At 38.1% G+C, this 144,179-nt stretch overlaps 10 protein-coding genes and 1 long non-coding RNA gene across 14 annotated transcripts; 4 read left to right on the forward strand and 7 right to left on the reverse strand.

The window, feature by feature from the left end:
• Nucleotides 1-15,410: 15,410 nt before the first annotated feature.
• LOC149932202 (uncharacterized) lies at nucleotides 15,411-16,521 on the reverse strand. Its single transcript, XM_090156713.1, has 2 exons — nucleotides 16,424-16,521; nucleotides 15,411-16,365 (listed from the first exon to the last, which is right to left on the reverse strand). The coding sequence occupies exon 2, from the start codon at nucleotides 16,363-16,365 to the stop codon at nucleotides 15,535-15,537; it is 831 nt and encodes a 276-aa protein (XP_090012839.1). The 5' UTR covers nucleotides 16,424-16,521; the 3' UTR covers nucleotides 15,411-15,534.
• A 298-nt stretch (nucleotides 16,522-16,819) lies between these two features.
• dare (NADPH:adrenodoxin oxidoreductase, mitochondrial) lies at nucleotides 16,820-19,564 on the forward strand. Of its 2 annotated transcripts, XM_090155357.1 has the most exons (10): nucleotides 16,820-17,048; nucleotides 17,123-17,215; nucleotides 17,278-17,400; nucleotides 17,478-17,693; nucleotides 17,766-17,958; nucleotides 18,671-18,855; nucleotides 18,918-18,980; nucleotides 19,035-19,143; nucleotides 19,202-19,372; nucleotides 19,434-19,564. In XM_090155357.1, the coding sequence occupies exons 1-10, from the start codon at nucleotides 16,902-16,904 to the stop codon at nucleotides 19,562-19,564; spliced, it is 1,431 nt and encodes a 476-aa protein (XP_090011483.1). In that variant the 5' UTR covers nucleotides 16,820-16,901. The 2 variants fall into 2 exon arrangements, with proteins under 2 accessions (XP_090011483.1, XP_090011482.1); XM_090155356.1 differs by having other exon boundaries at nucleotides 17,478-17,958.
• A 3,916-nt stretch (nucleotides 19,565-23,480) lies between these two features.
• On the reverse strand, nucleotides 23,481-24,808 carry LOC149932204 (DNA topoisomerase 2-alpha-like). The gene is made up of 4 exons (XM_090156306.1): nucleotides 24,746-24,808; nucleotides 24,262-24,388; nucleotides 24,072-24,199; nucleotides 23,481-24,009 (listed from the first exon to the last, which is right to left on the reverse strand). Exons 2-4 carry the CDS (start codon nucleotides 24,278-24,280, stop codon nucleotides 23,950-23,952), a joined length of 207 nt encoding a protein of 68 aa, XP_090012432.1. The 5' UTR covers nucleotides 24,281-24,388; nucleotides 24,746-24,808; the 3' UTR covers nucleotides 23,481-23,949.
• A 1,167-nt stretch (nucleotides 24,809-25,975) lies between these two features.
• Nucleotides 25,976-33,940, reverse strand: LOC149932205 (uncharacterized). The gene is made up of 3 exons (XR_016472932.1): nucleotides 33,916-33,940; nucleotides 26,100-26,191; nucleotides 25,976-26,039 (listed from the first exon to the last, which is right to left on the reverse strand). It is a non-coding gene; the product is annotated as an uncharacterized LOC149932205 (long non-coding RNA).
• A 4,336-nt stretch (nucleotides 33,941-38,276) lies between these two features.
• On the reverse strand, nucleotides 38,277-43,410 carry in (inturned planar cell polarity protein). Of its 2 annotated transcripts, XM_090156647.1 has the most exons (17): nucleotides 43,325-43,410; nucleotides 43,109-43,263; nucleotides 42,546-43,051; nucleotides 42,192-42,487; nucleotides 42,016-42,125; nucleotides 41,298-41,465; nucleotides 41,081-41,240; nucleotides 40,959-41,012; nucleotides 40,832-40,894; nucleotides 40,544-40,756; nucleotides 40,438-40,487; nucleotides 40,264-40,365; nucleotides 40,000-40,202; nucleotides 39,695-39,939; nucleotides 39,528-39,628; nucleotides 39,102-39,464; nucleotides 38,277-39,040 (listed from the first exon to the last, which is right to left on the reverse strand). In XM_090156647.1, exons 2-17 carry the CDS (start codon nucleotides 43,240-43,242, stop codon nucleotides 38,929-38,931), a joined length of 2,880 nt encoding a protein of 959 aa, XP_090012773.1. In that variant the 5' UTR covers nucleotides 43,243-43,263; nucleotides 43,325-43,410; the 3' UTR covers nucleotides 38,277-38,928. The 2 variants fall into 2 exon arrangements, with proteins under 2 accessions (XP_090012773.1, XP_090012772.1); XM_090156646.1 differs by having other exon boundaries at nucleotides 43,109-43,360.
• Nucleotides 43,411-45,036: 1,626 nt separating this feature from the next.
• LOC149932207 (lysosomal acid phosphatase-like) lies at nucleotides 45,037-49,100 on the reverse strand. The gene is made up of 10 exons (XM_090156330.1): nucleotides 48,971-49,100; nucleotides 48,580-48,771; nucleotides 48,395-48,499; nucleotides 47,644-47,724; nucleotides 47,432-47,587; nucleotides 47,297-47,368; nucleotides 47,140-47,229; nucleotides 46,949-47,066; nucleotides 46,553-46,671; nucleotides 45,037-46,477 (listed from the first exon to the last, which is right to left on the reverse strand). Exons 2-10 carry the CDS (start codon nucleotides 48,604-48,606, stop codon nucleotides 46,235-46,237), a joined length of 1,011 nt encoding a protein of 336 aa, XP_090012456.1. The 5' UTR covers nucleotides 48,607-48,771; nucleotides 48,971-49,100; the 3' UTR covers nucleotides 45,037-46,234.
• LOC149932208 (proteasome assembly chaperone 1-like) lies at nucleotides 49,028-50,655 on the forward strand. 2 transcript variants are annotated; one of them, XM_090156331.1, is made up of 2 exons: nucleotides 49,028-49,247; nucleotides 49,730-50,655. In XM_090156331.1, exon 2 carries the CDS (start codon nucleotides 49,810-49,812, stop codon nucleotides 50,614-50,616), a length of 807 nt encoding a protein of 268 aa, XP_090012457.1. In that variant the 5' UTR covers nucleotides 49,028-49,247; nucleotides 49,730-49,809; the 3' UTR covers nucleotides 50,617-50,655. The 2 variants fall into 2 exon arrangements, with proteins under 2 accessions (XP_090012457.1, XP_090012458.1); XM_090156332.1 differs by having other exon boundaries at nucleotides 49,810-50,655.
• Nucleotides 50,656-50,882: 227 nt separating this feature from the next.
• LOC149932209 (bile acid-sensitive ion channel-like) lies at nucleotides 50,883-104,505 on the forward strand. The gene is made up of 16 exons (XM_090157082.1): nucleotides 50,883-51,238; nucleotides 51,295-51,367; nucleotides 51,434-51,573; nucleotides 51,892-51,995; nucleotides 52,066-52,223; nucleotides 52,283-52,381; nucleotides 52,447-52,637; nucleotides 52,706-52,763; nucleotides 52,829-52,860; nucleotides 52,920-52,995; nucleotides 53,051-53,266; nucleotides 102,946-103,048; nucleotides 103,146-103,214; nucleotides 103,746-103,897; nucleotides 103,941-104,177; nucleotides 104,380-104,505. Exons 1-16 carry the CDS (start codon nucleotides 50,907-50,909, stop codon nucleotides 104,503-104,505), a joined length of 2,166 nt encoding a protein of 721 aa, XP_090013208.1. The 5' UTR covers nucleotides 50,883-50,906.
• A 3,261-nt stretch (nucleotides 104,506-107,766) lies between these two features.
• On the reverse strand, nucleotides 107,767-109,080 carry LOC149932210 (uncharacterized protein F54H12.2-like). The gene has a single exon (XM_090157083.1). The coding sequence runs from the start codon at nucleotides 109,078-109,080 to the stop codon at nucleotides 107,767-107,769; it is 1,314 nt and encodes a 437-aa protein (XP_090013209.1).
• A 1,250-nt stretch (nucleotides 109,081-110,330) lies between these two features.
• On the reverse strand, nucleotides 110,331-110,861 carry LOC149932211 (uncharacterized). Its single transcript, XM_090157084.1, has one exon. It carries the CDS (start codon nucleotides 110,859-110,861, stop codon nucleotides 110,331-110,333), a length of 531 nt encoding a protein of 176 aa, XP_090013210.1.
• A 30,158-nt stretch (nucleotides 110,862-141,019) lies between these two features.
• LOC149932212 (G protein-coupled receptor GRL101-like) lies at nucleotides 141,020-142,619 on the forward strand. Its single transcript, XM_090157085.1, has 4 exons — nucleotides 141,020-141,216; nucleotides 141,412-141,586; nucleotides 142,033-142,306; nucleotides 142,363-142,619. The coding sequence occupies exons 1-4, from the start codon at nucleotides 141,020-141,022 to the stop codon at nucleotides 142,617-142,619; spliced, it is 903 nt and encodes a 300-aa protein (XP_090013211.1).
• Nucleotides 142,620-144,179: the final 1,560 nt, after the last annotated feature.

A 144,179-nucleotide genomic window follows, 5' to 3' on the forward strand; every position in this document is an offset into this window, starting at 1 on the left:
TTTGGGTTGCTAGGAGACTAAGGGTCCCAGCTTTAACAACTATAACGCATCGGGCAGGTTACCTCTATGGCCAATCCGAGACTGATTATAATTTTTTACTTTAAATTCAATAAATGAAGCATTTGATATACTGCATTTTAGACGTCCATGCAATCGTATAAAATCACATCATAATTTCTTAAATTATATCTAAATGAAAAATAACATATCAAAATAGCAATATATGTATGTTCACCGTGCGATGATAACCTTCGGCAGCAATAATGATATTATTCGTAACTCGGATTTATTTCTGATTGGAAGGCTCAGAGCGTCAGTGGTGTAGTCAGAAATTCGTAAAAGGGGGTCCAAGAATGTTAATATTAAGAGGGTTGTCGAGAAGGGGGTTTCAATTTAGTATAGTCAAGGTAGGCCCAGGGGGTTGACATTGAACCCTCCTTGTCTACGGCACTGGAGAGCGTTATCGTGGAGCACGACCAAAAAAATAAAAAGCCAATATCGAGCCTTCAACCGAATTTCGACCCGGCATAACTGCGAATAATTTTGGTTGTCGTTTGACGTCAGGCCAGTGGCCTACCTCAGAAGGACCATGGACTAATTCATGTACTTTGCACATTAAAACATTAAAACAAACGTTTTACAAATTAAGCCAGTCCCACGTGTTTTCCAGCTGCTGAGCTACATTTGTATTTTCCCTCCCCTCACCCCTTTTCCTTCTTCCCCGGTTATCATTAGTTAGTTAGTTCCTAACTCCGCCGCTAGAGCGCACATTTAACAATCGCTCGAAGCAAATATTCGGGAACGGGCCGTCCCTGTGCAAAGTACATTAATTAGTCCATGGAAGGAGTAGTACGAGTTGGTATTTGCCCTTGCTCTTCTGGTCGCGTGTTTTTTAAACGGTCGCTACAAGAAATAGCTCTAAAATTTATACAAACGCCGGCGTACGCCGCCACCGCCGGTCATTTTGGCCACGCCGTAGACGCCGCCGCCGTAAGCCTAAACGCCGGCGTAAGCCGCCGCCTCCGGTATATTTTGGGTCAAACGCCGCCGCCGACCCATATCAGATCGGCGCAGGCCTCTACTCGGATCTGCTCTGATCAATAGGCGCTTAAATAAATCATACGCCGGGAGTAGTCACTTAGTGGCGTACTCCTGTAATCCCAAGCGTCTGGGAGGCAGAGTTTGTGGATGGTCATTTGAGGAAGACCACCAATCCCCCAACGGGTGGTCGGAATACTTCCGCCACGGGTGTCCTCACCCCTGTCCCCACGTATCCCCCCGTTGGCGTGGCCGTTACACGTATCTCGCCCTGATTAATCAAATGGACGAGAGGACTGAATTGTCCCACACATCACAATCGACTAAAAAAAAATTATACTCCCAGGAAATCACCAAGAAGTAATATTTCCGAGAGCCAGGACCCGCAAGGTATTGTTTATACAGGGTGTCCACTAAAAAAGGAACCAGGGCGAATATCTCAAAATCGGTTTTGGGTACGAATTTTACATTTTAAGGTCGCATAGAGCGTGTAGGGGAAACCCCTACTATGAAAATGTCGATGACCTTGAACCATGTCTTCAAGGTCATCCAAAAATTATCTCGAGAACCGTAAGTGTTAGAAAGTTGGTTTCAATTAGAAAAGAATTCCACGTCACGTTTTAACGGATTTGACAAATAGCAAAAGTAACATAATTGCCAAAAGTGTGTCAATCGGACCTATTTCTTAATGAATGTTACGGGTGAAATACGAGTTGGGAGGGGAGAAGGGAAAGTATGCCTTGGAGAGGGTAGGAAGTTAAAACCAACAAATAACGCCTCGTAGTGAGGAACGGAGGAACTAAGTAGAACTGGTCAAAGTTAGTGTATTTTTTTATTTTTCGTCGTTCTGTGGAGATGCTATCCCCATCTACCTACAATATAATACCATAGACTAAAAAAAGATCCAGAAAGGCGATAATAAATAGTCTTTTATGTGGTCGATCTCGAGTCGAGCATTCATTAAACCTTAAGCATACGAAAGTACAGGGATTGTCACACCTCTGGTCAGGGGCGTAGGAACCGGGAGGGGCAGGGGGGACAATGCCCCTCCCTAGAATTATGTTGGGAGGGGCAACTAATGTTATTGCCCCCTCCAACATTTTGGTCAGTTGAAATTTTCAAAAGGCTCAAATTATCATTTTATAAGCATATACAGTTTATAGAACCTCAACTGTGTTTAAATTTCAGTCTTTTCCCGCCAATTTACATAGTAGTAACAAGTACACATGCATTTGGAGAAGCTACACCCCATTAGAAATTCAAAACCATTCTCCAGACCACTTTTCGTTTCTCTTTGCCCCCTCCAACTTCTAGAACGTTCCTACGCCCCTGCCTCTGGTAATTATGTCACTTTTGCCAATAGGTAGTCGAGACAATTTTTACTAAAATCACAAAGGTCGTAAAAGGGAAAATTGCAAGAAAGCGCTAATAACTCGAAAACAAGTCGTGTTACATTATTGAAATTTGCTAGACAAACTCACCATGGTGGGAGTCTAAAAAGTTAGTAAAATTGAATGACCTTGAAAACACGGTTCAAGGTCGTGAAAAAATTATCTCACGATCCATTGGGTTTAGAAACCAGTTTTCAATTAGAAAAGTGGGTATCACCACATTCTCGTCCAAGTAGCTTTGAACGATGTCTTCAAGGACATTCGAAAATGACCTTGAGAAATAACTCACTATAACAATCACTATACAAACAGTGACTTGCAGGACCTGGCTCTGGGAAATATTACTTCTTGGCAATTTCCTCTGAGGATGATTTATTGAAGCGTCAATTCTCACATGTTCCATTTACTACTCTAGAGCACTCTGTTCTCTATGCATTTTTGTGCACAGGATATGGAGAATAATGGACGTAAAAAGGGATAAACTAAACTGAGGAGCACATAAAACTAACAGTGTATAACTGCCCCAGTAGCACATAGGCGCCGAAATACAGTTGGTTAACAGTCCATGTGTCGGGTAAGAGTCCAAAGTTTGTAGACGGTAAATATTACAATTGGCCGACTGTTCAAATAACTGTCGGTGGTATACTTGTTTCGGGCCTGATTACCGACAGTTGGCTGACCGTTGCATTAAAGGTCTCTTTGTAGACGGTAAAAATTACAATTGGCCGACTGTTCAAATAACCGTCGGTGGTATACTTGTTTCGGGCCTGATTAACGAAATGTTGGAAATCTGAACATAATTAAAAAATTTAAAAATTTTAATTTTGATATAAATATCTTAACGTTGGAATTCAACGGAAGCCCGAGCGTAAAAGATGTCGGCTGAATAGTGACCGCCATGCAATAATTGGTGAAGAATTTCATTATAAATTGCAATGGACTGCTCACATATAGGGAACTCTAAATGTATATTAGTTTTACTGATATCGGCAGATTTCCTAGTTCAGACAGAGTTCCTGCACAGTACTGATGAGCCTCAATAAGGGCGAAAGCGGTCTACTGTTGGAATCTCTGGCTAAATTTTTGAACTTTGATTATATTGCACTGTTTAAATTCTGGATGTATTAATATAATATGTTTTTATAGGTTCATACCAGAATTATACGTCTAGAGACATCTTAATATTCCAAAGAGTTCGTGTTGGGTATGAGACCGAAACGGGGTCGGGTGGGTATCCGAATCAGGGTCGGGTATGAATCCGAAACGGGGTCGGGCATGTATCCGAAACGGGGTCGGGTATGAATCCGAAACGGGGTCGGGCATGTATCCGAAACGGGGTCGGGTGGGTATCCGAAACAGGGTCGGGTATGAATCCGAAACGGGGTCGGGCATGTATCCGAAACGGGGTCGGTTATGAATCCGAAATGGAGTCGGGTATGAATCCGAAACGGGGTCGGGTGGGCATCCGAAACAGGGTCGGGTATGAATCCGAAACGGGGTCGGGCATGTATCCGAAACGGGGTCGGTTATGAATCCGAAATGGAGTCGGGTATCATTGCAATATTGAGTCGTAATACCTACCCATTGTTAGTCGGAAAGTAATTACTTTGCCGTAAAAATAGTTTCCCCGACTCTAATTCGGGTGGACATAGTACCAGTCAAAAGAGTAGTTTCCCGACTGTATTTTGGCTACGAAATAGTCGCCGTCAGACAGTCGGCCCAACCGAAAATTGGCGCCGTCGGGCAGGCGACAATTGCTACTGGGGTGTATATATAACAATAACTTAAAGGTTAGGGTTTGACCTTGGTCTGACCCTGCAGCATTAATCATTAAATGACAAAATAATAGCAAACACTTACTATAAGATCAAGTAGGTCTTGAGCGATATGTTGGTAAAAGTTTAAAGGTCGGTGATGGTTAACTTTTATTCAATAGATAAAGCTCTCAAAATTATTCGTAAAATGTTTTGATCAAGTAATTTATATTTCTGTATTATCCGATTAATTTTTTGATAAATTTGTAAAATTAATCGAAAAAACGTTTTTTTTTCGATAAAAAGCTCAAATTTTACGAATAATACATGTTTTTTAATCATTTTCCGAAATATTAACCGGTAAATTTCTTTGTTTACATTTTTCCCCGAAACAAATCAATTTAAACATGGCTAATGATTAACTGTCCCCGACCTCTAGGTAAAAGGGGCTTAATTCCCACGCACTTGCTTTGATAGCACCTGTGATCGAGATAAAGTAAATCCACCTCCGTAAGAATTAAGATACCAATGATGGATAGCGTCGGCGAAAATTCGGTCAAGAGATCCCGAGATACAGATCGGAAAGAATTGGTGAACCAGCGTGCCCACGATAGTCGCACACTTTCTTCAGAATTCCAACCAATGATTGACAAAGTTATTTTTTAACTACGCAAACAGAAACCTGTTAGTGGCGCTCCCAAGAGGATGCATTTAGAACGAGTGACAACTCTAATATCAGGGGCCCCTGAGTCGAATTTATAAATTGAAAGTGTTCGTCATTGAACTCACATTGTCAGTACTAGAAACTCACATTTTGATGGATTCAACTCGATCGAGGCCAATATCTGATGATATCTTTTGAAGACTTTGTAAGTAACTGAGGAGTACATCGGGAACGCCGCCCAGCGGTTAATCTTCCAGGTGCCAGATATTCGGACTGGGGCCCCCAGCCCCGTTCTTATAATCATCATGGGTGCATATATAAACCCCATTAAATATATCTCCTTAAGACAGTATTAATTCCCGAAAAATAATGTTTCGCATTAAAAAACAAAAGAAAAAACTAGCGAAATGTGCTGACTAGTAAGTAAAACCTCCTGCACAATAATTATTAAACTGAGACACAGATTTTTCTGAAACACCGTGTGTTGCGGCAATTTGGCGCTGCAGACCGAAGTTGCGTACGTAAAGGTATACCATTAAAATAATTTTTCCGAATTGAAACTTCAGTTTGACAGCTGACGGACTCCTTTTGTTTCGGCGCTTTTCGTCTTTTATTGCAATGCCAAACGTACTTGTCGGTGGTTCTCGTGATCCTCGTCCGTTTGTTAAGAACCATTGAGTCGTCGCACTTGGGACACGTTACATCTTTCGCAATTAGGTTGAGTCTTTGCAGCCACTCGATTAATTTTAAAGGATCCTTGGCCAGATCATGGATTTCGTACTGATTAAAGACTTAATTATTATACGTATATTGCGTTAAATAACGCTTATAATCACTCTCCTCGTCGCCAGAATTAACAGAATTAGTATCTTCCGAACTTGCGGTATTGGACATGGTTAGCGGAAAATGAATACGGTTTGTGAAATGTTTCTTTCCTATCTGTATAGTATATAGCCCACTGTCATTTTAACCCTTTAACAAAAGCTTTGTTTCGGGCACCGTCATTTGAATCCTTAGACCCCACGTCTACTACAGCAGCATATTTCGCGAATATTGTGGTCCTACAGGCGCCATTACCACTCCCAACAAATAAAGAAGGCTGATTTTCGAAAGGGCAAAAACGGTGCGACGAAGAGCTCTCTTCGCCGCGGAGTGAATTATACGCCCCGAACCATTCGGTTCGTACAACTTTAGGTAAGGTGGAACTAGAAAGTGGAAAAAATGTGGCGGGGCTATTGTTCAAAATAGCCGCCCTAAATGGGTTAGAGTGTGCAATAACTGGTGGCTTTACCGGGGAGTCGGGGTCCGGCTCTTGTAACCCTTAAGGGCGGTGGCGCACTGGGAGATGTTAGCTCTGATCAAATGGTCCTATCTCCACCTTCGACTTCGGTCAGGTTTGGGCTAGATACTGAGCTTCGGCTCGGGCTAACGGAGAGGGTCCGTGCAAACTGGGCGCCTCGGCGGATTGGGTAGCCTGCTGTGGGGCGGCGGACCTCCGTATGAGGGCACGGCGGTCCTGTTTCCCGGCCTTTTGGACTCCCACCGGGATCTCCGGTGCCAGCTGTGCCGGGTTACTTGGGCTGCTGTGTGCTCGTCGTTCCCCTTTAGGAGCTCTCTCCAAATGGTATGACTCGTTACCTACGTAGGTAGGATGTCGGCTGGAGTTGCTACGGCATCCACTCTTACTCCCACTGCTGTGTGCGAAGTGGGGATTGGTCCACCCATTGCTGCACCTTCTGCTGGGTTGAGTGGCTTGCGTCAAAGGTGCGACCATCAGTAGTCACCTGTCCGGGCTAGGTGGACGCTGGCGTAGGGCACTATGATGATAGGCCTCCAGTGGTATGGTCTCTGTTACTAGGTACACCGGGGTATATATTCTGACACACTGTTCAAAATAGCCGTCATACTTGTTGTACGATTAGACGGAAAAGTACTGAACCGTACGTTCCGAAGAAATTATAGATTATCCATAGGTGAGATGAGAACGATCCTTTATAGCTTTGACTAAATACAGTTCTAGGAACTCCTTGTCTTTGCTCTAGAATGAAGACCCATTTAATAGGTTTCTTAAAACGCAACGATTTCCTAGACCTAGGCTAAATTAAAAGCGGGAAAGCTAAAAATAGTTATGTTACTTACCCAAAGTTGGACAAGAGACGACCCTTCGCAAATATTTATTTTAAAGAAATAGGTAAATGTTGAGAAATTAAATTCAATGAACAACTTCCCGAACAATTAAATTAACAAGGCAGCCCGGTCGTAATATAAGTTTCATATTGAATGCGTTTAGCTATATATTTGATTAAAAAAAGGTGTGCCTTAGTAGGCTATCGAGTGTTATTGTAACATTTACATTTCTCACCTTCATGGCTTCAGTGATATCTCACGACCAATTTTCTGGGCCCTGAATTGCCCAAAATTAGTATTGGTAAATCATTTGCAGTTCTCGTCTAAACACTTTTGGAAATACCTAAGGCCTAATTACTGGACCCAAAATTTTTCAAACTGGCAATGTGACAGCGAGAGCTTTGCGTTTCCTATTCGAAATCTCAAACACAGACACTGTCTAAAACAATATCATGGATAGAAATTACTCATACAGCGCCTATTCGTGCCGAACCCTATAACAGGAGCTCGTGATCAAAGTTGGCCGTGATAGGACAATACAGCGACCGATGGAGGCGGATTTTTCAGAGGTCATGTGCCGGAACTTTTGGAAGTGGGTAAACGCTTCGTTACAAAACCGTTTATCAGAAATCGCAATTGTGGTCCAAGTTAAATCACCACTTAAGTATTTTGTAGGAACGGCGTTGATATACCGTATGTTGTACTGTATGTTGAGGTTAACGGTAATAGTTAGTGTAGGGAGCTGTTGGCTCGATCACGTGGCATGCAGGGCTTGCCACCACCCTCCTACGCAGTCTAACCCGGCCACCTGAATTAAAAGGCTTCAAAAGTCGCTTGATGACTTAGGCCTAGGGTGGTGCCTTGGGTATTAGCCTAGCTGATTATTATTATTATTATTATTAATAGGCATTCCAATAAATGCCGCTCTCTTTTTCTCTCCCCCCCCCCACGCGCATGCGTGCAGTCACTGGATAAAATAGTCACGTGTTTATGTTAGTTTTATTTGTAAGGCTAAAGTTGATAGCGCGCACGCATTTTTTTCTATCAATAGGCGCGTGCGAAACAGGGCCGGACTTAGAGATCCTGGGCCCATAGGCAGATAAGGAGTCTGGGCCCCCTTCTCACGCGCTGCATTTACTCTTATCCCTGGAACTAGGCGGTGCCTGAATTTCCCTGATTCAGTGTAGAAGTCTGAGCTCTACGGTTATATTACTTAATAAAAGCTCTTAACAATCGTCGACTAAATATGCGATAATTACGCAACATTGCGATTTAAGGCTGCGTCCGTAAACTTCAAGGCAGAAATTTTGGTAATTTTAAAATAAAATGTTCTAGCTAGGAATTTCTCCAATATAAATTACCATTGATATTATAGATTTATGCCTTCGAATACAGTAATTACGGTCACTGGAGGGCACCTTCCAAAGATGGGCCCCTAGGCCACGGCACTGGCGAAAATGAACGAGCCCTTCCACATTGAAATATTAAGCAGCGCGCTTTAAAATCGCATTTACAAGGTATGTCCTGTCTCTCTGTATTACCATATGTAACATAATTACTTATAAACGTGCCTCTGTTTAACACCCCTGTATTAAAAATTTAAATGAGACCTTGTTTCACAGCCACCAAAGAAATTACGCATTAACCTCTCGTAAAACTGGTTTTAACTTCCTTCCCTCCCCGCCAGAACTAGTTTTGATGATGATAGAAGCGTCGTCGACTGGGAAGTGACGTCAATTACGTCATATCCTTGCAACAAGGTCTCATTGCGATAAAGTTCTATCTGGCACACTTATGAGTAATTATGTTACATATGGTATTACTTAGGAGCAACAACCACAAAGAGAACGCAGCTAGCATTTAAACACGCTAACGCAGTTTTGTGTACAAATTTCATTGGACGAACCTTTAAGTTGAACGTTTTACGGAAAGGGGGAAGACATTTTCCGAATTTTTCCCTTCCGACGGCAGCAGGTGCTAAAGCGTCTAACCAATAAAAATTGTACGCCAGAAAATGCACAACTTTTGACGGGTTGAGTTCACCTCGTGTGGGGTGCTGCGTTTGTTTCTCTTAGGTATTACTAACAAGGAGAGTACCCGAGGTGTTTATTGCCGATTTTGTTCAAAGTCGGTCGTAATGTAAACCTATATAAGATATAAAATTTCCCAAAAGGAGACGTTGCACTACCCATTCGATTTGCCATGGCAACCGAAAATGTTTTTGATCACTTAAAACAAAAAAATCTCCATTTAAAAAAGCATGTGATTTTCTCGGTTTCATAGCTACGAAAACTTTTCAAAAAAATTTAAATCACGAAATGGGTAATTTGTACCACATCTAAGTAAATTTCATCATATTTGGGTAAATTGGAATAATTTTGGGGTAAAATTGTAACAATTTTTGGGTAAAATAAGGAAAAAATCTTATTTTGGTTTTAAGTGATAAAAGACATTTTCGGTTGCCATGGCAAATCGAATGGGTAGTGCAACGTCTCATTTTGGGAAATTTGATATCTCATATACGTCTACATTACGCCCGACTTTCAACAAAATCGGCAATAAACACCTCGGGTACTCTCCTTGTAAGTATTCTAGGCAAATCTCTGAACAGGTTTTTTAAACGACTATTCGACATCTTGTTCTGTAGCTCCCACTTGCGCAGTTCGATTGGTGTGTACTATTTTCACGTGTCGTGTTGGGGCCGACGCCACCGTTCTAACTATTATTATTGAACCGTTTGTGGTAAAATGGTAATCAATCGACAGCAGTGGCGTAGCCGGGATGTTGGTTCGAAATGGGGGGGAGGCATTTTACTTATGGAAATCTAGTTAAAACGAAGCTGATGTACAGTCCCATCTACTCCCACGATAAATTGCACTAAAGAATTGTGGGTACATATTCCCTATGTAAACGCTGTATATAATTCAATGATTTAAGCGCGCGCTCTAAAAATTACGTGAAAAATCGTGGGCGGGCGTATTGAAATTGACGGCTTTTAAAATTCATTTTGCGCGTGAAAATACCTCTACACGTTATGGTCAAAAAAGAAGGCTGTGTGCCCAAGACATGTACCGGTAGTGTCGCGCGCTAAAACGTCATTTCAAAATCCGTCAATTATGTAAAGACAGGCATCATTTCAATATCACGTGTTATTTTATCCATTGAAATGTAACTTAAGCCTAACAATGGGTAACGACGATATTGACCGATTTCAAATTATGTTTTTGCGCGTGGCAGTACCTTAAATTGTGAGGTACAGCAGGCATATTTTCCTTCTTTTATACCCTAACATGGCGGCGTATTTTCGCGTGCAAAATGAATTTTAAGATCCACCACTACGGTGCTTAGCTGTTTCCTCCGAGAGACGGTAGGTAGTCAAACTTAGGCTCGATAGCCACTTAGCGCGTGAAAGGACCCCGCACACGGCCTATGAAAAAAAACTTTCGGCCAATTTTGTTGCAATTTACAAATTATGTACCACTGACCACGGTGAACTAATATACGTTTGGATTATTGAACAAAAATTATTTGTTTTTCCGCTAGGTACCTTCGAAAAAACCGATTTCAACATTGAATTATACTGTTAAGTTGTCCACGGTTAGTATCATCCAATTTAAATAAATCTTTCTTCGCGGGCCCGACGTTACAATATAATGATTAAAACGTTACACAGCCTATGATATTGACTATTTTTTAGACCATTTTTGAAAAACACATCCAAAATGAATTTTAAGGCTAAAGCTGGGTACGTGACAATTGTTTAAGTGATTAGACGTTAGTAAAGAGTTTAATTGTAGTATTTCTTTTAATTATTATTTTCCTATTTAGATTTAGTCTTTTACTTAATAGTAGCTGCCATCCCCCTTTTCTTCCCCCTAATCATTGGCTTCAGTTCAGTTCACCCCCTGAAAGATTTCTGGCTTCGCTCTAGTCTAATCAGAGTTTCATCGTCGCGTGTTTTGTTTCAATTAAATGTTGTTACAAAGTCTTGAAATAACTAATTAATAATTATTATTATTGTTATTTTAAATGTAATTATATTTAATCATCACTAAAGCTGTTATAAAATATTTTCGTACTTTAAAAATTATATATTAATTACCAATACTTAAAATTAGAATGCAGATGGCGCTACTAATGGGCTCTATTGCCAAGGCGCAAATAGTGCGAATTTTTAAGAAAATAAAATCAAAATTCATAAATAGATAGGGCGTCGAGCGCCATAATTATCTTGGGTCGCGGGCTTGCAGTGCTGTTCGTAACGGTCCCAATACATCGCTTTTGAATTCTAAGTTGTGTAGATAAACCATCGTCATAGCTATCGCTTAGATAATTTTAATTAATGCTCCACCAATGTAATGTAGTTTGCGGACCCCTTTTTCAAAGGTAAAATCCTAAATATTTCTATAGCTATAAATCATTTAATATAATAACGAGAAGAAATACTACAGTTAGACAGTTTACTAACGTCTATTCATTTACACAATTGTCACGTATCCAGCTGTAGCCTTAAAATCCATTTTGGATGTGTCATTCAAAAGTGGTTTGAAAAATAGTTAATATTATAGGCTGTGTAACGTTTAAATCAATATATTGTAACGTCGGACTCGCGACGATAGAATTTTTTTAAAACTAGATTATACTAATCGTTGAAACTTAACAGTATGTTTTTCAATGGCAAAATCGGTTTTTTCGAAGGTACCTAGCTGCAAAAGAAATAATTTTTGTTCAATGATCCAAACGTATATTAGTTCACCGTGTTCGGTAGTACATCATTTTTAAATTTCAACAAAATTGGCCGAAAGTTTTTTTTCGATAGGCCGTGTGCGGTGTCCTTTGAAAGGATGCTTAAAACTATCGTTCCATAAGGAAAACGTCTCCAACATGGCCGATATAGTTGTCTGATGACTTCGGTTCATTTACTTCTGGTTAGATTATTAACCAATAGATGTTTCTATAAAATAAAATGAATAAAAAGTAAAAAAAATTAATATGTTGCTCTTACGTCACAAAGCACGGCTTTATTGGTAAATTCTTAGCACTAGTGATATGCACGCGCGCTAGAAAAACCTATATTCCTCGCGACTGTAGCGCCCGCTATAAGACTTGTAACCAATTGAAGATTAAGAAACACGCGCCATCTATCTCCAAATATTCGATATCTTACCATAAAATCGTTCATGAGGAGATCTATCTACCATGCCTTTGGGAGTGTTCACCATCCGGGTATCCTATCAACCGGGTCGAGCTCCTCGCTAACCTGATGGCTCTCTCCTACGTGGTGGCAAGGGTGCGAGGTGCGTTGGTCGTCTGTTCCGACTCCCGGAGTGCCCTGAACCAACTTATGTCGCGCTCTACTAATCCGGTGGTCACCATCATCCACGACAATTTTTCCAGCACCGTCACTTTCCTGTGGTGTCCAGCTCACGTAGGAGTGCCAGGCAACGAAACGGCGGACAAACTTGCCGGGGTTACCCAGCTTCAACGCCTTCAGCGGGTGAACTTCCTCTTTCCCTCGACACTCTCGGAGTTAAAGAGTGTCTGTGGGCGGGCGATCACCACTTCGTGGACTCGCACCTGGTGGTCTCTCTCAGACCAGTAGCCCCTCCTAGCAGCGAAGCCGAATTCTGACTCTCGCGCCGTTCTGGCCTTTTGACTTCCCGGCTTGAGGACACCTTTCTCGCGCGGCTTGGTTGTGGCCATAGATATAAGAAATGTATATAAAGGTCTAGATAAATTTCGGGGCCTCTAAGCCTAACATAAAATACGAAATTGACACCTAGCAGACACCGAGGAAGGCACGTGACCAAGAGCGCGAGCTCTCTTAGCATTTTAGTACTAAGTGCTTGACCTTTCCGCAGGCCGTAGTCTTTAGACACCATCTGTTGCTGACTTTTAGTATAATTTTTAAGCAGGAGACCATGGCTCTCGCGACGATAACACGAGCTTTCTTACCGATAGATAGCGCCTTATAAGGATAGCCTGCAGAAATTACGCGTTTCTGCTAGCTGTCACCTCCGTATTCACTCACTTTGAAATATTTTATCTAGACCTTTATATACGTTTCCTATATCTATGGTTGTGGCAGACTTCCCACCAAGGCGACTTTTCATCGTTTCGGGCTCCGACAATCCGACTCCTGCCCTAGGTCTGCAACGCGGGAAGACGACGCGCGTGTCCTGTTCGTTTGTGCCTCCTTCGCGGAACCGCGGCGGAATGTTCAACTTTCGCTCCGAGCGCGGGGGATATCACTTTTTGATCCTAATTAATATGAAATGCATGTCAAAAATATTGCAAGTGGTGTACTATGAGATAAATATTATCAATATTACCATAAGTTACATAACAAATAAGTATGTCAGTTAGAAAAAATTATCAACGAACTGATTTTCTTGTTTATGGCTCAATCAACGTTTAGTTCTCTGCATAACCAAGAGGCGTATAAGATTAAAAAAAAACTAATTTCGAGCCCCTCCCAAATTTACATGTATAAGACAAAATTACTTTATTAGTCTTATACGCCGTTTGGTTCAGATTTGAAGGTTTATTTAGCAATATTTGGTAACAGCACGTTGAGACCAATCAAACGATACCAATATCAGGTCATATCAATTTTCAAGGTCACCGGAAGTGACCTCACGTGGTTCGTATTTCCGGAAAGCCCCCACGTTGACCCGTAAGACAAACAGTTCTTTGTTACAAATCACTAACCTAATTAAAAAATACCTTGACCCATCGTGTACCTTATCACATGCTTATTTTGTCATGGGCTCTTGGACTATAAATATGTCCAAGGCGAAACATACTACTACCAAGGATAACATACTACTCAGTTCGGGTGCAAGTCCAAATCTAAGGTGGGAGAGAATATCGATCAGTGTCGTAAAAATGTTTGGTCAGGAAATCAGCATCAAAGCAATAACAATTGTCATACCGATTGTTCGTATGTTACTTATGATATTACTATCGTACCCTTTTATTTCATAAAAGGGTTTAATTAACTTTCCAATAAAGTACAGGCTTAAAAATCCCATACATAATTTAAATAAATTCGTGTACTTTTTTAATTAAAACCATTTAGTACCGGGACTACCATCATATATTTTAGTGGTATTTATTGTAGTGAAGACTCTATATAGAAACGAGTCAGTAAGCTTTGTTGTTGACAACGAGTTGGTTTTTATTCTAAAGGCCCATTTTCATGCTCGCTGGTAGCGGATAAAAATTGTCAAAATTCGCATCCGCCACTCGCAAGCGTGAAAATAAAGCTAAAATATCTGTTTGAAACAGATGAACGCGGAAAGTGAAAAAGTGTGTAGCTGAAGCGGATTTTGTCGATTTTTACCCGCTACCAGCGAGCATGAAAATGGGGCATTAAGCCCCATTTTCATGCTCGCTGGTAGCGGGTAAAAATCATCAAAATTCGCATCCGCCACTCGCAAGCGTGAAAATTAATCTAAAATATCTGTTTGAAACAGATCGACGCGGAAAGTGAAAAAGTGTGTAGCGGAAGCGGATTTTGTCGATTTGTACCCACTACCAGCGAGCATGAAAATGGGGCTTTAGACTTTTAAACACGTGATGGAGCGGAGAGTTGTTACAATGGGCCGGCCTTTGACTATTTCGTACAAGGACGTTTCAGCTGACCTAAAACAAAGCACATTTCTGATAATAATAATAATAATCAGCTAGGCTAATACCCAAGGCATCTAGCGATTTTTAATGCCTTAAACAGGTGGCCGGGTTACAACGCGTAGGAGTGTGGTGGCCAGACCCTCACGCCACGCGAACCAACAGCTCCCTACATTCACTATTACCGTTAAGCTATCACAGGGAGTGGAAAATAGATTTATTTTTACCAGAAAACTATACAAGTATGGACTTGGGATGTCTAAGGATAGGATCGTGCTCAGGGGCTTAAACACCGTCGAACCTAAGAGCGTATCTTCGAATAAGAAGCCGCGCCGCGGGAATAAAATGGAGGACATTCGCCCGGAGAATAGTATTACCAGAAAAAGGGATGTAAGAAACGGGAATTAGCTCTCACGCTGAAGAATTTGAAGAATTGGTCATATTCTTAGGGAAACAGATTTAGTTAAAAGAAACAGCAAAGGACGTAAGTGAACTTCTATACCAGACACGGTTTAATATCGACTAGGAGCCGAGCTTATCATGTCACGAGTAAAATGGTCTTCTTCAGACATTCCATCCTTTCCTTTCGTTAAGACGGGTCAAAAGTAGTTTCAGTAGCCAACACTTCCAAAAGATTTATAACAAAATGTTAGTAAAACCATGGGCCAAACATTATTTGGCCCATGGTAAAACATTGGGCAGCAAAATTTTCTAGTTGGTGGTAAAATGGTGTTAACGAAGAATTTTGTAAGTCATACTTACCAGTAATTATATAACTAAGAAGAAAAGAACGTACTAGTAGTATAAGTTTCAAAATGATATTTATTTTTCAAATAAATAATAAATGTACATGCATATAAATTTTAAAAATCAGAGAAACGGAAGTAAAAAGTAATAAATAGTATTATTCTAGTAACAATATTATTTACTAAAATAGTAATGCTTTAATGATTGTCGCTACTCCCGTGGCAACTGTCGGTTTTTCAGTAGGATTAATTAAAATCGGCTGGCGATTCGAATCGAGTTTGTACTCAGACATCAACTCGTAATCGGCTGCGCTTCGAGGCTGGTGCTGTTCTTTAGGTCTACGATGAAAAAGTCTGCTCAAATACCCGCCGAACGAAGACTGACCTCGGCGATTGTCTCTTGCTTGTATCTCTTGTCTCTGCGCGTGAAGTCCAACGGGGTCATCTAAAGGAAGTTCTCGTCGTCCCGTTAAAATGTCACCATCCGGATGGGCCGATGGCTCACGCCTGACGGTCGCTGGCAATCTGTTAGGGCTGTAGCGATTCTCTTGGGCTTCCCAACTGTCGTTATCTTGGTAAGATTCACTTGGCCTTCTAAAATCACCTTGCAGTCTATAATTGTCATCTCGCCTGTAGTCTACAATCCTGGGTTGTCGATTACTCTGTATTTTGACATCGTCATCGGGACCCATTGGTTTAACGTTCCTGGCTTCGCGGCCTTTTGGTATGTAATTGCGGAAATTATAGTGGTTGTACTTCCGGGCCTGTTGAACGTCAGAATTCGAAACATTGTCCGAAACGTTGAATTTGGGGAATGGATGCGGATATGTTGGTCCAGAAGCGAAATTCTCATTCAAACGAGGTTGAAGCTTACGATCTTGTCGACGACGCAGTTCCGCTTTTTCCAACCGTCTTATCGCTTCGTTTCTCTCTTCTGGAAAGTCTTCGGGCTGACTCGGACTCAAGCTACCCAACACTGCCATGAGCATTAAAGTTTGAATCGGACCCAACATCTGAAACCAAAGAAAAGGAACGGGATTCACAGTACTCGAATTATTTCAACACTCTTACTTTAAGTTGTTGCTAGGGAATACTAAACTAACTGTAATCACACTTGTGACGTTAAGGTTGATTCAAACACAATGATGCGATAGACTTCATGCTTTTGTATTTATAGACAGAAACACGTAGTCGAAAAAATCCGTAATTAACAATGCATTTTTAAGTTTTATTTTTTTAAACAAATATTATCATGGTAAAATATCCCCTTCCATAAAACGCTGCCTACGTTAACGTAGGCAGAGCATAAAATATATATGGAAATTTGGATGGTCTTTCTATCTTTAAATCACGCGGGATTGCTAGGCGTCCCAGCCACGGCCAACCTAATTCCACATTTCGTTCGCGCAAACAAAAGGATATAAATTGGCTGTAGCTCAGCTGGATACTTAAACATGATTTATGTGAATGGTAAGTCTTAGTCCCATGAAGAAACGAAGGAATCCATAGCATTTTACAAATAGTTTTATTTTTATATTTATTTTGCACAATGAATAGATCTGTTACTTGCATTAGGTATCTAAATATCTCGCATAAGTACTTTAAAAGAGATATTTCGAGAAACACTCAAAACATAAAAGTATGCATAATTGGAAGTGGACCAGCCGGCTTTTACACGGCCCAACAAATATTGAAAGTTCGCAGATGTACCATTACTGGCATTAAGATTAAACCATATCTCGCGATCTTATCACGAAATTTATGTTTCAGAATCCTTTGATAAACGTAGACATATATGAAAAATTACCTGTACCATTTGGCTTAGTCAGGTTCGGTGTAGCACCCGATCATCCGGAAGTAAAAGTAATTATACATAATGAAATACACTTCCAGATAAATGTAAAAATCATATTTTATTGAAATAGAACGTCATAAATACCTTCACTTCTACTGCTGGACATGACAGATGTAAATATTACGGTAATATTACAGTGGGACGTGATGTTACCTTTCAAGAATTACGAGAGGCTTATCATTGTGTAGTGCTTGTAAGTATTATATTTAGCGAAAAATTTAAATCTTTTAAACAATCAGTATATATATTATTGTATTTATATAAATTTAGTCATATGGTGCTGATCAAGATCAGAAACTTGGTATTCCAGGAGAGGATTTACCAAACGTGATATCAGCCAGAAAGTTTGTTGGCTGGTATAATGGCTATCCTGAAGATTGCAAATTACCCTTGAACCTAGATATAGAAACTGCGGTTGTTGTAGGACATGGAAATGTAGGATTAGATGTTGCACGAATATTACTTTCCCCTTTGAACAAATTAAAAGTAATTTATAAAGTTTATTCTAGAGGGGGGCAATATTTTTATATGATTGCTTTAAATTTATTTTTTATAAAGGTTACAGACATAACCGAACATGCTATGGAAAGCCTGCGTAAGAGTAAAGTGAAGAAAGTAATTCTTGTTGGAAGACGGGGCCCAGCGCAAGTTGCTTTTACTATCAAGGAGCTCAGGGAATTAACCAAAATGGAAAAATGCAAAGCAATAGCAAATATAGAAGATTTTCTAGAACTAGAAAAGGCGTTGGAATGTACGAAAGTTCACTTTAATGTTCAGGATGCGGCATTGACCCTTTTAGCTGCACATGCTTCTCCTCACCACCCCAATGTACTGTAATTTTTGAGGAATACGTTATACTAGGGATGCACTGATATATCGGCGGTAATATCGTCTGTAATATAGGCTGATATTAACAAAGTTATCTATCATAACAGTAGTGTATAAGAGAAAATCATTGTAAAAGTCGGTTCAGTACACTGTCATACCTTTTTTCTAATTTTTAATGAAAAAAAGTTTGCAAGAACATATCTAAAATTCTGAATGTTTCTATTCATTTTACGTGATACATATTTCTATCACAAATCCATTAGCGTTGTTTTTTATTTGTTTACACTTATAACCCCGTGTCTAGCTTCTGAAGTCTAGCGTACGTGGCATGGCCAATCAAATAAAATATTATCATTAGTTAATCGACAATTTTTCTTATTTTTAAATGTTTTCCCAAAGTCTTTTTCTAATACCGGTATCAGCTAATATCAGCTTTGCTTAAGCCAATACCGATATTAGAAAAATAGGCTGATATATCGGGTGCATCCCTACGCTATACCCATAGGAATGAACAGGCAAACAAGCCTCCTTTAGGGGAGATATGGATGTGATAGGGAAACATGCTCTGATCCAAGGCGCAATGCAGCACCTGGTATAAATTTTATTGTAATCTTGTATAAATTATAATTTTCTAGGGTTACCCAGACCTAGAAAAAGATTATCCGAACTAATGATAAAAACAGCTCGTGAAAGCCATAATGAGCTTGAAGAAAATAATTTTAAAGAATGGGAATTGAAATTTTTAAGAACGCCTCTTGAAGTAATACCATCAGAATCGCAAGAAATCAAAGCAATACGTCTTGGCATTAATAAATTAGAGGTTTGTAAATTTATTTTTAATAGTGATTAACAACATTATAAATGATCTTTTTTATTTTACAGGGTTTCAATGAAAATGCCAAAGCCGTGCTTTCTAATGCTACCGAAAACATTGATTGTCAAATGGTGATAAAAATTTTTTTTTTAATTATTTAACTTTTAATATTAAATTTTAATCAGGTGCTTAGAAGTATTGGCTACAAAAGTATTAATATTGACAGTTCAATTCCATTTGACGCTCGAAGAGGGGTGATTCCCAACAAGGAGGGTAGAGTTTTAAATATGGACAGTAAGTTCATTAAATTTTGTAAAAAAAATTTACTTCCTAATTAATTATTTTTGTATAGATGTATTCTGTAGTGGCTGGGTGAAAACGGGACCAGTAGGTGTTATAGTTAGTACAATGAACAGCAGCTTTGAAACTGGGCAAAGTTTGCTTATCGATATAGAAAAAGAAAAAATTTCTAAAGAAAATAAACCTGGTTTTGAGGCAATTAGAAAAATTCTAGAAAATAGAGGTATAACTCGCATATTTTAATGTTTTAAACTTCATAAATTGTTAATATGATTTATTTTTAGGCACCAAAGTAGTAAATTTTGAGCATTGGAAAAAAATTGATAACTATGAGCAAAGTGAAGGCAAAAAAATTGGTAAACCTAGAGAAAAAGTTATATCTCATCAGAAAATGCTCGAAATAGCAGGTCTATAAGCAACTAATATTTTAAATAAAAATATATTTAAAAAATTTTAATTTCTTAAAAATGTATTCATTATTTGATAGCCTATTTATTGTGCTGAGATAAAGAAATTGTTTAATCATAGTTTCATGACTTATTTATGGCTCTCCTATCCATACAGGTAGCCTATGCGTAGAAATTACGGCCTCGCGGTTAGTCAAGCGTCTTGCGCTTACCCACTTCCTGCTGGAACTCAGAAAAAATTTGCTCCATAGTTCCAAGATAACCAACTATAGATATAAGGACAGACGGTACATTAAAAACTTAAATTTTTTTTTATTGTATTGTTATTTTACTATTAATTACTAGAATTATGTCAGTAGCCTAATATACTAGTCTTTTATATCCCACTAGTCTAGGTTACTAAAGTTGCGGAAACTGTGGTTCATTTAAATTAATATTTTTCAACATTGAAAGTTAGTTTATACTCATTTTAAATTTAATTTCCTAAATTTTTCATGAATAAAACCAGCTCCTAATCAAGTACTCGATAACACGACTTGTTAAAAATATTACTCGAGGTTTTTTCTGAATTACTTGAGTCGAATAAGATAAAGTTTCCCCTTAATCAAGTTCCGGTTACTCGACTCAACTTCAACATTACTCAACTCGAATACTCGATTAAAAAAATTTCGTACTCGTTACCCTACTCCATTGCCTAAACCACTACTCGCTCAGCCCTAATGATAAATCGTACAGCAGTTTATGAAATTCTCAGGCTCTAGGTAAACTAACAAGGTGGCTAAGCTGTAATATAAGTTCCACATCGACATAGAAATATATTTAAAGGGAATAGAACCGCAGGTATTTGGTGTGGAACACCAACACCTCAGTGCTCGAAATGGCGTTAGTTAGGGAATAGGTATTCTATGAAATGTTTTTTCTACGTCACTAGCTTAAATTATTGAAGATATAGAGCACGCGCTCGAGTCGATAAAGATTTTGGAATTTGAAGTCCCCTTACAAAACGCGCGTGCAAATAAAGTACTCATGACGTGGAGGAAAACATTTGATACTTTTAACTTTTTATTTTATGGAAACACCTATTCTTACTCAAAGTCTCAAATTGTTAGTTCTCTTCCATAAAGAATATAAGATTTCTATGCGTATCTCTAATATTTATCACAAGAAACGCTTCAGAGATATCCGAGGGGCTGATCACTCCGCTTAATCGGTGTACAGAGCCGTACCTTTGACTGTACTAATGGGATTACGCGTAATCTTTGAAGTCCCTGCCTTTGACAGTGGTAATCTAGGCGTAATCCGGTGTACAGACTTTCTAAGAGTGGTTAGCCCCTCGGAGATATCTAATGCCCAAATTGATGGGCTCCCGAGCGCCCAAACGGGTATCGCGATCGAAAGAGATTTTAATAGCCGATGCATCGACGCATCGATTATATTTTCCCTCTCAGCGGTTCCTGGGAAATTAGGGGCCCAAATTTATGGATCCCCGAGGGGTTAACGGTTATCACGATCGAAAGAGATTTACACAGGTTTATACCACCTCGGGACTTTAGGCCCATTGTGATTTACCCCCAATTTGCACCCCTCTCAAGATCTAACCCAAAATCTCGTTTGTCACCCCTTAAATGGGAAAAATAAGGCCCTTAATAATATAATAATATAATAATGATTATATTTGCCGCCTCAGCAATTGCGGAGAAATCAATGGCCCAAATTTATTGGCCGCTGAGGGACCAAACGGGTATCGGGATCGGGTAAGGATCATAACGCCAACTCACCATTACCCCAACTAAAAATTCCCATAACGCCAACGGCCCATAACACCAACTGCTGGACTGGTGTAATGAACAATTGGTGTTATGGGCCGTTGGCGTTATGGGATGCTCATAACGCCAACTCGATTTCGAGATACATAAGGTTATGTATTTGTACCCCACCGTTCCGCTGGGCACTACGGCGCCACACAAGACAAAGAGTCATGCCGGGACAAAAATGCACTTTGCGAAACAAACGTTCGGCCAGTAAGATAGCCATAAAGACAGGCTCACATATGGCAAACAAACGCCGTCATCATGGGCCAACAAAAGGCGACACCATGGGCTGCCCTAATTCCCACGCTCGCACAGCTGCGGACTAGAGTGACTTCCTCTTCCACCGCCAACAACCCTCCCCAGTAGGATATTGAATGCCGAGTATGGATCACCCCTAAGGTTCCAGTGACCCAGCGCCCCGAGCACGAGACCCCCAAGGACTCCAGTGACCCAGCAAACCGGGTGTGGACCGCCCCCAAGAGCCCAGCGACTCTGAACGCCGGGTGTGACCCCATCAAACCACTGGATAGGAACAGTGTACCTGTGCAAATCAGCCGCAGGTTATTAGCCATACGTTGCAATCAGGATTTAAGAGATACAGCGGCAGTTGGCGTTGTGGTCTGCTCATAACGCCAACTCGATTTCGAGATACAGCGGCAGTTGGCGTTGTGGTCTGCTCATAAAGCCAACTCGATTTCGAGATACAGCGGCAGTTGGCGTTGTGGTCTGCTCATAATGCCAACTGATAAAACATCTACAATGCGTCTACTGCAGAGTTAAAACTCCTACTCAAACCACAAATTTTCGGGTGGTAACGACAAGTCACCTGAGAGCAATAACCACGTAATTTTTGTCGGGCATTTTGAGAGAAACGTATTAAAACATTATTTTTCTCGTGTCCCTATTATAAAATTCTAGCTTCCCCCCTTTTCTTAGCATACCCATACTTCAATACTCTGTGGTTATTGTTTTATGCCTGAAGAATTTCGGTTTATTTCTTCCCGTAACAATTTTAATTTTAGGAGAGTGTTTGATTTTAGCGAATCGGACTGAAACAATCCACTAAACTATCGTTTGATCGAATTGGTGAAATAACTAGTGAAACAGAGTCTATTTAAAACTGAGAAATATCGCTTTATTTTTGAGGACCTTTATTTTTTACAAGGTGAACGCTTTGGCGTCCGAAAAGTCAATGCTTTAGTTTTCTCCGATTTACAGTGGTTCTTTTTGCCAGAAGATACCGTTTAAACCCCGCTCGTTCGCTTTCCGCTCCCCCCAAGAGATGACACTTGACACGTGTCTTGGGCCTTCTAGAAAAGGAGGATCCGTGAACCATGCGGGGGTCCCCGGTCTCATCTGGCAGCCATTACAAGGGCTTGTCGAACTCGATAACGTGTACGAATACATCATTAACGACAGAAAGACAAGTTTAAAAATACAAAATACTTTTTAAGAAAACCTTTTTTTTTAATCTTTTTAACATTTAGTTTTGAAACTTAATTCTTATGTTTAACATTTCACATAGATTAACAGTTTCTTAACAATGCCTTCATTTGTTATTATTTGTATGCGTTCATTGTGTATTTTTAACATTACCACCTCGTTGTGTACCGATGCTTAATTTACTCGAAGCCCTAGTGCGGCTTAGTGACCAATATTTTTCATAAATAGATGGATAAACATTTAATCGTTAAATGGTTTTCAGAGCAATTTTTCCAGATATATGAATACAATCAAATTTAACACTAGTACAACTTTTCTGACGGTGTACTTCCTTCAAGTGAACAGTGGCGTCGCCAGACCCTTCTCAAATTCAAAATTGGCGCCTTAGCCCCTCCAGCTCATCAAAAGGCTCAAAAGCTCGCCAAATAGTGTGTAGACTACTAAAAGTCTAAAAGGATATTTTGGTATCGACCTACCATAACGCTGATTGAAAAAGAGACAGCTGCAACGGGAGGTTGCAGCTCCTTATGTTTTCACATATATTTGTAAGATTTAAAATTTGTGCGTTCGCGCCGAAATTTCACCTTCCGCCAGATGGCGAAAATTTATCTTTTTTAGCGCGAACCGAGTAGAGTCGCATTTTGTTTTTACAAAAAAAGTTTTTCAGTGTGAAGGTTGAAACGTGGCGACGAGTGTGAAGATTTCTGCATTTTTTTCAGCTGAATATATCTTCACCAATTATTAAAACTAGTAATGGATATTTATTGTCTCAATCATTAAAACTCTATATCGTCATGGAAAGGTGTTGGGAAAAGGTATGAGTTTAATAATTATGATTAAAAATACAGAGGGGCGATAGGCCTATGTGAGTGGGAAATTTGTAATCGGATAGAACAAGACAAGGGTTAGTCGAGGTACTGTCCGGTTACACAGCTATCAAAAACACATTTTCTTAAATCGCGGGTTCGCATTTAGTATTTTAGGGGGATTCAGTCAGTGGCGTAGGTACGATCTAGAAGTTGGAGGGGGCAAAGTTAAACCAAAAGGGAGAATGGTTTTTAATTTTTAATGGAGTGTAGCTTCTCCGAATGCATTTGTACATTTTTCTACTATATACATTGGCGGGAAAAGACTGAAATTTAAACACAGATTTCTCGGTTCACCATTCCAGTTTCTTCACCATCGTACACCCACATTGTCTAATGATAACTTGGTGTTAGAATTTGCGTAATTTAGGGGGGTAGAAATAAAGTAAGCTCACCTGGGTTACAAACTCAACAGAACCATTATAGGTGTCAGGACGGAGCAATATATGCTCAAGCTGAGACTTTTTCTGATAAATCCTCTCAACCTTTCCACCATCTCCAGCGCCTTTCTTTTTTTCTTTAGCTGCAACATTTCCACCATCTTCATCAATGAAATTCAGTGTTTTACTGTTGTATTGTAATTACTTGTCTTGCTGTGCTCCATTTAGAGCCGCCCTGATTCTAAGGGGTGTACTTTGGTACGGCTTAAATAAACCTCTAAACCTCTAAGTCGGAATCATCTGACAACATGTTACAGTGCTTATTGTTGTACCTTTTTGAAAAATACATAAAATGCAATAAATTATAATGCACTTGGCCTCATAGGGATAGCCTAATTAAATATGAAATTAATTTGAATTAGGATTTAAACTTGTTTTCCACTAGCGCGCGTCATAATGTTATTTTCTTTAGGCGCGTAAAAACGTATGAACGTTTCAAAGCTGAGAAACGCGTCGTTGCGGGCGCCAGTGGAAAAATACGACAAAGGCCTATTAAAAGGGCGTTATATTCTTGTAATAAAACATTATAATTAAACGATAAAGCTGTCGTTTAAGTAAAAGTGGTATTATATACGTTTTGAAATAAATAATATCCGATTTGATTTTGATGTAATCATTAACGAAATTACCTCTTAAAATTTAAAGTTGAAACGAGTAAAACCATAGCCCGCCAAAACATTCTCGACTAAAACATTTGACCTGAATAATATGCGATTTAGTATGGCCAATCTTCGATGTCATAGGTTAGTAAAAACATATTTAGATGCTATATAAATTGCCTTTCTTCCAGTTATTATATTTTCAAGAATTAATTCCATACTTGAGAAGTTAAGAACCGTCCCAACGCGCATAGGTGAGCAAGGGCGTATTAAAGGTGGGTTTTTGTGGGTTTACACCAGAGATCCTGGCAGTTATAGAGATGCGAAACTCCGCCGAAAACCTGACAAAAAAATGCAAGCATCAGCGCCGCCCTTCGGCCGGAAGGAAGCGCCCGTTTCAAGCCGAGAGACGCAAAAATTGTAAACAACGGTAACAATCCTGGATCTCTGCGATTACTCCCCGCGTACAGGCGTCGTTGCGATCGGCAAAAATTTGAAAAAAACTGGTTTGCTTAGGGTATAGGGAGTTTCGCCTCTCTATAACTGCCAGGATCTCTGTTTACACCCCCTCCCGGAATGTTGATACCAGGGAGGGGGGGGGGGGTGGGGAGTTCAACATAAAATTAGCAGAACCTCCGTCAGCCACCTTAAAACCACTTTTTTTGGGTAGGACCCACTTATAAAACCCACTATAAAACCCAATTAAAAAAAACACTTTTTTTAAGACCTTAGTTCATTGAAAGGTTAAAACGCTAACGCCCTCTAATGGTAAACTTTAAAATCATTTTGATATATTTTGGCGCGATCTTTAACATTTTTTATTAATATTGCGAGTCGATATACGTCGGGTTTTGTAATGTTTACTTGTTAGCCTAAATTTTAATAAATCCCAAAAAACACCCAAGAAACCCAATAAAAATCCGTCATTTTTAAAACCCAGTCTCCGGAATTTTTTATGTAAAATCCACTATTTAGCCAGAGACCTTGATTGAGAAGTTTGCCAGATAATCTTTCTGAAAATCAGGATAGCCTTCTGCCACTCTATATGCAAAAGCAAATAATAACATAAGTAGTAATTTATAGAATTGTCTATTTTTAATAGTTGGACGATAAAAACCCGTTTTCGTTACTTTTCAACAAAATAAAAATAATTTTATAAAACGTTGGTACAATATCTAAATACATGAAGCTAAGAGTCCCCTCGGAGGGGTTATTTAGTTGAACAAAATGTGTGCCGTTAAACAATTTAAAAATCTTCATTTAATAGATTCGAACGGAAATGCCCAATAACGTTTTCGCGTATTTAGTCATCCGTCTGATGTCACTGAAAATTATAAATATTAACCAACACCGAATTTTTAAATAGATAAAAAAAAATTTTTACCGTTTTGTTTTAGGCTTAATGTCTTTTCCGCCGCTCTCGTAAAAACGTTGGTTCTCGGCCAAATGCGATATCTGGTCTAAAGGCCCTCGTAACTATTCAAAAATATATTTACAAAAATCTGACATTGAAACAAACTATACACTGGGACGCTTTCGGCCTAGAGATCAGAAAAAAATGTCATTATCAATAACCAAATTTCATTAAAAAAAGGCGGAGGGAATCTATATAATAAAACTCTGCTTTTCGCCTTTCGGTTTTCGCCCGGCAGTTTTCTCTCTCGCCGCTGAAAAGTAAGGCGCCGCTGACGGTGAGGTCTGCGGCTCGGACTGGGGATTTGCGGACAACCATATCCCGTTCTCTTTCTGCCGTGCAACTGTTGAAAGTTTTTTCCCACGAAATTGATGACTGAATCCAGGGGCGTAGGAACCAGGGGGGGGGGGCAAGGGGGGAAATTACCCTCCCTAGAATTTTACTGGGAGGGGCAACTAATGTAATTGCCCCCTCAAACTTTTTGGTCAGTTGAAATCTTCGCAAGGTTCAAATTATCATTTTAAAAGCATATAAATTTATATCTTATAGAACCTCAACTGTGTTAAATTTCAGTCTTTTCCCGCCAATGTATATAGTAGAAAAATGTACATATAATGGTTCTGTTGAGTTTGTAACCCAGGTGAGCTTACTTTATTTCTACCCCCCTAAATTACGCAAATTCTAACACCAAGTTATCATTAGACAATGTGGGTGTACAATGGTGAAGAAACTGGAATGGTGAACCGAGAAATCTGTGTTTAAATTTCAGTCTTTTCCCGCCAATGTATATAGTAGAAAAATGTACAAATGCATTCGGAGAAGCTACACTCCATTAAAAATTAAAAACTATTCTCCAGACCCCTTTTGGTTTAACTTTGCCCCCTCCAACTTCTAGATCGTACCTACGCCACTGACTGAATCCCCCTAAAATACTAAATGCGAACCCGCGATTTAAGAAAATGTGTTTTTGATAGCTGTGTAACCGGACAGTACCTCGACTAACCCTTGTCTTGTTCTATCCGATTACAAATTTCCCACTCACATAGGCCTATCGCCCCTCTGTATTTTTAATCATAATTATTAAACTCATACCTTTTCCCAACACCTTTCCATGACGATATAGAGTTTTAATGATTGAGACAATAAATATCCATTACTAGTTTTAATAATTGGTGAAGATATATTCAGCTGAAAAAAATGCAGAAATCTTTACACTCGTCGCCACGTTTCAACCTTCACACTGAAAAACTTTTTTTAAAAACAAAATGCGACTCTACTCGGTTCGCGCTAAAAAAGATAAATTTTCGCCATCTGGCGGAAGGTGAAATTTCGGCGCGAACGCACAAATTTTAAATCTTACAAATATATGTGAAAACATAAGGAGCTGCAACCTCCCGTTGCAGCTGTCTCTTTTTTAATCAGCGTTATGGTAGGTCGATACCAAAATATCCTTTTAGACTTTTAGTAGTCTTCACACTATTTGGCGAGCTTTTGAGTCTTTTGATGAGCTGGAGGGGCTAAGGCGCCAATTTTGAATTTGAAAAGGGTCTGGCGACGCCACTGTTCACTTGAAGGAAGTACACCGTCAGAAAAGTTGTACTAGTGTTAAATTTGATTGTATTCATATATCTGGAAAAATTGCTCTGAAAACCATTTAACGATTAAATGTTTATCCATCTATTTATGAAAAATATTGGTCACTAAGCCGCACTAGGGCTTCGAGTAAATTAAGCATCGGTACAGAACGAGGTGGTAATGTTAAAAATACACAATGAACGCATACAAATAATAACAAATGAAGGCATTGTTAAGAAACTGTTAATCTATGTGGAATGTTAAACATAAGAATTAAGTTTCAAAACTAAATGTTAAAAAGATTAAAAAAAAAAGGTTTTCTTAAAAAGTATTTTGTATTTTTAAACTTGTCTTTCTGTCGTTAATGATGTATTCGTACACGTTATCGAGTTCGACAAGCCCTTGTAATGGCTGCCAGATGAGACCGGGGACCCCCGCATGGTTCACGGATCCTCCTTTTCTAGAAGGCCCAAGACACGTGTCAAGTGTCATCTCTTGGGGGGAGCGGAAAGCGAACGAGCGGGGTTTAAACGGTATTTTCTGGCAAAAAGAACCACTGTAAATCGGAGAAAACTAAAGCATTGACTTTTCGGACGCCAAAGCGTTCACCTTGTAAAAAATAAAGGTCCTCAAAAATAAAGCGATATTTCTCGGTTTTAAATAGACTCTGTTTCACTAGTTATTTCACCAATTCGATCAAACGATAGTTTAGTGGATTGTTTCAGTCCGATTCGCTAAAATCAAACACTCTCCTAAAATTAAAATTGTTACGGGAAGAAATAAACCGAAATTCTTCATGGTGCCGAAACCCGGGATACGAAACGGTAATTGTGTTTAAATAAGTTTGTGAAACGACGAGGACGCACCAGCGATCAAATATGCCAGGCAAGTGATTTCCGATAACTCCGACAATGTAATAAAAAACGCCGGCAACCAAGGTGATGTTTCAAAGAAAATATTGAAAGATCCATGCAGTAAAGATAGCCAAGGCTTTACGAAGAAGTGCACGATCAGCTGTGGCGAGAAAAATTACAAAGCTAGATGATCTCTTAAATAACGAAGACGCAACACCAATAGAAGTGTTTGAGGATGAATTAATCCTTTTATTGGAGAAGGAAAAGGAATTGAAAACCTGCGACGAAACGTTGGAGCCGCTCATCGACGATGAAGATGAACTCGAAAAGGAAACCGACGACGCGATCATTTACATGGAAAACATCCATGCAATGAAGCTGAAACTCAACAGGGTGCTCCAAAACAAAAGAGCAGCAGTGGCTAACGTCTGGCTTCCGCAAAATAACGGAGTCCAGACATCCAAAAATAATGGTACCCCAATAAACAATGGGTTACCACAGCCGCCTCAAAACTACGTTCTGGTCCCAATAAACAATGGGCCAGAGCGGCTTTCAAACAACGCTCTGGTCCCAATAAACTATGGGCTAGAGCCGACTCAAAACAGAGCTCTGGGCCCAATAAACTATGGGCTAGAGCCGACTCAAAACAGAGCTCTGGGCCCAATAAACTATGGGCTAGAGCCGACTCAAAACAGAGCTCTGGGCCCAATAAACTATGGGCTAGAGCCGACTCAAAACAACGCTCTGGTCCCAGTAAACAATGGGCCAGAGCGGCTTCAAAACAACGCTCTGGTCCCAGTAAACAATGGGCCAGAGCGGCTTCAAAACAACGCTCTGGTCCCAATAAACAATGAGCTAAAGCCGACTCAAAACAGAGCTCTGGGCCCAATAAACTATGGGTTAGAGCCGACTCAAAACAGAGCTCTGGGCCCAATAAACTATGGGCTAGAGCCGACTTAAAACAGAGCTCTGGGCCCAATAAACTATGGGCTAGAGCCGACTCAAAACAGAGCTCTGGGCCCAATAAACTATGGGCTAGAGCCGACTCAAAACAGAGCTCTGGGCCCAATAAACTATGGGCTAGAGCCGACTCAAAACAGAGCTCTGGGCCCAATAAACTATGGGCTAGAGCCGACTCAAAACAGAGCTCTGGGCCCAATAAACTATGGGCTAGAGCCGACTCTTAACAGAGCTCTGGGCCCAATAAACTATGGGCTAGAGCCGACTTAAAACAGAGCTCTGGGCCCAATAAACTATGGGCTAGAGCCGACTCAAAACAGAGCTCTGGGCCCAATAAACTATGGGCTAGAGCCGACTCAAAACAGAGCTCTGGGCCCAATAAACTATGGGCTAGAGCCGACTCAAAACAGAGCTCTGGGCCCAATAAACTATGGGCTAGAGCCGACTCAAAACAACGCTCTGGTCCCAGTAAACAATGGGCCAGAGCGGCTTCAAAACAACGCTCTGGTCCCAGTAAACAATGGGCCAGAGCGGCTTCAAAACAACGCTCTGGTCCCAGTAAACAATGGGCCAGAGCGGCTTCAAAACAACGCTCTGGTCCCAATAAACAATGGGCTAAAGCCGACTCAAAACAGAGCTCTGGGCCCAATAAACTATGGGCTAGAGCCGACTTAAAACAGAGCTCTGGGCCCAATAAACTATGGGCTAGAGCCGACTTAAAACAGAGCTCTGGGCCCAATAAACTATGGGCTAGAGCCGACTCAAAACAGAGCTCTGGGCCCAATAAACTATGGGCTAGAGCCGACTCAAAACAGAGCTCTGGGCCCAATAAACTATGGGCTAGAGCCGACTCAAAACAGAGCTCTGGGCCCAATAAACTATGGGCTAGAGCCGACTTAAAACAGAGCTCTGGGCCCAATAAACTATGGGCTAGAGCCGACTCTAAACAGAGCTCTGGGCCCAATAAACTATGGGATAGAGCCGACTCAAAACAGAGCTCTGGGCCCAATAAACTATGGGCTAGAGCCGACTAAACAGAGCTCTGGGCCCAATAAACTATGGGCTAGAGCCGACTCAAAACAGAGCTCTGGGCCCAATAAACTATGGGCTAGAGCCGACTCAAAACAGAGCTCTGGGCCCAATAAACTATGGGCTAGAGCCGACTCAAAACAGAGCTCTGGGCCCAATAAACTATGGGCTAGAGCCGACTTAAAACAGAGCTCTGGGCCCAATAAACTATGGGCTAGAGCCGACTCAAAACAGAGCTCTGGGCCCAATAAACTATAGGCTAGAGCCGACTCAAAACAGAGCTCTGGGCCCAATAAACTATGGGCTAGAGCCGACTCAAAACAGAGCTCTGGGCCCAATAAACTATGGGCTAGAGCCGACTCAAAACAGAGCTCTGGGCCCAATAAACTATGGGCTAGAGCCGACTTAAAACAGAGCTCTGGGCCCAATAAACTATGGGCTAGAGCCGACTCAAAACAGAGCTCTGGGCCCAATAAACTATGGGCTAGAGCCGACTCAAAACAGAGCTCTGGGCCCAATAAACTATGGGCTAGAGCCGACTCTAAACAGAGCTCTGGGGCCCAATAAACTATGGGCTAGAGCCGACTTAAAACAGAGCTCTGGGCCCAATAAACTATGGGCTAGAGCCGACTTAAAACAGAGCTCTGGGCCCAATAAACTATGGGCTAGAGCCGACTCAAAACAGAGCTCTGGGCCCAATAAACTATGGGCTAGAGCCGACTCAAAACAGAGCTCTGGGCCCAATAAACTATGGGCTAGAGCCGACTCTAAACAGAGCTCTGGGCCCAATAAACTATGGGCTAGAGCCGACTTAAAACAGAGCTCTGGGCCCAATAAACTATGGGCTAGAGCCGACTTAAAACAGAGCTCTGGGCCCAATAAACTATGGGCTAGAGCCGACTCAAAACAGAGCTCTGGGCCCAATAAACTATGGGCTAGAGCCGACTCAAAACAGAGCTCTGGGCCCAATAAACTATGGGCTAGAGCCGACTCTAAACAGAGCTCTGGGCCCAATAAACTATGGGCTAGAGCCGACTTAAAACAGAGCTCTGGGCCCAATAAACTATGGGCTAGAGCCGACTTAAAACAGAGCTCTGGGCCCAATAAACTATGGGCTAGAGCCGACTCTAAACAAAGCTCTGGGCCCAATAAGCAATGGGTTACCAGAGCCGCCAAATGCGGAACTCTCGTCAAGTTACCTATCACTCCTGCCGTCAAACAGAGGACTATTGCCGCAAGAAAGAGGAATTATTAATATGTTTGCCCATAGAAATCAGAACGGCTTACTGTTTACAGAGAAAACCCGTTAATACAGGTGAACAGTGGGACGGGGATGAGCTAATAAACTTCTTGCGAGCTCAAATTGATAGCAGAGAGATGGCAGTGATGCTGGGGGGTTATAGGTCAAGGGTGGACAATCACGAGACCGACAGACATGCTAAGTGAAAATGGCCTAATTTTCTTAGGCGAATCAAATTCTTTATCCTATGCCTAGAAGCACCCAATTATATTGAGTAAACTCTTTAGCAAGCAATTAACGATAAGAAGCCACAGCCAAGTGCTTCACGGGGGAATAAATGATACAATAACGCAAATTAGAGAACGATATTGGATCCCAGCGGGTCGCCAACTTGCTAGAACAATCGTCAAAGGTTGCCTAAAATGCAAAAGATTAAACGATAAACTGGGCGATAGAGAAACTGAAAATACTATGGGAATGTATCAACAATGCGGAAATTAGAGAATTATTTTGGTTCCCGGGGAATAAATTGGAAGTTTATAATTGAAAGAAGTGCTTGGCAATGTGGATACTGGGAACGATTAATTCGTTACTTTAAAACGTCATAAAAAATATTGGGTCGTGCCTCTTTGTCGTATTCCGAAATGGAAACTGTTCTCAAAGAAACTGAGTGACTCATAAATTCGAGACCAATAACTTTAACTACAATGATTCAAACGAACCCGTACCCTTGGCACCATCGCATTTCTTGATAGAACGTAGAGTTAATTCTTTGCCCGCTTTAGCTAATAAAAAAACAAAAAACAAAAACAAAACACTCTTGTACGGTGAAAGTCGTACTGTAAACAAATTGTCCTTTGGTAATACTCTTTCTTATATATGAAAATCATATTACCAGGGGGGAGTGTTAAGAGACTGTTAATCTATGTGGAATGTTAAAAATAAGAATTAAGTTTCAAAACTAAATGTTAAAAAGATTAAAAAAAAAGGTTTTCTTAAAAAGTATTTTGTATTTTTAAACTTGTCTTTCTGTCGTTAATGATGTATTCGTACACGTTATCGAGTTCGACAAGCCCTTGTAATGGCTGCCAGATGAGACCGGGGACCCCCGCATGGTTCACGGATCCTCCTTTTCTAGAAGGCCCAAGACACGTGTCAAGTGTCATCTCTTGGGGGGAGCGGAAAGCGAACGAGCGGGGTTTAAACGGTATCTTCTGGCAAAAAGAACCACTGTAAATCGGAGAAAACTAAAGCATTGACTTTTCGGACGCCAAAGCGTTCACCTTGTAAAAAATAAAGGTCCTCAAAAATAAAGCGATATTTCTCGGTTTTAAATAGACTCTGTTTCACTAGTTATTTCACCAATTCGATCAAACGATAGTTTAGTGGATTGTTTCAGTCCGATTCGCTAAAATCAAACGCTCTCCTAAAATTAAAATTGTTACGGGAAGAAATAAACCGAAATTCTTCAGGCATAAAACAATAACCGCAGAGTATTTAAGTATGGGTATGCTAAGAAAAGGGGGGAAGCTAGAATTTTATAATAAGGACACGAGATAAATAATGTTTTAATACGTTTTTCTCAAAATGCCCGACAAAAATTACGTGGTTATTGCTCTCAGGTGACTTGTCGTTACCACCCGAAAATTTGTGGTTTGAGTAGGAGTTTTAACTCTACAGTAGACGCATTGTAGATGTTTTATCAGTTGGCATTATGAGCAGACCTCAACGCCAACGGCCGCTGTATCTCGAAATCGAGTTGGCGTTATGAGCAGACTGTTGTGTTATTTATAATATTGTTTAGTAAATTATAATACTCTCTAACTTAGTTTGATGATAAGGCTAATAATGAAGCATCTTTAACATCTTTATTTTATTCTGGTCTGCCTCTCTTAGGCAGGCCTCACTCACTAGCGCCCTCTATTGTATCACATTATCTCAGTACGTAACACAGACCACAACGCCAACTGCCGCTGTATCTCGAAATCGAGTTGGCGTTATGAGCATCCCATAACGCCAACGGCCCATAACACCAATTGTTCATTACACCAGCAGTTGGTGTTATGGGCCGTTGGCGTTATGGGAATTTTTAGTTGGGGTAATGGGGAGTTGGCGTTATGATCCTTACCCTCGGGATCGACGTATCCATTATCTTTTCCACGTCGGCGGTTGCCGCGATATCAAGGGCCCAATTTGGAAAAAAGGTGGTGAAACGCGAATGCCGCGCCATACCACCAGAACCACGACGCAAGTCACGCAAGCAATCATTAAGAGTTATTTAGAACTCCTGAACCTGGAAAGAGGTACAGTAATTTATACAGGTTCGTTTAAAAAATGGTGAAAGGACCTAAAGTATACAGTCATTTGGAAAATATTATATGACAATTTTTCCTACGGGCCGCCATTTCAGAGTTACAAAACCATTGATGCACGAATGTCCTCTTATTAAAGTAACCCAAAAACATCATCAATGGAGATAACCTTTCATTATCAGCAAACATCACCCGGGAATAAATTTAGATTTAATAAAAAAATTATCCATGTGCTTAATGATTTGCGGAATAAAATAATGTCAAAGAACATTTTCCATTCCAAATGACGTCTAGAACCCGTAGACCTTCGGTTCCACCACCATTTTTGAAACACCCTATATTTAAAGGTAAAAAAAGGTGTAATTCAATATGGCAACATCACTGTTTATCGTTATATCATATGTAACATAATTACTCATAAGTATGCCACTAGCTCTATTTCTTCACTAACGGTTTGTTTCACAGATATTGCGTCATCTGTACCGTACGTAATATTTGTCGTCATATTTGACGTCATCGAATCTCAAATGCCGATAATGCCGTCGTATAATTAGCTCTACGTCTGATAAACTGACGGCCATTATTTTAGTAAACAAACCGGTTTGAACAACCAAGGCTTAGGAGCTAAAATGAACTACAATATAGTGTCAGGTTCTGTTAATGTAATTAAATTGCAAATTAATGAAATTCTCGGAGACTCACGTTCTAAAATAAACTTGCATTGTCAAATAAAAGAATCAGGTTTATTGAAAAAAATAGTTGAAATTCCGGTTGAGCTTTTCTGGAGCATCTACAAGGTCGGTTGAGCTTTTCTGGAGCATCTACAAGGTTGGAGTCTTTGCAGAATCTTTTGAGCCTAGGCCTAACTCTTCTAGGCTTGATATGGGTTTTAATAACGCTGGTGGAATATCCCACTTCGACGACTTTTTCCATTTCCGGAAAGCGATCACTTATTGGTCATTTTTCCCAACCTTTTATTTTTCTAAATTACTCATAAATTTAACTTCATCCGCACAAACCGAGCGAGTTTATAAATTTCAATAAAGCTATATTGGGCTGACTAAAATTCCGACGCAAAAAATTCCTTCTCAATTTAGAGGTTTTCCATTGGCTTAAATACAAATGTTAGTAGCCAATAGTGTGACTCCCAAAATTACTAGGATTAATAAAAAGGTAAAAATCTAACGTAGTCCATATTTTTACTGGTTCGTGGTGAAACAAACCGTTAGTGAAGATTTTTGAATGGAATAAAGGTACAGTGGCATACTTATGAGTAATTATGTTACATATGGTTATATGGATGCAGGGGATCTATATGTACCTAAACCTTTTGGGGAAGTTCAAGCTAGCCTTGCACCAAATGGGATTAAAGAAACGTCAGCTTCGGCAGTTCCAAGTGTATGTTAAGGCTACTTTGATACGCAGTACGGAGAGACATAGGTCGATTTGGACAAGCATATCCGCCATAGGCAGCATAACCATTTGTCTACTTAGAGGTATCATTAACTTATGTTATTATTCATAGGGATTTTTCGTCCCCCAAAGGAATTTCATTGAGACGTCGATTCATTGGTATTTTTTCTATATAACCACGCCAGTAGGGTCCATAAAATTGGGCATTTGATTTATCTTAAACCTACACGGCAAGAGGTTTTTTTTTCGAACACAAAATTGCGCAATCGGAGGGCCCTTAAACTGGGGCATTTGATTTCTCTGAAATGGTGTGGGCAAAGTTGGAAATGTTATATGAACATCTTAAGACAGAGACATGAAGTTATATGATGCGCTAGCTCATAGCCTCATGACCTTGAACCATGTCTTCAAGATCATTCAAAATTTATCACGAGAACCATTAGAGATAAAAAGTTGGTTTCAATTAGAAAAGTGTTCCCCGTTTCATTTTAGGTCTAAATAGCCTTGATACCACCTAATTTGACCAATAACAAGTCTATGGAATTTAGAAAATAATGTACCAGATACCAGGTTGAAGGGCTGTTATCTCAAAAAGTACTCATGCTAGAGTATTAAAATTTGCTAGACATAATCATATAGTAGGAAGTTTTTGTAATTTGCAAACTCGAATGGCATTCAACTTATGAGATTAAATAACACGTTTCCGATAAAATACATGACTTTTTACAACTGAGCCAAGGGTAATTAATATTTTTTATACAGGACTTTGTTGTCCTTTAAGATTTATTTGATAGACAAACATATTTCTCAGGTACTACATGACAAATGACTGGGAACCAGAGCTTATTGAATTTGGGAGGTAGTGGGAGAGACATAGTGATGAGGCTACCATAATAGCTTACTATCCCCATGGCACCTAACTATAGATAAATTTAAAACTTTAAAAATATTACAATTTTTGGATTATAGCTTGGATTATAAGGAGCTGTTGGCTCACGTGGCATGAAGGCAGGCCCGGCCTGGCCATAGGGCATATCGGTCAAATGCCCGATGGGCCGGTGTGGTCAAAGGGCCGTGAGGCCATCTAGCCAGCATGACAATGTAGTGTTTTTGTGGGAAGTAGGGGCCGACGTTTCTAAAATACCCGGGCCGGTTTTAGGTCCCAGTCCGGACCTGCATGAAGGGCTTGCCAGTTGCCACCACCCTCCTACGCATTGTAACCCGGCCACCTGAATTAAAGGCTTTAAAAGCCGCTCGATGACTTAGGCCTAGGGTGGTGCCAAGGGTATTAGCCTAGCTGATTATTATTATTATTACTAGCCGAGAAGTCCACCCTACGGTAAGGCCCCCATGCCAGAATTACCGAGGTACCCTTCCCCCCCCCCCCCGCAAAAATAACATAAAAACTCGTCTCTCTCTCGTCCCAAACCCCCCCCAGTGATGCACCCCCTCCCCCTTTTTCCCATGCGAGAATTTCCGTGGTACCCTTTTCCCCATAGTCGAACCACCCAGTAAGGCACCCCCCTTTTCCCCATGACAGAATTACCGCTGTACCCTTTCCCCCCGCAAAAATAACAAAAAAACTCTTCTTTATCTCTCGTCCCAAACTCCCAGTGAGGCACCCCTGCCCCCTTTTCCCCATGTGAGAATTTCCATGGTACCCTTTTCCCCATAGTCGAACCACCCCAGTAAGGCACCCCCCTTTTCGCCATGACAGAATTACCGGGGTACCCTTTCCCCCCGCAAAAATAACAAAAAAACTCTTCTTTCTCTCTCGTCCCAAACCCCCCAGTGAGGCACCCCTGCCCCCTTTTCCCCATGCGAGAATTTCCATGGTACTCTTTTCCCCATAGTCGAACCACCCCAGTAAGCATCCCCAATTTCCCCATGCCAGAATTACCGGGGTACCCTTTCCCCCCGCAATAATAACATAAACACTTGTCTTTGTTTCTCGTCCCAAACCTCCCCAGTGAGGCACCCCTCCCCCTTTTCCCATGCGATAATTTCTGTGGTACCCTTTTTCCGATAGTCGAACCACCACAGTAAGGCACCCCCCTTTTCCCCATGCCAGAATTACCGGGGTACCCTTTCCCCCCCGCAAAAATAACGTAAACACTTGTCTTTGTTTCTCGTCCCAAACCTCCCCAGTGAGGCACCCCTCCCCCATTTCCCCATGCCAGAATTACCGGGGTACCCTTTCCCCCCCGCAAAAATAATATAAACACTTGTCTTTGTTTCTCGTCCCAAACCTCCCCAGTGAGGCACCCCTCCCCCCTTTCCCATGCGAGAATTTCTGTGGTACCCTTTTTCCGATAGTCGAACCACCATAGTAAGGCACCCCTCCCCCTTTTCCCCATGCCAGAATTACCGGGGTACCCTTTCCCCCCCGCGAAAATAACTAAAACACTCGACTTTCTCTCTCGTCCCAAACCCCCTGAATCCAATGGCAATTGGCTCCCCCCTCATGACGAACAGAAAACTACGCTCGTTCTGAGCCCCGACTTCCCTCTGTCCAGCCATAGACAATAAACAATGGTCCCGCGGACCCCTGTCTATAGTGGAACAACCTCAGTAACGAAGCAAAAGGCAGTCTCGGTTTCCCTCTGTTCCGCGGGTCACGTTCTCTTCGCCTTCCTTACTAAGTACTGACTAACCAAAAGCTCGAACGACGACGACGAAGTGGTTTTTATAATATAGATATTTTTTTAAATGCAAAATTTTGAAAATAAGTTTTTAATACCAGTATTAAAATAGACTTGTTACATTGTCAAGAGACCCTACTGATGTACAAATTTAAACCAGCTATTGGTAATGACATTCCCAAAAAAATGAAATAAATATATCAATTAATCTGACTATTGGAATTTTTCTTGTGCTTTTCGAGCTTTCTTTGACGTCATTCCATGTTCCATTTTTAATTCAGATTGAATTACTGCACAATTTTGTAAATTTTTAGATAATCAGCGGAAACTATTGAATTCAAACCAATTTTGCGGAAAGATTTATGGAACAAGTATTCAGTGGTTTAGCCTCAGAGACTAACAGGTGAATAGTTTTCACCTAATATGTAGAAGATTATTTTCTAAACACAAAAGAAATTTTCACACCCAAAGCCCAAAATAGGTGAAACTATAAAGTCGATGGGAATGAAAAAATTCGACCCAGGTCACTAATTGACGTCGTTAACTCTTGAATAGGTTTTACGATGCAGGAGAGTACCCTCCTGGGGTTTTTCTTTCCCCTAGTAACCGATTGGGCAAGACCAATGGAGCTTTATAGTTTCACCTATTGTCACAATAAAGACAGATCATTGATTTGTATATAAATAGAGCCGCCTAGGACAATTAGTCAATTACCATAGCAAATATGATCAACACAGGCTATATTGTAAGACATGGTCATAGCCTCTTTTAATGCTATTGTATATTACCAAAACTTAACTTGAATGCTAGTTCAACAAGATTTTGTTGTGTTGAATCTTGAAAACAAACATAAATTTCCTTGAGCTCGGGCGTTGTAAAAATGCGCCTAAAAGTATAATTAATAATTTAATTTTGATATGCAACTATGGAAGTTAAGAAAAACATACCCAATGACCCAAAAAGCAAGCGTAGTGTTCTTTTTGCCTTGATTATTTGCTAAGCCAGGTTCTGAAGGTGTCACGCGGAATAGCACTCCTTGTTCTTTTATAGGTGGTATTGTATGATCGGAAAATTGAGAAACATCTTTATTTCTGGAAGTTTCTTTACTTTTCAGAGTGTTTTGAAAAGTCCTGTGAATGTTGGCAACACAATCGTGGAATTTTTTCAAAATTTGAGAATGTAAAGGGCTTTGTGTGCTATTCGAAAATAAATTTTGCTCCAAAGCAGAACCATTTGGGCAAATCAAAATCCCTTCACCCGCATTTAGATGGACATAATGAAATAAATTTACATCATTCCCAGATAAAAGTCTAAATTAAAAAAAGTTACATCTTGATAAATAAGTAATAAAATAAAAAAGGACATTAACATACTTTATTGAGTCTCCATAAGTTTCACTTTCAATATCATCAAGGTCAGTTCTTAAACTACTTAGATCAAAACTTCCTGACAGAATTCTTTGAGATTTCAAACCCTATTTCCAAAACAAATCTTTTAGATACAAATGTACATCGGGTTATGTGTATATTTATATTATTACTCTGTAAATATCTTCACTACTTGTACGAGATTCTGCATCGGAACACGATGATGAAACATGGGCTGCACCATTTCTTGGAATTAACCCAAAACTTTCATTAATATGTGGACTTAAAGAACGATCGTGCTCAGTATCATCGGGTGGACTATTATGCGCTAATAGAGACTGTTTCTCCAAATCTCCGTGATAGGTTGCAAGTTTCTTGGGTGTTAAAGTTAAATGTCCAGTTTCTTGTAATTTTTTACCTATAGAAATGTTTACAGTGATTAATTTAAATCAGTTACACGTATTTCACCGTATTATACCAGGGGAAGAGAGTAGACTGGAATGGCTAATAGAGTATTTTCCTAGTAGTTCTTTCCGAGCAATCATTTGACGAGAGCCACTTCTAGTGGGTGGTAACTGAGGTAAGGGACGCGTAAAGGCTCTTAATTTACTGGATGATTCTTTCATTTTATTTACGACCACATCGGGGTTGGAGAGCTCTGGCAACAATTGATTATCTAAACTAAAAAAAAATAGAAACAATTATTTAGGGCAATTGTCTCGATATATTAAAAATAAATTACCATTTTTCAATTTGGGAAGTAATCTCAGTTTCATTCAATTGTAAAAGTAAATTGCGAGCTTGATCAACATAAAATGGATCTGGTGGTGGATGATTTACAGCCCTGAAATGTTCAATAACAAGATTGCCAAATCAAATATTAAAAAATCAAGTAATTTACTAATTTCAACAATACCTGGCTGTACAACCTCCAACTTCGAGCAATAGGCTAAGTAGAGAGTGGTTCTAAAAAGTTAAAAAAACATTATTATGGTTTCAAACATTTAAATGAAAAAACTTACAAGAGCAACCATAAGAATAAACCATCGTCCCTCCTCCTCAGGAAAATCTAAATTACTTCCAATATTACGTCTCCGAGTTGGGAAAACTTCTCTCCAAACAATTATTTGCCCAACTTCATTTTCTGTAGTTAATTTCAACAGTTGCAAATATTGACTATATAGGTATATATCCATTAGGTCTTCTTTTGGCAAATGGCTAACACACAAAGTTCCCTTAAAAATATCCAAATATTAAGAACATTTGTTAATTTTTTATTTAATTATTTATTTTAGTTAATTGCAAATTACTTTGTAAAATAAAGCAGAACCCAAAATGAGGTAGAGTCTTTTGGTATCAAAGAAAGCCTCAGACTAAATAAAAAATATGTTAAATATGAATTAAATTGATAATAGCCTTTTGAAATATTTCACATACAATATCTCCAAAATCGCCAGATTCTAATTCACTCAATAGATTATCAATTTTTTCCTATTGATAACATCAAAAATATTTTAAAAATTAAAATAAATATGACAACCATAATAAACCAGACGTACGAGCAACTCTGGACCCAGATTGCAGTGTGGAATTCCACCCAGGCATTCGAAAAAGGTATAATTCTTAATATTTAAAACACTGTTTTTGGAAAGTAAACCATGGAAAAACAAGCGAAAGAAATGATCAATGGTTTTTCTATTTTCCACATCATTAAATGCCCTGTTAAAAATCACAAATTTTACATCAAGTGTTACCACAAACCACAAGAAATAATACCTCGATAGCGTATAAAATTTCCATTTCAGTAATCTGGCAATATTGGCCATAATCTCCTCGGAAGCAACACCTGATATAGTTTCCACAGGCATTGCAATAAGTAGCAAACCATTGTCTTCTTGGTAATAATTAATTCTTATCATCCTGTTCTTTATGACCAGTGTTGATCTGCAAAGTAATTAATATGAGTGTTATTTTATTATTATTAGTGATCCTAATCTGGTCAGGGTTGTAAAATATTTTGTTAGTATTTTCCAAATCCAATAATCGGCCCAGCGAGCGCTTAGTTACAACTAAAACGGGGAAGGAGGGGGCAAGCCAACCTATAGCGTAGTTAGCTTTGGGCTATGGCTACCATTTTAAGGGCATTTTTTTATCTATTGGAAAAAGCATTTGTAACCTTGACATACATCACGCCGATATTACTCTATTCTCTCATTCGAAGGTACAAAGGTCGCGCCTCCTTCGCCTCTCATTCACCATTGTTTTGATCTCGTTTTTGGTTTTACTTTTACTTTTAAATAGTCGGCACTTTACTTTTAAATGAGTTTTGTCACTTTTGTAGCTAGAAAACGATTAAAAAAATTCCAAAAAACCCCGACCTGACTCGGTTTTTCAGGGTTTTTTCTCTCTCCAACCCCAACTAAAATGTCACCCCACACGATCACTAACTACTTCAAAATAAACTAGTTTAAATATAGATATTTAAATAAAGCACCTTCTTAGAGAAGAATTCGTTATTTGCGTAACTAAATGCCCAATTGTAATAAACATTCCAGACAATGAGCTAAAGCAGTTGGTGTTAGGATACTGGTATACAACGCCATCCTATTTGAGTAAACAAGATTGTATTAAGAATTTGAAATTAATATAAAGGAATTGTATGGTACATACATTAGGAGAGGCAGCAGAATTTGGGGAATTTTGCAAGAACAAAGCCACATGAGGATCTTGAGGTGCAGCTGCTAATACTGGAGAGTCTTTCAAAATGGTTTCATTCAAACTGGGTTTCACGAGTCTTAAGAGAAAACTCTTGTCACGGGGTTCCGTTAATGGAAAATTAGAGGCACCACTTGGTATTGCTCTTTCTATTTGAAGCTTTAACTTCTTTGGTGGTACTAATTTTGCAAGTTCATGAGACATATTATCGAAGTAAAGTTCTCTCCCATCAATTTTAAGTATTACATCACCTATAACAATTTTATAATTGATAAAAGAAATTACAGGTCATAGAATCATTTAAATCACCTATTTTTATCTGCTGGGATTTTAAGGCTGGACCACATGGTGTTAAACCCTTCACGACAACCCTCGCTTTCCATAAACTTGCAGGTATATCATTTCCATTAGAAAAAGGGCCATTGCGCATCTCATCTCCTGGTATAATACCCAATATTGTTTCGCAAAGGAGATGTGGACGACTTAGATTATGATGAGTTTTTGACAGGCTTAGCACGATCTCTTTAACTTCAATTTGATGTTTTGGTTGTTGAGTTTCTCTTCTGTAATTTTCATTATAACCATTATATGGTTTTTTGTTTGTTTCATTTTCTTGGCCTCTATTTGAAAGAGCAATAGCTTCGGCTTCTTTCGTTTTAGGTTTACATATACGCTGGCTACCATAGTCAGAGAGAGAGACTCTAATGTCAGGGTCAATCTTTGAATCAGCGTATCCGTCACTTTTTGAAGCATTTTCCACGTAGAATAGATCTCCTTTCATTCCAACACTCTCATTCCATTCTGGTTCCGAACCACTAAATATTAATTTGAATAATGAGTTTCATATGTAAATCTTAAAATTATATATTTACCATTCACTAGACGAAGGAGTAGATATATCCCCATAATTTGAATCAACACTGTCTGAATTCTCCCCATCCAATCCATGTTCATAGCCAAGATTCACATGACTTCTTTTATTTAGAAAAGTTTCATGTTCCATCATAAAACTGTATTTTTACTTGTTCTTTTAACAATAAGGACATGAGGTATAAAGGTAAATTACGGTAATTTTCGCTTATTGATACTTAGTAAATATGGCCATAAAGCTTGTTTCAAAACGAGTGTCATTGACCGCCGATTCAATTTAATTTGATATTTTGAGTTATAACCGTACTCGCCAGATGGCTCCACTGCTAATAGTCAGTCGTGAATTCAAAATCCTACAGTTTTCGATCGAAAACCATACATTCGAAAACATAGCCAGTATTCGAAATTTACATTGAAGGCATGTAACTTTTGTCATTTAATTTTAGTTTTAGGTAGTCCCGTTTAATTACAGTGAGTTTACCAATTCGGTGAAATAGACTTTTCAAAACACATCTTCAAGGAAATTTCCAAGAAGTTATATTTAATGCTTGTTGAAATAATGAAAACTCTTCACCTGTACGGAATGCAGATGTTTTAACATTCTCATTTCATCAAGATTGCGTCTTATAAAGCTAGAATTGAATTTATTCCGAGAGTCAGGACCCGCAAGTTATTGTTTATATAGGCTAGTGCTTGTTGAAATAGTCAGCAGGTCACTGCTTAAAAGAGCTTTAGAGGGGGTCAACAACATCAGTTTTTTTTGCGGGTCAAACTCGAAGTGGAATGGAAGAGTGGTAAGTTACTTTCGCCTCGCATCAAGAACAGCCGGGTTCGATCCCACCTTGTTGTCGCACTGGTTGAAAACTCGGAACAACTACTTCCGCACTTGGAAACAACTTCCTACGCATTAAAGTCGCTGGATGAATTGGACCTAACGTGCTGCCTTGAGCTATAGCTTAGCTGATAGCTACTATTACTGTATTTAATAAAATCAAGAATGCATTTTTTTAATTTTGGGGATATTGACTACGTTGAGACGATATGCGGGCATCAGATTTATCCATGGCACGATAGGAGGTACGCGTGGAAAGGTCTCAGCATAGTTATAGGTGTTTCTGTCAGCCCCCATTCTCTGATATCACAGAGAAGCTATGAAAATTCACTGAATATGATCTGAAAATATAAATTTGTCGCATAATCTATCAGTATCAAATTTCAAAGAAATAAAGGAATAATTTTCATTAATAAAGTTTTCGAAATAAGCTGTGCTGTAAAGTAGTACTGTTTTGGCCGGAAATTCCACATTAGTTTTTACTTTGACAATAAAGTTATTTTCACTTCATTGTATTCTATCGTTTGTTTTTCATTCAATTTCCGGTTGTCGATGCGAACCATTTCAGAGGGTAATTGGCCAATAATTATGTCCACTTGCTAAGGTTTTACCACCAGGAGTCTTCACTTTTCACTAAAATGTGAACTACGCAGGGCGGGAATATTGAGACAGGTGTGCCATTTAGTTTACAAAAGGAGGAAAAGATAAAGAAAAGACAAATTTTTGAAACAATAGACTTTGTTTCGGGAAAAAACCTGGACGCTGCCATTGCCGATCACTAGGTAGATACTTTTCGATTGTTCCGGTTACGCCAGTGCTTCCACTTGGATAATCTCATTTCTCCCTCTGTCGGTTCTAATAAATCCCTTTTTATCCCTTTCACAAATTATTGAACTAAAACAATAAGATTTTTAGGCCTAATATAAAGAAAACAAATTCTTAAAAATATTTTAAAATCTATGACACACTTCCGAATCCCAGTTAATTTCATTCTTGGATTCCAATAAAGGTAGAGTCGCAGTATTTGAAGTACTAGACCAAAATATTTCTAGGGAAAAATATTAAAATTCCCAAAATCCTTTATTTTCGAAAAATCCCTAATTTTCCCTTTTTCCCTCTGTTCCAAAATAAAATCCCTTTTAGGTTGGAAAATCCCTAAAAAGGGATAAAATCCCTCAAAGTGGAATCACTAGGTTACGCTAAATTGAACTATTTCCTTGTTCTGGTGGAGATAATAGGCCTTCTATAAAGTAACATTGGCCTTATTGTTTTGATGTTGCTGCTGCGTCACGGTTGACGTATCGAAGACGTTTAACTACGAAAAGCCCTGGACATAGGAGTATATTCGACGAGGCTTCTGTTTTGAAGTATAAACTGAACTGAACTTCTACGTATTTCGTGACGAATGAGCTACATTAAAACAAGTTCAGCAAGCGTAGCTTATTTTACCGTGAACTATTCGTCAAGTTCAGAGCGTGTTTCTTAATTGGTCCAAGGTCCGAGTATTGGGGCTATAAATTTTATTCCTTCTCAAAAGCGGGACTAAAACCATCCGCGCTTATTCATACTTTAACTGGTAAAATGGCCGCAGGCAGCTGTTTTGATAAAACGTGTTTACCCTGACTCGACCTATTCGTTACCACAGAATCGGAGTAAAATGATGTCATAGGGTTACGCTCATAGATATAAGTAATGTATATAAAGGTCTAGATAAATTTCGGGGCGTCTAAGCCTAACATAAAATACGGAATTGACACCTAGCAGACGCCGAGGAAGGCACGTGACCAAGAGCGCGAGCTCTCTTAGCTTTTAGTACTAAGTGCTTGACCTTTCCGCAGGCCGTAGTCTTTAGACACCATCTGTTGGTGACTTTTAGTATAATTTTAAAGCTGGAAACAATGGCTCTCGCGACGATAGCACGAGCTTTCTTACCGATAGATAGCGCCTTATAAGGATAGCCTGCAGAAATTACGTGTTTCTGCTAGCTGTCACCTTCGTATTGACTCCCTTTGAAATATTTTATCTAGACCTTTATATACGTTTCATATATCTATGGTTACGCTTCTTACCCTACTTCGAAATCCCAGAACAAGCTAAAAGTATTCTATTGTCTCTCACCTATAGTAGCAGTGTTCGTAGGTATAGTCATTTTCGAAATTTCCTCCCATGAGTACGAAATTATCAATGGCATTTTTAAATTAAACTTTTGTATACAAAGAAATACTGATATCTCAATTTTGCGATAATATTCAATTTATAATATTGTTATACTTGGAATATTGGTTAAAAGGTAAAATTATATTCGGCTAGTTCCATTGCAAACTCCCGCGAAATCTTCGGCGGGACATTCGTATTCTAAATTTGGAAGTTTCAATATTTTAAAACGCGAAACATTGTTAAAGGTATCGTTGTTGAAATATATTTTAACGATGTCTTCGCCGTTAATTTCGTGAAGCTCGAAAATCAGAGTAGCGCCGTAATTCGGAAAATCCGGCTCAATGCCCAAGAGCTTCATAAGAGAGTGCATAAAGATGTCGCTCTTAAATAACCAAATAAATAAAACGCATTATTTCAACCATTTAAGCACCGAGAATAGTTCATAAAAAAGGTTTACCGTGAAGTACAAAAGAGTCTTTTTGGTGTCCGATTGTTTGAAAACTTTAGAAGTATTCTCAGCTTTCTGGTTTGAAATAGCGGCCGAAATATGGCTAAGTACGCTATCACGCAACCCTCCTGTAAATTAATAACTATTTAAACTTGGATATTTAAAACGCTTACTCCATGGTGGAAAAAAGTTAGGAGCCGTGATGTAAAATAATTTTAACAACACCGCTTGAGAACGAGGGCTGACATATCAAAAGTGGTCGACACCGTGACTTTTTCACCGGCAATGACGTCAAAGCAGGAGTCAAGCTGGCATCAAGGTGTCGCTTTAAAATTATCTTTACAACAAAACTTCTTACTTTAGTCTCTTTAACGCCACATCCTTGATAAAACGTACAAGTCGTACCTCCGAATTTTTCGGCCCTTTGACCGTCGCTCAAGTATTCCATGCAGTGGGTTATCACCTGTTGGACATCCGGAAGAACGGATAATATCTGCGGAGGTACGCTCATGCCACTTCCTATCTGATAAAACAAATGATAAAACAAAATAATAATATTAGTGGTAAGATTAACATTTGAAACGAGTACCGCTTGCCTCAGTCAACACAACATCGCATATTGGTCCTAATTCACGCATGGTTTCGATTGAAATCTTCGAAGCCGCGGAGATTCGCTTTACATTTTCCTAATTAATAGTCAAAATTATTAATTATTTAACCTTAAAGTCAAACTAATTATCTTTAGTGAATCACTTGAATTTTCTCCGAAATTGGTGCAGCGAACAACTCATCGTACACCTCGTGTGTTTGTGGATGCATAAGAACCTACAAATATAGTTGGTTTTCGTTAGTTCATCCACACCCTAAATGGCCAATCAGTACGAATACCTTGTCGTGATCGATAGATTCCGAGTGAACGGGTATGGGCTGCCAATTCATTTCAGGATCTACTTGATGATGAACGTCTTTTGGTGGGAACATGGCGGCCAAGACGCAACTGGCACTGTCTAAACATCGGTCAAAATTGCTGCTCCTGGCGCGTACCTTGAGTCAAAAGCGGTAAATACAACGGGACAGGTGGGATGCCGCGATCTGATTACCGATCGGATGTCATCGTCTAAGAAAGTTTCGTATCGTTCCTTGAGATGTTTTCCGATGTTGAACATTTGAATTCGTCCTTGCTGAAAGTAGATTAACGAATTGTAACCTTATCACTTTGAAGGGACGTGCAAACCACAGAGGCAGCGAAGGCGACTTGCGGATATTAAGGCGGATGGCGCTATATTTCCTAAGCTCGAAGCTTATTATAGTAGCCTAAAAGGGTCTCTGGTGTGAATGCGAAGTGCGAATTTTACTATGTAATTAAGGTTTTGTAACGTTCATAAAGTGTTTTTTTAAAAACTTCCTTATTAATAATTTCCTAAACATCGCCAAAAGTTGTATTTTTAGGCTTCCTTTTGGGCTGTTTCAGAAATATTTACCGTTATTGGGTGAAAAATTGGGCTACTTTCTAAATTTGCTTAGGCGAAATTTGGGGCTAGTTTAAAATTCGTGGTTTTTTGTTGAGCTGGAAATTAGGCTAGATTTACGACAAATTGGGCTTCACACTCCATAGATTTTCCCTGTGTAATAATCAGCTAGGCTAATACCCAAGGCACCACCTGAGGCCTAAGTCATCAAGCGACTTTTGAAGCCATTAATTCAGGTGGCCGGGTTACAATGCGTAGGAGGGTGGTGGCCAGCCCTTCAAGCCACGCGAGCCAAAAGCTCCCTACACTAACTATATTACTGATCTCGTAAAAACATTGGCCAGCCCCTGTCACTACGAATGAAGGGGTTATAATTACTTACCTTAGTCAGCTGAGCCGGTCCTAATTGAACCAAATCTTCGAAGTTGGGGTCATCCGGATAGGACTTGCCGACCAATCCCGGGGACCTAATTCCATGACGACAAATCTATATAGGTAATACGATATATTTATTACTTTTATGAAACATGGTTATGATTGTATTACTATGAGTGTTGAAATACTTACGATCTGCAAAAGCTTAAGAGACCCCATAAATAATATTAACGCTGAAGATTTGTGTGAACTTTTTTCCTTGTAGTAGCTATAAAGTCTGTTTTGCAGTTTGATCGATAAAATTTTTCGATTTAATCTTCCCAACACATAATGAAAATGATAAAGTTGTCGTGATAAACGTATAGTTTCGCGATATCAGCTTGACTGAAGGGGAAATAAATTTCAGTTATTAGTCAAGGACGCGGGGAAAAAACTAGCGTATGCCGTTTTTATAACTATCTCGGGTCTTTGCGATTTTACTGTTAAAATTATATATACCTAACTTATTTCTACAACACAAGAAACAGACAAACATACGTATGCCTCTTTATAATATTTTCATACCAAAAAAATTAAATGAGACCTTGTTTCCCAAGGAACGTAGAACTAGTGGACCGTGAAAAGAAAATTCTTATATACCTTGCGCTTTTGAAAACGTTACCATGGATACCAAATCTCGTGATCGCCAGGCACGAGCTGAGTTTTCAAAACCAAAAACACACAAGTAATTCGCCTGTTTCCAAATTCCGCTAAACTAACATCCGTTCTTTAAAGTTGATAACGCATTTTTCGCCACGGAGCTGGAAGTGACGTAATTTACATCATATACATCGAAAGAGGTTTCATTAAATAAAATACTTGTGAGTAATTATGTTACATATGGTCTCATCATAACTAACATAATGGAATTATTACCGACACAAAATGTGCAACAAAAACTTTACAAAATTAGGAATTAACCTTTTTAATTTACATAAAATGAAACGCGAAAAGTTTGTTATTTATAAAACACAAGACGCTTAGCATACGAAATTTTTGCAGTTTCTCACCTTCTCACTTTGGTAGCTAGGTTGCTCTATTTAAACTGAAAATGTTAATTGACTAACAAAAGACAAACAAATTATTACAAAGTGATTTCCTTAAAAAACTGGTAAAAGCATAAGTGTATATTATTGAAATAATATTATAGACTTATGTTAAAAGTAAGTAAAAGAATGAAACTGAATTACGAAATGCACAAAACACGAACCAAATTCAATAAAAACACATCGTACAAATATCAATAAAAACCAGCCCATTGAATTCCCGCTGAAATTTTTAAATTAGCTGTTTTTGTAAGCAGACGAAAGAGTCGTATTTGAGCGCCTTCTGTTGATGACGCTACAAGTCGAAACCAATATTTCGCATTGTCATTTTTGAAAGATGGCTACGTTCTTTGGTGAAGTCCTGCCGATTTATTCTCGAGCTGTGGAAGACGAAGAAGATGACACTGAAAATTATTTACAAGAAGTTAAAATCGTATCTAAAACCAATGGTGTCGTGATGCCGCCAAAGGTAGACAATGTCGTGATTGCTGTGGGTCGAACTTCTTCCCTGTTTGGTAAGGGTAATATCTTGGATCTAGATAAATCATTGAAAAAGGAACCCATATTCGTGGTTGTTAAAGAGCTGCAAAAAGATGACGATTATTTCGTGAGTGGGCTTAACTACAGTAAAGAGAATTCGGTAATAGCGCACGCCTATCTTCACCCTTCCATAAACAACACCGTTGTTTTAATCTTTGAGAACTATGTGAAACCAGAAGCTACTTTCAGCACAGTAAACCAAGTATTCCAGCATTGTAACGTATCAAAAGACAGCTCAGTATTTATAATAACATCAGAGAACTGGACCACCTTCAAAGCCACTCAACAACTGGAGTACGAAAACTTCCCAGTAATTAGGACTCTGTCATCCACAAATTTCCCAGTTTCATCTTCAGCATCGCAAATACCCTTGGAACCACCCAATTTTTTAGCTGGCATTTCCGCAGCATTTTTAACAGATTGTGAAATTAGTGAAATTCCAACATTGGCTATCATCTGCTATGAAAATGAAAGCACATCATCCGCTTTAGAAGCACTCAGACAACAGTTCCTCACATGCACAGTTTTGAAGAAATTTCTCTGTAATCCAGAAAAAATTAAAATTTCAGTCGATGTAATTGATCATGGAAATTTATATGTTTAATATAAATATTTGTATTCTCCTGTTATTAAGAAATAAATTCATTTTTGTGCTTTTCCTTTCTTGTTTGTATATAATAAATGCTAGCCATAAATTATCCCTAGAGCTACCGAATAAGTAATTTCAGTCAGAAAATGATTTATGACTCCTAAGGTCCTAACCTAGAAAAATAATTTTAGCAACACAGAACGTTTCAATCTACCATTTTTTATCCCCTTGGCTGTAGATAAGAGAGGACACTTTTTACACGAACGTTGTGCTAACGAGTCTAACGAACAGGGGCATAAGGAAAAATGGAAATTTTAAAACCATCAAAATTAAACTTCGTTTTTGAACCTCGAAAAATTGAAAACGAGGAAATTATGGAATCGCAGGGACTTAAGGAGTATTGCGCCGAAATTTTCAAACAATCCCAAGTTAATGGCATATCTCAGATAGCTTCGGCAAAAAATATTATAGGAAAGATCTTGAGAACCATCGTCTTTCTGGGCTGTTTAACAGGGTTTCTTTACCAAGCCATTTCGTTTCTCAACCACTTTCAAGAACACCCGAGCGTCCTCAACGTCGAGATGGAATTCGCCGATTTTTTAGACTTTCCAACCATTAGTATTTGTCAAAATAACAGGTAAACTAATTCTCATTTTATTAAAATAACTTTAATAATTACAATATTAATCGTAGATTAAGGCGTTCTTCGCTTTGCCCAAGGAACCGGGACTTCTGCACGGAGCACTTGCAATGTGACGGGATAATTGTAAGAGCCGAAAAGCCGTGAACTGTAATTAACTTTTAGTTCATTATAAAATCTAATTCCTCGCAGGAAGATTATGTAATTAAGAAATTCGTGACAACCCACTCGCCTCACGAAGTCATGGAACTGTCCCCGAAACCAGAACAATTCATTCGATGCCGGACCCAGGGATTTAGCGTTAGTTCCGAGCCGATTGGTCATATTTGCGAGTAAAGCGTATTTCTAATAATCTTAAAGCAGAAAACTATATGCGTATACGCTTGGAATGTTTAAGGATCCATTGGCATCGAGATGGGAATGCGTCTGAAGAAACGGGCGGAGCTTAAACTACGTCGAATGTAAGACGTGGCGCGTATTTTCAAAATCATTGACTGGCCGCCGTCGCGAGCGAAAATCCGTTGTAAACCACGCCCCGACGCCCATTTTTACGAAAATCATGGGTCTATCATAATTTTGTATCATATGTATACATATATAATTTCCTGCTTAAAACCTTCGAAAACCTTCTTAACAAATTTTGCCTTAAGTACCCTTGAGAGAGTCTACAGCGCTGACTATCCGAGTTGTTTCAGCATTAACGCTCGATGGAACAGTCCCAATGTCAGTACAGTCAAAGTCAAAGAAGGTCAAAGTAATGATGACACACTAGCAACCGTTATCCAATGATATAAAACGATATGGCTTACAACATTTCCCTATAGAATTGATACTGGATTTGAGTTTCCAATCAAATCAGTCCACCGAATGGGAACGGGAAATTGGGGGACGCTTAACCATTGGATCGGCGTTCGACCTTCCCTTCCCTGACGAAGGAATTTTTATCCAACCGGGCTACAAGTACAAAGTTACATTTACTCAAGTAAGTACTCTGTCCGAATGATTCTTTTATGATGGGAAGTACAACAATAACCTTTGAAGGAAACCAAAATAAATTTACCCGCTCCTTATCAAACTAACTGTACCGATTACGTGAAAAAGCGATTGGAATACAACGGGGTTCAACCACTAACTTGGAAGGTACCACGATATCCGATGGTCTAAATTTAACCAAGATGTAATTAACACGCGGTAACAAACAATAGATGTGCGTCCACGAATGCGTCCTGGATAAATCGATGGAAATATGCGGCTGCGTCCATTCTTCAATGCCGGTAACGCAGTTCGACAAGTACCGGTACTGTCAAAGTACCAACGTCTATCAATCTAATTGCTTGGAACGAGACATCCCACCGGCTAGGAGGGAATGCGAACTTCTCTGCAAACAAGAATGCCTGTAAGTCTTGTGACATTGTCCGTAAGACATTAAAAAACAAAGGTTCTAACTGAATGATAACGTTGAAGGGTGAGACTTTACAACGTCAAAGTTTTGAAACAAGACCATCCTACGAAGAGACTCTTGGTAAGAACCTAGCTATAGCCACCAGAGTCAATTTTATAATAGTAAAATAATTACACACTTAACAGTTCTTCAACGATACGTACTGGAAGGAATGGAGGTAAGAATTTCAAAGCTCTAAACACGGTGAAACCTAAAATTAATTTTTGAAATCCGTAGAAGAGAAAACGCTAGCATCGAATTCTTTTTCGAAAGCCGAGAACATCGAATTTTCAATTATCGACCAAAATACGAGGTGGATATTTCATATTTTAGTGTGAGGATAAAGACACTAAAAAGCTTCGTTTCAGAGTGTGGAGTTGTTCAGTTTCATTGGCGGTTACATCGGAATTTGGCTGGGCATATCCTTGGTGGCTTTTTGCGAATTCGTGGAAAACTTAATTAGCCTCTGCCGTTACGGATGTCGCAAAAGAGTCAGAGACCAGTTGCTCGATAAAATCAAGGATTATTTTGCCAAGGCTAACTTGGAATTCAAGTTTTTCAATGAAAATAGAACAAGTCAAAAAGTAAAGTTGCCCATTTGAATTACTTTAAAAGAGTGAACTTTATTTTCTGATACTTCATAAATAAAAACAGAATAATTTGTCACTATTTAGTCAACTTAATTCGGGTATCAAACTGATACAAACATTCGAAAATATGCCTAAAATCATGGGGGGGGGGGGTCAGAATAATGGGGAATCTAAGTTGGTATACATGGTTGAATGCTTTCACGCCATACGCGTCTTTGTTACCAACAAGCATATGTAACATAATCACTCATAAGTATGCCATAAAAGCATTTTCGTTAATGAAACCTTGTTCACGGGATATGACGTAAATTACGTCACTTACAACTCCGTGACGAAATACGTGTCATCAACTTTACTGATGGGAAACGGAAGTTAGTGAGAATTCCTCGCGCGTTTCTGGCTTTGCCCATGTCAAGTTTAGCTCGTGCCTCGCGATCACATGATTTCATTTCCATTGTAACCTTTTCAATAGCGCAAGGATTATGAGCATTTTTGCATTTTTGGATCCGCTCAATGTATGTTCCGCGTGAAACAAGGTATCATTGAATTTTTTGCAATGGAAATATTATACAGAGGCATACTTATGAGTAATTATGTAACATATGCAACAAGTAAAAACAAAAAAAACTGTAGAGCAAAACCAAACATAACACACGAAAAACAAGAGGAAAGTAGTTCGAGATACTGCCCGGTGAGTCTAGCGGAAACATTGTTCGCTCACAGAGCTACCAGTTGCCAATGTAAGTTAGGAGCAACAAACACAGCATCCCACACAAGGAAAACGCAGCTAGCGTTTAAACACGCTAACGCAGTGTTGCGTAAAATTTCATGGAAAAGGGGGAAGGCAGTTTTTCCCTTCCGACGGCAGCAGGTGCTAAAGCGTCTAACCAAAGAAAATTGTACGCAAGAAAACAGACGACTTTTGATGGGTTGTGTTCTCCTTGTCACTGTGGTGTGCTGTGTTTGTTGCTCCTACATGTAAGGATGTCGCAAGTTATCGCGAGTACATCCTGCCAGCCGGCATGGACCACGCTGAGGACCCCTACCAAAGTCGCTTGGAGAGCGCACTTCTTCAGAACATTTAAAAGATGGCGGCGCGTCACCAGATTTGAAGGGTACTCGAAAAGGATATGTGTGGCGTCTTCCACTGCGAGTCCATAGCACTTAAACGGAAAGAAATAACACCGATTTTGTGGGCAGCCATCCGCAACGAAGATGCGCTAGCAGTGTGTCCTCTCGTCACGTTAGCTTAACTCGCATGATGACACTAGAGCCAGGGACGGGCTTAGCCTCCAGGAGAGGCCAATGCGCAGTGAGTGATTGCCAGTCTGTGTTCTACTCTTGATCTCCGCGTGAGTGGACGGGAGGAATAAGTTCACCTTGGGTGGGCGCGGTAGTCTGGTAACTCCTGCCAAGTTGTCCACTGCTTCATTTCCCGGTACGCCGACTAGAGCTGGACACCATAAGAGAGTTATGGGGTGGGGATAACCATCGCAGATATCATGTATGAGGGTGGCTACTGGTTCCTGGGATCGCGAATAGAGTTGAGTGAGAGCGCTCTTTGAGTCCGAGCAAATGACCAGAGCTTCTTGACGATTATTTGACGTGCAAGAGAGCGCCATTTGGATGGCGAAAAGCTCTATCCTATGTATGGGATGCCTGAAGTACACAAATGAGACCGCTCCAGCCCCGCGTGCAGGGTTTACTAAAGACGCACCCACAACCCCGAGATAAACGCGAAATGCTGGACCTACGCCGACACCTACAACATCGCCACCAAAGAATTACTTTCATCCCACCAAAGTGATGTTAATTCTTTACAACAAGCCTTTTATTTTTTGGGCAAATTTTCATTTTTGATTGATTAAATGGATAAAAACTAATTACAATAAAGATTATTATTATTAATTCTACATTATTTGTATTTCACTTATAGATATTTTAATGAATTCACTTAAAAGACGCCTAAAATATGATTTAAACTAGGGATGACAAAATGGGGTATTTTTAATAAATGACGATCCCGACCTTAAAAATGGTAATCCCGACCTAAGGGAAGTTCACCTCGAAAAAATAAATGTACCTAATAATAAAAAAATTATATACACATTGCGATCTTAACTTTGAAAATGGTGATCTCGACCGTCAAATTGAAATATTTTGCACATTATTTCTTGGCGTTTACTCTGTAAATGTAAGCATTGACTGTAATTAATATATTAAAACTCAAGCGTTAAATCCAGGTTCTTTACTATAGAACTTTGGTAGGACTTGAAAAAAAAACACGTCACTCTGGCAACATGCTGCAATTAAAATTAGCGCTAAGAAATTGCATCTTTCTTTTTGGGCCTACCCACTCTAGGGTTGATTAAATATTCTAAAAGAGAAGCCGATACCTTAGAAAATGGTTGGTAAAAAACGTTTTCTAAATTCCATATCGTGCCGTTCACCACCACTTAGTCCGCTGCAATGGGCAACGGTGTGATTGTAATTAAAAAATATAAAAAAATTATAAACATATTTTTCGAGTATTTACTTAATATTTTTTTCTCATGATGAATAGTTGTGCGGAAACAGTAGCTGTTGGGATAGTGTCAAGATAAACCTTTTATTTTAGGAAAATCCAAAACTTACAGTTTTCCTAATAGTAGTATCCGCTGAAGAACGTTACTATAGTGCGCCTTGCCGAATAAAATAAAATGGGGTTTCTAGTGGTTCTATTACTATAGTTAAAATTTATTAAGTCTAAGATAGCAGAGCAGTCAATTATTTTATTTACAATACGGTGAAGAAATTTAATGTCAACTTTAAGTAGAGTGCTAAAAAACGAAATGTGTTGTTTATGTTTTTCAAACTTCGTACAATTAATCAACTGATCAGTGAAAACAAAAAATTCGAAAAACAAGTAACATTACAGTGCCTTTTAACCTATTCTTGGGAGTAGTGATATCAATATTCGAAAAAGCAAATAGCTTTAGAATAATACGCCTCTCGATAGTCTGCCATGGGCATTTACTACGTCAATTACCATTCTAAATGATAAATACAAATTTGATTTCGCTACTGACTCTGTTGCTCTAATTTAGGCTCTTTCCATAAGTTATAAATTTATAAATGTTTGGTCTAACTCTATAATCTGTTTATGTTTAAGTTGCTCTATCATATCATTTGTAGTGTAAATGCCCACTTTGATAAACTCATTAGTTCCTTTAACCCTGAAAATAATGACGGAGGTGTGGTGGGTTTTTATCTAAAAAAAAGTCTAAATTTCGAAAATATTCATGAAGTCAATGTATGATATCAGAGCTGCTAAATATTTACTATCAAATTAAACGGTATTTTTATCTATTTTTTTTATCATCGTTTGAATTAGTATTAGATCACATTGGTCCTTTGGCAAAAAAAAATAATTATTGCGGATTTCAATATTAACTTACTACAACAATACCTCCCAGCGTCTTCTGGACCTCGCAAATAGCTACGGTTTAGATAAATTAATTTTGCAACCTACAAGAATAAAATAAGATTCAGCCACTCTTATTGAGCACTGTTATTCGAACTTCCCGCTTACCGCTACCGTTCTAAATGACGTAGATGCTTCGGATCATTCGCCAATTTTTTTAGAATTTGTACTTCCGATCTCTATCAGGCCCAAATTAAAAATAAGAAATCTCCCACGGTATAACACCACAAACTTCCTAAACAACCTAAAAACTAGACTCTTCTGAAAGAATTCACTAACGTAAACGACGATTTTAATGAGTTTCACGATTTCTTCACGAGAACATACAATGAATCCTTCCCGGATTATGAAGTTACCAAAAGTGACACTCAAAAGTGGATAACTCCTGAAATTATAGTCCAAATTAAAGAGAAAAAAAACTTGAAAATAAATATAACCATAACAAAATGAAGAGAACTACAAAATTTCAAGAGACCACTGTAATAACCCGATAAGAAAAGCCCGCGTTAACTTCTATAAAATTCATTGGTTGCCGCGCAAAATAGTCCTAAAAAATCGTGGAAGCTTATAAACGAATTAATTGGTAAAGGAAAAAAGGAAAATGATACCCCTGTGCAAAATTCACCAAATAATTTTAATTTGTTTTAATCCCCCCTTTCAGCCTGATTCTAACAATAATCCCCGGAAAGATAGCTTATTTAGTGTTAAAAAGATAACCAACTCGATGGTCCTATTAGACACGGATGAAGTCGAAATTGTTAAAATTCTTAATAACCTAAAACTCGACTTTGATGAAATCTCTCCTAAAATTATTAAGTTTTCAGCTCTCCATTTGATTTTTCCCCTTACTTTACTAACTAATATGTCATTTTCCCTTGGTCAATACCTGATCGACTCCAAAAATCAATTATAATCCCAATCTTTAAAAAAGGGGATAAAAATTTTCCCACTAAATATCGACCAATTTCAATACTTTCGATATTTTCCAAAATATTCAACAGATGTTTCTACTGCCGATTACTAAATTTTACGAACAAATTTCAATTGCTATCAAATAAACAATTTGGTTTCAGAGAGGGATTAAATGTTGAATTAGCTAACATCCAGGTTTATAAAAAATATTACAGACTATCTAGATAGCAGTAACTATGCGATAGCGGTTTTTTTAAACTTAAAGAAGGCCTTCGATTCGGTTAACCACAATAGACTACTGGAAAAGCTCCGGATTTCGGGCGTTAGAGGTAGAACCCATGGCTGGATTAAATCCTATTTAAATTCCCGAACTAGTCAAACAAAGTTGAACAATGAAATAAATAAGAAATAAGAAATTAAAATAAGAAATGTCTACTATGGGGTCCCACAGGGTTCTATACTGTCGCCCCGATTATTTAACATTTTTATTAACGACTTAGTAACAATAGACGACAATGATACTCTTATCCTCTACGCCGATGATACTATTTGTGTAAATGGTGGCCCAGATTTAGAAAAACTAATACTAAGTACCAATGTTATCCTAAACAAAATTGATAAATGGTTGCAAAATAATACACTAGACTCTATTGCTAAACAAAGATAAAACTGTATACATAATAATTGCCAACGTTAATAAAAATGGGCCAATCACGTTTAGAGGAAGTTAACGCTTATAAGTATCTCGGTGTTTGGTACGACCCATTCTTGAACTGGAACTATCATATTAACCAACTAGCCAAAAAGTGTTCGTATAGGGTCTACCTATTAAACCAAACCCGTCAAATTTTTTATAAAAATCTTCGTCTGCAGTTATACTACTCTCTATTTTACTGCCATTTAGTATAAGCATTTGGGGAAATACTTCCTCCCGCAACTTAAATAGACTTTTTCGCCTACAAAAACGAGCCATTAGAGTAGTCGAAGGTACATCCTATTTGACGCATACCGCCCCTTTTTTCACAGCTCTCAATATTCTGAATGTTTTTAAAATTTATGATTAATTTTGCCTGATTTTTATATTTAAATGTCTGCATGGTTCAATTTATAATCCGTTTCAATTTAGTGAATTAGCAAAGAATTTTACGCGGAAACCCATCATATTAAATGTCCCTTTGCTCGTACCGAGCTAAAATCCAATTCTTTATTTGTAATATCATATAATTATACAAACCCCCTTCTAATATTAATATAATTATGTTTAAAATTATATCCGTGAGTATATTCTGTCTCATGTATAGTTCTAAGTAATTATTTTCCTTTTTTTCTCTCATTTATTACCCATTGTCTACTCAAATTAGCGATGCGGCCTAAAAGTCGTTTAACGATTTTGCCTGCCATGTATTAATTACGTAAATTATAAATATGAAACGAAATAAATTATTTTTGTGACCAAGAAATTGATATTGAAATCCCCGACAACAACCGTGAGTATACGGGCAACATATTTCGCCAACAATAACGTTTCCAAATCGTCAAGAAGCACGCGTAAACTAGCAGAGGGGGCCTTGTGGAGATGAAAAGTAATCCCGTGATATATAGTTAAAGGTACATGTAAAAAATCGCAAATTGATACTAAGACGAATACCGTGTACAACTGGTGGAAACCCTGCCATTGGACGTTGAGTGGTAGCATTACACTCAGCACTCGGTCCGTCCCAAAGTCATTAAGAAGAAGTTGGAGAGAAAACGCCCATACAAACTCAAAAGACTCAACATATACAACCATCATAACACTAACGCATCCAACGCCACACCCACGACATTCACAACACGAACTCAACATCCACAACCTACACATAAACAGTACAATAACGAAATATCCAATCAAACTGAATTAAAACGGTCGCGACGGTGAGCGTTGACGAAAAACACCATCCAAACCCAACCCAACCGCATATCAATCCGTTAACGCTTACCGTCACACGGTGGTTTTGCCAACCTTTAAACTGCTAAAACGGTTGTTCGACTGCGTACGCAGCAGTGCCGGATTAAGACCCGTGGGGGCCTCTAGGCACTAGGCTATCGGGGGCCCCTTTAATACAAGTAGAGGACTCAAGGATGGAGTAAGAGGGTAGCTAAGCAAACCAACTTTTTCTAGAGTTGACACAATGACCATTTTGAAAATGGGAAATGGTTTTTTTCCATGGGCGCCCGCAGAGGTGTGCAAACGGGGAAATTGCTCCACCCCCCTTTCTTTAGCCATACCTCTTTACTCCCCTCCCCCCGAATTGGGCCTTGCCCTGTTGTTTTTTCTGTTGAACTTTTTGGGGAGTGCAGTGACGAAGAAGAGTGATCCAGTTACTTGAAATGTGTGTTACATCAATTTCGGGAAACTTATATCCCTATTCCTACTAAGCTTTAGCTATAGCTCGTTCATTTATCGGATCGTTGTGTGTGTAAATGTTGTATATTTCATCGGGCGAGTTCGCTATATGACTTGAAATTATTTCTGCCGGCGTCCATGCTCTCAGTAGCGTAGGGGGTGGACTTGCCCCTTGGTCCACCCATCTGGCTATGCCACTGCATGCTCCCCTCTATTTGAACTCTGTTTGAACCCAAAAACTAACCTTTTTCTATTTGACTAGGCAAAAACCTAACTTTTCGCCCTACCACTCTAAGACCAAGCACTTAATTACATACGTTCCTGAAATCCATATGTGACAATTCACAACGTAACTTAAACCAAAAAATAAATAAAAATGCCATAGCACCCACTGGACCATGATTATCCAAATTATAGTTCGACTATTCAAATTTGTTTAATGCTGGGAAAATGTTGTCAATTCAAATACTAACGATGTTTATATGAAAGACTATGTTGGGGCCAAACAAAATGAACAGGGGTGGGGCAACCCCCTCTCTGCTGAGCGGCCTGACACGGAGTCACAGAGTGGACAAGAGATTGGTTATGCAAGGTTACAAGGTAGTCGTTTTGGTACGGTTCTACCTCTATAGATCACCGTAAAACGAAATAGAGGCTACGCGGAAGTAGCGGACTGGGTCAAAGGGGGCCCACCCAAAACCAGAGGCGTAGACAGGGGGGAGACACCCTCCGAAAAAGGAACATTCCCCCCCTGAAATATTGTTTTATGTTAATAATTTTTTCGCTTTAATTATTTTTACTCAATTGTGTGCGAACTACGCTACTGCCGAAAACTAGAAGGATAAATGCTATAATATTTTTAATTAAATAAAGGAATACCGCTGGGCATGCCCCAGGCTGGAATCAAACCAGCGACCTGTGGGTTGCGGTCCCAACGCCTCTTCCTTTTGGACTACTAAGCCCACAATATAGGTGTTCCCTTGTCTCGCGTAAAATATATTTTTTATTAAGCCATAGCATTTTATATATCACCTAGTTGTAACAGCTCCTTTCAAATGGAATACTCTTTGAAACGGCCACTCATAGGTCGCTGGTTCGTCGCCATTTATAAAAGAAATGTTTTAGCTATATAATGTTTTTAATAATTACAGATAACATATTAAAGGCAATATACAGTCGATACTAAATGTAAACATAATTATACAGATTGTTATTTTTACCTCTCAACGTCCAATGGCAGGGTTTCCACCAGTTGTACACGGTATTCGTCTTAGTATCAATTTGCGATCGCATCGGGCGGGATTTGAACCCGAGACCTCCTGCTTGACAGGCGGACGTTCTACCACAGAACCACCGACACTTGTTACGCTTTATTGAAAATTAGACCTTCAGCTTTATCGGAAGCGTATTTAATAGAGTACGAAATTTTGGTTTAATTGAAATAGAATTGAAATTGAAATTATTGCATCGAAGAAATTCTAATTTAGCGTTTCTCTATTGATAAAAAACAAATGCGCCGCCCAGGTTTCGAACCCAGACCATTCGGCTTGGCAGTCGGGCGCTCTACCACAGAACCACCGATAGCTGCTTTGGTTCACTGAAATTAAGACACGCATCGTAAGCATAATAGGTAATAAATTCTTTTTTTATTAATGAATTTATGAAGGCCTAATCTGGTTTTTTTACGAATGAAATTTTAAAGGTTAAATCTTGTTTTAGCGCAGTCAGCCGAGATAAGAGGGTTAAAGGGTAGACCCTGTGGGGGGTCCACTTTGTTAGTTTTTTGTTATTTATTTACGGGTATTATTAACGACCTATATATAGTTGTGTTATATGATATTGGAAATTGGACGGCATTGGTCTTTTTCATGCGGTATGTGTCACAACGTCAACTGGAAGTCTACGAGTGTTGAAATAAAATGAGCGTTAAAGATGCGGCAAGTATTTCGTAAGCGAGAAAAATACAAATACCATCTGTAGATGTTTCTTTCATTAAAATTTGCTTAGTATTATGTTCAACTGATAAACATGTACTGTAAAAAGGGTTAAATTCAATTGTGCATTGTTTTAGTAAGTCTAACTCACTGTTGTAACTACTTAATTTATAATATTCTGAATAAATTAAACTCGATTGTTTCGTCTCAATTATTTAAATTAAAATTAAAATTTTATACCGGGCAGGGCTTGAACCGAGAATACGTTTTTCGTAAATAACTCTGAATTGCGGAGATATCTTTGGGGGTCGTGTCTAGAAATTAATACCACTAGGGACCATTCTTCCGAGGAGAGGTATATTTTGGCTTGCCAACTTGTTAGTTTATATTTTAGACAAATGCCGAAATTTTACTTATTAACCGGTTGTTTAAAAGCATGTTTCATGTTCCACTATATTTTGAGTAATCGTTGGAATACACTAGATGACTGTGCGAATCTGTCAATAATTGCTTCTACATCCAATTCATCTAACAATGCCTTTTCAATTAAGCAATAATTTTAATACGTCGAAGTTCGAAGCAAAAGAAAGCAATTCCAACATAACTTCATCTTTACTGATTCGTGGAGAAAGCTTAACACCATCCAAGGCGTCATCTTCTAGGCCCTTCTCTGTAATAATTTAAAAATTTGCTGTGTCCAAGCAAGATAAATCTTTATACAACTTTTTGTGTTGTAAAAAACGTGAACACATTTACTCTGAAATCAGCGGGACCCTGCCAAATATAAGACGTAGTTTCTTTTGTCGGGTACTCGGGCTTAGCCAAACTTTTATAAATGTTTTAAAAATGGTTAAAATTGTTTTGAAAATGAATCCACGCTGAACCGCCAGCGCCTCGGCACCCCGACGATGTCATTGGAACTTTTTTTTATAAATAAAATATTAATTTATTCAGTAAAAATATAATTTAATATTGAAAGTTTTGGAACTTCTATTATATTTTGAAGCTACTATAATGTTGACATATTGTTGAAGGTTTAAGGTGTCCCACTTACCAAATTTATCATGGCGCCCACCTGCCATCGGTTAGGCCCAGTCTATGGCCAGTCCGCCACGGCTACGCGGTACCTTATCTCGACTTACTCGAATTCGTTTTTTAGTGTTTTTCGGAATAGTATTTCATATTTCATTTATATTATAAATATTAAAAAAAGAATCAATATAGTTTCAAAGTTATTGATTGTTTTCATTTTGAAAAAACATGCCGTAAAACTGTTAAATTAAATTTAAATAAGCTTAATGTTTTTTTCAAATAACTTATTCTTTGAACTAGCGTATTGACGTGGGATCTTTCGGGGCCCGCTGACCCTCGGGGGCCCCTAGGCACGTGCCTAGTGTGCCTAATTCTTAATCCGGCACTGGTACGCAGTGATTACCCTTTGCCCCGAAAATGCGAACGCGTTCGCAGGCCTGACAGACAGACCCACAGACAGACCCACAGACAGACGCGGTGGTTGTATAACCCCTCCTAGGGTACAAAGTCCCCTCGGAGAGGTAAAAATATCTCAACAAAAGTACCATAAGACCAGAATCCTTGATTAAAGAAAATTGCGTATCCGCAAAAAAATACGCCTACTGTTGAATAAGAGTTACGTAAAAGTCATTGATTATTATATTACAGATTTATTATACAGCGTAACATGGCAGAACATCAAAGTCCTAAAACCGCGCTCCCAGTTTAATTCCCGAATAATTAAATATTTTTATTTACAAAACAAAAGCTTGATCTAAATAAAAAACTTATCTTACAAAAAAGTGAAATTAATATACGCTTTCGTTTTAACTGAATTTTAATTTTCAATGAAACATATTAAAGTGTCGGTAGTTCTGTGGTAAAACACTCGCCTGTCATTCAGAAGGATTTGGGTTCGAATACCGCCTGATTCTAGCGAAAATTGATTAAAAGACGTATACCGTGAACATTTGCTGGAAACCCTGCCATCTGGACGTTGAGAGTTTTGAGACGTATACCGTAGCCCTCAGTACTCGGTCCGTCCAGTGCTTCCACTTCCAAAAGATCATTTTACATAGACTTAAGCTGAAATATACCCACTTTTACCCGTTCCAAATTTCAAAAGTATCCTTAAAATTCCCACAAGAATCAAACATTAAAATACCCACTTTTACCCATTTTAAATTTAAAAATACCCTGAAAATTCCCATAAGAAACAACGATTTAGTTTAATTATCACAGTTTTTTCTTTACTTTTTACAAAGAAAAAGACTCATATTAATGGTAGGTATGCAATTCGCTTACTAAGGGACGAAAACAATATTTTAGTCTGCTCCAATTAATCGGCAAAGCTGACAACAGAGAAAGAACCCAAAAAGGTCTCGACATAAGCAAAACCAGTTTTCCACTTACGGCCAACTTAGTTACACTTTGGCAAAAAGGGAAATTATATTTCATGGTAGATTATTTAAAAAAAATTTAAATACCCTTAAATTTCCCATGAAATGTTCAAAATACCCTAATTTTACCCATTACCCTCAATCTCGAAAAAAAATCCCTCTCGAGGTCAATTTTACGCGAAAAAGGGTAAAATACCCTCAAAGTGGAAGCACTGGGTCCGTCCCATAAGTCAAAATTCTTCACGCAATTCGCAAAAGAAAATTATACTACACCCAATGACGAAAAGAGGGCTATTTTGGAAAAACCATTTCCCTAATTCCAAGAAACTGTGGACCCTCGGAGAGGTAAAAAATGATTGAAATTTTGGTTTGAGTTGAGCCATAGACCAAGAAACGTTTATATCCATGCCGAATAAACTCTTCAAGTGACGATTGTTACCTCGTCACGACACGACAACATGCAACGTTTTGTCAGACCTGACACTAATGCAAATGTAGTTACAATGGTCAATTGTCCGGCAATGTGAGGGGCTAGGTCAAAGAAGAGGCCAGCGGCGATCCCAATTCGAAAATCAGCGAGTGCCATTCGGCAGCTGCAGAAATGGTCCAGTTCGCAGAACAGGCAGGGCACTTCCAAAAACCAGTTTTTAAGACAGCGCAAATCGAAGCATTGCTAGTAGGATAATTTACAGGTTGAGAGATCGAAGAATTCAAGGCCCTTAACGAAGATTCTTTGCGTTGACGCAAAAATATTTTGCTAGCACATGGACATTGTATTACAGGGATGAGAAAGTGGTTAATATTTGGTCGGTCTAGATTGGTTTGATATTCCGCGCATCCACATCGCGCACGGGGAGTCATTTGTAAACAAACCGCAGCCATTTTTAAGGTAATGCATAGATTAATTTAGATAAAGAATTCAGCAATAATGGAATATATTAAAAAGAAAACCAAAAAATTGATAAAGGCAGGCTTCTATTAGGTACCTCTTGTAGAAATAAAAAGTCAGTGACCAAATTTCGTTCTCGTGTGCATGTCGAACCAGGACCGGCTCTAACAGGCGCCAAGTCTCAGGGAGCGCCTCAGTGGTAAAAGAAAAATGAAGGAAAAAAATATTTTTATATTAGGGGCAAGCAATGGGGACGCCATAATCGGATCTCGCTCCATCCTAAAACTTGCCGGCACTGTGTGGAATATCTATATTGCATGGAAATTTTGCTATTTTTTATTCAAATTGAACCTAGCCGAAACTAAATTTCACTTTTAAACTTTTAGGCCTGCTACTATAATTAAACGAGATGATTCTGCATAATATTTGATGCCCAGGCCTGAAGAATTGGTAATTATTAATCCGGTCATCGTTTTTGTTTACTAACGACTCCCCTTGCGTTTAGGTGAGTGGCGTAAATAAAGCCCGTGCAGATCCCTCAATGCAGGAGGGCACAGGGCTTCAGGGGGCCCCTAAATTTCTATGAAATAATATGCTAGACACCGACTAAAACCCCGAAAAGAGTTTCGCGGGGGAAGGCCTATGGTGTCTAACGCGATAGATTCTAACGGCGGCCGCCGCTAGACTTTCTCGTCCCTTTAATACAATGTTCATGGTTAGCCTTGGTTACCACTAGCGGGCGTAATAGCGGATCATTCCACTTTAAGACGTACAACCGTAAAGAAAAATTATTAATGACGCGCGAGAGTTTTTGCGTTAACGTTCGCTAAGTTTCTGGTTCTTACTAATTAAAAGCTAATCTCAGTTGACTTGGTTTGTCTAGCATGGTGAATCTCGAAGCCAATAGAATATTTGATTTTGGATTCCCGTTTTTGACAAGGGCTGCGTCCAGTAACAGTAATCAGAAGCAAATCTGTTTTTATCCAATGAGCTCTGTTGAGCAACGTGACGTCAGAGCTTACTGAACGACTTTTTGGAAAATTGGAAAATAATCGAGTAGTCGTCTGCTTTTGCTACTGCTTTCACAGTCGAAATGGACATTCGAGGATCGAATAATAGAACCAAACGAAGACTTATTTTTAGCGTTTAATGAACTATCAAATGATGACAAAATTGACGTAATGGTAACAAATCCAATCTGTGTAAATACTAGGAACAAAAGATTGTGGTAGCTTTGAATCAAATCTTAAAGAAAACATTCCGTTTGAATTAAAAGTTATGATGAATAATCCGCCATGTAAATTTCACGTCAAACACGTCACGATTCCGTCGATCAACAAAATAACCGACTCTCTGGATCGCTTATTTCGTTGAGTCTACGATTGCAAACGTAAAGTCAAAACCGGAAGTGAAAAAAATCGTTCATTAACGAATGGGCACTCAACGGTTCAACCTTTTGCAGTCAAGTATTGGGCGAAATAGAAACGCCTTTGTAGCGAAAGATGAAGTGATGGAACTAATTAATAACTTGGTTTTGTGACGATTCACTTCCGTCTTTTCTGAATTTCTCAAATGTTTTGCTTTTTAATTAAATAAAAAATTACGTTAATTATTATAAATAATGTTTTTATTTAAGACTAAAGTTAATCTTAAGCATAAGTAAAGTTACTTTCTGACGTAATATCTCGGATAAGAAACCGGTTATAAATTCAGTTAAAGGAAACGGAAGAACTTTATTTTTATCTGTGTATACCGTGAACTAACTGTTTTCTGCAGATGCATAGAAGAATAGGTTAAACCGAGTACGAAACAGTTAAAGGAATTTGTATTTTATCAGATTTTGAGCGGACCATTGTTCAATTTAATATCAAAATTATATTTAAATGTCAAACAAACAATCATTCACCAATTCATCAATTAAATAATGATTTTAAATTTTTTATTTTTTTTAAAAACACTATAATTTATTCAAATTCGAGTTGTTTTTCAAATTATAGCGCCTAGTTTTCTATTATATTTTAAACTTATTAAACATTCTGATTAATTTGTACTTCAACCAATTAATTAAGTTTGATCAAGAATGTATTTATTTATACTAAGGGACTCAGGGACAGGGCCGTCTTTACATACTGTTGGGCCCCTGGAACTTTTAATTTTGGGGGCCCCCTCGAGTGTCGTAAAAATGGGGGGGGGGTTTAATGTACCCCATTAATTTTTAGGAATAGCACCAGCCCTCCCCGTTGAATAGTAAAAAGTGGTGGGGGGTCGCAAAATTCACCATCTAAGCTGCACCCCCTAAATCTAGAACTTTCCTAAAATATTCGCCTCTACAGTGTATACAGTGATTTCAGTATCACGTGGCACAACGTAACCTATGCTTATTCCCATAGAGAAAAAATCCCGCACAAAATGGCGGCCATAGCCAAAGCTACGAATAAAATATATTCGTATATTATATACTCTATATCTATAAAATAAAACAACTTCTTTAAAGATGTAACAGAAGTTTTCAAATTAATCAGGCTAAGCTCCAGTGAAGGGGCAAATGTGTTTAAGATATTCCCGATATCTCTACTAACTTGGTGCCGAATTTTCTTTACAGAAAATTTCCTGTACTCCGAATTTTCCCACCGGCTATCAGCTAATAATTTACAGCAAATTTTCCAACATCGAGCTTACCTATAGCTAGACAGCAAATTTTCCAACATCTAGACCCCATTATATAAAATACAGTTTAATTAAACGCAGGCGGCAGACAGTGAGACTGAAACGATGGCATAGGCCTAACAAGCAACAAAGAAATAATAACTTTATTTATTTTTATCCACAAACGAAAATTATCCAAAAAAAACGATTATTTTACATGTTAAATTGCTATATAGCCGTGGATAATATCCATAGATAAACAGTTAATCGTAACTTTTATGCTTAATCAAAACTTTACCGGTTAATTTATCTGTTTCGCCGAGCTCTAGTCTAGTGTTAACGCGACTCAAGTCGTGTTCACACTAGAGACTTTGAGAACCGTTTTCGATCGTTTTGAGAAATCAAAGTTAATTTTGAAAAGTATAATTTAATTTCTCAACGATAACCCTATCGAAATGGCTCAAAAATCATGTTGACCATTCCAAAACGGTTCTCAAAGGCTAGTGTGAACCGCGTTAATTACCTTCAAATCGTTTCAACGTAACACCGTCCTTCCAAAGTAGTCCAAAACTATTTCGAAATCAATTCCAACTTGTGACCGAAGCTTATGAGAAACACAAATTTTGATTGTAATTAGGAAACTTACTGCAGTTAGATATTTAAATTTGAAATTTATATAATTTTAAAGCAACGAAGCCAGAGTATTTCTTTAAGGGATATCTAAGCTTTTGAATTTCCAAAGGTGTGTTAAGAGGCCAATTTTTTTGAATTTACTTAACTAATCAATCTAAAAGTGTGTATTACGCGGTTTATTATGACTAAAGGGTAGTACATCAACATTTCGATATTACCAACATGTCCGGGATTTTACCGCTCAGATTTTACCGTAATATTCAGGTAGTATTTTTTCGATAGACAAAGAGTGTAACAGTAACAGTACTTTTAAATTTGTAAATTCGATGAAATATCTTTAATTCTGGACTGAGCGAGAAACAACAAGACGTACGACGGTTAAAATACACACAATCCTTCTAATGGGTTAAGTTTGTTTGAGCTATTCACAGCAACCTGCAACGCCGGTATCACAACCAATATATATTGTCCACGGTCACACATAATTGTATTTACACTTATTTGTTACTTCTAGTCATACTTTGAAAACATCGAAGATTCCTTCGATCAGTGTCACACTTATTTTTTACTTCTGATCACACTTATTTGTTACTACTAGTCAGCCGTTGAGTGTCACACTTATTTCTTCTGGTTATACGACAAATACTTGTTCGATCAGTTTCATACTTATTTGTTACTTCTGATCACACTTATTTGTTACGTTGAGTGTCACACTTATTACTTCTGGTCATACGCCAAAAACTAAGTCGATCAGTGTCATACTTAATTGTTACTTCTGGTCATACGTTGAAAGCGCGGCCCACTCAGAACGGCCTTGAAAAACGCTAGAGGGAAACGGGCGTGTAGACCTCTATAAACATGCGGCTTTACAATGTTGGAAATTGCGGGGGTCCGTATACGCTTAACAAAAAACCTTACTTGAATTAAAATTAAGGAACGTATTTGCAACTCTAGGTTATATGTAAACTACAGCTATTCAAAAATATAGCTTTCATGAAAATCGAACTTAAATTAAGGAACTGTAGGTAAATTTTTAGGCCAAAATATAAAACCACGAAAATTGGCGTCCCGTAAATTACCCTGAAAACTATACTTAAATTTAATATTTACTGATATAACTGAAGTTGTAGGTCCGCTGAATAATAACCTACACAATAATTTTTTAACGTTATCGGACTTAATTTTAAATAAAATATCTACCACATAAAGCGAAACCACCGAAAATAGTAAATTGGGCAAATGGCCAACTTCTAGGGCTCCGATTTGAAAACTTTATGAAAGACTATCAATGTATGTATGTACATTCGAACGAGATATCATTGACTCTTCTAGCCCTAACCGTTGAAGAGATATGCGCGACACGGCGGCATCGGCTACACTGTACGTGAGGGTAATACACACAAATCCTTAGGATTGTGTGAAAAAACGAGCGAACAACTGAGACGAAAACCAAAAGGGCCAAAATTCAAGGTCGATGTATAATAATAATCAGCTAGGCTAATACCCAAGGCACCACCTTAGGCCTAAGTCATCATGCGACTTTTGAAGCCCTTAATTCAGGTGGCCGGGTTACAATGCGTAGGAGGGTGGTGGCAAGCCCTGCATGCCACGAGATCGAGCCAACAGCTCCCTACACTAACTATTGCCGTTAACCTCAACAAGTTTTTATGTAAGGGGAAACCGAAGAACTCGGGGGAAAACCCCTAAAACCAGTGGGGAGAGAACTGGCAAACTCAACGCAGAAGGAGTTGTTTCGAGTTCGCACCCAGTGCCACAAGTTGGGATCGAACCCGGCTCCTCTTGCTGCGAGGCGAAAGTGCTAACCACTCCGCCACACCACTAGTGTTAATAAGCTCGTTTTGTATTGATCCGTGGGTATATTTTGCTACATTGGGCATGCTATCTACTTTTTTCTTTAAGTCAGGTGAAATGCGCTTTAACAATTCTAGGATTTCAATGAAATTTAAACGATTTTGCTGATCGTCGTTCTTTCGATGCCCTCTTAACGCGATATCCTGTTGAGCGCATGTTAAAACAATCTGCACATGGGCGGATAAAACTTCTCTGTTTCGAATAGTATCTAAACGGTGTTGCTTATTTATCTGTGAAGTTATAGCTCCTCGTTTCTTAGACTGTAAAAAATGTATGTACTTCGTTTCCGCTAATTGGTGGGTCGATTTCTCGGAAGTAAAATGTTCGTGAAATTTCTCATTCATATTTTTCCAATTTTTAAAACCAGTTGTGAAATATGTTTTTTTACCACTGCTTGGAAAATGACTGCAGCAAAAACAGTATACCATGTCATTTTCTACAGAATATTCCAAAAAGGGATATTTTACATAATAAATACTATTGAAACTTCGTTTTTGACCCCTAATAATCGTTTGGGGAAATGATAAGAGCCTTGGTTGAGCGAGTGGAGAATCCATGTCGATACTAATGTCAGGAATAATTTGAGTTACATTTAAATCAGATAGAGCAGGAGTTAAATGGTGCACGATACTGCTATTCTCATGGAGTTCTCGGGAATTCCTGGAAGCGACAAATGAAAGTGCAATGTCATTTGAATTGTTTGATTCACTTTCACTACGAGCTCCTATTAAGATATTATATTATCAATAACTGATTCTTCAATGCCTTCTACAACTTTATCGAAAACATTTTGACTCGTTTGCAACATAGAATGTTTATTTATAACATCGTGCGATTTATTAGTTGAAAGATTACTTTCAACATGAACCCCTATAGCGTCCTTCAATAAGCTTATTTTATTGTCAGTACTATTTTGTTTAGGTTCGGATTCTAGCGATTTGTTTTCGTTGTGGGAAAGTTGATTTTTTAAAGATTCAGTAGTGGTTGGTAAGTCAAGTTTGTTCGCAATTGCATTTAATTGAGTTTGTTCTAAGACTGGAATTGATGTTTTGAAGTACTTATTTAGAGCCCCTTTTTGAGAATTTAAAAATTCTTGACTGGCTTTTCGCTTTTTGCGACTTTGGCTTCCGGGCGGAACTTTTCTCCCACTCATTTCTACAATTTTTTTTGGCTACACTGTACGTGAGGGTAATACACACAAATCCTTAGGATTGTGTGTAAAAACGAGCGAACAACTGAGACGAAAACCAAAAGGACCAAAATTCAAGGTCGATGTATAGGTGGGTAAAGTAGAACTACGATTTATACAAAAACAATGCTAGACTAAGTTGACCGCTCGAAGTTGATGGTAGAAATCCCTTTTGTTTTACAAATATATAGTGAACGAACACTAGGCGAACCCTATGGTAGATCCAAGGGCCGACCCCATTGACCGACCCTCGGACCCACCCTATCTTGGCGAGGGCGAAGAGAATTTCGCTCCGATTTAAGTAAATTTGTAAATTTTGAAGATTTCTTAAATTTCCCGTAGAAATTTATGAATTTTCTCAAGATTTGATAAAATTTTAATTCAAATTTACAAATTTTTGCAAGATTTGCTAAAATTTTTATTCAAATTTACAAATTTTTGCAAGATTTCATAAAAATTTGCGGAAAACCATCAAATTTCATAAGATTTATTAAATTTGAGAAATTTGTCGGAATCGAAAAAAATTTGAAAATTTGCCAAAACATTCACGAAATTTGAGAAATTTGAAAAGATTTTCTAAAATTTAATCAGAAATTTGAAATTTGGAAATTTTCAAATCACGGGCGCGTGTACGAAATTTAATAGAGTGTAAAAACAAAAATAAATCTTATAAACTTTTATAATTAAAAATTAATTACCATTCATGTAACGCATCGGAGAAAAACAATTATCCCATAGTGCTCAAACTATGTAAAAATATTTGTGTATGATAGCAGACGTTACCGACTTAAGTTATTACCATTGAATTGGGAATAATACTGGCAACTCAATGGTTATTACATTCTTTTGGAAGTTTATAAAAACACACTCTTGAAATCCCACGACCACACAAATCGGTTCCATAATCAGCGTGGGAAATAAGGCGGTGGCAGTGGGCAAATGACCAGTTTAAAAATTGTCCGGACCAGTTTATTCATTAAATCGGAGGGGGGTTAGTGGTTCACTGGACCACTCAATTAATCCGAGGTAAATATTTTGAAATTGGTAGGTCCAAATGTTATATTATTAGTCTTTGGATTTGAAGGTCTGTGTAACGGCGGCTGCGGCATGTTAGTACATTCCAATTCGAATTCACTAGGGCTGTGCGAGTAGTGGTTTTAGGCAATCGAGTCGGGTATCTAGTACGAAATTTTTTCATAGAGTATTCGAGTCGAGTAATATTGAATACTAGCCTACTAGCCTAATTATAGTAATTAAAAGTAAAATAACCATATACAGTTATTAATGTACCGTCTGTCCGTAGAAGTTAAGACTGCTAAGTTCTAACGCCGGCCGACATCCGAAACTAAAACTTAATAATATTGTTTGAAGAAAAACCGCGCAGGCGCAGTGCGTATTAAAAACCGTAAACCATCCCCAAGTTCATTCGAGGAATTTTTTGTTTCTACGTCTTGTAGGTACCGTTTATTATTTTCACCCCAATAAGTTGCAAAAACCATCTTTGAACTTACAGCAGCTTAATCGAGTTATCGGGTACCCGACTCTGCAATTTTTGGTACTCGATAATCGACGAGTATTTTCCAATTACTTATTTGAGGTCCAGTTCGAGTACTCGACTTCAAAAAATGCCGAGTAATCGATAATGTTCGAGTACTCGCACAGCCCTAGAATTCAAGATATTAAAAACGGTTAAGAGTTAAAACACGTGCACTGGTCGTGGTCCAGTTAATATATTCTAGGCCAGGTGGGACTGGTGGGTCACTGCTCCACTTTAAAAAAAATCCTTATTTCCCACCCTGTCCATAATGCTATTAAACTTACTTAGAGAAACGTTTCAGTTGAACAGCTAATTCAAATCATTTTGGCCTACTAATATATAAAAATAGGCTGTGTCCGAAAAATTGTTAGTGATGGAAAACAAATTGTCGAGGGTAGAAATCAGCTTAGACTAAAAATACGGCTATTAAAATTACTTAGAGAAACGTTTCAGTTAAACAGCAAATAGGCCCTTCAATAAAACATCTTCAAGGAAATCGCCAAGAAGTAATGTTTCCGAGAGCCAGGACCCGAAAGATATTGTTTATATAGTGCTTGTTGAAATAATAATAGGCCTCCGGTGGTATGGTCTCGGTTACTAGGTACACCGGGCTATAAATTCTGACACACTGTTGAAATAATGGAAACTTTTCACCTGTATGGTATGCAACAAGTGTTTCCTTTTAGCCAGCCTAAGCCAGCTAGTTTTTTTTATATATATTAGGGCTTAGGAAAAACCCGATATGCTGTTTACAGGTGAAAAGTTTTCATTATTTCAACAAGCACCAAATAAACAATAACTTTCAGATCCTGGCTCTCGGATATATTACTTCTTGGCAATTTCCTTGAAGTTGTTCTATTGAAGAGCCCATTCAAACCACTATGGCACTCTAAAATATAAAAAGGCTGTGTCCGAAAAACTGTTGGTGATGGAAAACAAATTATCGAGGGTAGAAATCAGCTTAGATTAAAAATGCGGCGACGTTGTCCGCCCGTCGTAATAAAACGTCTGAGTGAAATATATAAAGGCGAAGATATACCTTCGTTTAGTCATTATTTCAAAGATAAATTTTGAATATTGAATGCTTTTGTATTAGGCCTGGGAAAGACGGCACTGCTCAGGGAGAATGAATATGTCGTGACTATCGACGAACACGTTGAGGCCCTAACCCCGTCACGCTAAGGGGGGGGCGGGGGGGAGGGGAGGAAGCGGTCTTATTTTTTGTGTCCTCGCAGCAGCGTTAATCGCGGCGAAAAACGCAATTTTTAAGAACCAATGAGATTACAGTATTATTTGATTTTAGTAAAGCGGAGGAGCATACCTACTTTAGTAGGCTGCAGCAGAATACACAAAATATTATCTACGGGAACGAAGCCGGTGGCGTAGCCCAGAAGGGGCAGGGGCACGTACCCCCCCGAAACGTATGGTTGTATGTACAATTTTTTAATTTTGGTTTTACTTTTCTTCATTGTGTGCCCTCCCCGAAACAAAATCCTGGCTACGCTACTGAACGAAGCACTTGTCCAAGTTGTCTTCTTTCAATGGCCGTGGCAGTAGACATCGTTTCTGGTCGCATTTCATAAATCGAAGCAGAAAGTCATCTTCTTCCTCAACTGTTTCGCAAATTTGAGCCACATACCGTTCTTTGTCGTAAATCGCTGCTACACAATCGCCTACAGTAACGTCATCAAAGCGTAGCGAATCTTCGGTTTGTTTAGTTTACAAACTCGTATTTTTGTGGAAAATTAAATTAAATTATTAAAACGGTATAACAAGGACGACATAAGTAAATTCAACTAAAACACTGAGATATACATTTTGACGTTAATGAGAATCTATGTCAAGTTCCACCTTCATATCTGAAAAATATTATAATTCTATATTTGCCTAAAGTGTCTAATATTATCTGACGAATTAACTGTTGGTTAACAAAATAGACCAGACAGAGATTTTAGTTTTAACGCAAGGTAATGTGGCACCAGCAATGTCCAGGGATAGGCTGCTGCTTAAAATAACAAAGATTTAAATACAAGTCCCCCAATTGTTCTAGTAAAATTCCACCAAATTCCATATAAATAATCTTCAATATTAAAAAGCGTTAACCCAATACAAAGATCTGATATATTTAAATTTAATTGTAATTTTTCAAAAGAAGCTATTTCTATGTGTAATTCTATCGCGCATGGCTTCACTTTTGCGAGAGAAAAATATTGATTTAAATCTTTCGCCACTTAAAGCGCCATCTTAGGATCAGAAAACGAACTACTCTCTCTCTATCCACTTCAAAACTCTAGCGGAGTTTCGTAACGCTGAAATATCGATTGCGCTCCCTGCTTGTCCTAATACCAGCTTTTCAAACGGTATTCAACAGGTACGAAATTCAGATACCACAATTGATTGGTAAAAGACTTGCCACAAACGGTTCGAGACAAATCGTGAGAACTTTAGTATCGCCTACATGATACGCGAATGTAATACGTGTAAATCCCACTAAAATGGCGGTTGAAGAATCAGTAATGTCATACTTAATTTCGAGGGGTCGGGCATTTGTACAAAATCCCGTACACTTCAGAAGAAATCTCCGACGAAATCGCGAAATCCCTGACGAAATCGCAAAATCTCTGACCAAATTTCAAAATCTCTGACCAAATTTCAAAATCTCTGATGAAATCGCGAAATCCCTGACGAAATCGCAAAATCTCTGACCAAATTTCAAAATCTCTGACCAAATTTCAAAATCTCTGATGAAATCGCAAAATCTCTGATCAAATCGCGAAATCTCCGACGAAATCGCGAAATCTTTGACGAAATCGCGAAATCACAGAGATTTCGAAATCCCGTACGCTTTTTTGGGAATGTCCGACCCCTCGCTTAATTTAATATGTTACATTTGATTTTACTTCATAATGTTTTAACTATAACATTTTAATTTAACTCCCTGTACTGGTTTAATTGCAGTTGCGTATCTCTATCCTTTTTGGAATGAAATTGTTTTTTACTATCAATTTAAGAGTTTTCCATTTCCATACAAATTCAATTGTTCAATTGAACTCAGAATCAGGTGATCTATAGCGCTATCAAAAACTATGTTTTTACAAAAGTACCACCGACGCTTTGAAGAGGGGTGCCAAATTTTAGGTTTGGTTTTCTTTGAGCCACAGAGCCCAATATTTCACTGTAAGTGAAAGAGGAAATTTCCTTTTCCCGAAAGAAAAGAAAGTTTACTACGTTGAGCTTTCCTAGTCAAACGTTTGAAAAGAATCGGCCTATCAAATTTTTGAATTCACTATCCCTTTAAGAATTGAGTAGTTCTAGGCGTATAAATGTCCAATTGATTGAGAATTCGGGAATATTTATATCTTTGTAATAAAATTAAACTGTTAATAGAAATTTGAAGGAAGCGGTATTGAGATATAATCGCGATAATTTGGTACGTCATCGTATCGGACTGATATGTGTCCTAGAATGCAACAAGTGCTTTTCGTGAAGTGTTGGGCATTTTCGTCAAAGAACCGCTCACGCTCACGTCCTTTTGAGCGGTAAAATTTTCGCTCCTCTCTAACCGCTCTTTTTTGAGCGGTAAAATCGGCACTCCTCTCTTTCCGCTCTTTTTTTTGAGTGGCAAAATTTTCGCTCCTCTCTTTCCGCTCTTTTTTTGAGCCACAAAATTTTCGCTCCTCTCTTTGCGCTCTTTTTTTGAGCGGTATAATTTTCGCTCCTCTCTTTCCGCTCTTTTTCGTGCGGAAAAATCGGCGCTCCTCTCTTTCCGCTCTTTTTTGAGCGGTAAAATCAACGCTTCTCTCTTTCCGCTCTTTTTTTGAGCGGTAAAATTTTCGCTCCTCTCTTCCCGCTCTTTTTTTGAGCCAAAAAAGTTTCGCTCCTCTCTTTGCGCTCTTTTTTTGAGCGGTATAATTTTCGCTTTTCTCTTTCCGCTCTTTTTTGAGCGGTAAAATCTGCGCTCCTCTCATTTTTGTTTTGCGCTCTTTTAAAAAGATATTTTACCGCTCATAATAACAAATCCGCTCACAATGAGATGAGCGGTGCCCAACACTGGGAGCACGCAGTTCTTTTCTTTCATAATTTATCTTCAAGCGTTTCTGTACCACAAATATGGTCAAGTATTCTTTCGATTTAAACTAGAACTACAATTAGTCGCGCCCGTATCTTTGGCCCTTCAAACAGATGAGAGTGCCTTTGTTAGAACAAGAAATTAGGATAAAAGAGTTTGGATACGCTATCTTATTGTAATAAAGCTATTGATAAGAAAATATACGCTAATTAGGAATCTCTCGAGGTAGAAAGGGCATTTAATTTTCGCGTGAAACTGCGCGGTAAAAAACAAAGTCTCTACTATAGAGAATTTTTAGCCAGAAAGTTTAATAAGTTAAGCGAGCTATTTTCGTCAAAATTGGAGTGATATTTCCAGGAAAGGATAGATTTAAAGGTGACCGGCGCGACTCTTTCGCAATTTATTTTCGATAAATTAAAAATGAAAGTCATTTACGCGGCAACAAATTCAATTTTCTGCTTATAACGCAATGTATAGAAATCAAAGGACTATGAGCGTTTATCAGAAGTGGCTTTTGGGTGGGATGATTCCCATAGGCAAACGGAAAGCCTATAATCTAGTTTTGACTAAAGGCCTCGACACCGACACTAATTAACTTAAAAAGAGAGGACAAGACAGAATGAACACGAACCTGACTTTCCTGGGTTCGCTAATTTACGCAATTTGCTTAATTTTCCTCGAAAATTTGGAGCGCGAGCCGCTATTTAAATTATCATGGCGTGCGCAAAACGCCGCGAGCCACAATCCGACGAAATCTTCAGTAACGAACGCCCAAAAATTTAAACTTTTATAATTACGTCACTCTAAATTAAAATACAGAAACAAGTAAAATGTTATTTTTCGTAATTTGTATTTTAGTGGGAATTTATACCTTTTACTAGGAATGGTTATCTAAATTAAGCGACAGTCTTTCGTATGTATATAATAAATATACATATTCTCATATGGAGCCCACAATTGTAAAGTTTTAACGTCATACGAATAATTGAGATAAGTTCATTACCCGTTCATTTCTTCAGCGACATATTAGAGGCTTATTCCTTACCTAAATTCCAATCACTTTTATAAATTATTTGCCATCAAATTTATTATTTAAAATATTTAGGACGCTTTTTCTTAACTTAAAGGAAAGGCTATTCGAGCATTCTTCAACGCTAACCTTTTTGAACCCCTAATATGTCCGCCAAATGAAATTAAAAAACCAGGTCAAATTCACCATTTTACATTTACAAGACTCTTGACGTCCTTATGCAATTCGCGATTTATTAATTTTGGCTCCCTATTGGAGTTCACGACTCCGGCTCCGATCTTTCATTATCAGCTCAAAAACATATTTTGAAAGAAAAATAATTTTTTTGCATTTCTTCCTTCCAAAATCCACCGAAGACGAGAACCCAATGCAAGCCACTAGTTATACTAATTTCCATTTAAACGATTTGAGCGCTTTCTGTTGTTAAAGGGGCTCCAAAGTTCGGTGGAAAAATGTGTGTAAAGTCAGTAAAGTGCGAAATTTACGGTTGGCTCTCCCCGCCTCTGCCAAGGCCGAGTGAGGGGTTGGGGGGAATGAAAAGCATGCTCAATTTTCTTTTTTTTTGCCACCGAACTCTGGAGCCCCTTTAAGACTTATTTAAAGTAAAGTAAGAAAATATGTGAAGGAGAATTAGGTAGGGTTTCTTAAGTTACAAAAGCGTCTTAGTATTTTAATTCCTATTATTATTCGTAAATCGACAAAAATAATTCCTTGATGTAGTAATAAGTAAGCCAGAATTTAAATCTATATTATAAAGTTTATATTTTAACCAAACCATACGGTAGCTGTTTTGTATATATAGCGTTTACGTTTTGATTCAGTTAAGAATACAAGAGATTAAAAATCGATTTAAAACTTCCAATAGTGCAAAATAGTCAAAGTGAAACTGAGTTCGGGATTCAATAAATTTGTCCAACTTAATTAATTTACTTTTGAAGGTTTTTTCGTAGAGATGTTTCCACTTACTTATTTTAATCTTACTAATCTTATTTCAATAACGGCTCTTTAACGTCACATCCTATTTAGGTAAAGAGTGAAAATAATTTGTAATTGTCGATGAGGTCGCTGGTGATAAAGGTCAAGGTAGTTGTGGTAATGTTACGTTTTCTCCAACATTTCTCGTTAAAGTTTCGTTTAGACGATTGATTTTAGCCTTACTCACTCAATACAGAGGGATGCTGAAGGAGTATTTACCCCATCTTGTGACAGAAAGTGTCACTTATTATTCCCAGGGTTTCTTCTTGAGAAATGAAAGAGAACAAAATCATTTGAAGTTTCTCGTTTCAATTTTCCAAAGGAACCTGAAACGCTTATTTACCTAGCTCGTGAGACGAAATGTATCGAAAGATGGAAAGGTATACCCGGTGGAGGAGTTCGCGGAAATTCTTTCCGCCAAACGACACGCTTTGAAAAATTGAAATAAATTCGACCTCTAGATCTACAATTTGAATCACGCTCAACAAGTCAACAAAGCTCAAAATCCTCCGTCGATTGGCCATCGGTTGTCAAAGGCATCCCGCCTACCTGATCTGACAGTTCGCAGAATTTACGTAAGGTGGCTTTTAACACTGTTATTAGTATTTCGAGGGGATTCTGCTTCAGCTAAATACTTATGACCCTTTTCTTTCATATCTGGAGCAATTAGCCTAAGAAGTGTAATAAGAGCCACATAGCGGCCGCCGCGAGAATCTGATGAACTACGCAGAAGCAGCCATTTCTTGTTATATAATAGCGAGTCATCTGCTAAGCAGATAGAAATCCAACAGTTTGAGCTTCTCGCGTTGGGAGCTAAGCCAATCTATATGGCACGCCAAACAAGACAAAATTAAGTTAATGTCTTGGGATAAACGTTTTTCGTTTTGGGAGAAAATTTTAACGTGCTGGGATAAAATCATTTCGGGCTGCACGGAGAAAGGGAGGGAAGCCGCGCGGAGAGAAAGTGGGTAGCCGCACGGGGAGAGGAAGCGTATAAAATAGACCCCCGGCGAATAGGCTAAGCCTAACAATAAACATGCAAGCAAGAGCTAGCAGTCGTGAGGTAAATTTAGTAAAACGCGCCATCTGGAATAACAATTTGAAATTATCAAAACTTATTTCGCGACATCTACTGATGGCTAAAAACAACATACAAAAAGAAAAATCGCGGAATTAGACGTAGGCTTAAAAGAGACGCAAAAAGGTTTGGTATTTACATGCGCTAAAATCAAGCGGCTAAAATGGCCGAAAGTTGCGCGTTTTCGCATTGCCGAAATTATAAATTAGGCACAAACGTATCTTTTCATAGGTAGGAGAAGTTTTAAATATTTTATATTATTATATATAGGCCTATAATTGTTTTAAACTATAGGTTTCCCTTCTCTAAACCCGAAACACACTCAAAATGGATAAATGCCGTCAACCGTTATAACTGGCATCCATCAGAGAACGATTTTGTTTGTAGTGACCATTTTTTAGACGCGAATATAGAAATATTCAATGGCAAACGGAGACCTGTACCCAACGCAATTCCAACTGATAATTTATTTCGTGTTGAACTAGAATCTTCAAAGGATATCTGATCTCTCAAAATACTGACACATACTAATCTATGTGAATAGATCTATTCGTGAATCTATTACTACTTTGCGGAAATTACTGATACAAGCAGTTCATTTTAACATATCTAATATTTCAATGGGGAAAATAAAGGGATATTCCACTTTAGAGTTGAAATATCATTGTACTATAACCTAGTAACCTACTTTCTAAGCCTTGGTAAAATATTATTTATATTTTAAATTTATATTTTAATATTTATTTTTATTTAATTTTCATTATTTATTTTAAAATAAGATAATTTGCGATTTGTCTACCTTTCATTTTCTACGAATCAATTAGCATAATTAAAATTAAATAGCACCTTCATCAGATTACCAAAGAATCATTTTCTCGACACCCGTGACCTTTGTGAAATCATGTGGGATTATATAATTTCTTATTTAATCTGGTCATCGATAGAAGGCGCTTTCCACAGTTTTTACCTCACGACTGCTAGGTCTTGCTGGCACCTGCTCTCCGTGTAAAATCGGGGGTCCATTTTATTTTATATGTCTATGGTATAAACATTTCTCTCCTCTTGGAGAACTTTTGGTCGTTTTGCCAAACTTTATCGCCTCTTGTAGAACTCTGTCAAAGCCTCTCTCCAACCCTCTCTCGAAAATGAGGCGCTAAATTTGAATTTTAGTATTTCTCGTATCGTACTAAATATTATTCACTTTATATTATTAGTAATTAAACTATTTAAATCCATAGTAAATAATTAATGTTACCCAGTTTGGGTTAAATTTTGAATTAATTTAAACGATCAAATATAGTTCGTATAATCAAATCATGATTAATTGTAACAGCTTCAATAAATAATTAGAAAAAGTACACAGACCACACCGAAGGGAAGTTAACTTCGATGATTAAGTTTGCACTCTCGGTCGATTAAAAAAAACGAATAAATCATGATTAAAATGATTTTGAAGTAAGTTGGTGAAATATATTTTTGATTAAATATTAATTTTTATTAAAACTTGTTTTATGGTTACTTAGTGGAAAAGTACACTGTCTAGTACATACAATAATTTTACAATAATTACGTGTAAAATAGTCACACTTGTATAAGTGTGTGAGAACGGCGGCGTACTCGTCCAAGACCGAACGCGAACTTTATTATACCTTAAAAATTAAGTGTGTATAGTGTACTGACAATCGTTGAAAGTTTATCCTTCTAATCAGTAAAACAATTATTATAAAATAGTCCTCTTTTGTGTACTATATACATGTAACCAAAAGTGATATAAGGTGTGTCAACTCTACCTTTGCGCCCGTTAAAATATTTACTGAGAGCTAGTCTCACAATAGACTACATAACCTACTAGTTGGAATAGTACTAGCAACTTTATATTTAGTCATTGGTCTGGCGCTATTTTATCTCTTCGATTTATTCTCCCGTAGACATACGTTCTAAAACGCCTCACTTGTCGGCGCTGAAGTGGAGGAAATTTCAAATTTTGATGACGTACTTTCAACCCCCTTTCCCACTCCCTCTTTTTACTTAGCGACAAGCTCTCATTAAACATTATACCGTATTGACACACTTTTGGGTCTTATGTCGCTTTTGATGTAACTAATACTGTAGTGTTTTAAAACCGTTTCTGCGCATCGTTTTCGAATATTAGTAATAATAATAAAGTTTATTAAACAGGAAAAGAAAGCTTACACTTATTGCGCCCTGCTTTAGTAGAGAATGGATATAATATAAATTACCATGAAAGTTACACAAAAATAAGAATGAAATAACAGCAATGACAAAGGAATGGCGATGGATATGGCAAAAGGTACAGTTAGGAAAAGTAAAATATAAATAATTTTTTTTTTTCGTTTTATACAATTATATACAAGAAAGATATTTACCACCCGTAAAACTTGTCAAGCCGACTCTTAAAGGCAGAACTAGAGGATTTAATCTTAATTGGGGAAGGGAGGGCATTCTATGAGTTTACTACTCGTTGTGTGAAGAAAACACGGCGCGAGGTACAAGCTTTACGCTCCTTACATATCGTAGCAGCTTTCCTACCCGTCCAGCGAATGGTACAGAAGGAGGTGGCCGGGACGTCATACAACTCATAAATTAGTTTGAAGGCCTCAACCAAATCACTTCTCAGACGCCTATTCGAAAGGGACAAAAGACCAAGGCGCGCAAGACGTTCAGGGTAAGACAGAGAACGAAGGCCAGAGACCATCTTGGTGGCCTTACGTTGCACTCTCTCAAGAATCCTTTACCAGGTGAGGAGATAAAATACTCGAGCAATAATCGAGAGGTGGAAGGACATACGATTTGAAAGATAATAAAAAGGGCCACTATATATAGGCTGAAAAGGAAAACCGCCATACATAAGATTATATTTGTACATTGGTGTTGTACACTTTGTTAAAACTTCAACGTTTTTTTATTAATCAAATACGCGGTTTACGGGTAGTAAACAATTATGGTTGCCATTACGGTTATGTAGTTTTTAGGGTGTTTTGATATATACATACAGCGTCGGTTACTAGAAGGCGATAGTCAAAAACTACACAATTTTAAAGGTATACGGTAACCTCGTAAATTACGCATGTGTGTAACCCCAAAAAATAAAATTTATTGGAATTAATTTTCATTTAAAACTATTTATTATCCACTCAAATACCTGTCTCTTCTTGGCCGCAACGAATGACTCAGGTCTACCTATATATTACCTTCTTTACTCAGCGTAGCTGAGCTTTTTCCTATAATATATGACCCTCCTTAAGAACTATACACGCATATATTTCATGAAATGTTTTATTTTTTATATATTATATAGTTATATATATTATATATATAAATATATATTATATATTATACATTATATATATAAATATATATTATATATTATATATATATATTATATATTATATATATAAATATATATTATATATTATATATATATATATTATATATATATATATATATATTATATATATATATATTATATATTATATATATAAATATATATTATATATCATATATATAAATTATATTTTCGTGGGTTATAAGTTCAATTCAAATTAAGAATAACTAAATATGAATTTGTTACCAATTTGAATTTATAATTATTGTTACAAGAGTATGTATAAAATAGTTTTGATTCTGGTGTAAAACAAAGAGCAGAAACGATAATCAATTTAAAATGAACGTATTTAAACATATAGAAATATACAATGAAAATAAATAGTTTAAAGTATACCAAAACTATATTAATGAACACTTAACAATACATTACAAAATTTTTAATATTTCTTTCCACTAGGTAAAATCGTAGTCATATTTCTCCAATTATCCTTCTTTACAATAATTTTTTAAGTAGTACAAAATTATATTTTTCAAAACCATTTTCGCGTTAGTACAATACAGCTAGTAATGTTGTTCTACATTTTTACCTCTCCGAGGGGACAAAGTCCCTTAGGAGGGGTTATACAATCACCGTGTCTGTGTGTCTGTCTGTCCTGCGAACGCGTTCGCATTTTCCGTGCAAAGGTTAATCATTGCGTACGCAATTTCTCGAAATCTCTGCGTTCGCAGTTTCTCGTTGGGTTGGCAAAACCACCGTGTGACGGTGAGCGTTAACGGATTATTTTGCGGTTGGGTTTGGTTTAGATGGTGTTTTTTCGTTAACGCTCACCGTCGCGATGGTTTTAACTCAATTTGATTGGGTATTTCGTTATTGTAATGTTTATTTGTAGGGTGTGAATCTTGAGACCGTGTTATGACGGTTGTGGGTGTTGAGTTTGTGGTGTTTGTGTTATGACAGTCGTGGATGTTGAGTTCGTGTTATGACGGTTGAGGGTGTAGAGTTTGTTGTGTTTGTGTTATGATGGTTGTGGATGTTGAGTCTGTTGTGTTTGTACGGGCGTTTTCTCTCCAACTTCTTCTTAAAGACTTTGGGACGGACCGAGTGCTGAGTGTTATGCAACCTCACAACATCCAATGGCAGGGTTTCCACCAATTGCACACGATATTCGTCTTACTATCAATTTGCGATTTATTGGCGCCGGCCGGGAATCGAACCCGGGTCTGCCACGTGCAATAGATTTACTCTAACCACTTAGCCACCAACGCTTGTTAAGATACGGTGTTTTTCTAAAAAACAGCTTTGGCTTGGCAGTCGAGCGCTCTATCACAGAACCACCGATAGCTGCTTAGCTTCACTAAAAATAAGACACTCATTGTAAGCATAATAGGTAATAAAGTCTTGAATTTATGAAGGCGTAATCTGGTTATTTTACGAATGAAATTATGTTGATTTAATCTTGTTTGTCTAATCTTTGGTATTGTTGGTTTTTTCTGTCTTACATTTGTATTTACTATTTTTTAAGTTTATTTCCTTCTCCCCGCAAAATCGTCTTAGAGGAACCTTTAAGAGCGTAAGTCAAGCCCAAAAGCTTATCCGGTTTCATTATAATAACGTAAAAAATCGTATTTGTGAATGGTAAGGTGTTGCGCTTCTTGATATTATATTTTCTATTGCTTGATTTCTAAGTATTTGAACTAATTTATTGCTTGACTGCGTTATAATATTTTTCTATGAATTATTTTGATTCTGAAGTCTGATTGCTTGACTGCGTTATAATATTTTTCTATGAGTTTTGTTTCTGAAGTCTGATTGATTGGGTTGTTATTGTGTATTTTTCTATTCGTTATTTTTATTTTTTGATACTCTAATATTTTAAACTGGATATAGTATAACGTTACTTCTGCTTATTTCGAATGTGCGTGACGTGGAGGGTATTTTTACGTTTTATTAGGATCAGTTTTTTTAATTTTAAATATCTTTCGTTTTAATTGTATTTTATTTCGTTTTTTCAGTCGTATATTTTTATCGAGTTGTATACTTCGTGCGCTTACACTTATGTTGGTCTGGCTTTTAACTGGGTCGTCATTACTTCGTAATTTATTTTAAACGTTTTCTCGATGTTTAAGTTGAAATAAAATGAGCGTTAAAGAGGCGGCAAGTATTTCGTAAGCGAGAAAAAACAAATACCCTCTGTAGATATTTCTTTCATTAAAATTGGCTTCGTATTATATTTAACTGATAAACTTGTACCGTAAATAGGGTTAAATTCAATTGTGCATTGTTTTAGTACGTCTAACTCACTGTTGTAACTACTTAATTTATAATATTCTGAAAAATTATACTCGGTTGTTTCGTCTCAATTATTTTAATTATAATTAAAATTTTATACCGGGCGGGATTGAACCCGAATTACGTTTTTAGTAAATAACTCTGAATTGCGGAGATCTATCTTTAAGGGTCATCTCGAGAAATTAATACCGCTAGGGACAATTCTTCCGAGGAGAGGTATATTTTGGCTTGCCAACTTTTTTAGTTATGGAATGAAATAGAGCGTTTTATAAAATCGGCCCAAAACCGGCCAAACTTTTCATACAAACTATAGAGCTAGTTCAGCAAGACTAACAACATTTGTTATTCTTTGGTTTAAGATAATTCAGCTTATGTCTTATCTTTATATGAATATTTTAGAGACGTACCTTTTAGGAATTGTAGGAGGGACCCTAGGTGTTGAGGTATATTTGGGGTTAAGGATATTTTCATGATCTAAGTTTCTTTTTAAAACCGTGGATTTGGGACTAGTATTTTGCTTATTTGCCATCATACATTTATTACAAAAATCATTTAAAATAAGAAAAACGGCGCGGAAAGCCAGAAATTAGTGAAGCCTAGGCTAGCAACTACGCTACTACTAAAAATCGACTGCTGTCAATTTCTTACGGGTTTGCCAGATAAATATTTTTATCTCACACGAAAAACCGGCCAAAAATTCACCTGATTCGAACTCAAAAGGGGGAAAGCACACCACACCGATTTTATAGAACGCTCAATTGAGCATTATCCAAAATCCCTATTTTAAATTAAAATTTTTGATCCCTCCTTTATCAGGATCCTTTTTGGAATTGTAAAATGAAAATTTATATTTCATATGTGCAGAGTCTACATCTAAGCAAATTTTCTGGCAAAAATAATTTCTTTGTTTTCACCAATCTTTTCAGATGCCTTAAAATTCCGTATTAGGTAGCCTGAATTTCTTAGTAGAAAATAAATGAAACGAGAAAACACGCTCGATTTAAATGGAAATTAAAGTACGGGTCACATGAAAGAAATAACTTAATTTAAGTAAAAACTAAATGAGAGGTCAAACGATTTTTTCAAATGGTGTACTTCGGGTAGTAAGCCAGCTCTAGACATTTCGTAACCTTTTTTTTTAAAGCAACAGTTTTTTTGTTCATTCACGTTGACTATTCCAAAAGTGATGTTGCCACATGAAGTTGAAGGACAACAACCGCGTTTGAATTTAGTCACGCCTTTAGATAAATGCCCAAATTTATTTGGTTAGTTCCCATCATTACCTAAGTACTTCGAGGAACTAGAGAAAAACACTTGAACAAATTCGTCAATATTTTTCGGAACTTAACAAGAGTTGTGTCTTGTGCTTACAGTGGCATGTCTCCAATACTTTGTTGGAGAAACGTCTTTCACAACCATAATGAAAATAGACTACGCCACTACTCCGACCAAGAGAATGGCTTCATAAGCTCTTATGCATTCTCTGATTCTCACAGCCACATGGGTTAAAGGTATTATTGGCTTTGAGATATTTTCAAATTTAGTAGTATCAGTCCAGTTGAATGGAATTATAGGAATATGCCAAGAGTTCAACTAATATGCTTATTTGGCAGGGTAACTACACGCTGGTTCCAAAAGTTCAATGGCTTTGACGAATCCATGATATTAAATATGGTTTATTTTATTCCTTTTCATATTAAACAACATTTGTTGCCAAGGTACGAAAATTGTTCTGAAATTTGTTTTAATTATGACTACTGTGTTGACAATTAGAGCTGGCTTCCCTAAGATACTTGGAATTTAATACCAAGAACGTACTCTATATCCAAAGTGAAACTAGCTTGAAGGAAAATATATACTTAATGGACATGTGTTAAATTATTAAGAACGAAAATAAATGGGACTTCTATTACAAAACCCTTGGGAATAAATGTCAGCTACTCTAAAAATATACTAGGAAGACGTAAATCTGTACTCAATCTAATTTCTATTACGTAGAGCAAATACAATCGTTTTAAATTCTAATGAGTAAAATCAATATTTTAATGCATGTTCTCGCAATATTATGCCAGTATTTTGATAACAAAATTAAGGATAGACTGTCCATATTTTGTGTCAAAATACTGTCCAAATTATGTGGCGCGGTTGGCCTCCAACATATTATTCGTTATTCTAGCCTTTTTTTTAAGGATATCGATGTCCTGCCAATAGTATAAAAACTAATTAAAGGCCAATTCACCCTTAGTATTTTTGTCGCCCCGAAAGGGTGAAAATTTATCAGCTCCCGCTTTGGCTATAGATATTAACGGCACTGCTAGAAAATCTCTAAAATTATAGGGTCTACGATAAAGATCGCCTTGGAGATAACCTTCCCTTTAGCTGATTTTAAAAGATTCGAATATTCTGTCAATATTCTGTAAGGACTAATTAAAGTAGTTTACAATTAATTAGCTGGATCGTTTGCAACTCTTGGCAATGCATGTATTATACTCTTATTCTCAATTAATATATATCAGTTAGCCAAGAATAATTTTCAGCGTATTCTTTATTTCAGCACAATAGTGAAATATTCCTTCTTCCGCTGTATGTTTAATTAAGGACCTCACGTATTTGCAATTCCATATATTTAGCAAATTTACTCTTTTTCTAGAAGTAAACAATAAACGTTAGTTAAATTGTTGTAAAACCTTTTTCTTGAAGATACTTCGTTGTCGTTGCAAACTGTCCATCCCGTTCCAATCCCAGAGTTTTTTAGAGCAACTATGTAGTGGCCACTTACGCAGTCACTTCCTATGTGAACTACAGCGGCTTTAGTTTTAAAAAAGATTTCATTAATTTTCACTTTGTCATAAATTAATCCTTTTATTGGAGTGTCAATTTTAAACCTTTCAGCCCCTCTATAAGAAAACCTCGCCATATTAAGAAAGAGGTATTTACTGGAAGAATATAATGTCGTTCGACGTTCTTTCACTTCATTTTGACATTGGACACATTTATTTTCAAAAAGTTCCCAGTGTTCCAACAAATCGTTAAAAATTAAGCTACTTTTGTCAGCCAAAACATCAAAGGGCAACGCAAGTGGTCACGCAGGGGGGAACTATGTTTTCTTCAACAAGCCGTAAGTAGGTTTTCCAAGGATGATTTTATACAGCGCGAAAGCCTTATTTTCCTTGGTGTAGCCACGTGGCGCAATTTCGCTCTCATTCGCGAATTTTTCGATTTTCTTCGCTGAGTTAGCTCGCAATCAACGAACCCAGGAATTCAGGCCTAGCTTAATTTATTTATTATGGAGAAAAGAACTGGGTTAGTTTCCGCGAGTTGGACTTTGATATTTTCGATTTAACAATGTTTTGGAATAAAATTATTTGTGAATTGAATATTTTTAATAATGGAAGTTGAAACATTAGGCCTTGGACGCGGTAAATCTCTGCCGCTAGCCTCACATTGGATTTAGAAAATTCAACACCCGTCACACTCCTATATCCCGTCTCCCTTAACAATTTCCCTATCATTATACCCCGACAGAATATTTATCTTTTTTTATTACATTTATTTTGTAGAAGTTTAGGATCCGATTTGTCGGTAAGCACGGAGACTTCACTTTCCTCGGCCATTTTCGCGACTAAAGAATGCATGGATTTTGCGTAAAAACCACGAGAGGCGCATTTATACAAAATAAATTCGGCAAATATGGTTCTGCTTTTTTTACAGAGGGATAGGCTATGGCAGATAGCGCATGCGCAGTCGTTCTTTTTATCTATAAGATAATTTACCCCCTGCATGGTCACTTGCGTTGCCCTTTAACTATGTACACATAACCATCTTCAGGGGGATAGTTAAAAACTTGCCCTAAAGGGTACTGCGGGCATCTATCTTGATATTGAATGCGACGCAAAAATAAATTTTCTATAGTAACATTTTCGTCTTTAAGCTTCTGTAAAATACTAATTAAAAATTCTCCGGGGTCCTCTTGATTAAGACCATGAAATCGAATATCAAGCGTTTTCTTTATTATTATTATTATTAGTAAGAGTTGGGGTGGTTGGGTTAGACCCAACCTAGCACTTCGACCAGAGGTCCATTGTGCAGCCCCAGCCTTTTAAACATGGAAAAGCCCAGACTCTGGAACGAAGTGCAAGATTTGCTTCGCCGGGATGTTGGATAGATCGCTCGTTTCCAGCCTATGTATATATACCAAGGAACTCAAACCTTTGAGCCGCATGAGAATCACCGACACAAAGGACATGAGAGGAAATTTCCTACTCTGCAAGGCATGCCCTGCACATAGGACTCTCACTGATACCAATCAGATGCAGATGTCTATTAAGCTGGCAGTGACCTAAAAGTAGGCCCGTAACCACTCTTATACTACTCTTAGAGAGCGAGAGCGCTTTTTGTGTTCTTTAGTAGCAGTATTCACGAATACGAAACTATCTGATTTTCCATACAAATGCTGATGTGTTAAACGATCAGCTGCCTCGTAACTGCTGATTTCTCGTTGCGATATAGCTTTTAGGCCTAAAGCCCAAAGACGACTACGAACGTCTTTATTGGCTAAATCATTCCACGAATTATCTTTGTCAGATTTCTCTTTTTTCGTAATGTACGAAGAAATATAACGTGCAATAGCCATTTTATCATCCGCTACGAACTGAATGTCCATGTTACCTTTGAAAGCCAAAAGTAATACAGGGTTATAGTCATTAATTTGTATTTCAGCCTTTGTTGTAGCCAGCGAATAGAGCTTTTACGACGATTTTCCGGAGACATGATGTCGTTTAGTGGTATCAACTTCATTCAGTTTGCCTATACTAGTAACTTCTCTAAGAAACCTGAAACGACAATGCGTTATAAACTTATCACCAGTTTTTTCCTCGTCAAACAAGCTCGATTGCATTTGTGCCATTGATACTTGGATACTAAATCGTACAACGTTGGGATTTTAGTCTTGTTTGGCAACGCATAAGTCAACGGGGTCTCGATCGAGAAACGGTTTGAAAGAATTTTTGGATTGCCTCCAAAATTTGTCTGTTGCTGACGTCACCCAGATGAGATCCCATTGATTTTCATTAGGATCTCATCTCAGTGACGTCACGATGTTCCTTAGCAACGAAGTTACCAACTTTAGCCCTTAGCAACCACAGCGTATCGAGGCAACCTTTTATAGCCTAAAATTTACTAACCTTGCGCACAAGTGACATGTTTTTGAATAAAGTCCATAACGAACTTATTAGCGCTTCGCCAATTTTCGGTGCGTTTTTATCCATAAAATAAAATGAATATGAGGAGCACCTCCACTTTGATATTCTACCCTCCAAAAAAAATTTCAACTTCCCCCAAAACTGGGTTTTCTTTACTCATAATGAGTTTTTGCCAAACAGCTTGAAACCTGTTATGAAAATGTCGTGTTATGGCCACTGGGTCATTACTGCAAAGTTCACCATTTGGAATTTTAGAACCTTTTTGACTTGATGGGTAAAAATATCGCAAATGATCATGTAGCTCAATCCAATCGTATTCTGCCGGATTTAGTTATAAACCACGTAGGTGGACCATAATAAAAACACATTGTTTTCACTTAACCGCATCGCTTATATCAATATTCTTAAGTGCCTCACACATTTTGCATGTAAGCTGTCAAACTAGCTTCCAGCTCTTTACCATTGCTTCCCATTTGATTAACTAACGAACTAACTGAAAAATTTTTGTTTGCACTCATACGTAACAAATGCTCGATATTATCAACAAACCTTTGATTTCACTGTCATAAAGAACATGAAAGAGGTATTGTTCGTTTTTAGAGAACCTTCTATCCTTGTTTCAAATTATTTGAAGACGAAAATCTGATTCAGACATCTTAGCAAATGGTCTTTCAGAGTATTTTCCATAATTACCAGCTATAAATAAGTCCGGAAAGCTCATTAAATCCAGTTTTTTTTCCCCAAATGCTCATTCCACTTTCTTAAATTTTCTTCATTTGGAAAAAATCTTAAATTACAGGGTGTATTGAATAGTGGTCAAATAATTTTTTCTGTTCAACTGCAGAGATTCTGCGAAGCCAAGACTTCTCGTTAGAAGAAATTTTTATATCCTTAGCGTTAGCGGTATCACAAAGCAATTCTTCAGTGAACTCGCTAATATTTATATTATTATAGAGTGGGTGAATGGTTTTTAATTTTAGTAAAGCATTCCTAAATAAATTTATATCCACCACTGATTGCCATAAAGTTTTATTCTTAGTAGGCAGCCCATTTACTATAATAAATAATTGATGATCAGTAGGTAAATGTTTAGGAATCATTTCCACATTTTCAGTTAAGGGAAGAGGCAAATAAACTGCACAACTTCTAACGGCTCTCGTTAATACAGAATCGTTAACAATATTTTCCCCCAATAGTGTATGTAGACGAATAATAGTTTGAATCACTTTTACTTTCTGTATTAGCATTTTCTCAAAAATATTTAATTTAGAAATATCATTTGGCACGGGATCTACTTGAAGGCCATTAAGAAAACATTGCGGCGGTATTATACCCGATTTAAGATATTGCGTACATAACATGCATATTGCATAATCGCTTTTCGTCAAACATACCATATCACCATCTGCAATATTAACCTTTAAAATATCTGCCACTGTAATTTGAGGCTCTTTGAATTGCCAGGCAGCAATTTAAAGCATTAAACCTTCGTTGCTATCTAAATTATGTGTGTCAAAACAATTTCCCAAAGATTTGAGCTTGCTATTCTTAAAGCAAGTGTCGGCTCTAGGTGAAGTAGCTCTTTTTTCAACAGATGTCGCTAGCGTCGAAATCAAAACAAGACGCTGAAGCTACATTTTGACCCAAAAGGCGGGACATAAAAGTATGCTTCGCGTTGATTGGCTCGTTTGTAAATTGGTCAATAACTTCAATTCTGGTAATTGTTTACAATATATTTATATGGGATATATAATTTAGGTTAAAGTTGGCTCGTTTGTAAATTTTTCAATAACTTCAATTCTGGTAATTGTTTACAATATATTTATATGGGATATATAATTTAGGTTAAAGTTCACTAAGTAGAGTAAAATGGTCTAAATATAATACTCTATAATGTCTCTCTGACGACGTTATTGTTTCGCTATTTTGAATTTTAGCTTCCGTTCCCATTAATAGATGGCTCCACGCTCTCCACGAAAGTCTTTTTTTCGAAGATTCGGATAGATTCATGGCCATCTCTAATAACAGGGGCCTTTTCATAATACAGGTGGCAATGATAGAGCCGACAGTTGCTTTAAAAAGCTTTTCAGAACTATCGCAAGGCGAATCATGAAACTCGTACATCTCTTTATAGCAACTTACTAGCTGCTTGCCATACTTAGATAGCAGATCAGACTCGTCTTATGAAGGTTGCACTACGCCAGAGTCAGATTCAATAGTAACTTTCCGTAAACCTATCTTGAACGCCGTAATGTACTTTATTAGACACTGTAGCTTATCAAAATTTGCTATTTTAATAGCCAGACACAGTTTTTGATAAAGGTCAGACCAAGCTTTAAAGCCTGGTTTTCACTGGGCTAAAATACAGCGGAATTAACTTTCCGCGCCGTTTGCGGAAAAATATTTTCCGCAAAATTTGACGGAAAGCTTGCGATATTCCGCGACCAAGCGCGGAATGGAAGTTCTATTTTTCCGAATTTTTAAAACGCAACGCAATGTGCTAACCAATCAGTGAAGATCGTGCGTTGACGTCACTTGCTCACTACTCTCGGTTTGATTCAATTTGTTAGGCTTAAAAAGCGACGCGTTTATTTTATAAACATTGTTATTGTAATTTAGTCAGTTTGTCACGATGACTTCTAAACAAAAAAGAATGAATGAAGAAGAGGTTCGCGCTTATCCTTTTTTATATGAAAAAGCAAATAGATGTTTTAAAAACCATGAAATGAAAGAAAATCGGTAGACTGCTATTGGAGCTATTTATGGCGTCCATTTTAATTCGGTGAGTCAGTAAAGATACAATCTTCAGCGCATGCGCTATCGAAACCGCCAAATTACAAACCGCTTGAAAAAATCCCCAGTGAAAACCAGTTGCGGAAAAGCCTTGGAAAATCCGCCGGAAATATATTTGCGTAAAACAGTTTCCGCCGTTTTTTAGCCCAGTGAAAACCAGGCTTTACATTGTAAATATCTTTTAGAAGAATACGAAGCGCACTAAAATGTGGTGCTAATTCCCTCAGAGTTTCTCAAATAACTCGTACATTTCTTAGAATCAAGGCAGTAGAGTGGGTGACCCATTCTAACTTGGTGAGAACCAGCACACTTGTCAATAGTGCCAAATATTTCAAGCCAAACATCCTTTGTGGAATTAGCTATTGTCTTGAAAATTTCTACAATTCTTTCTACAGACATAGGCCTAATATAACAAATAGCGCCACAATTCCAAGAATGTTTGTTCTTTTTTAGCATTTACTATAAGAGGAATTATGTTATGTACTCGTCCTTTAACATCAATTACAAGTGGTTTTTCATCCATCATATTTGGGCATGGTTGATACGACGTTTCCCAAAAATATGATTCACTGGTAGCATTGTTATATTTTTACCACCAAAGTAATCAACCAAATTATCAGCATTTACAGTTGCAGGAAAACGATCAACAACTTCCTTACATTTAATAGATAGTGTTTTACTTAATGTATCAAATCTTTTCTGTATTATCGCTTTATAATTTAAAGCTTTCCTAGACAATAATTGGTAAATAATTTTTAATTCAATATATTTGGGGTTACATTTAGAAATAAATCTACCTGATCCATCTTCAAATTCGTGTTTTAGCATTTTTTCTACCAACAAAGTTTGCTGAACCCTCAATGACAATTGTTTTTTTCTTTTATAGGAAATATATAAAAACCCAAAGATTAATCTGAATTTCTCTTATTGTGTAAAGTCATTTCTAAATCCCGGGCTTCTGTATTGATTTATTAGCTTTAGTTATAGGACACTGACCAGGGGCGTATTAATCATTAGGCACAGTAGGCACGTGCCTAGGGCGCCACTTTTCTAGGGGCGCCAATATTCTGATATGGTTTTTCCATTTTCTCCATTTTCTCAAACGTTTTGTTCAAAATTAGACAGACTAATAATAATAATAATCAGCTAGGCTAATACCCAAGGCACCACCTTAGGCCTAAGTCATCATGCGACTTTTGAAGCCCTTAATGTCGTAAAACGAAGAAACTGTAAAACAGGTCACATTTAATCATTCTTCGGCGAATTTATTAAAAATATCGCTGAAATATCTTCACATTGGACGGACAGTAATCTTGTTGCACAATTATCCAAACGCTAAAAAATACGATAATGGTCCGATCCAAGGTTAAGGTTCTCCGTTGAAGGGAAATCAAACTAGTAGATACTTACAAGTTAGTAAGTTATATTTTTTAAATGGTTTTTAATTTTCAAAACAAAACCTGAAATCAACAGCTAGTTTGGATTTGGGGCGGTAAAATTTTATGTGCCTAGGGGCGCCGTCAGTGTTAATCCGCCCCTGACACTGACCACACTCAATCGATAATTGATTTTCTAAGGGGTGGAAGGTTTCTTTTCATTTGTTAAATTTGTATTACCACTAGAATTGCGAACAACTAGCCGTTCAAAATTCCCATTATTATTATAATCAGAATTTAAATTACTGAGGTCATTTCTCGTATGACTATCAAGATTATTTCTCTTACCACCAGCGTGGTTATTTATCTTGCCACCAGTGTGGTTATTTATCGTACCACCAGTGTTATTTTCAAAGCTATCATTTTCAAAAATATTTAAATCTAAATATTTAAAAAAAACAAGTGGCGAATTATTGAGTGTATGTTTTTAACGCCATAAACGATGTCGCTATACCGTAACTACTACTAAATTATGCGGATACTAAAAAAAACATTATATTTTAAAAAGGGAATGTATCATATGTACAGGGATGTCATTCGGGTGGGGCAAGGAGGGCATTGGTACCTCTGATTTTTACCAGTTAAAAACGTTAATAAAAATGCATTTCACTGCATTAGAAACGTCTTGTTTGGTAATTAATTTAATAAAATATACAAAAGCACACAACCTACTCTTAAACGAAGATTCCTTTAAAAAATTTTTAAACAATTGTTTAAACCGTTCTTAAGTTAAAAATGCGCAAAAATAGTATTGGGCATATAGTCCAGTCAACGAATGCTCAAAAAAAGGTATAGAGGGAAATGTTGGGAACACAAATTTTGACTTGGTAACTTTGTTTGGACTAGTTAGTAGGTGAACATATCAAAAGTCCCCGCCCGCAGCCCTTGAGCCGGGGGGGGGGGGGGAGTAGGGGGTTTGAAGGTCCCAGTTTTCGGTTTTTCACTTATATCTCGGAAACTTTGCGTCCTAGCGACATGGTCACTCTATACACAATGAAAGCTGATTCAATTTGCTACAGGTCTTACTCAGTCATGGGTTTTGATATCTTGCATAGTTTTCGAGATATCCGCTCTTGAAAGTCTGTAATTTTGGAAAAAAACATTTTTGCCTCACATTTTTTGCTCTTTTTGACCGGATAACCCTTCAACGATGCACCCAAAAAATAAATTCCGCCCATAGGGTTGTAGAGCATTAAATTCACTTCAATAATATATATTACTTTACTATTTTATCTATTTTCCTTCCAATGTTAAAGCAATTTCAGTGTTGAGCGTGAAATCTGAAGTTTTGCGACAACTGCCGACTAATGAATCTTTCAATTTCTCACCATTCCCAGTCAAGGTATTGGCCAAAATATGTACCATTATGTACACATAGTGAGTACTGGACGTCTAAATAGCACAAGATACTCAAGACGTGTTGCGTTTTTGCTACAGCGTTTACCTTTCTTACGTACAAATCAGATCTAATTCATTAAAACTAAGACCCCGGGCGAGGCCGGGTATTAAAGCTAGTAAATAATAAAATAATACATCATTGGTAGGTAAATAATCTAATTTTTATTTAATTTAAGTTATTTTTAGCTGTTTTACTGAAGATTTATTGTATCTAATAGACGGCGATCGCTACGATAATGCATCTCATAGTTTTAGCGTTTCGGCTAGCATTTTGTGACATGGTTAGGTTATTTTTACACAAAAATAAACTGTTTTTGTGCTTTACTGCTAGTTATAACCTAATTGGGCACTCATTTGTTTGTTTTTGTCATAGTTTGTTTTGTTTGTTTCAGTGGGATGTTTTGTCGTCAAAATGACCAGCAAGTGTTTTGTATGTGATGAGGAAGTGACTGCATCGAGTCCTGATGTTTCTAAAGTGGGTGAAAAAGGGATAGTTTCCCTTTAAAAAGCCAGTAAAGAGAGGGGTGATGAGCGGAATTTATTTTTTGGGTGCATCGTTGAAGGGTTATCCGGTCAAAAAGAGCAAAAAATGTGAGGCAAAATGTTTTTTTCCAAAATTACAGACTTTCAAGAGCGGATATCTCGAAAACTATGCAAGATATCAAAACCCATGACTGAGTAAGACCTGTAGCAAATTGAATCAGCTTTCATTGTGTATAGAGTAATCATGTCGCTAGGACGCATAGTTTTCGAGATATAAGCGAAAAACCGAAAACTGGGACCTTCAAACCCCCTACTCCCCCCGGCTCAAGGGCTACGGGCGGGGACTTTTGATATGTTCACCTACTAACTAGTCCAAACAAAGTTACCAAGTCAAAAATTGTGTTCCCAACATTTCCCTCTATACCTTTTCGTTGCCTGGACTAATATTGATTTTGCCATAGCGTGAAGCCCATTAAAAAGTCCCATAGCATTTGGTGGAAAAACGGGTTAATTTTTCCATAGCGTTACGGTGGGGGAAGGATGAGGTTTTAATGTTAAACTCGAGACTACCTATATATACACACAGTCTGTGTGTCTAATATGAAATTAATTATTTTAATCCTCTGAAAAGTCGATATTATCTCAGAAGTACAAATATATATGTATGTAATTTAAGACACCTCTAGAAATTGAAGGTCTCAGACCCCTGGAAAGTAAAAACAATTCTAAAATGAAATGGTACATTTAGTTCCTGCCACAAAAATGGAACCTTTTAAAAAATATTGTTATTTACATTTTGTTTCTGCCACAAAAATGGTACATTTAGTTCCTGCAACAAAAATGCCACCTTTTCCAAAATAATGCTATTTACATTTAGTTCCTGCCACAAAAATGGCACCTTTTCAAAAAATTGTTATTTATATTTAGTTCCTTCTTTTCATTTTGTTGTTCAGTATAAATATACTTTAGTATATTTAGTACAGTTTAACCATTTCGTGTAGCCGTTAAGTTCCCGCCACCAGTCCTGCGGTATCCATTATTTTTATAATTTTATTATTAGGTAGTCGTTTCGGCGAATTGACGATGTCAGTCATAGAAATAGAAATGAGACTAGAACAACGATCGGATTGGGGGAGATGTTAAGTCCATTAAGAAAAGGAATTAAAAAGCTAAACCCTAAACAAATTTGAAGAAATTTAAAAACTTACAAATAGCTCGTACCGATAGGTCTTCGAGCAAACCAAAAGACGCGAAACTCGGACCAAATAGATCTTCGAGTGCAAAACTAAATTAAATTAAATAAATTAGCAAGCAATTCCAACGGTAGACCGGTTTCGTCCTATTTGGGACTCGTTAGTAGCGTGTTGGAAATCTGGCTTGCGACTATTAAACCGAAAAGAGAAACTAAGCCTAAACATTAAAAATTTCAAAACGCGTCTTTAGGAGTTTTGGTTTGCTCGAAGGACTATCGGTACGAGCTATTTGTAAGTTTTTAAATTCCTTCAAATTTGTTTAGGGCTTAGCTTTTTTATCCCTTTTCTTAATGGACTTATCTACTTCTTCGCTAATTTTTTCATACTTTGCAATGCAGTCCATAGGTGGTTCCTTTTAACGTTACATTTCGTATATACTATTCTCCACCCCTCCCCCTTTTCGGCTTTCCGTTGCTACGCAACGAGGTTTGGAAATTGAAAAGTACCGTCACTGCGTAGTGGCTACTAGTGGCTCGCCGCCTTCCAAATTTCCGCCGTAACCATGGCGACAATGTTTAATGCCCTTGTCAGATGGCGCGGATAACCCGATTCCACCCTAATGGCAGCCTTCTAGCTTGCCCGTTTATTTGGGATTGGCGGAAAGCGTAGTCACTGTGGTTCTAGTCTCATTTCTATTTCTATGATGTCAGTAGACGCTTCGCCGGAGTTAAGGGAAATAACACGGCCAACTTTGATCACGCGCTGTTCGCGCTACTACGGCCAACACATTCGTCGAAATTCCGCGAGCAAGGATTTCCCCCCTATAAACTGTACTATAATGTGTAGGAGGTCAGCGCCACGCTCGGTGGTTATATTGTCTGCAATGTAAAAACTATACTAAAAATAATAATCCGCTAGGGGCGCTGACGTCATACACATCTTTTGCTCATAGGTTAACACAGAAACGTCAACGAATGAGATGGCCGCTGTAGCGCGAGAGATGCGCGAGAAATCAACGTTGGCCGTGGAAATACATACAGTTTTGAAATTTTCAATCAAATTTTAAAAATACTTGCGGGCGGCAGATAATTTTTTTTGTATTTTTTTTAACTCCCCATGGTCAACTAGTCGGAATCAAGTGTTTATTGGGGGGTTAGGTAAAGTGCAGTCATACCGATATCTTTAGAAAAATATCTGTGTGGCTAGATAATTAAGCCTGGCTAGATAATTAAGCCTTTCTTGGCCACATACTTTACAAAGGTATTTTAGGTAAAATAGGGTACATGACGGGAAGATTTTATGTTTGGACGAATCTATCGAAATAAATTATACGGTTATATCATCTTAATGATTCTCGCATCTGCAATCTCAAAATATCTTCTGTAAAAAGACTGAATTCGGACCCAAATAAAGGCAGTGAGAGAATAAATTTTTTCCTGATTGCTATTTTTCATCAATTTTATTTATGTGGGGACTCCTTGGACGAAAATGACCCTTTAAAGGAAGCCGCTGATCGTCTTAGAGTGGAACTGAACTCAACCGACATGGATGAAGCGGCTGCCGACATTATGGTTCATTTGAATTTTAATCGAAAATATGATACCACATTTGTTATTTTTCTATATAGAATTTTTGAATTGGCTTTTTTTTCCTCGTAAATGTAACCTGTAATTTATTTTATTTCTTTTTTTATATACATTGTTATATATTTTTATATATTTACAATTACTTAATTTAAAGCGTGTTAGAATATGGAAAGTACTATGTATGTTTTTTAGCACGTAATAAATCCAAATTATCTATCTATCTATCTATCATAGTTGCTATGCTACTTTTGTGAAACGTATATATCCTACTAAGTCCAAAAATGAACCTTTAGATAAATACACTGTTCGTTAACTGTCAAATTCGGCTGACCAAGATTTTAAAGAGTTATTTTATGGTCAAGTTATTGTTCAAAAGAAGGCGTTCTTTTTATCAGAAATTCTTCTGGAATGGGTTGAGATGTACGAAATCCGAGGACTCGTGAATTTTCCAAACGAAAACCTTGAAAGCAAAACTAAAAACTTTGTTTGATGATAGTATCGAATTCTACACAGTAGGTTCAAAACGCGGCGGAGTCGTCGTTCACTCTTCTGAAATAGACGCGTGCGCTTTCGTATTTGCGTCTAGCGCCGGCCCTAGCCCTTGGTCAGGGTAGAGCGAGATTGTGCAAATTAATTTTCTCCGCGGCGGCTCCGCCGTCTGCCACGCCGCCCCGCGCCTCTCAAAAGGAATTTTTCAATTTCAATTTAATTTATTTCATAGATTGCCAAAAAGTATGAATAATAAATCCATTTTGGCGCCCCTTTCCACCTGGCGCCTAAAGCGACCGCTCCGATTGCTCTACCCTAGGGCCGGCGTCTTTATCAGGATCATTGAGGCTATTCTGTAATTTGTTTAGTTGTCGAACTCGAAAGCGAATCGAAGACGATCTCGAACGGTTTCATAGCAATCGAGATCAATCTCGATCGAGATGTGGTATTCTGTAACTCGTTCGCTACGGGAGGTGTCGATTTTCGACTTCGATTTGAGAGTCACATGTATGACGCTTTTCCCTTTACTAATGCGCATGCGTTCGGATTTTCGACCGATACGTAGAACGCGTTTTATGAAGAAAAGAACAACCAATACTTGTAGTATTTTTTCTTCGTGTAAGTAGATTTAAATACAATAGATAACAAGTTGGCAAGCCAAAATATACCTCTCCTCGGAAGAATGGTCCCTGGTGGTATTAATTTCTCGACACGACCCCCAAAGATATCTCCGCAATTCAGAGTTATTTACGAAAAACGTATTCTCGGTTCAGACCCTGCCCGGTATAAAATTTTAATTTTAATTTAAATAATTGAGACGAAACAATCGAGTTTAATTTATTCAGAATATTATAAATTAAGTAGTTACAACAGCGAGTTAGACTTACTAAAACAATGCACAATTGAATTTAACCCTTTTTACAGTACATGTTTATCAGTTGAATATAATACTAAGCAAATTTTAATGAAAGAAATATCTACAGATGGTATTTGTATTTTTCTCGCTTACGAAATACTTGCCGCATCTTTAACGCTCATTTTATTTCAACGCTCGTAGACTTCCAGTTGACGTTGTGACACATACCGCATGAAAAAGACCAATGCCGTCCAATTTCCAATATCATATAATGACTCGCACACCCAGGAAATCATTGACTGCGTTAGAAATCGTAGATATCCAAATATCCACACCAAATATATTTACAAGAAGCAAAAACCTTACCATCAACAAAGCACAGAGAGCCACTTGACTAACCGCCAGCTCTTAAAGCAATTAACGTTAAATTATCTCCTTTGAATTAACACAACTATATATAGGTCGTTAAGAATACCCGTAAATAAATAACAAAAAAACTAACAAAGTGGACCACCCACAGGGACTACCCTTTAACCCTCTAGTCTCGGCTGACTGCGCTAAAACAAGATTTAACCTTTAAAATTTCATTCGTAAAAAAACCAGATTAGGCCTTCATAAATTCATTAATAAAAAAAGAATTTATTACCTATTATGCTTACGATGCGTGTCTTAATTTCAGTGAACCTAAGCAGCTATCGGTGGTTCTGTGGTAGAGCGCTCGACTGCCAAGCCGAATGGCCTGGGTTCGAAACCTGGGTGGCGCATTTGTTTTTAATCAATAGAGAAACGCTAAATTAGAATTTCTTCGATGCAATAATTTCAATTTCAATTCTATTTCAATTAAACCAAAATTTCGTACTCTATTAAATACGCTTCCGATAAAGCTGAAGGTCTAATTTTCAATAAAGCGTAACAAGTGTCGGTGGTTCTGTGGTAGAACGTCCTCCTGTCAAGCTGGAGCTCCCGGGTTCAAATCCCGCCCGATGCGATCGCAAATTGATACTAAGACGAATACCGTGTACAACTGGTGGAAACCCTGCCATTGGACTTTGAGAAGTAGCATTACACTCAGCACTCGGTCCGTCCCAAAGTCATTAGGAAGAAGTTGGAGAGAAAACGCCCATACAAACACAACAGACTCAACATGCACAACCATCAGAACACAAACACAACAAACTCAACACTCACAACCTACGCATAAACATTACAAAAACGTAATACACCGGACCGTCACGACGGTGAGCGAAAAAACACCATCCAAACCAAATCGCAAATGATTCCGTTAACGCTCACCGTCACACGGTGGTTTTGCCAACCCTTCGAGAAACTGCGAACGCAGAGATCTCGAGAAACTGCGCACGCAGTGATTACACTTTGCACCGAAAATGCGAACGCGTTCGCAGGCCTGACAGACAGACCCACAGACAGACACGGTGATTGTATAACCCCTCCGAGGAGACATAGTCCCCTCGGAGAGGTAAAAACGGGAGAAATAGCCGGGTCTCCCCATCACAAAAATTATCGATAATTGAATTTTTGGAGAAAAATTAATTTTTTAAAACAAGAATATTTTCAGCTGGTTTTACCAGCAATGATTTGGAAAGTTTATGGAACAAGCTTGCCCAAACACTTAATAGCGATGGAACAGGACCTTGCAAAAGTGTTGATAAATGGAAAAAGTAAATTGTTTATTTATTTATTTTTTAATAATCTTAAAATAACAATTATTCGTTCATACAAAAAATAAGAAATTAAAAATTGTTAAAAATTATAAAGGAAATGGAGGTGGAGAAATGTGCACGGACACACTTTCAGATTTAGAAGAAAGGCTTCTGGCAGTTTTTGGCAAATAATTAACTGAAGGCATAGCAAACGTGCCAGAATTTGGAATTCCTATAACTTCTGTAAGCTCCAATTAATAAGATTAGTAATGTACTAACGAGGGGCTAATCACCACTAAAAATTCTGTACACCGAGTACAGAGAGTACAGCCTTTGGTAGTACAGAGTACGCGTAATCTTTTTAGTACAGTCAAAGCTACAGGCTTGTACACCAATTACCTATAGTGATCAGCCCCTCGTGTACTAAGTCTCTAGCTGAAATTTAGCCTATGATATCAAATGTTCTAAGTTGATGTTCCTCTTTCAAAGTTTTGATTTGGAAAACATGTACAAAACCAAGAAGATATAGCTGTGATACCAAATACATCTTCGATTTTATCGGCACCACTTTGTTGCAACCTTACGCTTGAATCAAGGGATAAAACTGGAGAACTGGACTCAATTCTTAATGCAGCACTAATTACTCATAAGTGGCCAGAATCAAAGGCACAGAGCTCAGCAAATAACAATTACTGTAATAACCCTGAGTATATAGGTTTGGAAGGGTATGACATTGACGAAGGAGACTTTGGTGCCGGGGATTTGGAAGACGTTGGCATCGAAGCGGAAAGCATAATAAACCAAACTCCTATTTCGAATACTGGAAAAAGAAAGCAAATTGAGGAAGCAGCTAAAGGTATAAATAAGGTTTTAGTAATTTTTTTTACCAATTTTAAATTGTTATATTTAGCCTCTCTTGAAAACCGAAAGAAAAAGATGCAATCCAAGTGTGCTAGAAAAATTAAAGGGCAGTGAAAACGATTGTTACAAAGATATTGCTATTAAATCTCTTTCAAAACAAGCACAGGCAATGGTCGATTTAGTGGCGATTCAAAAGGAATTAGTGGTGGTAAATAAAGAAAGAAAAGAACTATCTATGCTAAAGCTCGCAGCGCAAAGAAGGCATAATTCCATTTTGCAATTACTAGTACAAAATCTTTCTAAAACCGATGCAAAATGAAATAGTAAAAAAAAAACATGCAATTAAGACAACACCATTACACTGAATAAAATAATACTTGCTTTTTACGATAAACTATTTTATTTATAAAACCCAGGTAGATTTAATACTGTTGTGTCGTGTATCGAATATAAAAATTTAAAATATTTATATTTTATTTGTTGTCTAGTTTGTTGACCAGCTACTCTGTAATCATCATTACGCGCAGAACCTACATTGTCCCACGGTTGATTTTCAACCCAAAGTCTATCCTCTGGGCCAAATTCATTATCATGTAAGGGTTCTAAGGCATTGAAATCATTTGGCACCCCTCTTAAGATGCATATATTGTGCAACACAATTCACGCATATATAATTTTACAAGCCTTCTCTGGGCTGCAATGCAATAAGCAGCGGAATTTCTGTTTTAATTCCCCATTGCACCGCTCTATAAGAGATCGTGCTGACTGTTGGCACAAAGAGAAACGCTCTTCAGACGAACCTGCAGGTGGGTTTACAATGGGGATAATAATAATAATAATTAATCTCAATAGTATTAATGAGTGTTGAATTGCATATGCGTCTTTGCTCTCCAACTTCTTCTTATTGACTTCTGGGACGGACCGAGTGCTGAGGGTTACGATTAACGTCTCAACGTCCAAATGGCAGGGTTTCCACCAATTCTGTGCGGTATTCGTCTAAGTATCAGGCGGGATTTGAACCCGAGACCTCCTGTTTGACAGGCGGACGTTCTACCACAGAACCACCGACACTTATTACGCTTCATCGAAAATTAGACCTTCAGCTTTATCAGAAGCGTTTATTACAAATTAACAGAGTGTTAAATTTTGGTTGTTATTAAATAGAACGAAATTTCGTGTTCCATTTAAATTATTGCATCGAAGTAATTCTAATGTAGCGTATTCTCTGTTGATTAAAAACGAAAGCGCCGCCCAGGTTTCGAACCCGAGCCCTCCTGCGTGACAGGCGATTGTTCTACTACAGAACCACCGATACATGTTACACTTCTTTGAAAATTATAAACACAGCTTCTCGAAAGAGTATATTAATGGTTTTTAAAGTCTACATTTTTTACGTATGAAATTTTAAAGGTGAAATCTTGTTTCGGATACGCTTTTTTGTTGTGTTTTTTAACTGATCCAGATTACGTTCTTTTTTGTCTAATCTTTGGTATTGTTGGTTTTTTCTGTCTTATATTTGTATCTACTATTTTTTAAGTTTATTTCCTTTTTCCCGCAAAATCGTCCAGTCTCAGAGGAACCTGAGTTTAAATTATCTTTGATAGAGGTAACCTGCCCGAGTTGTTAAAGCTGGGACCCTTAGTCTCCTAGCAACCAAAAAATATTAGACCCAGTCCGCCACTGATTATTATAATGCAATTTTAGAAAACATATCGATAAACCAAGCAACATTTAAATTTAAAGATAATTAAAATGTGGATAAGCCTTGGTTATATAAGTGACTCTCTTTAGCCAAGATAGCAATGCTGGAATCTATTGACGCTAAGTGAAAATGCTATTACTCTGCGTTTACCGAAATCCGAAAACCAAAATTTGACGTTCAACGTCGTGTTCAAATTTTCGCGTTAATGAAAACCAAGCTTAATATACCAAAAAAAGTGTTTAAAGAAAAAAAGAAACGGCGGCGCGCCGTTCTTTGCATCGGCGGCGGCGGCGCAAGCCTCTATTTTGGCTTGCCAACTTGTTAATAATTAAAACCAGACAACGTAGTGCTGAAACTAGTCGGTTTTTAATTATTAAAAACTTTTACTTTACACAACATTTTAAACGTTTATTTAAATTTTTAATTTATGAGCGTAAGTCGCTTCAACCGTTTTATAATTACATATTATCATTTCTTTTTTTTTAAATAAATATGAAAGTATACACAAACCAAGTAGCCAATAGTCTCTTAGCAAACCTTCGTTATACATTCTTTCCAAAGAATTTGATATCTCTGATTAGAGGTCGGGGATGGTTAACTTTTATTCAATAGATAAAGCTCTCAAAATTATTCGAAAAATGTTTTGATCAAGTAATTTCTATTTCTGTATTATCCGATTAATTTTTTAATAAATTTGTAAAATTAATCGGAAAAACGACGTTTTTTTTCGATAAAAAGCTCAAATTTTACGAATAATACATGTTTTTTAATCATTTTCCGAAATATTAACCGGTAAATTTCTTTGTTTACATTTTTTTCCCGAAAAAATTCAATTTAAACATGGATAATGATTAACCGTCCCCGACCTCTATCTCTGATGATTTAAAAATTTACGTGTCATAGGCTGATCCCGGATATTTAGCATTTGCTCGCGTTATTATCAAGTCATAGTCACAAATCTTACTATTGAAACCAAATTTCAATTTATGGTTAGAAAATTAATTTCACATTAATTAGTGATATCCCTTTCAATTAACGTATTGATATTCCCTATTCTGACCATCAACTTTAACAGGGGGAACAATAGCCACATGTGTACAATCAATTGCCCCGAGAATACCAGGAAATTGTGTTTCCTCCATGAACCTATAAATTTGCATTTTAGTCACATGTCATCGTTATGTATTAACAAATTACCACAAACACATGAAATTATCCCATTGCCGTGGCTGTTCTTTCCACTTCGGTATTGGGAAACAGAATCCATTTGTTAGCTTACACATTTAATATAGCACTTGTTACGCAGCTTATTATCCGTGACACAGTAGGCTGGCTCACACGGTGAAACAAATCTTGTTCCACACATAGTTGGTACGAACCAATGGAAAAAACCCCAGAGCTATTAAGATCTAAATTGATAATAAATTTTAAGTAATTTTCAAAACTAATAATACATTAAAAACTTCCCTCTAGACACTGGACTTATCTTAGAATCAAAAGGGAGAGAAGAGTTTCTTTGACCTGACAAAGGCCCATGTAAATCTTCACATAACTCTAAAACTATTGCTTTTTCAAGCCTGTACATGTATAATCGCATAAATTTGCGATTTGACAACTCAAATCTCTTATCACCCTTTGCTGTCTTAAATTTCTTCTTTGGTCGATTTCAATCGCGATATTTAATATATTTTCGCGAAGAACCTTAATAGCTTTAGCTGCCATTTTTCCCGCTCGCTTGAATATTTATTGAATATCTTGAGTACATAAATTCTTTAATCATTTTATCATTAATATTTTTATTTTTTGAAAATCTACTCGCAATATCAAACATTTTTACACCCCGACATCGATTAATGGCAAAGTAGACGCAAAAACCCCCACAAGTTGCGCTGAGATTCCCTTGTAGTTGCGATGAATTAAAGGTTACAGTTTTACTGTTTCTTTCGTTGAAGCGAAACATATCAGGGCTGTTTCCGAAGGAGTCGAAATGTTCCGTGTTCTGATTATTTGAAAAGTACTATACAATCCAATGCTCACCGGAACTTTTTGAAGTTGCCGTGTTTTCGGTGTAAAGAGATGGGAAAGTCGTCACGTATTTTGGCAACCCCTCGAAATAGGTCTTTCGTGAACCTATCTTTTTCCATAATTCTCGTTAGTTGCAGCGTGTCCACTTTTAGTCTAAGAGTACGGTTCTGTTTTTATCAATTTCAATCAAAGACTGGAATTCCGCGTAAACAATTACGGCAATCGTTTCGGGTAAAGCGGAGGCAAATTTTATTTCGAGTCTCAAATTTCCGTTTTTAACTAAATGAAAATGGGCGGCGTTGCTCATTAAATCAGCCGTCAAATCGTAAACGAAAAGGCAGTTCCCACCAACGTAATCTTCGCGACCTATTTGGTTTCCTTCGTCAATGTTCCACTGACCCATTTGAAGAAATAAATTGGCGTAAGCCTGTATATAGCTATTCTCCGCGAAGTTAGGAGTCAGAGGTTTATGGGGTACACTACTCCCGTCCACAAACAAGCCAATGTGATTCAAATTAAAGTGCTGGAAATTATACGGAGATAATTTTAAATCACCTAGGAAAGCCGTTTGGCTAACCAATCCAATGACGACTTTGTTCGGAATCTGTGCGGTAAACAAATGATCCTGTACCACAGTCATGTTTCCTTGGGGGATCGAAAAGGAAGTGCGGGTTATGGGGTATTTAGCTCTCGCCATTTGCAAAACTTTCGCGTGAGATAATGGGATTTCGGGAATTAATTTAACTTTCCTCAGATATAGCGACGCTGATTTGATGTCCAATTTACATTTCACATCGGAATGTAAACAAAATGCAGTGTTTGGTTTTCCGAAAACCAATTTTAAATCGACCAGGTTTAGAAGATATCGGGGTTGTTGACAAATGTCTAAATGGAGGACGCCGATCATATCGATAGTCCCCTTCTGAGCAAATTCGGCTCTTTTCAGGAAACCTTTGTTACCAGCGAAGTCGTTAAACTTGCTCGCTGTGTCCTGATAGAATAAGGAGCTGGTAAGATGACTATTTTTAGCCGAGTCACCAAATGTTAACATTGTTTGAATCATACTTTTATACGGGTAATTTTGAGCCGAGGGGGTTACAGATTTTTCGTTTAAAAATAAATGAACTTCTGGAAAGAGACTTTGTAAAAACAAATTGACGGGCGCGACATTGTCCACGGGTGTAGTAATCACGCCACCAGCGCCGATCACGGCAGATTTCGGGTATGATCCATCGTCTTTTTTAACATCAACTTGAACGTGAAGGAGAGTTTGAGACAAATCTACGTAGGTTTCGGAATTTCCAATAATGCAAAAGGTTAAGGCCGAATTGTTTGTTATACTGGAAATGGGTTTGTACTCGACCCATTCGCCTCCGATAATTCCCGTTTGCGATAACGGGACTTGAAAAAGATCCAATTCCGAATTGACACACCCGCGCGAGTGGGGGTGTAATAGCGTCATAATTTTAAGAAAATATATCGGAGAAAGAATGATGTGTTGTTTTCCTCCTCTTAGCTTTCACTCGAGTGATTTTGCGAGGTCTAGCGCGCTTCTTTTTAAGTCCAGATCCCGTCATTTGCCTCACCCCTTCCGCGGTTGATAATAATGTTTCTTTTCCGGCGCTTTTTGATCTAGTTTTCAGGGCGGTTTTTATTGGAATACCACTAGCAACGTCCGTAACTACTTTCGCCCCGGTATCGATAAATTTCCTACCTAGGAACTGAGCGCCCCGTTTGAAGAAGGGCATGGCGCTGCGAAATGCCGAAACTAGTATATTGCCCAATCCGTAACCTCTCTGAACACCCACACCTCGATACACGGGAATTGAACCGTAACCGGCTTGATTTAAATAATACCTCTCGTAGTCGCCTACGGTGGGGTTGTACCCCGAATATTTCATGATGTTTGTCGTTCATCACTCGTCAATAAAATGAAAGGTAATCGTTGCCACGCGTGGTATTATAGGGCGAGCCAGGCCCTCCGCGGTCTGAAATGTAGAGTAACGTGCGCCTTTACGCGTTCGAATCGCACGGAGTTTGCCAAGTCGTCCATAATATTAATTTCGATCATTTGTATATTTGAACCCGCGACTGGTAAATAATGTGGTTTAGTGAATATCGAGTCTATAGTTTCACCGTCTTTCCCTTTAACGCTAATAATTCTTAAAAGAGGTACGTTCCTGTCCCCCACGATCGTACTTTCAACGATATCGGAATACACAAACAAAGAATGTAATCCCGCGTCCATATCTACGGTATAAGGGGCTAACGTAGATTCCCTAATTTCAAATTCACCTTCTTGCTGAAGAGAAAACCCCAACATCATCACTATATCAGGAGGAATTTTACAGTAAAGCCCCTTAGTAATATGAATCGAAACGCGTTTCAGATGTTTCATGTATTTAAACTCAACATTTTTACCCTCAAATTTAAACATTTCAAGTAAATCTTCGATGGATGAGAAATTTGCTTTGGGTATAATAGCCCGTGTTTCTTTCGTAAAATATTCCGACATGATATCATCCGTCCAAACTCGCACTACCCGTTCTTCCTTGACATTGTTCCATGTTCTAGGATAACTTATTTCCGCTAACCCTACTTCGTAAGGTCCATTCAACTGAACATTCTCCGGAAGGTAAGCTCTGAATTTGCTCAAAGTATTATCGGGAAAGTAATTCAGCGAAGAATCGGATTGTAGAGTGATGTAGAAACTCATTCTAAGTCTACTTCTTGAATCCAACTGTCAAATTGCGGTCCGTACCCCTTCCAGCGTACGAGTAACTCGACTGAATTATCAGATTTGCGTCGCCTCCTGAGCACTTTTTCAATTTTAAAAGCGCAAGTCTCGAGATCTTTTCCGACTTTTTGTACTTCTTCCTTGTAAAACACTCCCAAAATGGGCTCCGAATCTAAAGCCTCCAGTTTATATACCGGCGGTTGTCTCGGTATCCGCTTAATCACTCGAAACAGTTCTTCGGAAAAATTGGGGATATAACCTTTCTCAAAGATACCCTTGTTTTTGCTTATCCTTACAATATCACCAATTTCGAAATCATACGCCACTGGCGGACTGAAATCAATACGACCGTATAGAGTTTTCCAAATTATTTTAGAATTTTCGGGCGTTACTTCGACGGGTTTACATTTAATTGCCCGATGATAACTGTTATTGTACGCGGTAACTAAATCTTGGAGCGCATCAAAGTATTTATTTGTATTCTTGCCAGTGAAATATCGATACATTCTAGATTTAAACGATAGAATAAAGCGTTCGACGATACTGGCTTTAACATCCGAGTTCGTTCCACGAAATATGTCAAATTGTACAAAGATATCGCGTCAGTGAGCAGGCTTGATGGAATAGATGTCGCTATTTCTTCGTACCACTTTTTTTAGATTGCTGTTGTTTTTCAACCAGTTTCCGATTAGAAATTAAGTGTCGCTGTAAAGTTTGATTATATAATGTTAATTTTTCTGATTCGGTAATATTTGGGTTCTCGAGAATCGCTTTCATTTCTTTATCCAAAGTGGGTATTTCCGGTTCACGGACAACTTCGTCGGGAGTAGCGTTCTTCATACGACGTAAAGCGTCTTCGGACACTTAAATCATTTTGCGGGCCATTTTTACTTATTAATGGCGTGGTTTATCGCCGCGCCGGCGACTGAGCTCACGATTGAAAGAAGCGGAGCTAATAAAAGCGGGAGAAATCCTCCCTTCTGCACTAGGATCTGTTTTCTTTTAGCGAGAGGAATTTTCCGGCAAAGATGGTGTATCACTTTACGATGTTTCTTCAACCGACTCTTTTGTTCATCTGTAAGTTGAACGTTCCCACGTAGTAGATTTATACAACATTCGACCAACGCTAAAATAGCGTCTCGATTTGCTAGCTTGACGATAGCTTTTCTCTGTTTCGCGTTACAAGTGCTCAAATATTTCAAAAAATTTAGGTTTTTACAAACTCGTTTTGAAGTTCGTACGCTCATTTTGGAACGAAAATCGCGGCTTCTTCTCCCGGTATGATTCCCGTTCGCAGCCGATATTCATCTGAAGTGTTTGGTTTTAAATCGATGAATAAATAGCCGTACGGTTTCGCCACGGCTTGACGGAAAGCGTCCACGACGAATTTGGTATTTGACGGATAAATTTGTTTAGCAATATTTAGTACGCTGGAAACGTCTCTAGCGGAACGAAAGATGACGAGGTACTGCGAATTCAGGTTGATAGTTCTCACCTCTTTCCCGTGATAAACCAAATTTTGCATTAAAATCAGTACCGACGTGTTTCGATGATGCGAACCTCGGACGAATAAATTGGTCACGTCTTTGTTATTAGCTATTTCGCATAATAGGTCATCAAGAATGACAAAATTTCTAATCGCCGGATTCAAATTTCCTGAGTCTAACAATCCTTCGTGAAACTCGACTGTTGAATTATGTTCCAATACTGAATTAAATAATTTCTCTTGGTACTCTGTATAACACCAAATTATTCGTTGAGGTGGGGGAGATATGCAAGTTTCGTTATGTTTGATTAATTTCGCGATAAAGTGAGATTTTCCAGACTGCGTGAAAGGATGTATCATGACAGGATTCATGTTTGTAAATGAGATAAGAAATAATAAGCGTGGTTTTTAATACGATTCTTTTTATTGATATTTTTTAACAATCTTCAGTCTTACGTAACATCATCTTCAAATTGCACATAATAAAAGACAAAATATTATCCCGAAAATCCTCGCGTAAAAATGTGTTAAGTTTTGAGGTTATTTCCGAATAACTTATTTTGCCATGGCGTCAAACAAGTACTCATCTAAGCGGGATTTCCAATCTATCTTTAAACAGTCATGCGCATCTTGCGAAAAATAATCAACTTAACAACCCCTGCACTGCTTATTAACGTAATCTGTAACTTTGTTTAGTACAGTTTCTTTAATATCGTTGAAGACGCGTTTGACTTGTTATGATAGATCATCACTTCACCGTATTTCTCCATCATCGTCTTCCAGGGGTACCGCGTCAGAATGAATCCACGCTTGGTCAGATAGTGCTTGCCGTAGTTGGTCCCAGTGTCCAGAAAGATTTCCCTGACGTCCACTACTCTGCGGTTTTGAAAAATGCACAGTTCTACCCGTCTCGTTTCCGATCCTTCGAAGAACCACGTCGAGGGTGCGATAGAATCGTCTTCCAAGAATGAAGTTATTTCCTCGCTCGCTCTCCACAATTGCTTGAATTGACTTTCAGTCAGTGCTCTGCCAACGCTTCCTTCTAGAGATATCCGACGTCGATATTACAGTCCGGGGTTACAAACACTCCTTTCGTGGTAGAAACAGTAAAAACCTTAATGCTATTCCTGAAAATTTCGTATTTGTTAAACAGAATCTCGGTAATAAGATAATGTTTTATACGTACATTTTATCCGTATTCCAAGACGTCAAAGACTCGCAATTACAAATTCGGAATGACGTTGTACGGAAAATAAAACTCCTTATATAGTACTCATCGGGAATTTTTTAATTAGTTAATATATTGCGCAATATATCTTTTTTATTCGTTATCAGTTACGTTAATTTAAGTCACTTCGATGGTTTATCTCGTATTCACGATGCCGAACCGTACTTTTTTATGCGACCCCATGCCATACCCTATTGGGTATTTCCATAAACTCCTATAAGGTATACATAAGAAAGTATTTATACTATAAGGTATTCATAAGAAATTTGTTTTTACAGTGGGGCATAAATAAAGATTGTATTTATCTATATTTAGTATAAATATATTCTTGGTAATAAGACTAATTCTGATTTCCATCGGTAGACCTATTAGACGGTTGTAAGTAAAAATGTTTATATTTCACCATTACACTTCACAATGTTTGGTTCAAGTATATGTATATGACAGAAGTAAAAAGAAAAAAAACAGATATAGTTAAGACCAAAATATTTTATTTATATTTTTTCCATAAATTTATTTGACGCGCTTTAAATAATGCACAATTGGTATTTTGAAAATGGTATTTGCAGACCCTTGGACCCAAATCTCAAAATTTTTTAAATTTGGGACATCCAATGTCCTCAACGTTAAAGATCTTCTTCTCGAAACGATGTGATTTCCAGATCTTTCGTGAAGAAGGTCGACGCTTTGGACGTGATGTAGGTGATGATTCCATCCAATTCGTTTATTTCGTATTCACCCTCGTCCCACTGCATCCCGCAAATATTCGTCGAGATCCACGAACAAAGTCTTTTGTCTTTCACGTTTAGCTCGTGATACGGAAAAGGCGGCTTAAAGGCGTATACCCCACTCTCTCCAGTTTCAACCACCAAGAATGCCACCTGAATTAAGTGCTTCAAAAGTCGCATGATGACTTAGGCCTAAGGTGGTGCCTTGGGTATTAGCCTAGCTCATTATTATTATTATTATTATTATATTCGTTGTTGGCTCTCAGAAAGTTGACTTCCAGAATGCAAGAGTTATTCTCCGACCTAGAAATGACAATACAAGTTAAAAATGATTCGCGAATAATTTAATACGTGATAAAACTCACATTTTGGGTTACTCCTCGTATGACTGGTGAGCGCCGCTTCTAAAACGTGAAAGACAAGATTCCAAATTCGGGATGTAATTTTAAGGAAAATCAGGCCCTTTATAAAGTACTCCTCCGGGCACTTTTTACTTGGTTTCATATACTTTATGTCACTTCGACGGTCTCTCCCGTATTAACGATTCTGACCCGTACTTTTTTATGGGACCCCATGCGGTAGCCTATTGGGTATTTCCGTAAACTCCCGCCTCGTACCGATGAAACGCGCGTATAAACAAGCCACTTCTTTCTGGCGCGGTTGAAATCCGAGACCGCCCGGACCTCTATCCCCTACCTCGTCACGATTCTCTATGGAGTATGCACCCCGTACATACCCTATGGGAATTTTACACCCCGTGGTCCAGAACTCTTACTTTTTTCCTACTATTTTATGAACTTGTTATTTATGATTTTGCTCAGTTAAACGGTTATTATTTTAAAACCACACTAAAAATTAATTTATAAAGTAACTTCAAGTATTTAGAGCTATATTTGAAACTTATTCTAGGTCTTTTTCAGTCTATTCAAAAACACATCGTTATACAATGTTACTAAACGGTCAATTTTTGAACAACCTGACTTCTGAGCAGCCTAACGTCAAATAGGATATTCAAAAAGCGTCCAGAAAGAATCCGGTGTCAGCGATTAGAGTTATTGAACGTACCATTATTTTCTAATATAGCTCTAATAACGATACCCGTCGTTAGTTTATAAGATAGTTTTTTAGTGTTTTTTTTCAAAATAATTCCCTAAGTACATTTATTAGTATTTTTTTTCTGTTTTTTTTTTGCCAGAAAAAAAAACGAACTTTTCATCAAATCGTCACCACGCTCATCCGTGTTTTCTTAAAAGCCAGATTCTGACCAATGACGGTTACTGAACGCAGCCCTGACACTCTTTCCAAGCCAACCCTCATTTTACGATCTCTCTTCGTGGAACTGTGCCTTTTTCTCAGGATCGTGAATTCGCTTAAATAAACTATTTAAATCTATTACGTAAAGTTCTTGGACGGAAAATATGATGATACATAAGTTGTAAAAATATTAGTTTTAGCAAGATAAAATAGGGGAGAGTGTAGCTCTTAAAACAAAAATGACTTTCCCCTTCGCTTGCTACCTTGTTTGAGGGGCTCAATCTTTTCAAACTCCCCCCCCCCGCGAGCGAGAACTCTTAAAGACGCGCGTAAGTCATGTGACCCCAACGTCATTCTTCTGGGGAATATATTGCTGACCGAGGTAGTCTGGGATACGTTTCTCTCTCGTTTTCTACGAAAAGCGCGCTAAAATGTCAGAAATTTAACCCTTGTTTTTTTGGCTATTAATATTTACGTATGTAATAAATAATGCACAAAGTATTACCATGGAGAAAGAAAAAATCCGCGAGGAATAAGGGGGTGACAAAAAAGGGGTATCCTGGTAAAATATTTGTCACGTGATCGTGAGATAGAGCTACTTCGCGCCCTCTTTCCGTGACATAGCAAACCATAGAATATAGACTAAACAAAAATCAGCTGACGACGTTTCGTGAATCGTGGTGGTGCATGTGCCATGGTCTGAGCCTCGTGTTTTTCAAAGTTAATTTTTTAGTTCCTATTTTAAAGTTCCTTTTTTAATATATTATGGTTCATAAAGAGCATAATTACTATAAGAAAAACATGGTTGTAAAACATACGAAAGCGCAACAGCGAGCAATTGATAAAGGTAAAAATACTCTTTAAGCCTTTGACAAAATCTTGCCATGCTGGACTGTGGCTGCAACTACTAATACAATTTTTTCCAGGTATTGGTTTTAACAATCTGTTTTTAAAAAAGCATTTACCCATTATACTCATTAATGCATCTAACCTGTATAAGGTAACGTATGTTGGAAAGACGAAACCAGTAGTTGTAAGTATTGTATTGAAGCCTTCAACTCTTGTGGTTCCAAGCTACACAAATTCCCAAAAATACGTTGATCGTTATTATTATTTTATGATTTTTAACTTTTAATCTAATTACCCTTTTAAATGGTTTCGATAGAATACTTTAGACGAAATAAAACAGGAAAAAGTTAAAGAAATTACAGAAGATGCTATTGAATACTTATCAACTTTCGCAGATGAAAAAACTAGGTTACTTGACAAGAAAAATTTTACCGCTAAGAGGCATGGGCTGTTAGTTAATAATGAATTTAAAGAAGAAATTAAAGAGTCATTACAGTCAATGGAGCAGTTTAAAGGATTACCTCGCGTTGATCAGAATATCGTAGCAACGATATTTTGCCAACGTCTTTTTAACGAGTTGCATTCCAATTATTTGGAACAAGAAAATAAAGACACTGGTGTAGTTCCACCTCTAGTTACACCTAAGAATGTAAGGACGCTTAGTAACAAACTAAACTTAGGAAAAAAGGAGCTGAAAGCCATACATCAGATAGCGGGCTACGCAATAAACCAAATAATAGGGTTATACGATTGCCCTTCATTTTGGAACAATTTTCTAACTGACAAAAGTAAAGCTAATGAAGAATTTCATAAGTGGTCTATCAAGCAAGATAGAGGTGGGTCCCTTTTTTTAACGAGGGAAGCGTTTTCGTTTTTCAGAAAAGCTTCTAATGTGATTAATCCTATAGTGCAATCTAATGTCCAGTTAAAAGATAATGAGTCTAGAAAGGCAATTATTATTGATGCATTAGAAAAAGATAGTGAGATACCTGAAATTTGGAACAGATTATTTTATTTTAATTAATTGTCACCTAAAGGGTTTAACTAGGAAGTTAAAAAATACTTTCCAGATGGATTAAAAAGACAATTTAATTAGCAGTGGGGTTCGGAAAGAACTTAAAGTCCTAACGCAAACTAAACACAAAACTTGTAAAGAAAATTTGAAAAGATGTTTAATTTAAGATAAACAAGCAATAAAATTTTAACGAATAGATTTTCTCCTATTAATTCTTTTTTCTTTTGTAGAAGAAAAATTTCCATTTTTAATTTTTGGCATTAATGACTTCATTAGCTTCAGTCTCTTTGCTGATTGCCCATATTGATTGACTGTAGGGTTTTCACCTGAGCCACAAGACCCTCGTTGTCTGCTAAAATAGTTCTCAAGTAAATGTTGGTTCAATTTTGCAGTTAACACGAATGGGGCTCCTTTCTGTAGCAAAAATTTCACTATTTCGATACTTGAGTACACTGAAATTATACAATATTTTGAAGGTTAATATTGTACATTATATAAATTACAACCGCTGTAATGTGGATTTTCTTACCAGTTATTCTTAAACCATGCATCGAGTGTTTCCCTACTCAAAAGCAATTTTTGATTTTTCAAAACCATCCTCCACCACCATGTCGTTCACCTCCTGTTTTGTTTTTTCAATTTTCCGCTATTATTTAGACCGTTCTTGGCTGTTTTGACATTATGACAAATGTCGGAGACAAAAAATAGAGGCTCGTCATTATTATAAGGATTTGTTGTTCGGTAGCCAGGCTTAGATCAAATTTCGTTCTGGTTGGTTTCTGAACAAATTTTAATCAACTTTTGATTTGATGTGGCTTTATCGCAAACCACTGCGAGAATTTTAAACCCTGCAGGCTGTAAATTTTCAATAGCTTCCCATATCATCGAATACAAATCTTCAGCGAGTAAACTCCCACAGGGAAAAAAAGCTTACGGATTTTTAAAATTTGTTGTAATGCCTCTGACCATCAGTTGAAGAACATGATTGGCTAAGTTTACAGTTCCATCAACCAATTTCAATTTCCTTAATTTTATTTCTAAAATTATTTAGATTTGTACCACCAATTAGTTCACCCGTACTACTTTTGAACACCAAATCTTGCTTAATTTGTATTTCATCTATTATTAAAGTGAAATATTTCTGGTACTCTTCTAAGTTTTCGATATCAATTTTCTGTTTCATTTCGAAGAGCACCTTATCATTAAATCCATTTTTAGTGTTTAGATCAACGGAGTAATTAAACAGCGTTCTCTGTGAAGGCAATATGAAGGCTTGGCGCGTGGCTTCGTATGAACTACTAGACCTAGCTTTCATTGAAATACACCACTGTATTATGGCCGGATGCCATTTTCTTGGTCTAGATTTTTTCATTGTTATTAGGCTCAATTGTTCCCGTAATAATAGTTTTAGAAATACAGACTTGCTCTCGAAAGGATTTTTTTGCAATGATGTCTTCGAAGTCTCTACTCTCTTCTTCTGTCATCAAAATCCCAGTTTTTTTAAAGCTTTTCTTGACTTTTATTTCTAGTAGTTTTAACTTCTTATTTAAGGCTTTTTTATTAACAATTAATAAATAATAATAATAATAATAATAATAATAATAATAATAATCAGCTAGGCTAATACCCAAGGCCCAACCAACTTTTCTTTAACTTGCTTTTCAGTCAAGTAACGGAGGTTAGTATTTTTTGATACGTTTTTTCTCTCTCTACGTTTTCGGATTTGCAAAATCTTTTTTGTAGTTTGACAAGAATAGCAAAGTTTGGTATATTTTGCGAGGAATATATTTTTGCATTGTTCAGAACGAATTGCTTGACTTGATACACCGGTATATGAAGATTTTAAATAACTGTCTTTAAAATGATAAAATAGTTCATCTTGTACGCCATTACAGCTTGAACAGTTTTCAACTTCAAAAAGAAAGTTAATCAAGTCCTTAAGAGACAAAATTGAGCCATTAGGATCAACCGAATTGGTCAAGAATATTTCGTGATCTGGAATAATTAACGAGTTACAAAAATATATACTTGGTTTTAAATTTGAAGATAATTCAATGCACAACAAATTATCTCAACATTTCTTGAACCGTAGGCATTTAAGAACACGAACATGGGATGCAGATTCTTGAATTAATTCGACAGACTAGCCACATAGGCCCACATGTTTCTAAATGATTAAGTCGATGAACTAGAAACTCCTTGGCTAATTGTTTTAGAGGATGTTCGCAAGTTGTGGTATAGTCATTTGTCACTATTGCTACCGAAGTCTCCACTGATTTCAAACTTCCAGTTGCAATGCTTGCAGCAAAAGCGGTCTTATGTCACTTTTGCTTGCAGGTTCTTTTAAAGTTACAGTTACATCATTAGGTTGTGACGGATTTGTATCAGTAGCTATTAAAGGAGAATCTTCTAATATTTCCAAAGTTTCAATTGGAAATTTTAAAGACTGTGGTTCTTCTAAACTTTCAGTTGTCATGACTTGCGAAGATAAAAATTGAGGCGAAGTTACAATTGACCTTTCATTTGGTTGTGTAGGATTTGTATCACTAGCAATTAAACGGGAATCATCTGATATTTCCAATCTTAAAGGTGTAGACTGTAGTTTTTCTAAACTTTGAATTGCTATGCCTTGTGAAGACGAAGCTTTCTGTCCTTCCAAAGTATCGATATTGTCATTCACATATGAATAACAATGGTCCAAATAAATAGGGTCCTATTTGTAAAATGGTAGAGGTTGTTTAGCTGTTATGATTGAAATAAATGATATATACATGTAAGATGGTAATGTTACCTGTTCAGGTTCTTTCACAGGATTCGGATATTCTTCTGAAGGGCCATTCCCAACAACAAAATGTTTAGAACACACGTAATGATGCGATTTAACATCATCGTGTGTGATAATATCTACTCGATTAATTGCTGCTACCCAAGCCATACACTTTTCGAAACTTTTTTTAGGTTTTGGAATAGGGTAGTATTTTAAACTTTCACCACGCCATTTATTTGATATATTGTAGCTCTTACAAGCTTTATAGACACAATACTTTCCCATTTTGATGAAAATGTCCGTATTAAAACAAAATTTAAATATGAACTAGACTAATACAAAACTAGGGTCTATTTGTTTTCTTGATGGAGACAACAAAATCGCGCCGTAACTTTGTTATTTTTTTAAAATGTGTTTTGTGTTTTTGAATATATTATGAATATATAGAGGGCGCGATGTAGCTAGCTCTTATCACGTGACAATTTTCTACCAGGATGCGGTCCATCTTTTTTACGACCCCCATTCTCCCATTTGTGGGTAGTTCGCGTCAAAAACCTGGTAGGGATCGCACGGGGATTTCCTCTCCTGGTTTTCTTTCTCCATGGTGTTACAAAGTTTTTTTAACGCACCACTATTTTGTAGTTTTTCTATTACGCTCCTGTAATTTCCACTTTCGTCTAACTCAAAATTATATATGAAAATTACTGGTTTTAATATGATTCCTCGCGTTGCCATTTTGACTTGACATAAACCGTAAAACTACAGGCAAACAGACTACTACAAAGCTTAACAGACACGTGACGAAATATCCCTTTGATCTAAATTTCGTAATTGAAAATATAAATTTACTTTTAACACGCATTTTGTTTATAAATATAATATAACCTAAATATATCATATAAAACAATCATTAGCTCGGTTTTTAATTAAAATTAAAAACGAACTATTTTTTGAGCGCATGGTAACAAAAAAACGAGATACTCATGAAAATGTGAAGAGGCTTCTGCGGGAGGGGAGGGCGAAAGCTATTCTTGGGGATTTTTTGGCCCTCAAACAATTTAGGCGACGCGCGCGTTCGGCGAAGAGCTACACTCTCTCCTATTTCTCTTGGTTTTAGTGAATTGTTTTATAGTTAGAAAAATTGTTAAAAGGACTTAAAGTACACGTGTATTCTCAATTTTTTTAAAAATATTATAATTAGATTTTTTTAATTCAAAAGCGAACAGCCTATGTTAATCATTTAAACATTTTGCACTATTCCTCTATGTTTACATATTGCACTAAAATGAAACTAGACCAGGTTAGCATTTTATATTTATTATGAAATCTTATAGAAGTTGTATTTTTATTACTTATTAGTTATTTTATTTTAAGCGGTGAAGTATGTTTATACACAGCAGACTTATTTAGAGCAATGATAGTTTATTACATGTCAATGAAATCTAATGTATTTACAATTTGTAACATTTATATATATATATAGGAAAGACCTTTACTCTGACGTCACATAGTTATCAAGGTTCATAATTATCAAAGTTCAAGAATAGTTTTTTAGTACGTACAACAACGTTTTGAGGTTTCTTCACGATACGACCAGAACGAGTAGTTGTTAAGTCTTGTGAGGCCATTGGCGTTGTACATCTGGCTTTCGTGCCAGTAGGGATCTCTTTATGGGGTTGACTGAATGGATGCCGTATTGCAGGAAAGGGCGACGGTGGAATAGGACTATGTCTGTCTTGGAGCAATGACGACGTAGAATTTCCTTGTTCGAACGTCTGAGTTAGTGAGGTCGGTTCCTGTATTTCTCGCGGAACTGATACTCGCTTTGTAGGTGTCTGGTCGAGTCGTTGGATTTCAAGCGGTGTCTCAATCCGCTGGATACGTCTTCCCGGAAGCGTAAGGAAAACTTTATCCATGGATAAGTCTTGATATGAAGAGGTAGTTGGAGGGAGCGTTGGAAGGAGCACTTTGTTTGGTAGTTTCAAACATTTATTTTCTTTTTTATGAGTGTTAATTACCCTAGGACGTAGGTGAACTCTGGTCTTTCTAAGACAATGACCTTCTTGAGAGTTGAGAATATAAGAGTGTGGTGCCGTCTGATGAGAAATCGTCGCCGGTATCCATTCTCGATGCGCATTCTGATAGTACACCGAATCGCCTGGGTTAAATTTTGCTGGAAAGGGATGGCGTGAAAGAGTTTGTGCCTGGACCATAGCACGTTGCCTTTCATGTAGGGTGTCTTGGATCTGTTGGATAGGATACTGAGGCTGTAACGTTTCCTTGGTCGTTGTGCTTTCGGTTCGAATCTGGCGCCGGGGTTGGTAGGTTCCCAACTGGAATCGTCCGATACTTCATCAGAACATAATTTAGGTCATGACCTTCATTCTGGGCCTTGATCAAGACATTTTTAATTGTCTGTACTGACCTTTCCGCCATTCCATTTGATCTTGGGTAATAGGGACTACTCTTTATATGTTGTACACCCCATGCTTGTAAAAATTCCTTGAATTTGTAAGATCCAAAAGGAGGCCCATTGTCAGAAAACAGCCGCTGCGGTGCTCCATATCTAGCAAAGTGAGGAATAAGAAACTGGATGACAGCCTCGGACGTAGTAGAACGCATCTCTCGAGCCTCTATGAATTTTGAAAAATAATCAACCAGGATAATAAGTTTCTTATCTTTCACTTGGCTACATTTTCCCATGGAAGATCAGGTACCGAGTGTGGATGTAACGGTATCGCTGGATTTGAAGGGTCTCTAGAGCGGCAAATGTGACACGCCTTAATAAAGTTAGTTATATCTACCGTCATCTGCGGCCAGTAGACATGGAGCTTCGCTTTGGCTATACACGCCGTGGTACCTTGGTGTACAGAGTGTAGTTGCCGTATAACCTCCGTCTTCATGGTTCCAGGTATAAGAAGGCGATTTCCGCGATAAAGTAGACCATCAGCTTCGTGAAATTCTTCTTGATGGGGCCAATATGACCTCAGTTCACCAGACAATTTCTTCTGGGTAAATGTACGTTCGCAATATCTGGTGTACTAAATCATCGCGTGATGCTGTTTGAAACATCTTCTGTTTTTGGTCAGAGAGAACAGTCAAGGCATGGATGGCAGCGAAAGACCCTTCCATCTCGGTAGTGTCAATAGACGTCTGTGGAAGAGGCGCACGAGAGAGAGTATCAGCAATCGCTAGGGTCTTCCCAGGAGCATAAGCAAGAGAGGAATTGTAGCGGAGTAAGCGCAGAACCATCCTCTGTAGGCGAGGTGACAGCAAATGCATGGGATTTTTGACAATTGCAATGAGAGGTTTATGATCAGTTTCAATACTCACATGGGACCCCACTATGTAATAATGAAACTTTTCACAGGCGTACAGGACGCCGAGTAATTCCTTCTCAATTTGGGCGTAGTTTTTCTGGGTTTCGGTTAGCGATGTGGATGCAAATTCTACAGTTTTATCATCTTGGAGCAGAGCAGTGCCAATACCGATTGAGCTGGCATCGACAGTTATCTTACAGGGACGAGTAGGATTGAATACTGCTAGAATAGGCGCTGCCGATATTAATGTTTTGATTCTATCGTATACGACCTGCATGCTTGAATCCCAGTTGAATACGGCGTCTTCTTGAGGAGAGCCCACAACGGTAGCGCCTTTTCGGAATAAGCAGGAAGAAATCTCGTTATGTAATTCACCATCCCAAGAAATCTCTGCAAGGCTCGTTTGTCATCTGGAGGCGGTAAGTCAATGATCGCTTTAACACGCTCGCGATCAACTTCGATTTTTTCTGGCGAGATAATATGGCCCAGGTATTTGATCTTTTTGACAGCGAGTTGAAGTTTTTTGGAACTAAAAGTCAAGTCATTATTACGAGCAGTCTGTAAAATACGTAAAAGTAGTTGATTATGGTCTGTAATATTTGGAGCCGTAAGAAGAAAGTCATCCGTTGCTATGTATGTGTTTGTAAATTTTTCAGGAGGAAAGATTTGATACAGTACTTGCTGAAATACTTCTGTCGCTGTGCATATACCGTAGGGAAGATGGAGATAACGAAATTTCCCAAACGGGGTAGAGAACGTACATAAGTACGAACTTTCCTCAATGGGCTCCACCTGCCAAAAGGCACTCTTCGCATCCAGCACCGTGAATATTTGGCTACCATGTATTTCGGAAAATATTTCTTGAGCAGTTGGCGATGAGAATGGCTGGCGTCTGATGGCAGGATTGAGTTTACGAGGATCCAGACATATGCGTATACCACCGTCCGGCTTTCACTCCACTACCATAGGATGTGCCCATTCTGACGGACCATAGACAGGTTTAATGACCTCATCGCGCAGCATCCGCTGGAGTTCGTCAAGGACTGGTTGCTGGAGAGCATGAGGAAGTCTATGTGCGACGGATACAGATGGTATGGCATTTGGTTTAAGTGAATCTGGTACTTTATCGGAAGCTTTCCAATTCTGTCAAAGACGTCTGGAAATTGCTGTATGATATGTTGGGAATTTAGATCCGAATGGATATTGGTGATAGTAGCAGCAGAAAGCGGCGGAAGCAATGATTCAGTACGTGTCACTCGATGAACCAGTCCCAGTGTGGTCAATGCATGGGTGCCCAGTATTGGGACCGTGTTAGTAGCAGTTACATAGAATGCGAGTCTTCGGCTACTTACGAATGAGGCACATGAAAAGTCCGCCATACCCAAGACTGGGACATCATGCCCAGTATAGGCTACTATATGGCGAGACGGTGGTCGCAGAGAGGGTTGGTTCAGAAAACGGTCATATGTTGATTGTGGCAGTATGTTGACTTGCGAGCCGGAGTCTAATTTAAAGCAAACAGGCATATTATCTAGGTATATAGATTCATACCATTCGTCCTCGGTTGGCAAGTGATCAGGCTCAGTCATCTCATCACATACAGAAGTCAGAGTATGGATAGTAAAGTCCAGGGCATCATCTTGTTGAAAACTGGTGGAGTCAAGAAAGTAGGTTTGAGGTTGATGTAGCACATCGGACGGGTTGAAGAGTTGTTCAGAGTATGGCCCTTGCGTGTAGTCACCAGAGGAATACTGCTGCAGCGTCATGCCAGGATCCAGTTGACGAGTATGTGAAGCCGACAGCTCATGCAGGGAGGAGTAGCCAGGAAAGCCAGTGGCATCCGGTGTATTAGGAGATGCGACGAGAGAACGAACAGTGCCAGAGCGACAAAGACTCGCCCGGTGTCCTCTACGGTGGCAGTTGTGACCGATAGACGCGGCTGCCGGACACCGAACGTGGCGCAAATGCTGAAGACCACAGTTCATGTAAGAAGGAGAAGTAGATGACAAGTGAGAAGATCGTTGGTGAAGCTGTGGCCGTGGATGAAACGGGTGTCCTCTATAAGGTGCAGACTGATAATGATTGTGCAAATATGACCGGTGTCGTGGCGCACGATAGATCTCTGAAGAACGGGAGGAAGTATAACCACCCGGACGGACGTGAGAGGAAGACTGGTGAGAAGCAGGGCGCAATCGCCGTGGGCGGTTGTACAAGGCATCGATACCAGCAGGTATGGGTGGTTGTGGAACCCTTTGTAACTCAGCATGATTAGTTGAAGATTCATCAGCTTGACAGATCGTAATAGCTTGGTTAAGAGTTAGATTTTGATGGGAAAATAACGTCTTGCGAAACTCAGGTTTGTGAATACCAGATAATATCTGGTAGCGGATCAACGAGTCTTGCAGTTGGCCAAAATCACAGTGTCGTGACTGCGAACGAAGCTCAGTGAAGAATTCATCAAAAGGTTGGTGTTGTTTCTGAGACATATGAAAAAACACATATCGATGTGAGTCTGGATTACTGTATGGTTGGTAATATGCATCAAAAGCAGCGTAGATTTCCGCTAATGTGGGGTCTTGTCGATCAGCAGGAAGAGGAATGACCAGATTATCATATATGCGCCGACCGGCAAGGCCTAGAGTATACAAAAATGTAGCAACTTGAATACTTGCGGTTTCATTTAAAAGTTTCGAAGCCGTAGCAAAAATCTGAAAGTTGTCTTTATAAGCGGCCCATGCCGCGGCGGGATTAATGCTTCCCGGGTCGAAATGTTCGGGCCCACGAAAAGCAGAAGCCATCTCAGGAACAAGTAGTTGAAGGGGCGGTAAGGACGGAGCAGGGTGGCTTCACTTCATAGCATAGAGAATCCATAGAGCTGGGTTAAACTTCTGACACCATGAAGTATGTTTATACACAGCAGACTTATTTAGAGCAATGCTAGTTTATTACATGTCACTGAAATCTAATGTATTTACAATTTGTAACATTTATATATATATAGGAAAGACCTTTACTCTGACGTCACATAGTTATCAAGGTTCATAATTATCAAAGTTCAAGAATAGTTTTTAGTACGTACAACAAGCGGAAATAAATTTACATATTAAAAATCTTTAACCCAATACAAAGATCTGATATCTACATAATAAAACTCTAAGCCCCTTTCGTCGCATTGTTTTCTGACTTTCATTCGCGACTCTAACGTGCCATCGCCGAAGGTACCCGGAGGTACACACCGAATGTATACCTAGCGCTTCGCCTTAATACTAGGTCATTGAGTATATTTTAGAAATCGGGTCTAACGTTACATCGCCGAAGGTACCCGGAGGTACACACCAAAGGTATACCAAGCGCTTCACCTTAATACTAGGTCATTGAGTATATTTTAGAAATCGGGTCTAACGTGACATCGCCGAAGGTAATTTCTCTGTGTATAACCCGTGGTCGTTGCGCTTCGCCTTAATACTAGGTCATTGAGTATATTTTTGTCATTGAGTTTGTTTTTGGAATTTCGGATCGGATTTCGCACTGTTCATCGGGACTCAAGGACGAGAATATTTTTATTTGTTCGTCATGAGAGTAAATCAGCCATTGGATACAGGGGGCTTAAAGGAGTACAGAGGGGTTTGGGACGCCTGCGAGGTTTTGAGTTATTTTTGCGGGGAAAAGGGTACCACGGAAATACTCGCATGGGAAAAGGGGAGGGGAGTACCACGGTAACTATCAGATGGGAAAAGGGGGAGGGAGTACCAAGGTAATTATCCCATGCGGAAAGGGGGAGGGGGTACCACGGTAATTATCACATTTGAAAAGGGGGAAGGGGTACCACGGTAATTATCACATGGAGGAAAAAGGGGAGGAAGGGCCTTACTGGGGTGGTTCTACTATGAGGAAAAGAGTACCATGGAAATTATCTCCTTGGAAAAGGGGGGGGGGGGGAGGTTCGACTATGGGGTAAAGGGTACCACGGAAATTATCGCGTGGAAAAAAAGGGTCGGGGGCCTTACTGCATTGGTTCGAATATGGGGAAAAGGGTGCCTCGAAACACACAACTAGCTGAAGGCCCGCCTGTAAGGCGGGCTTATCAGCTAGTCTACATAATAAAACTCTAAGACCCTTTCGTCGCATTTTTTTCTGACTTTCATTCGCGACTCTAGCGTGGCGTCACCGAAGGTACACGGAGGTACACACCTAAGGTATCCCTAGCGCCTAGCCTTAATACTAGGTCATTGAGTATATTTCAGAAATCGGGTCTAACGTGACATCGCCGAAGGTAATTTCTCTGTGTATAACCCGCGGTCGTTGCGCTTCGCCTTAATAGTAGGTCAAGTATATTTTGGTCATTAAGTTTGTTTTTGGAATTTCGGATCGGGTGTTAAAAGGTTAAGCTCTCCCTACGCGATTTACGTCAAGACATCGCCGGGCAGAGAGATGCTGCTGCCTTTCTATTTGTTAGTGGCTCAACTATAGCCTTTGTGCTTTTGCTAACTTTGAGTTTTTGCGAAGTCAGTAAGGGTACCAAAGGCGGGGCGGCGAACTGGGCGAAGACAGAGAGAAACCGGGACTGCCTTTCGCTTTGTTACTGGTGGTGGTTCGAATAGCCTATAGGCTTCCTATTTTTCTAGCTAGAGATATAGCGAGGCGCCAGCGACGGCTCCCCCCACCCGCCTTACACGCTTCCGCGGAATAGAGGGAAACCGTACTGAGGTGGTTCGACTATAAACAGCGCGGGGCAGAGGGGAATCAGGGCTCATTTGTTTCTGTTCGTCATGAGGGGGGAGAAAATCTGCCATTGGATACAGGGGGGTTTCCAGGGATACAGGGGGGTTTGCGACGAGAGAGAAAAGCGAGTTTTTTGTTATTTCTGCGGGGGAAAAGGGTAACCCGGTAATTCTGGCATGGGGAGAAGGGGGAGGGTGCCTTACTGGGTGGGTTTGGAACAGAGAGACAGGCGAGTTTTTGAGTAATTTTTGTGGGGAAAAGGGTACCATGGTAATTGTTGCATGGGAAAAAGGGGGGGGTGCCTTACTGGGGGGTTTGGAAGAGAGATAAAGGCGAGTTTTTGAGTAATTTTTGTGGAGAAAAGGGTACCACTGTAATTATCGCATGGGAAAAAGGGGGAGGGGTGCCTTCTGGGGGGTTTGGAAGAGAGAGAAAGGCGAGTTTTTCAGTAATTTTTGTGGGGAAAAGGGTACCACGGTAAATATCGCATGGGAAAAAGGGGGAGGGGTGCCTTACTGGGGGGTTTGGAAGAGAGAGAAAGGCGAGTTTTTCAGTAATTTTTGTGGTGAAAAGGGTACCACGGTAAATATCGCATGGGAAAAAGGGGGAGGGGTGCCTTACTGGGGGGTTTGGAAGAGAGAGAAAGGCGAGCTTTCCAGTAATTTTTGTGGGGAAAAGGGTACTACGGTAATTCTGGCATGGGGAAAAGGGTGAGGGGTGCCTTACTGGGGGGTTTGGAAATATTGTATTTGCCGCCCGTATGGCGGGCCTTCAGCTAGTATCTAAATATAATTCTAATTTTTCAAAAGAAACTATTTCTACGTGTAAGTCTATAGAAATATTTTTTACGAAATCTGATAGAAGTTGTATATTCATTACTTATTTTATTTTAAGCAGAAATAAATTTACATATTAAAAACCCTTAACCCAATACAAAGATCTGATATATTTAAATTTAATTGTAATTTTTCAAAAGAAGCTATTACTACGTGTAATTCTACCGCGCATCGCGTCACTGTTGCTAGAGAAAAGTATTGATTTAAATATTTCGCCCCTTAAAGCGCCATCCTAGGATCAGAAAACGAACTACTCTCTCTCTATCCACCTCAAAACTCTAGCGGAGTTCCGTAACGCTGAAATATTGATTGCGTTCCCTGCTTGTCCTAATACCAGCTTTTCAAACGGTATCAACAGGTATGAAATTCAAATACCGCAATTGATTGGTAAAAGACTTGCCACAAACGGTTCGAGACAAATCGTGAGAACTTTAGTATCGCCTACATGATACGCGAATGTAATACGTGTAAATCCCACTAAAATGGCGGTTGAAGAATCAGAAATGTCATACTTAATTTAATATTGCATATGATTTTACTTCATAATGTTTTAACTATAACTTTTTAATTTCACTCCCGGTACTGGTTTAATTGGAGTGGCGTATCGGTATGCTTTTTTGGAATGAAATTGTTTTTCCAATTTAAATTTTGAGTTTATTTTTCATTTAAGAACTTGGGAGCTCACTATCCCTTTGGAAAGGCCCTAAATGGGTCGGAGTGTGCAATAACTGGTGGCTTTACCGGGAAGTCGGGGTCCGGCTCTTGTAACCCATAAGGGCGGTGGCGCACTGGGAGATGTTAGCTTCGATCAAATGGTCCTATCTCCACCTCCGACTTCGGTCAGGTTTGGGCTGGATACTGAGCTTCGGCTCAGGCTAAAGGAGAGGGTCCGTGCAAACTGGCCGCTTCGGCGGATTGGGTAGCCTGCTGTGGGGCGGCGGGCCTCCAAATGAGGGCACGGCAGTCCTGTTTCCCGGCCTTTTGGAGCCACACCGGGATCTCCGGTGCCAGCTGTGCCGGGTTACTTGGGCTGCTGTGTGCTCGTCGTTCCCCTTTAGGAGCTCTCTCCAAAGGTTTTGACTCCTTACCTACGTAGGTAGGGGGTCGGCTGGAGTTGCTACAGCATCCACTCTTAATCCCACTGCTGTGTGCGAAGTGGGGATTGGTCCACCCATTGCTGCACCTTCTGCTGGGTTGAGTGGCTTGCGTCAAAGGTGCGACCATCAATGCTGGATTTGTCACCTGTCCGGGCTAGGGGGACGCTGGCGTAGGGCACTATGATGATAGGCCTCCGGTGGTATGGTCTTTGTTACTAGGTACACCGGGCTATAAATTCTGACACACTATCCCTTTGGAAATATTTAAGACGCTGTGCCACTTAAAATATTTAAGATAATATTACATTCATTATTTTGGGATTAAATATATACCTTTTAATATGTTTCCTGCACTATCCTTTAAAAAAGTTTTCAATTCAATGTCAATTTATGAATTAATAAGAAAACTCTAACTGATTGAATTTTGGAGTTTTCCCTAGCTTTAAACCATTCGGTCTTCACTATGTTTTAAATCTTTTTCGTCGCTATCACCTTAAGATGTTTTCATTATATTTTAAGGAATAATTGTTTTTACTATCAATATAAGAGTTTTCCATTTCCATCCAAATTCAATTCTTCAATTGAACTCAGAATCAGGTGATCTATAGCACTATAAAATACTTTATTTTTACAAAAAACCTCCGAAGTTTGGAAAAGGGGTGCCAAAATTAAAGTTTGTTTTACTTTTGGCCAGAAGGGATAGTTCCCATTGGCAGTAGGAAAGCCTATGAGCTTGTTTTGACTAAAGGCCTCGACACCGACACTAATTAACTTAAAAAGAGAGGACAAGACGGAATGAACACGAACCTGACTTTCCCGGGCTCGCTCAGTTACCGAGAAGGGTCCGTGGTCATGTTATTTGCTTACTTTTCTTCGAAAACTCGGAGCGCGAGCAGCTTCTTTATATTTCCGGGCCCGCGCGCAAAACGCCGCGGGCCACAATCCAACGAAAACTTCAGGAATTTATTTTTTATTATTGCGTCACTCTAAATTTAAAGGAAAGGTTCAGGTTGTTTTTATTTTATGCTTAAAACATTTTACGTGTTTTAAAAATACCAAAAATGCCAATAAATAAATAAATAATAATTTCAAATTTACCTAATTTAATTTTTAATCATTGAAAGTGCTAGCAGCCATGTTTTTGTATTTCATGCTTCTCCGCATAACACGGAGGCACAGCGACCGCATTGGTTCTAAAACTAACCAATAGTAGACTGTGTCTAGATCACGTGATACATTTTTTATTTCAAACTTCGGTGTCTTCGAGTTAGGCCTAGCTGGCAAAGTAATCAAAATGCCAGTGACCACATTCACAGCTGTTCCTCACTTCGTCGATATTTAAAATATTTTATAACTCGATTACATTTGGTCTTCCTTGAATATCCGCTTCATTTTGTATTCTTTTCAGTTCCCCCTCATTAAAAACAGGGTCCAAATCATACGAACTTAAATTTCTTGCCATAAATAGACGACTTAAGGTTCTACAATAATTGAAGAAGTTAAAAACCACTAAAATACTTTCATGCAAGGCTGTCTATTGGTTATTATGTGAGAGCACGGCCCCCTGCACGCGCTCGCGTCGCGAGCAGAGTGCACGCGGACCGAGCGCGTGCAGGGGGCCGTGGTGAGAGAGACTACTACATAGTATTTTTTCCGTCGATGGTCAGAGCCAATCAGATGTTTGTGCCTTCGGGCTCTGCCGTGAAGCATATTTCAGGTATATGGCTGCGCCCATAAATTGTACTAAAATGCTAATTATTTTAATTCCATAATTAATTATGGTTTTTAAATTCTTGTTTTTTTATTTTAAAAGCATAAATTATGAAAATAGCCAGATATAGATATAATAAACATACATACTTTCATGTGAATCCCACAATTGTTTTAACGTCAAACTTTAAGGTAGCAGACGAATAGTTGAGATAAGTTCATTACCCGCTCATTTCTTTAGCGACATATTATGGGCTCATTGCTTATATAAATTCCTATCACTTTTGTAAGGATAACTATTTATTAGTTAAACATTTAATGCGTTTTTTCTAAACTTAAAGAAAAGACTATTCGCGCATTCTTCAGCTCTACCCTTTTTGAACCCCTAATATGTCCGCCAAAAGAAATTAAAAGCCAGGACAAAATCACCAGGGGAAAATTTCATGATGTATTTGGCGGTTCATAAATTTTAGCCTCCCTATTGGAGTTCACGACTCCGGTTCCGATCTTTCGTTAGCAGCTCGAAAACAAATTTTGAAAACAAATAAATACATTTCTCCTAAAATTCCGCCGAAGACGAAAACATGCCATACAACGAGAACCTAATGCAAGCCACTAATTAGACCAAACCTATGCTCTTTCAATTAAATCGATTTGAGCACTTTCTGTTGTGAAGACTCTCAAACTTATTTAAAGTAAAGTAAGAAAATATGTGAAGGAGAATTAGGTAGGGTTTCCTAAGTTCAAAACGCGTCTAAGTATTTAAATTCCTTAATTTCTGGCTTTTAGGATTGTTAATTCGTAAAGCACCAAAAATAATTCCTTGATGTAGTAATAAGTAGGACAGAATTTAAATCTATATTATAAAGTTTATATTTTAACCAAATCATACAGTTGTATCGTAAATAGCGTTTACGTTTTGATAAAGTTAAAATTACAAGATATTCAAAATCGAATAAAATCTTCCAAATCAAAGTGAAACTGAGTTCAGGATTCAATAAACTTGTTCAACTTAATTTATTGACGTTTGAAGACTTTTTCGTAAAGACGTTTCCGCTTATTAATTATGATCTTATTTATCTGACGGCTCTTTTAATGTCTCATCCTGTTAAGGTAAAGAGGGAAAATAATTTGTAATTTTCGATGTGGTCGTTGGCGAGGTAGTTGTGTTACGTTCTCTCCATTATTCCTCGCTAAAAACAAAGTTTCGTTCAGACCAATTATTTAAGACTTACTCATTTAATACAGCGTGATGGAGGAGTATATATTCCATCTTGTAGCTGAAAGCAATATTCACCGTGTTTCTTCTTGAGAAAAGAAAGTCATTGGAAGATGATTATTTCCAAACGAAACCCGAAATGATTATTTACCTAGATCGTGAGACGAAATATATCGAAAGATGGAAAGGTATATCCGGTCGAGGAGTTCGCGGAAATTCTTTCGAGTGGCCATTTCCACTAAACGACACGCTTTGAAATAACTTCGACCACTAGATCTACAAATTGAAACACGCGAAACAAGTCAACAAAGCTCAAAATCCATCGTCGATTGGCCATCGGTTGTCGACGGCATCCCACCTACTAGACGGGAGAAGAAACCTGATCTGACAGTTCGCAGAATTTACGTAAGGTGGCTTTTTACACTGTTATTGGTATTTCGAGGGGATTCTGCTTTAGCTAAATACTTATGACCCTTTTCTTTCATATCTAGAGCAATTAGCCTAAGGAGTGGAATAAGAGCCACATAGCGGCCGACGCGAGAATCTGATGAACTACGCAGAAGCAGCCATTTCTTGTTATATAATAGCGAGTCATCCGCTAAGCAGATAGAAATCCAACATTTTGATCTTTTCACGTTGGGAGCTAAGCGTATCTATGCAAACTGAAAAGGTTATTTGCAAAAATAACCCTTTAATAGAAATCAAGGACCCTTGAGTCAAATTTCTTTGTGTGGCTTAATCGGATAACGTTGAACCAAACTCAAAATTCTTCTCAAACAAACAGAAGAATTCAGCGATAAACACGCTTATTAAACTATTTTTTTGTCTCTTAAAATATGGGTCATTCTTACAATTTACAATACTTTGTAAGAGGCCGTTAATAAGTTAAAACTGAAATCCAATCAATGACAGGAAATACACCCATCAACAATCTTTCTTATTATCGATTGAAAATAATATTGCTCAAAATATTAATCAGTATGCCAATTAATGAACAGCACGACGTTTTTCACTCTAATATATTTCGTATTTTTGTTTTAAATCTACCCTCAGCGAATCTTTTACAAAAGGGGCTCTAAATCAAATTAGAACATGGTTTCATATGGCACTCGGGTGCAGCGATAAGAGCAAGGTTCAAATTTTAAAGCAATCCTTAAATACAATCTTTCTCAAATCTGTATTATTTTTAAATATTCCCGTTTTCCGATTAATTTATTGATAAATATTTTCTAAAATATTTTTCTCGTCCTTCGTTCATTAGTTATCATATTCGTATTTTCAAAATGTATCGGGGCAGTGTAGAATTTCAAATACTACAACTATTCTTGTAAGGGTGGCACACCTTCCCGTATCCCCTCCCGCTATGCCACTTAATTAAGTTAGATTTGTAGTCAATTTAGTTTCTGTTCGTTGATTACCAGTCAACCTCTGTCTAAAGTGGATAGAGTTTAAGCGATTACGTAGTGAACAACATAAAACCACGAAGCGATTATGTAATAAGGAGAGCCTTCCCCTCGTCGCCCCCTCACCAACATCCCCCCACGCGTCAAATCCTTCTGAGGTGAAGGGAGCCGATCTTCCACCTCGTCACCTCATTCATCTCGGGAGAGTCGGGGAGAAAAGATTAAAGTAAAGACAGGGATAGTTACGGAACAAAAGTTGAGCGTGATCAAATCATCATTAACAAGAAGATAAATGTTGCTTCGACATCGCCGATAATCAAAGCATTGTGAACCAGGTGAGCTAGATTTAAAAGGGCAATTAGGGCGCCTCCAAAATAAGGGGCTCCTTTTTTGATTAATTTAAATTGGGTTAGTGCCATTTGCGGACGTGCCATTAGCGGACAAGTCAATTTTCGTGCCATTTGCTGACCAAAAATTAAAAATAACAAATTGTCATTTATAAGAAGTGTCATTTGCGGACATTTTATTTTACCAAATATATCTAATGATTTTATTTGAAACGCGTTATTTTTTATAATTCGATCTAGTAATCTCTTTTATTCAAGTTTCGACTTTTTTATTTGAAGATAATTGCATACGTTTTTTTAAATTTCTTAAGCGAGTTTATGTATATATAAAAAATTTCTTCGCTTTCAATGTTTAGTTTAATCATGGAAATAGTAGAGACAACTAAAATTATGCCCTTGGTAATTCATTAAAAATGTTTAAGAACATTGGCTTTCGTACAAAACTTGAATAGTATTGATTGTATCTATATTCAATAAATAAAGATTATCTTGGTTTTTGATTATAATTATAATTTTAATATTTATTTTTGTCCGCAAAGGGCACTAATTTTGACTGGTCCGCAAATTGCACGACTCCATTTAAATTAGCCAAAAAAGCGTTTTATAGGATATGTTTTTCATTAGTTAACCCGGCTGGTGGGTGGTTAGGATTTTCAACCCAAAGAGCTGAAACCATATCTATTTGAGCTAAAAGAATATATCAGTTTAGAATAAAATATGAAACCTTTCGCCGTGTAAAGATTAAAATGAGATAAAAATGTTAAAGTTTTGGATCATGGGAATTGGGCGGGATCTGCCCCTTGAAGCAATTGGCTTCTCTTGTTCTAACTTTAAACCCGAGGCAAATGAAACTGACAGAACTTTCACCGCTTCAATCGCAACCCTAATTTCAAATGAAACCGAATTTTTAATCTTTGTATAACCTTGAGAAGGGATCAACCGCTTAGTAATAGTTTTATTAAATATAAAATTTTAAATAGTTAGCTATGATTATCAGAAACACCCAAATTAAACTTTTGAAAATTATTAAATTTCATATTTCGTTTTAGTAAAATTTAAATGTTCAAATGTTTAATATTTAATTTAATCTAAAATGTTTATTGAGATGAATTAAGGACGGGCGTGAAATCGTGGAAGGGGAACGTGTAGAAGTGTAGACCTAGCTTTATTGCGCACAGACTGCTACGCCGTACACGTTTTCTAGCTCGGGCCTTACGTGTCTCATGAAAATATGAATCAACTCGCTTAAACTATATTTCAAATTAATGAAATCTTTGAGTCAAACCATCTTTTATCCCGTGCTGCGAAATCTTTCTCTCTGTCAAACGGAAAATCATTTTTTTCAATCGAAAAGTTTACGTTTTAGAAATATATGAGGAATCCAATATTTGCACCGATCGAATTTTCTTATTAAAGGTACATGATAAGATAAATCTTAATGTCCAGAATTCTTAAAACAATTTTTTAGTTATGAAAATTAACTTTAAAACATTTATACGTAATCACTTCTCCGCGATCTAATCTATTGTTGACGTCTTTTTTTGTTTTTGTTTTTGTTATAGTGAGAGCGCATGGTTACAAAAAACACCCGGATTGTTCGTAATAGGTATACTGCTCTGAAAATTGTTATACACGTGCCTTGAACTATACTCTCGACTACCTAATTTTTATTTTTCAAAAAAACCTACTGGAAAAAAGGTTTGTAAGCAAAATTCCCGCTTGTAGCCGAGGGCGCGCGCATCTACGTTTGTGATGTTTTTAAAATCAAATATTCTAAGTTACACTGTATCTCCAGAACTTTACGAGTAAAAATTGTTAATTCGCGTGTAGCTCGGGTAAAGTTATGAATTTTTTTTATGGTGATGCGTGTCATAGTACAACTTAAATCCTGATATGGAACCACATCGAGATATATATCTTTTTCATTTTTACACGTTTTCTTCTGATTTGCATTTGAACTGGGATGGAGCGGGAAAACGTCGTTCGAACTCGTCCCTGTGGGCCAGTTATTTAGCAGACGACTTTACAAATAGCCATAAAAATTGCAGGGGTGCCAGCTAAAGCGAATCCGACCAAATACTTATGATTGTATTAATTGACTCTTTTACAATAAGCCAATTTAATAAAGGTTTGCCATTTTTTATGTTGGCTTTGATTAAAATAATTTTCCCCCCTCGAATTTCCCTAGATTTAGATAATTTTTGTTCGGATTTCTCTTTTCCTTTTTTACCGGTTTTAGGAGTCAAAATTTCAATAGATGTGGGAAATTTCCCTCAATCTGGCATCACTGGAAGGAAATTGTGATAGTTAAGAACATTTCGCATTCTATGTCTTACCCGTTGAATATGTTCAGGTAATGCAGTTTCCCTTAATGCAAAAGAATTATTTCAATATTTTCATATTTCTGTTTTATTATTATAAATTTATTTATTATAATTGTATATTTTATATTATTATTATAATTATTAGCATAGTTATTATTATAATAAAATTATAATAGAGCATTTATTATTTAATAACAATATGGCAAACACTGACTCAAGAAAACGAGAACCACCGTTGGTCTAAAGGTAACAATGAACACGGTTGAAGAGGTAAAAAAGACCAACAACGCTTGGGGAAACTAAAATATATTTATTTAATACGTTAATCCCGATACGCGGTACTTCGGCCGATAGGCCTTCAAGGCGAAGTTACAAGTTGAGACTAACTAACGGAATGTTTTAAAAATTAAAACACGCGACGCGAGAAAATAAAAACACGTGACAAGAAAAACGCGAAAAATTTAGATGTTCACAATACGTTTGATGTAAAAAAAGGGGGAACAGGGAAAAACAGAAGGGGGAAGGCCAATCCCAAAACGGGGGAGGCCAAAAAACCATCAAATGCTTGCAAACAAAACCCCAAACCAGCGACCAAAAAACCACTGCCGATCGAAAGAGACGAAAACGTAACAATGTCGAACGCTAGCGGGGAAAACACGCTGAGCCTGAAAGACCCCTTGATGGTGAAATCACGCCTCGGACCACGGACGGTAAGGTGGGACGACCCAAACGCGCGAGTGTTGCACTGGGGACGATTGCATTCTTTAGTACCCTCATCAGTCACGCGAGAATCTTGGCCCGGCAACGAGCTAGGGACGAGCAGAGAACGCGTGCTATTATCACGATGGTAGCTAAATCTTGAGGTTCAGTAAAAATATTGCTCGTGTCGGGGTCCATCACTATCACTTGTATATTCATTGTTAAATATATTCATGGTTGTACCTAAGACCAAATTTTTTTACACCTGGACTACAATGCCAACGTCATAACCAGACTTGTAAACAGTGGCGTAGCTGATGGTCCGCAGGACTCACGGTGCGGGGGGCCTCAAGCTTCGGAGGGGGCCCCCGCTAACCATAACAAAATTAAAAAGAGGGGCCTCATAGAGATTTTTGCGGGGGGGCCTCTGAGTTCTCAGCTACGCCACTGCTTGTAAATAATGTATATTTTTAAGAGAGTCCAAGGGACTCGGACCCCTCCGCCGATCTATTTTTTCAACGAGTCCAGGACTCTTCCCTCTTTCTTCGCCCCCCCTCGTTTAAATTTATATGTTCTTTAATCTCTCTTTATTTCTCCATATTATATTCGAAAATAAATGGCACCTAACCAGGCAAAGCCTATAAAATTTATATGATAATTATAAAAGAGACAGTCAGTAATCGAACTACAGCATCAAAGTTTACATATTTTCATATATAATCGTGATCGGGTAAATTAAAATGCTCGTAAATATTATCACAATTAATTTAACCATTAAAGTCTTCATTCCAAACCCATAGAGCTTAATTTTTTGTTTTCTACCTTTATTCATTTTAATAAAGCAAAATTTTGGTCTTCAATGGCATTGTTACGATTACTGTGCCTAATGGAATACAGAGCAAGACTATTAATTATGGACTAATAATTTCCAGACCATACTTCGTTAATCTTAGACTAACGAAGTATGGAAATTCTACCCCACACGGGCCACACCTGTTTAAGTTAAAAGAGGTTTTTCCCTGGTAGGCCCAAGTTCCCAAATTTTTCATTGGTCATTGTAAATTTCTATAGGCCTCACAGATAAGTAGATAGGGGAGCTCTAGCTCCGTTGGGAGTCCGACTAATATTCGGAGAGCTGAAATAGTGGCGGTCAGTATACACTAGATATACAGATGCCTCAAAGAGAAAAATAATTCAACTTTTATTTAATTCTCGAAATTTTCCCTCTTTTTACACAGCTAACGATATAATTTGAGGGAGTCCCGTGGACTCTTTACCCCCTTCTAAAGACATTTTTTTACGAGTCCCGTGATTTTTTCAGGGGTTTTTGAGGCGTGGACTGCCGCTATTTACAAATAACTCCGATTTCAGTGTCCGCTACAAAACACCACCAAGTGGAGAAAATCAGCGATAGTAATCCACAAACATGCAGCAACTCCCCCTTTTTTGATCCCCCTTCTTTATGAGGCGAACGGTTCGCGCTATCTCTCTTGACGCGGCGTAAATAACGGGCGAAAATTGGTCACGACTCGGGGGGCGACCGAGTAAAATGTCGGGAGAGGAGCGCGAAGTGAACGCGTTTTTTCAGCCCGAATTCTCTTGTGGACGAGAGTTGCCTCTAAATAACGATGGTGGCGTTGGGTTAGCGGCGACACTAGCCTAACAACAACGCCTACCTTCATTGCCGCCCAGGTGTAAATGTGTAAATGTGTAAATGGTCTTAGGTTGTACGTCTCAAAGTGGAATGTGCCGCTATTACGCCCGCTAGTCGTAACCAAGGCTAACCATGAACATTGTATTAAAGGGACGAGAAAGTCTAGCGGCGGCCTCCGTTAGAATCTATCGCGTTAAACGACCTAAGCCAGTGGCGTAGCTAAGACACCCTAGGCCTTCCCCCGCGAAACTCTTTTCAGGGTTTTAGTCGGTGTCTAGCATATTATTTCATTCGAAATTTGATTCGAAAGAGAACTTCCAGGGCTTCAAAACAAAATCTCATTCATTTGATTTTATTCCAATCGACGTTTCGTGCAACCAACACTTTAACATTGCAAAAGGATCGAACAACAGATAAAATACCAATAAAATTTAAAACATTGGAAAACGTTTATTTGTATACAGTCAAATTAAATTACGAAGGTGGGCTAAAGGGAATTTAAATGGAATTCGTGAAAACCATAACTAGATGGAAGTATGCCACGGCCGAGCGAAGACGGGGGTATGGTGGGTACATTGTGGTGGTTCGGAGAGGAATATAGACAACGTTGGAGGTGTAAATGCCAATTTTAGAACTTTTTGAAAAAGCACCAATAATGTTCCGCACATATTTCGTTATAACTCGGAAACGATTCATCCTACGGACTTGCGGTACAGGTCTCATTCGATTCGGCACTTAACTATACGTGCGGTCCGAAAGTATGGTCGGTCCTGGTCGAAATCGTGATATAACCTTTCCATATTTAGTTAATTTGTTAAAAAAAACGCGCTTTTGAGTGTACTTTTGGTCCTAGTGACCCGCGGTGGGTCACAATCGACTCAACGTTAAAACATTCGATGTCTAAATTTTAAATTTGGGGATTTTTTTTTGTACCAGTACTATCAGCTTCAGCCTGAAATGAAGAATTTCTAAGCGTAGCATAAAGTGTGAATGGCCCAGACAGGCGCGGTTCTAGAAAATTATTCTTAGGTTGGCCCATACTTCAGGAAATAGTAGGGGTGGAGGAGGAATTCAAATGGAAGTTTATATAAATCGAACATTTTTTGGTGGGTACGGGCCCATTGGGCCACCCCCTAGAACCACGTCTGGGCCCAGCCCCATTCATTGTTGAATTGTACTTTCTTTTTAAATCCTTTCCAATCTTTACCTGACGGAATTTTCGATCACCTGACTAATCTAGAGCACATTTATCGTATATATCTTGGAAATTCTATATTGAACGTATACACGAATAATATAGGAGAGGTTAAGCAAAGTACTATCGAAGTTTTATCAGGAAATGTGTTTATATCATTGCATGGCCTCCTTTTTCCTGGCGAGGGGAAATTGTCCATCTGTTAGTTAAAACATTTGACCTCTGGACTGGCGAAACGTCTAGAAATCTTCGTGGAAAAATTTATTGCTTAACCTCTCAATTTTAAGGCCACATCCAGGATTTTCAGAGGCTATCAGAAAGGATGAGCAACAAGGTGGTCAGTTTGGCGATAATCGTTTTGGTATCTAAATATTGATAACGAATCTAAATAATGAACCCAAATAACTTGTCCGAACGACCACGGTAGATATTGAGGTGAAATGTAAAGCCACGGGAAAACTCATCGAAAAATTTCCTTATTGAGGTAAATGTTGGAAAAATTTAAATAAAGAATCCTTGGAAATCTGTAAAAATTCTTTTATTAATTTGGTTATTTCACATTCGAGCTGTGGTACATAATATAAATTTGGTGTTTTTTGTTCGAGTGAGTGATAAAATCCTTCTCAACAAATTCAACGGGTATTCGCCAAACTGACCAGACACCGATGGGCAAGCCGGTTCGAAAACGAAATTGATTATTTAATCTACCGCACCTACATACAGGTTCTTGCCGGAATTCGCCATGTGCTCCTTCGCTTCGTGAATCCAGGTTTGTGAACCTAAATCCGACGGCATCAGCAGCTTAGAGGATATGCTGGGAAACCAAACTCTGTGGGCCAGCGTTTGGGTGGTGGCCTTGGTGGCTTGCTTGGGCAACATCTTCATTCTTGTGGGGCGGCTCGCGGTGAAAGAGCCCAACAAAAAGCACCGTTTCTACACCAAAAACCACAGCTTCGCGAATTTTCTAGTGGGAATTTATTCGTTGGCCATTGCTATCCAAAATACGTGGTACGATAAAAATCGTTGATTTCTAAAATAGAAACTACGAAACTGTTTAATTATTTTGAAAAGAATCCATAAACCTAACAATGAATGACTGTCATTCGTCAAAATTGAAATACTGAATATTTATGTATATGGGTTCTTGTTCCGCACCTGGACGTTGGCAGTTGCATACAAATGAAATCTGCCCTATTTAAGCAGGTTGCGAGATTACATTCAACACGATAGAAGCTGGCTTAAAAGTTGCTACTGCCCTCTAATGGAGAGTGTCTGTACTATAAGCAGCGAGGCTTCCGTGTTTATTCAGGTCGTAATAACGCTGGACAGATACGTGTCACTTAAAGACCCTTTGGCTCAACGCATGAGGACAAACAAAGTACGTATCTTTTTCATCAATCTGAAAGCACTGCGTTGTACTAGTAAGACACCATTCTCATTACTCAAATTTCTAAGGCATACAGAACCAATTGAGGTAATTATAAATAAGGAATTTTTTTTCAATATTTGAAAAAACATTCCTTATTAGAAATCCGCTTGGTGGCGGTGGTCAGTCAATCTGACAGTACCGCGTTGTGCTAAAGACACCATTCTCACTCCTCGATTTTGTAAGGCAAAAAGAACTAATTGAGGTAATTTTTAATACGGAATTTTTTTTCAAATATTGAAAAAGGCACATTTCGAAGGTTAGATAGCTTCATCGCATCTTCTCGTTGTCTCTAGGTTTCTTTCTTGAAGATGGGCTCCTCCTGGTTTTTGGCGTTTCTGCTGGGATTCCTGCCGTGGACGCGTATTTCATATTTTTCAGTCCCTTTCTACGATCAGAATGCCGTGTGCTTGCCATTGAACATTAATCAGCATTTGGCGCAAGCGTGGGAGTATTCGTTATTCCTCTTCTGTGTCCTAAATTCTGGAGCTTTTATGGTCATCGCCGTCACCTTCGTCAAAATATTCGTCACCGTCGTCCATTCTCCCTTGGGCCCTCGCTCCTTTCACCAGCAGCAAGAGCGAACCCTTGCTAAGAGATTCGCCTTCATCGTAGGCGCGGACTTCATCTGCTGGTGCCCGATCCTTATCATCAAATTCTACACTTTAGCCGGTGAGTATTCGTCAGCCCTTAATCTATTAAAAGCCAAGAAATTCGTCTTCTCGCAGGTTATGCAGTTGATGACGCCCTCTTGGGATGGGTGACGGTGTTTCTGCTGCCGCTCAACGCGGCTCTCAACCCAGTCCTATACATTCTGACCACTCTTTTCTTCAAGCAGCATTTTGCCAATGAAGTCTTTACTTGGAGGTCTGCCAGTTTGTCATCGGTCTCTCGCGAGTCGCCAGGCGCTACCACCCGCAGAGTGTGGTACCATGATAAAAAAAACAACATCAAATCGCTCATGTTAACGATTAAAAAAATATAACTTATTTGAACATTCACTTAAATGTTCAAAATTGAGCAAATAAACATGCCAAGTTGGAATAGATTAGTGATCAATTTTGACTAAAATGCTGCCAACTTTGATCATTAAACTGCCAACTTGGAAAAATTATTTTAAGTGCGGAGAGAAACCGATGAATTTTGTTCAGGAAGCCGACCATATATGAACAGAAACTGTCGTGATATCTTGGACGAATAATAACTGTTCTCGCAACCCAATGGCGCGCTTGGTGCTTTTACGGCAGCGCCGCTAGTAGCGCCGTAGTATCAAGTATTGGAACGATTTCTATCCAAATACTAAACACATGCCCAATATTAGCGGACGACGTTAGGTTTAGCGTTCTTAGCTCGTCACTGTCGTCAAAGCTTACAACATGGTCCATGCTAACACTTTTATTTCCAATTTGACTATAGGCATTATTAAATTTATGATCTATTTAAACTTTCACACAATCTATATATTTAAAAAAATTTAAGCTAACTTCCTATTTAAATCAATTAAATCATTACCCTTTCATTTGTATTCCAATACAATTATAACTGAATAATCTAAAGCCTATTAAAATTCCAAAAGCCTCACTTGCAGGTCATCTGACATTTTTGGATAGTAATATTTCGCGATTATCTCGGTAGGAGCGCTGACGGGTGATGCAAATTGTGGAACCGGGTTTCGAGTCCAGTAATTATTCTTCCAAAGTAATATGCATGTAGAGCATAAAACATATGGTCAAAAAGCTTTCAAATCAAGATTGTTTAAAACCTAGCAGCTTTGATCTGTTAGAATCCTAATACGGAGAAGTCTTAAAAAATGTAATAAAAAATCTAACAAAATTAACGAAAGAAATCCTTTGGAAACTGGTTTTTTAAGACAATGACAAATCCAAATACTTCAGTAGTTGGGATTCGTAAGGTCTTTATAAATCTTGGAATTTTGTAGAAAATTGGTGAAATTAATAATTAATTTAGCCAGGGCTAGTGGCGTAGACCTCTAATCCCATGCGTCTGGAAGACAGATGATATGGCGGGCCTTGTAAGACGACTACCAATCCCCTAACTGGTGGTTGTCATACTTCCTCCACGGGTGTCCTGTCCATTTCTCTAATTATCCCCCCGTTGACGTGTCCCTGACACATATCTCACCCCTGATTAATCACCTAAACGAAAGGACTGAATTGTCCCACACTTTATAATCTTAAAAATAAAAACCACAAATTAAAAGTTTTACATTTATTAATAAAATGTGGTTTGGTATTATTTGATCACTTCCTTGGTCCGCCAAGAGAGTGTTTGAAAGGCTACGAAATTAATTCAGAAATAAATATGTTAATTAAATTAAATTTTTCAAATTCGTGGAAGAAGCAATTTCTCTGATAATTATTAGCATTTAAGAATGAGATTTGAATTTGGTAATAAAAAGAAATCCTAGCTCTCTTTTATGTAGCAGGTCATTTTAAAACTTGCGTGCAGAATGGTTCAGTAGCGTGAAATCTTTTATAATTGGTCGAACCAAACGTCGACAAAGCCACCTAACGGCCGAGTGGTG

The sequence above is a fragment of the Leiobunum rupestre genome, chromosome 8 (genome assembly GCF_980474605.1).
Source record: "Leiobunum rupestre chromosome 8, qqLeiRupe1.1.hap1, whole genome shotgun sequence".
Lineage (NCBI taxonomy): Eukaryota > Metazoa > Arthropoda > Arachnida > Opiliones > Sclerosomatidae > Leiobunum > Leiobunum rupestre.

Coding starts and splice junctions, on each gene's coding strand:
- LOC149932202 (XM_090156713.1), bottom strand. CDS start 16,365: ATGTTGGGTCCGATTCAAACTTTAATGCTCATGGCAGTGTTGGGTAGC.
- dare (XM_090155356.1), top strand. CDS start 16,902: ATGAATAGATCTGTTACTTGCATTAGGTATCTAAATATCTCGCATAAG. Junction 17,049..17,122: donor CGGCCCAACAAATATTGAAA/GTTCGCAGATGT, acceptor TTTATGTTTCAG/AATCCTTTGATAAACGTAGA. Junction 18,981..19,034: donor AAAACATTGATTGTCAAATG/GTGATAAAAATT, acceptor AATTTTAATCAG/GTGCTTAGAAGTATTGGCTA.
- LOC149932204 (XM_090156306.1), bottom strand. Junction 24,010..24,071: donor CTGTTGAGTTTGTAACCCAG/GTGAGCTTACTT, acceptor AGTTATCATTAG/ACAATGTGGGTGTACGATGG.
- in (XM_090156647.1), bottom strand. CDS start 43,242: ATGATGGAACATGAAACTTTTCTAAATAAAAGAAGTCATGTGAATCTT. Junction 42,126..42,191: donor ATTCTGCTGCCTCTCCTAAT/GTATGTACCATA, acceptor TTACTCAAATAG/GATGGCGTTGTATACCAGTA. Junction 39,629..39,694: donor GTAGTGAAGATATTTACAGA/GTAATAATATAA, acceptor TTTTGGAAATAG/GGTTTGAAATCTCAAAGAAT.
- LOC149932207 (XM_090156330.1), bottom strand. CDS start 48,606: ATGGGGTCTCTTAAGCTTTTGCAGATC. Junction 47,369..47,431: donor AATCTATCGATCACGACAAG/GTATTCGTACTG, acceptor CTATATTTGTAG/GTTCTTATGCATCCACAAAC. Junction 46,478..46,552: donor AGACTCTTTTGTACTTCACG/GTAAACCTTTTT, acceptor TGGTTATTTAAG/AGCGACATCTTTATGCACTC.
- LOC149932208 (XM_090156331.1), top strand. CDS start 49,810: ATGGCTACGTTCTTTGGTGAAGTCCTGCCGATTTATTCTCGAGCTGTG.
- LOC149932209 (XM_090157082.1), top strand. CDS start 50,907: ATGGAAATTTTAAAACCATCAAAATTAAACTTCGTTTTTGAACCTCGA. Junction 52,638..52,705: donor CTCTGCAAACAAGAATGCCT/GTAAGTCTTGTG, acceptor ATAACGTTGAAG/GGTGAGACTTTACAACGTCA. Junction 103,898..103,940: donor CAGCTAAAGGTATAAATAAG/GTTTTAGTAATT, acceptor TGTTATATTTAG/CCTCTCTTGAAAACCGAAAG.
- LOC149932210 (XM_090157083.1), bottom strand. CDS start 109,080: ATGACGCTATTACACCCCCACTCGCGCGGGTGTGTCAATTCGGAATTG.
- LOC149932211 (XM_090157084.1), bottom strand. CDS start 110,861: ATGTATCGATATTTCACTGGCAAGAATACAAATAAATACTTTGATGCG.
- LOC149932212 (XM_090157085.1), top strand. CDS start 141,020: ATGCTGGGAAACCAAACTCTGTGGGCCAGCGTTTGGGTGGTGGCCTTG. Junction 141,217..141,411: donor ATTGCTATCCAAAATACGTG/GTACGATAAAAA, acceptor CTATTTAAGCAG/GTTGCGAGATTACATTCAAC. Junction 142,307..142,362: donor CAAATTCTACACTTTAGCCG/GTGAGTATTCGT, acceptor GTCTTCTCGCAG/GTTATGCAGTTGATGACGCC.